Source organism: Carassius auratus, unplaced genomic scaffold (genome assembly GCF_003368295.1).
Source record: "Carassius auratus strain Wakin unplaced genomic scaffold, ASM336829v1 scaf_tig00005214, whole genome shotgun sequence".
Taxonomy (NCBI): Eukaryota; Metazoa; Chordata; class Actinopteri; order Cypriniformes; family Cyprinidae; genus Carassius; species Carassius auratus.
Window position 1 is genome coordinate 1,084,271 of NW_020523638.1, and position 144,179 is coordinate 1,228,449.

Here is a 144,179-nt window from a genome sequence, read left to right on the forward strand (position 1 = left end):
TAGAAATATCCTAACACAAAAATTCAAATTCAGGTTGAAGTCATTGATTATCTATGGGTGTTTCTGCAACTTCAGGCATTGCTCCTGGGGGCTGATTAAATAAAAATGAACAGAATTTAGCTTTGAACATTTTTTGTTATATGAAGATAACTGAAATGTTTTCAAAAAAACTTTTTTTCTTCATCAGTTGTTTTTTTTTTCATGAAATGGAAAATGGAAATGGAAACTTTTTTAAAAAAAAGTAAAAAATAAATAAAAAGGTAATTGCTAATTTTTAACTCACGATTTTGACGTTTATTCTTGCAATTCTGAGTTTATATTTTACTAGTCAGACTTTTTCAGAAATTGTTTTGAATTTACACCTCGCAATTCTTTTTCGATTCAATTAAAGGTAATTGCAACTTTTTAATTTTAATTTTTTAGTAGAAATTATATTTGTGAGATTTATTTTTTATAATTTGTGATTTTTTTTTATTGTATTTTTAGTAAAGAAAGACAGAAAGACAGTTCTCCTGTTTACTGATAGTGCTCAAAGCCTCTGAGGAAAGGTGATAGAGATGCTCGCCTCTGAAACATTACCAGCATTGACAGAGAGACACCACAAGGTGGCGCTGTACATAAACACAGGCCTGCTTCAGATCAAGTAGATATCCTTTAATCACAGGCCAACTATGCTTTGAAATGAACTCACAAAGTATTCTTTATATATTTGTTGGCTGTGTTTTTGTTTTTGTGCCTTTCATACATTTGGTTGTGTTTTTCAACCAGTATTAAATCTCCCTGTGGATCGGAGGCAGATAGTGACCTCATCAGAGAAATGACATCAGCAGGGGTCATTACCTTTTATCCCTGAGAGCAACGGTCTCTCTCACGCATACACACACACACATGCACGCACGCACGCACGCACACACACACACACACACACACACACACACACACACACACACAGTGTCTGGAAGTAGTCATTAATATTGCAGTAGCTATCTTTGATATTATATGATTATATCTGATTTAATGTCAGTGACATGCAGTGGAAGTGGAATATATCAAGTGTATTTCATATAATAATAATATATGCACTATAAGTTTGGGCTCAGAATTTGTTTTATGAAAATAAATTGATACTTTGAAGCTATTAAATTAATAGAAATTTTTATAAATTGTAGTAATGTTTCACGATATATCTGACTTCTTTTAAAAACATAAAACAATAATAAAAAAATTATAAAAAAAAACATTTGAATGGTTGTATGTATATGTGTTTATAATGTATGTATAAATATATATATACATATATATATATATATATATATATATATATAATATGTAAAAAGCATATGTATTAACATTTATTTATTTCTCAACTCTTTAAAAAATATCAATTGTATATACACACACTTTCATACAAAAGTAATAAATTAAAAATTCATTAAATTAATTTAAAATTGTAGTAAGTTATATTTACTTGTAATACAATTGTATCATATAAATATACAACTTATATATTATGTAATATATTTTAATTGTTAAAATAGAATTTAAATTCAAACTGTATTAAATTTCACAATATTTAAAAAAACAAAAATCATTTAAAATCTTGACCCCATTGTGTGATGATTCATGTGTGCGTATATGTATGTATATATTTATGTAATAAAACTAGCATCCTTATGTTAAAGGCCGAATAGTATTGATAATCTGTCGAGTCTGTCAATATCTGTGTTATTTCCTTCATGTGTTTGTCTATTGTATTATTTTCACTCTCACTGCAGACTGAGGCCCACTTCTCCGTTTCTATTCCTCTTCTTTATTCCACCTGGAATGGACTCCAGATGTTGGAGGAGAGGAAGATACTGCTTGCTCGGTGATATGAGCTAGAAAAGAAAAGCAATGGAGGACCAGGAGGGAGTAAGAGAAAGTGCGCGCGAGAATGTTGGAAGGACATAAAAGTTTGTCTGGATGCCATTAAGTACAATTTGATGTAATGTGCAGTTTGGGACGTGACGTTTTAAATGGAAACTGCGTAGCAGATGAGGAGGGTTTGGGGGTCTTGGAGGTGGGGAGGGAACGTGCTCGAAACGTTATTTAAAGTGCAAAGTAAACACACCTCGGTTAGTGGCGCCGCGGTCCACGTTTTCCCGTTTCCGGAAGCCATCGGAATCGTCTTTCCCGCAGGCCCTCATTCCGCAGCGCGGTATCGAGTACAGCAATAACAAATGTGGGTTTGCACGATTTTAGCCAGAACACAGTGCCCCTTTGTGCGAGCGGGCAGCGCTCACACGTCTGAACCTGTGGCACAGGACACGAACGTCAACCTCAATTGAAAACCTCTATCCATTTACTCCACAGTATTTTCAAACCGTGGCCTCGGTCTGTTTTTTAAGCCCAAGCTACGGTTTCCTATTTCTCTGCTTCTTATATATCAAAAGGGGTCGGTTTTAAAATTAAAAGTTGCCGTTTTATAATAAAACAACACTGGATTTTAGCTCCGTTGGAAGCAAAAATGGACTTACAGTATGAGTATCAAAGCCCCGAGGAAATGAAGTCTCGTGTGTGTTGGGAATTTTACAGCATGGCCCATAAACATCCCGGCGGTCCATATCTGGTTCCCCTTTCCTCTTTTCCTGAGCTCTTTTTAAAACATTTGAACATTTATGCTGATGGGAGCATTTTTCCCTAGCTTAAAAATGCCCGATAAGAAGCTTTTAGTAGCAGATGAACAGACACAGATTGTTTGTATAATAATGACATACAGAATTTGCTAAGAAATCTGGGCTCTTCAGAATAAGCCCGAATCCTTTTGATTCTGTCTGTGGTTTTCTTTTGGTTCGTCTGAAGGTTAACCTCAGCCAGTCTGTGTATACTTCACAACACATGGCCATCATTCACACATTTTGTCTTAGTGGGATGCGAGCGTTGAAATATAATTGGCTGCCGCTCACTTTTTGGCTCAGTTTTGGAGTCCACAGTTTGTTAAGCAGAACTTTACTGGAGCATTTAAACCTATTTTTATCAATTCATAGTCTAGCAGCAGTGTAAACAGTAATAAGTAAGGGAGGATATAGTTTTGAAAGCTATTCCAAATGGGGAACATTAATTTTTGTGCTTGGGTGTGCATTCAATATGCTATAACATGTTTATAATACTGTAATAACACAGTAATTGGTAATATGTAAGGCTCTGCTATGGGTGTGTGGTTCAATATTCTATTACATGTTTATAATACTGTAATAACACAGTAATCAGTGATATGTAATGCTCTGCTATGGGTGTGTGGTTCAATATGCTATTACATGTTTATAATACTGTAATAACACAGTGATTGGTAATATGTAAGGCTCTGCTATGGGTGTGTGGTTCAATATGCTATTACATGTTTATAATACTGTAATAACACAGTAATTGGTAATAAGTAAGGATCTGCTATGTGGGTTTCATTTCCTCAGTCATGCATTTATAAGGTGTTGATACAGCTGTAAGTATAAGTCATACTGGTTTCTTTGGGGAAATACTACAACAAGTTGTATTTGTACCACGAGAAACAATCTAAGCGGCATCTGTATATCTATAATTCTTGATCTGTTTCCTGGATTTATTAAATTTCTCCTCTTTGGTTCTTAGACCCCATGCGCTCTGTACACATCTCAGCCAAAGTCTGATTCAGGCTCCTATGGTCCAGTCGCACGCAAAGATCCAAGGAGGCACTGACAGCCGTGATGACTGATCATCTGGGTCATAGAGCCTGATATGTATGCAGCGTTAATCACACGACTGTGGTCAAGTCTAAAAGGACATCTGTTTGTATTATAAAGAGAGATAGAGAGACAGAGGAAAAGAGTTTTAATAGTTATTAAAGACAAATGACAAATGCTGCTGTTCTTGAGGAATTCTTAAGCTAGACATTCCTAGATATTGGTCATATAGTTAAAACCTTTTCAAAGATGCTCTAGTTTTACATTAATTGTTCATTTTCATGTATGATCTACACCACTGCTATTGAAAGTGTGCAAAAAAGAAAAAACACATTTACAGAATGACCTTTTTCACCTAAAATAACTGATAAATGCAATAATAATGCGAATAAATACTTCTAATCTAGCTGTCTAAACCTGGCTTTGTATATTACAAATATAATTGGCTCTTTGACAAATTGCTTTCATTCCTCTTGTGTAAGTTGCTTTGGATAAAACATCCACTAAATGCATTAAAGCTGCGGTAGGGAACTTTTGACGCTCTGGCGGTTAATAAACAGAACTGCTTGCGTCTTGCGGAAGAACATCGTAGCCGGAGCTACTTCTCTCTGTTTATGTCTATGAAAAATCACAAAGTTACTGGGTTACTCCGCCGCGGTACCCCCGAAGCAATCTAAAATAGTCCGAATATAAACACTTATTATAGGTGTACCCTAGTGATTCAGGACAAGCCAAAAACACGGTTTGGAAAATGGATTCATGGTGTACTCGCTTATTATATACATTTTTCTACATGTTGAACACAAACAAAGTTACGGACCGCAGCTCTGATTGGTTATTTTTTACCGGGAGCGATGGAGTTTCTGCAAATGGCAATAGGAGCACTGGGAGGAGCCAGAGGAGCTTGATTTTTTCACAGATTATCTGTCTCATATTCTACTGTCAGGACATAATGACAGGTTTAATAAATATGTAAAAAATATATTTTTTACAAAAGTTCCCTACAGCACCTTTAATATAAATGTGTGTGTGTGTATATATAAAATAAATAAAATTCAATTGCAGTTTAAAAAAAAATTACATTGTTATTTATACTATACTATTATATTATATTATATTATATTATATTATATTATATTATATTATATTATATTATATTATATTATATTATATTATATTATATTATATTATATTATATTATATTATTTATTATGAGCCTATGCACTGAAATAACTTGTTGAAGATTTCTGTTTTCTTTCCTTTATTTAGATTTTTTAAGCCTATGCAGTTTTATTTATTTATTTATTATTACTATTATTATATTTGTTTATTTTGGTATCTTTTATAAGTAACATCTTAGCACCAATGATAGACTTGGGATGAGAAAGAATAGATCAAACACACACACACATACATATACATGTATCTATGTGTGTGTGTGTGTGATCTATTTAAAATTCTCTTGCTCATTATACTTTACTACTATAATAATAATTTTGACCAGCATAACCTGGAGACTGTCATAATGTTAGTATTACCATAAATAGATTGATATTGGTGAGTGGTGACTGTAAAGTGGCTGCACTAGGACCGCGCGTCCCCGGGAGAGGAATGTGCGCGCTGAAGCTGGAGCTGAATGTGAGTGTGACAGGATGGCAAAGGAAAAGCGCCAGAGTCCTGGAATTAAGATCGGGACCGTTACTTAAGTCAGACTGCGACTGACAGCACACGGACCCCGGAGAGCCTCATGTTCGCTGATGCGCGACCGGAACTTTATGACAAATCACACTGAATTTCGAGAAATACTCCTGGGAAAAGTATGGACAACAGTTGCTTTGAGGAATTGTAATTGCGGTGCCCCGAAAGCACACGAGTAACAACTTAACTTTCCTTTAGAAAGGCGACAAAGTGCCATTTCGTTTGCGCTCGTCACATGCGTAATTTTTTTATTTGGGACATGGAGGAAAGAAAATTCATGATGGAAAAATTATGACATGATGGATGTATTTTACTGCATCAGTGACAGGAGTGCTGTCATGTTTTAACAGGAGTGAGAGTGTTCAAACCTTTCTAACGAGGTGATATATCTGTTCATACTCGGAAAGGAGTAACTGGTCTTCATTACTGTCTTTCTCATCACTGATACTTTAAGTTATTTTCAGCTAGATAAAACCGTGCCCTGATGTCATGGGCTGACCTGGGAGCGCGCAGTTGATAGTGAGGGGGACAATGTCGGGACCCTGCGTCCGCATCCCGTTTTGGGTTCGTGTGTTTCTCCTGCTGCTGCTTCACAGAGTCTCTGCAGGCTGTCCGGAGCTTCTTTCCAGCGGCTGCAGCTGCGCAGAGGACCGCGGTAAAGCGCACGCTGCGCCCGGCGCGCGCAGGAAAGTCAGCTGCGTTGGGAAAGAGCTGACCGAGACGCCCGAAGTCAGTCTGCTTCCCAACAGAATCGTCTCTCTGTGAGTATTTCGTTCATTTCCACTCTTTAGCAACACTTTATTAATGTTATAGCCTGCATGTTTCATGAAACAACAAATTAGCTACTTAATCACAATGATATTACCGAGTCAATATAATTACATAAAGATCGTGTTTGTGTTACATTTGTGACCCAAATCTTCATGACATGGTTTGTGCAGCACCTGGGTTTATAGAAGGATATGTGTCTTTGTTTGAGAATAAAATCTTATAACTAAACTTATGAATAAAATTCTCCAAAGAAAGAAGTTTCAAGTAACTCTTTTGGAGATGCAGGACTTAAGCAAATGAGATTGCATGAATGATTGATATCGCAATGTTGTACAATAACATGCATGACTGATATGGCGTTTATCAGACAGTGTATGCATGTACCATAAGACCAGCAGGTGTGACAGCAACAGTGGGCATAATGATTTAAACTGATATTAATAGACTGATAAAGACAAAGTTCAGACACTTTTCGATTGCAAGATCTTATTGGACAGCAGCTTTGAGCAGCTGTCAAAATGTAACTCTATATGGGTTAAAGTCCAGGGTTAACTGTAACCATTTCTCTTTGCATCTCATTGATTATTACGAATATATGCACCATCTTTTGGTATAAATAACATTTACAGTAAAATCTATATTCTTATACAGTATACACATCTCTCTGCTGCTGTAATGCATTCATGTTGCACTGATTCTTTTAAATCTCAATAATAATATTTGTTTAAAGTGTGTATTTCATAACTAGTTTTACAGTTGGCCAACCTCACAGCCATAATACAATATTTTATGGTAGCTACAGTATGTGCTGTTACAACATTTGACTAACATCAAAAGATAAAGTATAGAATGAAGTAAAGATAAAGGTGGAATTCAAAACTTTAGACATAAATATTTGACATTTAATGTCCAAATCATTTATTGATTTTTTGGTTTTGAATAAGTGGAGCTATCACACTCTTCCGAGACACATTGTTTACATGCTGTACTCGCAGCTCATTGCTCCTTTACCTGTGTTTTCCTTCAGCAAAAGATAAGAGATGATGTGAGAATTATGAGCAGGCTGAAGCACTGAAGACTTGTCTTGTATTGATGTATTGTCAAAACCCTGTCATTTTACACATGCCTTTCATTTAAAAGAAAGGAGGTGTGCTTCACAAACGCATCCCTCCCACCCCGTACACGCACACCCTCAAGCTTTCAGCTGACTTGGCCATGCTAAAGGAGAATAAAAAGAAACACATTTCACCCCCCCACCCTTGCACTTTAATGGCCGTCTGTCTCCTTCCTTTCCGAGTGCTGTAATATCCCAGTCTGTTCATAATGGACCATATTCGTGTTGTCTGTGCAGGAAGGAAGCTAAACCCACTCCAAAGTGTGGCTTTATCTAGTTATGACCTATTGTGTTATTACCTGTTAGTCTTGATGACTATTATAGTACTTGAGAGCAGGTCTGTGGGTGTTTGGGCGCCTGTACGAAATACTTGTCGGACAAAGTATGCACTTAATCCCGTTGTGAGACAAGAGAGATCAGTCTAGAGCTACATGTATTTGTTTTGGTGAGGAGAGCGCTATTTTTCGTCTGTTTCTTGACATGGACGCCCATGCAGCCGTCCAACGTCTCTGGTAGTATCCGCCTGAAAATTGGTGCGGAAAAGCAAGAATTAAACACTCGCCGCTTCAGAACTCTTACGTTCCCGTGATGCCCTTTAGCTCCCCTTCCCAGCGGGAGCAGAATACGCCTACACATGGCTGTTGTAAAAACATAAACACTAAAAGCGTTCGAAATGCTACGAACAAGCCCAGGAGAGGAGTAAGCAGCCAGGGGATTGGTCCCCTCGGAGGAGGAGGCCCAGGGTAGACTCCATTGAAAGAGACTAGTGGTTCTGCTTAATAACCGCTCACATCTGCTCAACACATTGCCTCTGCGAAACCAGAGGAAATGGACTGAAAACAGATAGGAAGGGGGCAAAAGTAGATTGGGTTGCAGGCGACAGAGGCGGTTGGAGACAAGCTCACATGAGCTTTTGCACCTCTTAACATCGTTTATTTGTTTTCCGAATATGTGGAAAGCCCACCGTGTGGCACTTTTATGAGGCTTTGTGTGTTAGAAGTAAAGTATTCATAGTCTCCTGCCCCCTGAAGGGAAAACGAGCAACGGATAATGAAAATGCTGCACTCAGCACTAGTTTAGTTGGGTGTTTTTCAAGGTAGTTTCTCGGGATTGTATGTTTGGCATAGTGCCAAAGCCACTATGAGGAAATTAAATTTACTCGGTGGCCATCTTGGCAACTTTTATTGCTCCTATCTGCTTGAATGGGAAAGTGCTTGATAAGATTTCATATTTCCAATCAGAGAGGTTTGTCTGTTGAGTTAACCTAGGACCCCAAAGCAATTCCATTGGCCGATCTGTTAATGTGGACTTTATTTAGTGCCTTATAGGCCTCATTTACACTGAAGTTCTTAATGTCCAATTCTGTTGACTATATCAAATTTTTGGACGACCAGCTTGCATCTTCTGTTAAATGTGACTAATAGTCAATATCTATGCAATTACACTTACACTTTACATTTGGAGAAAAAGCTAAAGGTAGATGTACTGACCCGGCTAAGCGTCCACCTGAGCTGACACCATTCGCCATTGTCAATGACATTCAACTTTACCAAAGGAGTATCTGATCTGTCCACTTACATCGCAGAAGCAAAAGCTTGTATCCAATCAGATTTATTTTCACATAGGAATGATGCCTGAAACCAATCTGTGAATATCAGAATCCATGTTGTTTTTTCCTGTTTACATGTTTGTGGATCATATCTGATCTGTGCCACATGGGAGGGAAAAAAATCGGAATTGGGTCACTTGAACCAATGTAGCCATAGAGTGCTGCAGGGATGTTGTATTTTTGTAGGCCAAAACCCAAGAAAGAAGCTAGCATTTTAGCACTCTTTTAAAAGGATTCAATGGTTTGCCTGATTTTTTTTATGACACCAGCATATTAAGCAGTATGATTTATCCCATTCATTTCTCTATGAGGTGTCTTCTTCTTTCACCTTATACAGTCTCTGCCAGAACTGTGCCAGGCAGAGAAGGCTAATTATGGAGAGTGCAATCAGTATTTTGGTATGATAACTTATATCATAAAAATCATTCATGTTTCAGAGGAATTAGACACTGAGAAAATCCCTGTTACAATCGTTTTCGCTCTAACTGTACATAAGTGATAGTGTTTTCTTTGATATGACCAACCCTAGCTAAACAGACAGCCTCAAGAGGTCAGAATGGGATTTCTGGGGTCAGTCATTTTGGTAAAGGTTATCTCTTGGACCAGCTGCAGGCCTGCAACACAACATCTGGCATTCCTCAGCTGATTAAGTTAGATAAGCAGATGGCACCCCTTCATCTGATTGGTGGAGAGGGAAAATGTGGGGAGTGACTTCAGTAATTACCCCAAATTGTATTCTCCTTCTTCATTGTTCATCCATAGAACGTAACATGAATGAATCAATGAATAGTAGCAGTGCACATCACACACTTAAGTCCAAATCATGCTTTAGTAATCGTTTAAATGTTTGGGATCAGTAATAATCATAATGTTTTTTAAAGAAGTGTCACTCATCAAGGCTGCATTTATTTGATCAGAACAGTAATATTGTGAAATATTAACAGATATTTTATTGACAGTCTTAATTAGAGAGAGCACAGCGCATCGAGGAGGTATTGGAACATAACATGAGCTAGATTTAAACATTAAGCCCCAGAGCGTAATGTGTCGAGCACGTGTGCTAACCGCTAGGCCACAGCTCCGACTGATTCTTCTCTTTCTTTACTCCCCACGCTTCGCCTCTGCCCTTCTTTCAAATATATTTCAAAGTGTAAATCACCCGAAGTGCTCGGTTAGGAGCAGGAGAGATGCGGTTTGTTCAGCGAGAGCATTTCATTGGCTGTTCGTCAAGCAGCGCAGCAGAGGATTTGTGGCTACACCTCTGTATTAGAGTTTAACTGCTTTGACCTCTGCGGGTAACTGATCGCTCTTTGTGAGTGTGTGCGCTTGTGTTGTTTGATGCCGTTCCACACCTCAGCCTTCTCCAGGTTTCCATTACATCCCAAATTACTCATAAATCCTCTTTGCATTAGCATATAACATTGGCGTACACAAGTCATTTGGTGCTACTTTGTGGTATAAAACCCAATATATTTACCATAAACGGCTATTTTTCCACTCTCTCCCCCTCTCTGTGCGAACGCGCCCTCTCTTTCCTCTCACTCTCTTTCTCCACCCCTCTATCATGAGTTCATCCATACACAGTGAGTCTAAACCTAAATATTTAGCTGTCCTGGTAGGAAACTGCCATGCCTAAACTCTTTCCAGATGTGGGGGAGAGCAGTGCGCTGTTTCGAGCTAATTATGTGCGGCTGCACAGTGACTGAGTTGATAGAGGGGGAGGGAGACCGAGAGAGAGAGAGAGAGAGAGAGAGAGAGAGAGAGAGAGAGAGAAGTGGAAAGTGTGAAATAGAGGTAGAGATCAAGGAAAGGAAAGAAGACGAGAAAATGAGGCGAAGGAAAGTCATTTAGTTGAATGTTTGTTTATCTGTTGAGCGAGAATGAGATGGGAATGAGTGAGAGAGTGTAATAAGAGCCGAGAGTCTCAGTATTGCTTCATGATTGTGCATACATGAGTGTGTACAAATGTGCGTGTTTATATACACTAACAAAAGTTTGGAGTAATTAAGAGGTTTTTTATTTTTTATATTCTTGAAAGATCCTCACAAATGCCAATTTATTTGATCAAAAATACAGTAAAATGCTTATATTGTGAATTTATTACAATTTAGAAGAACTGTAATAATATAATAACTGTAATATTGTAATAAAGTGTAAAATGTCATTTATTGCTGTTATATTCATCAGCCATTACTCCATTCTTCAGTGTCAAATTATCCTTCAGATTAAAAATTATTATTGTTGCTTAGTAATTAATAATGGTCTTTGTTGTCAGTAGTTTTTGTTGTCCTATTTTTGTGGAAACTGTAACATAGACATAGTTTCCACAGAAGCCACACCACAACTGTTTTAAAGATTGATAATAATAGCAAATGTTTCATGAGCAGCAAATCATCATGTCAGAATTATGTATGATAGCTAATGTGTGTAGTTTTTCTGGTTTAGAACAAACACTATTTGTAATGTCAACCTTTTTTTTTTTTTTTTTTTTAAATGTGCATTATAAGTTTTTGAGATTCTGCAACATGAAATCAAAACTGACATAAAACATTTAATCATTATTTTTTTCAATTTTTTTTTTTTTTTGTGAATCAGTCAGGGGTGCTTGTTATTCCACAGTGTGTTTGGATTCACAAAATACAATAAATATGTAAATAGTATATAAATAGTCCCAGCTTTAGACATAACGCCCATGGACCGCCCACACTCTCTTCACTAAACATCTGGATGCATATTGCACACTAAACCGAAAGCACTTTTGCAAAGTCAGAAGTCCAAATCCCATTGGGTGACTTCTACTGGTTATCCAGGAGCCATGTGTGTGACTGTCTTCAACAGTCCATCAGGAAAAAAATAGCATTTTACATGAGCAATTAATTACATGCTAGATTTCAAAACTTGCACATGTGACACTCATTGCTTCCTTTGCAAACTATCTGAAATCCAGTGTTAACATGCTCATATGAAACTGGTTAGAATGCATAATAGAATGTTATTCAAGACTTTTCTTTGAGGGAATTATTTGAGTGCAAAAGAGACATTTTTGCATGATTACCTAAGATATGTGAAAAAAAGAATAATTTTCCAAGCTGGGCTGTCCCTTTGCCAACATATAAAAATATTCCAGTGTAGGGTTGGGTATTGTTTGGGTTTTTTATGATACTGGTGCCAAATAGATACTTAAAAAAAAAATACTGGGGCCTGAACCGATTCCTAAAAAATAAATAAATAAATAAATAAATGAAACGATGGTGGAAAGAATGACATTCTAATTATTTTTTTTTTTAAATGTGATTTTTAAAACAATATAACAATTTTTTTATAAATAAATAAATCCTGAATACCGAAATAAAACATGGATTACCATATGTCTACTTCAAATTTTGAGAGAAATATTATTTTCCTATTTTTTTTAACGCCCCAAAATGATGGGCTGGCTATTATTATATGTTTTTTTTTTAAACCCAACACATTTAATGTCTGTTTCATTCATAATGATGATGTTCCAAGAAATCCCTAATATGGACAAAACATCCACAACATAGTTGTTGTGCCATTATTTACTTTAAATGTCCTGCTAAAGTTTATGTAAATAAAATAATTTAACTAAGTGAGACCTTTATGCTTATAACAGTCTAATAAATCTATGATCAACTTTTCTATTGCTAATCGTGATATTGGGGGAGGGACATCCTCATTCGACAGTGTATTTGGTTGCACAAAATTGAATACACACCCCTGCGAACAAGATGAGTCATAAATATTTTTAGCGTGTTTTCCTAGAAAAAAAAAGGTCTGCAAGCTTTAAACATTCACTACTGAAAGATAATTTTGTCTTTTATAATTCATAGTATAATGAGTGTTTGTTTCACAGACCAGAGTTGGTTCAATGATCAAGGTTATTATTTTTCAGTAACAATGGGTGTACAGTACAGTAAGTGTTATTGCCACAGTGGTATTTTGCTGGCGGTTCGGTGTGCTCGTTTCTTTAAATTTAGCTGACGCTAATCTCTCCCACATGGCCAAAGAGCACACATTGTTGCTCTCCGTCTTTAACCGTAAAACTGTGATAATGTTTGGACAGTTATGCGCCATATAGCACTTTCTTGACTCAGTGTTGGTCCACTGACTCAACAGTCGTAAAATCAATGTTTGTTCAATGTCGTATCAGCATTCTCTTGCTCATATGTGAGCGCTAGCGTGCATGTGTGTTTTCAATGGCAGTAAGAATGTGGGTGTGAGCTGAATTGGCTGTTGTGTGTGAGTGAGTGTTTATAAAGCTGTTTTGGGATGCCAATGATTCCAACTACACTGGTGACCTTGAGCCGCAGCCCCCTCAGACAGCTGCATCGAGTTAATGTTCATCTGTCCGTCTGTGTCCCACTATGTCTATTTTTCCAGACTGACATGATGAACTTTGGAAAACGGGAACTTTATTGTGTTGTGCAATCATAACTCAGCATCTGTATGGATGTATGCTAGCGGGTCTCCTTGAGGTCAGAGAGTGACGAGAGGGGAGTGTGTTTTGAGAAACCTTCCTGACAGACATCCGGGGAATTGTGTGGAGGGGCGTCCTCGTAGCGCCGGCATTCAAGGAGGGTTTATTTTTGTGGGAAACGGCGAGGAGAGTAGAGGAGGGGAAGGGAGGGGAAGACTGCACGTGTTCAGAGAAGGGGCGGTGGTCCGCAATAAATCAAAAAAGCAAACAAAGACCCAGACACTGGATATCGTGAGCCTATCCCATCACACCTGCCCCTGCCACACACGCTTTGACCTCTGACCTCTATGCCGAGTCTAGGTAGAAATCGGCGCTGTTTCTGAGGAAAATCTTTCTCTGTGGAATCATTAAGCAGTTATGTGTGCTGTTTATTTGTGTGACCGCTTCGGATGGGAATCTGCGGATGAAAAATCCCCCAGCAGTGTCGTGTTCGGCTGAGAGCGAGCGAGCGAGAGAGAGATACTCCTCCCGGTGCACAGTGGGAATCTCTGTTTGGATAGTTTTTCCTTTCACTCTACTTGACTTAACTGACTCCAAGAATTGTTGAACTCTCGCTCTATCTCTCTTCCTCCTTCCCAGTCCACAGACTTTCATTCTGATCTCATTTCTTTTTTAAATTTGTGCATATCTCTGTCTCCAGCTGTCTCATCATAGTACTAATGGTGGTTTGTATTTCACGGATGTGTGTTATTGTATTGGTGTTGTGATTATGATTTTGACTCATCTCACTAACTCAAATCTTTTGAGTCCATTCACCAAAAAGATTTATTCACTGATTCGTTCAGTGGCCCTTTCAGCAGGTTACGTTGTTTTGCCAGAAGAAGTAACAAATGCGTTTTGAGTCAATCATTGAATCATTCACTTAGCTGAAAACTCAACCGTTTTATTTTATGCATTTTGTGAAATAGGCAGTACTATTGTCAATTTCAAATGTATGTGTTGGCTAGTGCCATAGTCTGTAGTGCAAGGAAGCAGTCTGTTTTCATGCATCAAATAGAAAAGTGAACATTTGAGAACAATTTGTTCACTTTAGTGATTCATTCCAAAATACTGATTTGTTCACCAACAGAAACACCACTATTACTGTGCACGGTATATTATAAGTGTGAATAGTATAATTCAGCAACAGTGACTCTAAAATGATACCATGATTCTTAAAACGCAATGGTTTTATTGTGTGATGCTTCAAATCCGTTTTACTGTTATTATAATTTTTAGGGGTGTCCCCGACTAAGGATTTTCATAGTTGAATCGTAATTTTCGAATGTTGCTGATATTCGACTGATAGTCGAATCATATGTTTGGGGGCGGGGCAAAATACATTGAGTCAAGTCAGACATCCGACAGTCATAATTACTGATGTTAGCACAAAAAGGGAAAATTTGTAATGAAAACGGGGTAAATAATGTTTTTATGTTTTGATTAAAGATAGTTAACACTAAACATCAGCGTTTTATTATAATGGTGTTCTCGTTATAATGGTATGAGTGTGACAGTCCATTCATAGTTATTAATATTCTGCTTTGTTGTTTGTCCTGCTCATGCTGCGCTGTGAAGAGATATCACTGTTGTACTAAAATGAAGTGCTTGACTCAAAACCAAATACATCTTATATCAGGTAAATAATATATTGACTATATATGTATACACCGGCTGAAATGTTTTGAAATCACTTGTACCCTACCTGATCGAAAAATTCTGCCTGTGTGAGTTTGAGTCTTGATAAAGTTTAAAATCCCTGCCACCAAGATGCTCCTCTGTCGGTCACGGATTATGGAAAGTGAAACATAAATCTATAGGGGTGGTTGGATTTATTCACGCACTTTAAATTATTTATTTGAAGCTTCTTTCTTTTCAGTTTCTTATTCACAGCTTTTTCATAATAGGCTGCATGTTAACTTATTGGGAGAAAACCACAAGTTCTATGTGAAATCAGACATTTGAGCGCTCACATATAGTCAGAATGGCAAAATCATAACAGCCCGCGAATATTCGACTGTGAGATTTGTAGTCGAATCAGGCTCCTCAAATCGAAGCATCGAATCGTCGACTATTTGGGGTCACCCCTAATCATTTTTATTTAATTTTAGACACAATATTCTAACTAGGCAATCCATTCGATTAGACACACTAAATATGAAACTTATGTGACATGACACACAAGATTTCATTTTTGATGTAGTAATGAGGGTCTTTATTTAAGACTACTACATCAGAGTGTCCTATTGCATTTCTGGCTGTCGATAGGTGCTGTTGAGTTAAACCCAGATCATATTTAACCCAGAATATTTCTTTAGCACACCCTATAACATTGTTTATTCACTCTTATGGACAAAAACACACCACAGAGCAGCAATTGTTGGTTGTCCTCCACTTGACCAGTGGCCTGTACATAATCATAAGCAAAAGTCCAGGTCCTTTGTGTTTACAACGAGCTCGTCCTGCATCCAAACCAACATGGTCTTGTTATCTGGGTCAAACCATGAACGCACACTAACACACAAACTTGTTCCCAGGAGTACAGCACATTTTCATCTGTGATATGACTGTGATGGTGGCCTTGCGTGTTTAACATTGTTTAGAAATAATTGCACATTCCAAAGACAGCAATTAACATTCACTGTACTTCTGAAGTAGCTATAGTAGCATTTCTAGTAGCCTCTCGTTAAACCGCTCCACGCACATTGCTTTATTTTTAAATGCACGCTGTCTTTTTATGGTTACATATGGTGATATCTTGTACCCTGCAGTGGCTTGTATGAGCTGTTTATGCACACATGTATTTTCTGTTAAAGAGAGAGTGTGTGTTTGTGTATACGAGAAGGGCGTTCATGGCCACAGCTCCCAAAAATAGTGCATCATCTTCTGCTCCATAATTAGAGAGTGTTTATAAAACCTAGATTTTAATTTTAGGCTGTGGAAAAGCCGAACATATGCACACAAACGCACACACTCACACATACATGCACCCGCTTACTCTCTCTCTCAAACACACACACACACATGCACACACACACACACACACACACATGTGTCTCAAACACAGTCTGTAATTTTGAAATAAGCAGGAGCTTGTGGACCACTGGGTTTTCTGGCCTTCAAGGGTCACTTTTAACACACACACACTCTCACATACACATCTTCGTTCAGTCTGCGATTCCCAGAAGCTTTGAAAGTGAAGTGTTTTCCATGCTTTGATTGTGAGATCTTTCATTTTGAGTGGAGTGGCACATATTGGGCAATATTCAGTATTGTTAATTCAATAATGTATGGGATTTTTTTTATGTTGCATAATTAATATTTATGAGCAAAGCTGTTATGTTTTATATTGTGTCGCCATTATTTGTATGCCCCTGGCTGGATCTACATCATCTGATGTGCTGTTTGTGTAGAGATGAGAACAGTACATGCTTTATGTGTCCGTATCTGAGAAGGATTTCTGATCGTCTTATGATTCTTCAGAACTCAGTCAGCAAACAGTTGCTGTACAATTACATGCGTCCTGTTAACAGCTGACAGACTTAAAGATGGATGGGGTGGACTTGGCCAAATCTGTGTCTTTCTCTCTCTTTGTTTCTTTCTGTCTCTGTTCCTGCAGGCTGCCTGCACAAAGACATGCATTCACATCTCAAGATGCATTTAAGCACTAAGTGCTCATTGTGCTCAAGGCTTTCGGACAAACTATGTGTGTGTGTGTGTGAGACAACACTAAGATGCAAACAGTGATTTAACAGACTGTAATCAAATATTTAAGCCTGTCAGTCAATTCAAATATCAATGTGTAATAATAATACTGAAGCAAGAATAACACTGTATGTGGAAATGTAAAAGACAAAGGTAGAGCTGAGATCTTTATTTACCTCTCTTACAAAGGTTATGCATTTCTCAAAACAAATCTTCCATTCTCATGACCATGTCTTTGTTTGGCTCGTTGGTGATATTCAATACTTGTGACTTACTCACAAGGCTCAGTGGTAGAGCATTGCAAAAGGTTGTGGGTTCAATTCCCAGGGGAACACATGTTAGGTAAAAAAAATCAATAAATAAATGTTCGTCGTAATGCACTGTAAGTCGCTTTGGATAAAAGTTTCTACTACATGCATACATTTAAATGTACTGCAAAACAGATATCACTGAAATAGGTCCCTGGTCTTATAATATATAGTGTGTATTAATGTTTTCATAAAAATAACAACAGCATGTTGTGTCAACTAGATATTTTTATTTTATTTAATGACGTGAAATTGTAGCAAAAGTGACAGTGACCTAGCAAAACTTAGGCCTAACACTTAATAAAGGACAACTGACACTGAAAACAAATAAAGAAACAGAAAATAGTATAATGAAGACCAAGTTTCAGTGAAATGCAGTATTTTCACAATCCTCTATGATGCCTGTAAGTCCATCATTATGTGTATTCTGGTGTGATTGTAGAGGCAGTTTCTCTCTGCAGATGACGAGGTTGTAGGATCTGACGTCATCTGAAAAACACAATTGAGTTTAGAGTTACAGTGTGCCTCCTTCCATGTGTTTATGTAAAAACAATTATGTTTATGAAGGCCAAAAGTAACAATATGCTCCATGAATTCAAAATATTTGTTACTTACTTTAGTGGAGATGGGGAAAGAAGTATCCTTAAAAATGGACATAATATGAGCCCTTCACAATGTTAAAAGAAAAAAAAATATACAAAGCCAGGGGATAGCTTTAATATTTTGTGTGACCAAGTATGTTTATGCATAAAACCAAGTAATAATTACATTACATTACATGTCATCATTTAGCAGACACTTTAATCCAAAGCAATTTACAAATGAGAGTAATAGAAGCAATCAACATGACAAAAGACCAACAATACATAAGTGTTGTGACCAGCCCTGGTTAGTCTAACGCAGTACACATACTGTAGCAAGTTTTTATCTATTAATAATTGTAATTTTATATAATAATTTTAATAATAAATAAACAGAATAAAAATTGATAGAAAAGAAATAGAATAAATAGAACATGTGTTAGAGGGTAATTTATTTATAATAAAGAAAACCCAAGTAGATAGAATAGAAATAGAATAGAGAGTTCTACTGTTAAATTTAATAAAAAATTCTAACAATATGTATTATAAATTCAATATCTCCATTACTTATTTAGTGGAGAAGAGGAGAGAAGTATCCTCAGCTGAACAGAGCTGAACAAAAAACTAAAAAGAGAAAAGAACATGTTTGTTCCGAAGCCAGTTACAATTTTAAAGTAAAATTTGTATTTAAATGAAAGAATGAAATCATTTACCTGTTCAGAGTGTGTTGACAGTCTGTGCAGCTGGATCAGTGACTACGTTTACAAGCTGTTAAAATTCGGGTTATGGTCGGGTTAAGGTCACTATTTGGGTTTCTGAAACATTCGGGATAACACGTTTACATGCGTGAGCAGAGAGAGTTACTCCTGTATACATGGAATGTGTAATCAGTCGCCAATATCCCGATGTAAACAGCGACGCACTGTAAGCGTCAGGAGCGTAAGACGCAATATGCGTCATTTCTAATTGTTTTTCCTGTATCCAAAGACTCAAAAGAGCAAGATTCCTTGCGAATAGAACATGCGCAAAACACACATTTTGATGGGGATATGCCGAAACGCGTTTACAAGACCAAATATTCGGGTTAGAAAAGGGGTACCCCAGGTATACGGCATATCCGGGTTTTTGCCGATGTTTACATGGCCGTGCGCGACCGGGTTTTGAACGGGTTATTGGTTGCATGTAAACGTAGTCATTGAGCTCCAGAAAATCACTAATGAGAAGCTTTGACAGTAACTTACAGATATATAAAAACAAAAAGGGTGTGAATAAAGAATCCTAAACTCTGACACAAAGAACCATTTCAGCATCAAAGGGTTCTTCAGGATTATATGGTTCTAAATAGAACCGTTACTAAATGTAACGAACCTTTAAAGGACCATTGATGATTCAGCATGTGATGCAATATTAAGTTGATTCATTACCCATTTTGATTTTGTCTTTTGTGTACTTCTGACATAAATTAAGATGCTCTTGCTGAAGCATTTCTGCTGCAAAAGATTAATTAATGATGTAGGTTGTGTATCAAAGTTGTGCTTTTAGTGGATGCTAGATACGATTTTCCTAATCTAGGTATTATTGTAAATTGTTCACTGTTTACATTGAATTGAGCAGCTACACACTCATGCACACAGACACGTATATTTGACCTTCCATACTGAGGGTAGATACAAGGTACTCGACACACATCTCTACTTTTCTTGAGTGGCTTTTTGCTGCAAAGTGCTCGTCCAGACAGCCAGCCTCCAGCAGCACTCGAGCCCCAGCGCAGCGGAGGGGATCTGGGCTGGACGCTGGAGTAGATGGGGGTCGGCTGGAGCTTCGGAGGCAGCAGCCGTAGTGCTTGAAGAACTCCAGAGAGAGAATAGCTGCCCTTTAACAAAGAGCAGAGCGGCCGGCTTCTGTTCAATCACACACAAACGCACAGTGTCACGCTGACAAACACTTTACAAACACGCAAGAACCAGGGAGAGTTAAAGACGTGTGTGAATAAGCAGACACAAACACACCCAAAACACATGAATCGAAACAAATTTATACACACAAAGAGGCATGTATGCATACACACTGATAAATGCGTCTACACGCACACACACACACACACACTTTCTCTCTTGGCTGGTCCTGCTGTTAGGGCTTTGTAATTGGGCTCTCAGGCTTCATTAGTTGCAAAGCTGAAGGGACCTTTTCCTCCCTCTCCCTCCCTCCCTCTCTCTCTATCTCTCTCTCTCTCTCTCTCTCTGTCTGTCTGTTTTTCATGTATGGATTTTCTCTGTTCTGGCTGGTTCCCCTCTTTCTCTTTTCTCATCACTTGTTTTTTAAGAATCTGTCTGAATTCTCCAACAAAACAGAAGTTCATGTCTTTGATAAATTCCTCATTTTATATTTCTCAGGTTGCTCTTTCATAACCTTTGGCATCTTATCTGTATATACTGTATATATATGTATATATATTAATTTTGAGCCTGCTCTTTTCAGTTAATCAGTTAAACTGGGTTCGCAATTCAGTGTGACAATTTTGTTCACCAATTAGGGTTATTATATTGTTAACTAAAACTAGAAAAAATTATAACATGTTAATAAACAAAATTAGAAGTGTTGCTTAGACAACTAAATGTAATGTTTAATTTACAGTAATGAAATTATAATAATGTCTTAAGCTGAAATACAAATAAATGAAATTTTAATAGTAATATTAAAATACTAAAGCTAATAAACTGTCAAAGCACATAATGTAGCTAAATACTAAAAATTTAACTGGATTTAAAATGAAAACTAAAAATATAGAAATAAAAGCTAATTCAAAGTCTAAATAAACCTGTGATATAATATAAATATGATAAAAATAATACTTTGTGAGTCAACACCAGCTGACTGACTTGTTGAAAAGAGAACAGTCTCGTTCAGGAACAGAGAGCTCCTCTTCTAGAGTTTGTTCTGACACCTACAGTGTGCACAGATAGTAATAGCATTAAAGTGGAAGAAGTTACTTTATTTGCTAACAGATAATGAGAAAATCAGAGCAAGTAACAGAGCAAAAACAGGATCTTTGTTTTTTTTAAATCCTTGCTAGCTTTAAGAAGCCACATTGTTCACTTTTGTAACATAGTAATGTTGTTTGTTCATCACCGTTTTCCCTCCTTTCTCCTGACCCTTAGAATTAAACTGGCTGTTTTTTGCTGCTGTACCTTTAAGACGTCCTCAGGAGGAGGCTGCAAAGATTCAGATTATGAAACATAGTTCACAACTGCAGTTATTATAAAAGAACCTGTGACCACATATGAGAATCATTTATTAAGGTTATTAACAATAAATGTAGCTTTTTACTGACTTATTGTGATTTATCGCATTGCTGTTTTCTTTTTAAAGCCACAAGAATTTACAGAATTTACACTTTACAGTGATTTTATCACAATTAAGGAGATTTTAGCCACTCTTACACATTTAATAATTAATGTCATAGAGAATATTTTCTGTTTAACAGTTTGGAGTTCTAAAAGGTACTGTTGACAGAGTTGCTATATGATGTTCGAAGGCTTTAACAGTTGCTTAAAAAGCCTGTGTTGATCCGAGAGCATTACAGCAGGAGGACATGAGCGAGACAGAAGGTTCAGTGAGGTTAAGGGTATTTCAACATGCCACATTTGCTAGACAGAGTACTTTCTTTTTCTGATAACCTCCACTTCAGCGTGGGGCCTGTGATAGGACACACACACACACACACACACACACACACACACACACACACATTGTGTAGTGCAGAGACTAGTGGCCCCACTTGAGCTTAGAAACCCTCAGTCAGACAAGAGAGATGCAGGTTCTCTATCATCCTCCTCAACTCTCACTCCCTGTACACACTCATCTGTCTGCACCGTTTCATCACTCCTCCCCTCCTCAGCCCTCCTCTCCCCTTCCTTCTGATGAAGCATAATCTTTTAACATTTGCACATTTATTCTAATGTACACAGCATGGTTTTGAAGATCAGTATTATCTCTCATCGTTGTCATCATATGGCAAAAGAAAATAATCAACGCTATACTACATCACAAAGATTATTTGGCAAAAGTAGTATCTAAAAACAAAGTAACGGACAACAATATACATTTCCAGATGGAAGCAATGTCTCTCTTGAGCTCATTTGGGTTCCTTAACGCAAATGTGAAGTGAATGTAATGTAATTAATATTAAAGAAGTAAAGGCTTGTTCACACTAACACAAATTCAGTCTGAATTTTGCATGCAATTATGTTTGTTAAGATCAATGCATAACAATAAATAATAGCGATTAAAAGTTCTTTATATGACATCAAATACAAAAGTGCAATGACGAGAGAGCCAGTTCTGGATTCTTCCTCTGCTAGTCACTGATGCTTAGCATAATAGAATGTTTATGAGCCACAGATTCATAATTTTATGTAACAGCAGCATCTCTGCGCATGTGACCAAAGGCGCAGATCTTATTGGCTGGCCGGTTTTCTTCACAGTGCTGTGGAAAAGACATTAGAACAGCTCTCTGGGAAAAAACAAAAAACAGATGCATTAACAGCCATTCATTCAAATTAAAACAGAATTTTGACTCTGAATATTCATCTTGGTGTGAACTGACTAGGGATAGTTCAGCCCCCCCCCCCCCCCCCCCAAAAAAAAATTAATTAAATAAAAAATAAAATATTATGTCATCACTTTCTCAGCCTCAGGTTTTTCCAAACCAGTATGAGTTTCTTTCTTCTGTTGAACACAAAATAATGTATTTTGAAGAACGTGTGTAACCAAATAGTTTAGGGAATCCATTGACTTTCACACTTTGCAACTGTTTAGTTATGCCCACATTATTTAAAGTAAAGCTTTAATGCTTAACAGAAGAAAGAAACTCTTACATGTTTGGAACAAATTGAGGATCAGTAAATGATGACAAATTTGTCATTTTTCTATCCATTTAATAGTCAGTTCCACATGCCTTTAAACTGAAAACCATATTAACATGTAAACACTGAAACTGAAACATGAATACATATTGGACTAAATCCACAAAAGTACATAGTTTGCACAATAATTGATGTTGTAATTAGCTTTATACAATATATGTAAACAGGATATGTTTATTACACTTGTTCTATGATCTTAAGATAGTAGAACAGTAGTGTCAAATGAAACATGGCGTCTCCTCTTAGGCCTAGCAGTAGTTAGTAATGTGCTGTAGGCGTCCTGGGCAAAGTGGAGGTCTTTAATGGGAGCTTGTTGGCATTTAAATCCCACTGTGTGACTCCTATCCAGACTGTGGTTGTTCTGTTTGGCTCCAGAAGGAGAGAAAATAAACTCATATTATGAGACGGTCTCAGAATGACGCTGAATTACAGTTCAAATTCAACGCAAGAGAGCTTTCAACTAAAAAAGGTATGTTGAATTTTGGGTTGGCTGCTAATGCCTTTAATAGTTCTCTGTTGATGAACAATCTTGGTTAATTTAGTTGGTCTCTTAGTGACTCTTCGTAAGGAAGAAATAGATGAGAGTCTGGGTTCTTGAGAAAAAGAAGTGCATTTAATTGTGGGGAGTATGCACTTGTAGTGTACTTCAAATCTTATAAACAGCCTATATATTTTTATATACTTTTTAAAAAATGATATACTGTTTAAAAGTATGTATTTATATTAGGGCCGGAACTTTAACGCATGAATTGAGATTAATTAATTACACAAAAAATAACGCGTTAACTAAGATTAATTAATTACAGAAAAAAAAATTCCCGCATTTTTAATAAGTTATTTTTGCACCGCGGAACGTTTCTCACTGGATGAGTTTCGGCGGACCGATTATACTGAAGCACCAACTAGCGTTTGCTTATCACCGCAGCACATCGAGCCTCAAGTATCACCTCAACGCAAAACATATAGCAGCTAGCGTGGACTTTACACTTTATGTTGAACTGTGTATTATTTTGTTGGTGCAACTGGCAGTTTATGTTGAACTCTTTATTGTTTTGGCCAAGGTTATTGAGAGTTGGACTTAGTATGTTATGGCCTCTGAAGCAACAGAGAGATGTTTTCTAATAGTCAGTGTTTCCAATGTTCTGAATGTAATTGACAGTATTGTGTTTTACTTAAAAAAAACAACACTTATAAGCTTCCTGAATTTATGAAATGTACTATTTCTAAATTGTTTCTAAATATGTTATTGCTACACTTCATGGCAAAAATTGCACTGGTCTGCTAGACTTGGTTGAACAAAAATAAACAATATTTTGTTGCTTAAGCTTATGTATTCAGTCATTATTCAATGTATACTATAAATCCATGTGAAAAAAAATTACTTCTCACTGTTCTCAGGTCAAATATTTATATGCGATTAAAATGCGATTAATTTCGATAAATTAATTACAAAGCCTCTAATTAATTAGATACATTTTTTTAATCGAGTCCAGGCCCTAATTTATATTTATAAACTGTACTTGCAGATGATATTCTTTTTATTTTTAAATAAAAGATCACTTAAGAGTATCTAAAGTGAGACACTTTCATGACTATGCCTCTTAACACACTTAAAGGGAAAGTTCACCAAAAAATTCTGTCATTAATTATTCAGCCTCATGTCGTACCAAACCAGTAAGACCTTTGTTCATCTTCGGAACCCAAAACAGACTGACCTGGAAGAGAAGAAATTGTTGTTATTTTTGTTTTCTTTGCGCACAAAAAGTATTTTTGTAGCTTCATAAAATTAAGTCACATTACGTGGGCTATTTTAATGATATCCTTACTATCTTTCTGGGTCTTTTACGTTTCAGCTGCATTGCTGTCTATGCAGGGTCAGAAAACTCATGGATTTCATAAAAAATATCTTAATTTATCAACCAAAATCTTATTGGTTTGAAACAACAAGAGGGTGAAAAATGAATGACAGAATTGTAATTTTTGGGTGAACTGTCCTTTTAAGAATTGAATGTATATAAACGTTCTAATAATGCCCAATAAAAGGGTATTTTTAATAATAATTTTAAATCATTTTTTGTCATGCATTAAATAAATAAACATGCTGATATGTTAACTGACATATTAAAGTACATCAAAAATGCTTGATTGTAATTTCAACTTTAATATTATTCAATTTCACATTTAAGCGTTTCAAAAAACGCTCTTAGGTTTAACTAACTGCCTTTAAAATTTATTTCAACTATAAAACATTTTATAACATGCAATTAAGTGTCCAAAAACATTACGTTTAGTTTGCACTTAAGTATATATTTTTAAAGTATGTTATTTTTGTAAGTACTTGTTTTAAAAGGTGGCTAAAATACACTTATTTTCCACAAGGTTATAACATTGTGCCAACTGACTTGTTGGTGTCTTATGATTTATATGTTTAAAAAATGTAGGATGTCATCTGATCATGTTCAGGATGTCCCAGAATAAGTTATTTTCCTTAGTATGAGTGGCAGAAGTGAAGGCCATTTAGCTGTCCGAACGACAAACAGATATGGTCTGTTGTTTTGTCTCAGAGGCCTTGCGGTTCAACGAGACAAATTGAGCCAAACCACAGAATGGGGAGGAACTGCTGTCTCTGAGGACAGACTCGTCCTTGCCAGACTGTGTCACGTTGTGCTGCCACACCACAGCAGCAGGGTGTAATCTTATGTTCTAGGTACATTTTCAAGCTCATCTGGATTCTGAGTCTCACTCAGGATGACACTTGACATGGCTCACACGGCCTCTCATAATGCATGAAGGGACGCATGAAGACGCTTTTGTCCCTGATGCAGTCATTTCTATAATAATTAATAAAGCACACTGAGTGGGATCAGTGCTCTGATGACTGATGGTGTATATCTTTCATGTCACTTCAGATTTGGGTTATAAGCTTGACAGTAAGGAGCTTCAGACTGTGGTCTGATTTGCGTAGATTAGCTGCTTCTCTGAAGTCTGCTGTTTGAAGGACAAAGCCAGTTCTGGAAATGGCCAGTTAATGTGTGTCTGCTTTTTGTCACATCTCTCTCCCCCATTCTGCTTACTTTTAATGACCCATTTCTTTCTTTTTGAATCCTTTTATATTGTTTATTTTTAAGAGTAGCAATATTATCAACATGCTCTGTTTACTTGTTTCTCAATCCTAATAGTTTTTTAATTGTGGCATAAAGTACTCACCCATGTGGAACTAAACCCATATGACTCTCTTTCTGCCAAGGAACACAATCATGAATTATTTTGTTATTATTTTCCCGTAAGGGAATAAAAATGGACCATAAAAATACTGGTCCCCTTTGACTTTAATTTTATGGACAGAAAATACTTTTTTTAATATATATATCAATTTGTGTTCCATATGCAGAAGAAAGAAAGTCATAAAGGTTTGTAACAACTTTACTGTATCTCTCATCCTTTTACTGGACTCCTGTCCTGTTTTCCTCATTTCCTTGCTAACTTTTATTTTCCTCTTGTTTTATTGTCCTTATCTCTTCCCCTCATTCTGTCGTCCACCTGCTCTTGCTCTCTGCCCTGTCCATCACACGGCAGAACAGGAAGCGCTCTGGGGTTGACCTCTGACCTCAGTCAGCCAAGCTCTGTATAAACAGCTCATTTTCTTCACTTCCTGTTTAGCTGAACAGGAGCACCGCCTGTTTTAGTTTGTTTACAGAGCGGGCCGCTTCAAGTTCTGGTGTGTGTGTGTGGGTGTGTGTGTGTGTGTGTGTGGGTGTACGCAGCATGTTTTTCAGTGTGTATTTTCAAATGCATGTGTCAGTGTGTGCTGATCCCTGCCTGCTGTTCTATTGAGAACAATACAGTTCGTTTCCTTACCTAAGATCCTATGGAAGTCTGTTTTCGCCTCAAAGAAGAAAAAAAAATACAGTATATATATATATATATATATATATATATATATATATATATGTAAATGGGTTTTCAAATCTCCCAACTGTGACATTATTTCTCACAATTGCAGCTTTGTAACTCACATATGACTTAATATCTTATGATTGCAACTTTATAGCTCACAATCATGACTTTATAAATATTAAACATGGCTTCATATTTCATAATTAACTATATCTTATGATTACTGGTACATTACGTTGCACAATTGTGACATGACTTACAAAATAACAACACACTGTATATCAAAACTGTGACTTTACTTCTCACAATTCTGGCATTATATTTAACAATTGCAACGTTATATTGTTATTGCAACCTAATAACTCAAAATGAAAATATGACTTCATATATCACAATTGTGACATTATTTCTCACAATTACGGCTTTATACCTCACAATTTTGACTTAATATCTCAAAAATGCAACTTAATTTCTCACAATTGTGACTGAAGTCGATTAACGTTTATACGCGCTATTAGGCATTTTCTCCTGACAACCCTGAAAAGAACTTAAATAACACTTTCAGTTTTAATCGTACAGATAAGAGCAACACATCAATCGAATCTGTAAAGGGTCTACTTTTTTTTGCATACAGACCTAATAACAACAAAACTTTGTGCCCTTATAAAATATAGATAACAAACAAGGTGCGCTGTCTGCAGCCTTTGTCTGCGCTGATCTTCATTTAGACACGCATCATTAAAATGAACTGTAACTCCGTGAATACTTAACGAAGAGACATGACAAAAATATCTATAGAAAGCCTGAAATGTCTATTTTTAAAATAAACAAGTGCCGCCGAAAACAAATATTCTGTGATAAAGTTATCCATATAAAGACAACGCGATGTCCGTTTTTCATGGCTCCCTTCATTATCTTCTAATGAGACCACGCCCCCGCGCTGAACGCGCTATTCAGATTCTAATGTTTCACTGAAGCGCACGCAACAGAATACGCCCACACAACAGAAGACAATGCAGAGAGACTGTTCTTCAAGTTTTTTATTTATTTTACTGTTTGCTTCACGATGAGAGGAAAAATACATAATTCACCCCAAAAAGATGTGATGTGGTTGAGGATTTGAGATTTGGATTTCCTCAGAAAAAAAAGAATGAAGCACTTTATTCAGCAGAGATCATAAACATGAGTAAGTCTTTTTTTATCTATTTATATACTTGTACTAATTTTCACATAACGTGTAAACATTTTACTAGTTAGACTTTTCCAAATTATAATTCCTGACTAAATATATAATCAAGTGAAATATTATGAAGTTTCAATAACAATGTACTATACTATACAATTCTAAAGCTTGATGTAAATAATATAAATCTAACAAATAAATGTAACTGTAACACATGTAACACAATGCTGTTCTTTCAATTTATCCCCATAAAAAACCTGAAAAAATATTCTCAGCTCTTTTCAACATTAATAACAACAACAACAATAATAATAATAATAATAATAATAATAATAATAATAATAATAATAATAATAATAATATTGATAATAATAGCACTACATTTTTTTGTAGAAAATAATTTTGTTAAAAGGATTTCTGAAGGATTGTGTGACTCCAGTAATGATGCAAAAAAATCAGCTTTGAAAGTCAGCTTTGATTGTTCCTAATGAACTGTTTAACTGCTCCCCCAAGTGGATATTAAATTATGTTGTGGGATAATTAAATATATTCTAAATAAACTACAAACATAAAATGATATACATTTATTTTGTCCTCACATTCTTTCTTGTAACTCCTTCCTCTCAGTGACACAAGCTGACTAAGAGGCAAATTATGCAGCTCATTATGCAGCTCATTATGCAGGCCTTTGTCTTCTCAGTTGTAATTCACAATGATGTTCATGATAGTTGACGCCTACTCGCATATGACTTTTATAAACAAAAGTGTCTTAGAAAATTTAAATCAATATATAGTTTTCTGTGAGTGAGTAAACAAGATGATTTTCATATCATTTAGAAAGAAAGATTCTAGGCTACAAGCTCCAGTTCTCAACAGTCCTGGGAACCAATGTTATGTATGTGTTTTATGGCCTTATTCAAGTGATTTAACATTTTTAGTTTTTCATTAACCATGCATTAAAAAAATAAATAAATTATGTACATACATGCTGCTCACATATTATTATAGCCCAGTTTGTGCTGATTACAGTGAGTTTAGACTTTACCCATTTAGATGTGTATAAGAAACTGAATAAAGCACAAATGTCAGGGCATGACAAAACTTCTCCAGGCCCAAAAAATACCCTTAGACTCCAGAGGGTTAAAATTCGTGTTTGTCCATTATAATATGACTTCAAAGTGCTACTTTATATCCCACAATCTGACTTTATTTCACACAAATGCAACTTTATATCACAGTATAATTTACAGTGTGGCTTCAGCTTCACCTCAATAGTGACCTCATTTATTACTGAGACAGAAACAACTTCTGTAAGAGCCACCTTTTGGAAACGGGCTTCACACAACCAAAGTTTAGTTTGACTACATGTAAAAATCTTAACATGTTCTGTATGTAACATATAATGTTGTATTGATGATACTCTAACATATACATACACACTCACACAACACAGGCAACTTTAAGCAACCCAAGTCCTTACGTGACTCCTAACCTCCACACATACTCACTTTCTAAATGGTTACTGACTCATTACTATCTATAACTCTATAGTTTCTGGGTCCAATTAACCAGTTTGTGTTTTTGCCAGTGATATCTCTCAGTCTCTCTCTGTATTAAATTATGCTCTAGATCTGTCTGGTTTTCAGCTTTTATCTTGTGTCTGGCTTGAGTTAGCTGACGGTTCATGTGCCCGACCAGAGCATCAGGCGGGGTAGATCAGGGTCAAAGAGCTATTTGAAGATCTGTTCGGCTGGCCGTGTCCCAGTACGATGTGTCCTGATCCTCCCTAGATCCTGCAGCAGTAGGACGACTGCAGTGGGTTAGTGGTTTGGAGTAGTCACCCTCAGTAATGACCTGACAAAGGCAAGATGTCATTTTCATTCATTATGAACCAAAACACAGAAACTCACTTTTGGGACACTTGTGTTTGTTCTGAAATAACCTCTTTAATATTCTTTAATTACATGGCAGGATGTAGTTTAGCTGTGTGTTCATCCACACATGTGCACATTTGCGGGAAGTCATTAGCGCGGTTGCTAGAGTTAGCATTAGTCATACAAAAAACAGCTGTCAAAATCTGTTGATAGGCTTTGGGTGTAGCACAATGTTATGCAGTAACTTAGTAAATATTGCATTTTGTGAAGAAAGCACAAGCTTAGTTGGAATAGTTACTATATTTGCCACCTTTTATTATTATCTTATTAGCACAACACTACAAAGGTGGCAAATATACCATATTTTCCGGACTATAAGTTGCACTTTTTTTCATAGTTTGGCTGGTCCTGTGACTTATAGTCAGGTGCGACTTATTTATCAAAATTAATTTGACATGAACCGAGAGTGAGAGGGCGCTTCTATGCTGCCAGAGATGCTGCTCAGTGCTCATGTAGTCTACACTGAGAAGCATAGAGCGCCCTCTCGTGGCTGTAGACCGTAATGTTTTCTCTTGGTGCTTGGCTCTAAATAAATGCGACTTATAGTCCAGTGCGACTTATATATGTTTTTTTCCTCATCATATGATGTATTTTTGGACTAATGCAACTTATACTCAGGTGCGACTTATAGTCCGAAAAATATGGTAGTAACTATTCCAACATTGACAAAAATGGCATATATTTTACCGTATTTTTCGGCCTATAAGTCGCATTAGTCCAAAAATACGCCATGACGAGGAAAAAAACATATATAAGTCGCACTGGACTATAAGTCACAGGACCAGCCAAACTATGAAAAAAAGTGTGACTTATAGTCTGGAAAATACGGTAATTGATTTAAGATAAGTTTTCAAAGTCTTAACGTAGTTCTTACAAAATTTGTTCAGGGCTCAACATTAAGCCTTGACATGCTTTGGACAAGTAAAAATGGTGTAAATGTAACCTAGTCTAAAGCAATTTTCTCATCAGCGTTCTATCAGTTCTTACCTACATTTGCCTGTTTGTGAAATTGATTTCCAGGACATTTTATTATTATTATTATTATTTTTGCTATTACCAAATGCAAACTTTTTCTTAACTAAACCGCTGGTAAGTGGCCAAATGTGACTGCCTTAAAGAGTGAGTCATTGATTCATTTATTCATAAAAAAAATTCAAACTGTAGATTCATTCACAAAGGAAGCAAACGTCTGTCTTTATAAATAAGTCATTGAATCATTGACTTATCCCATTCATTCAAAACCACTGAATAATTCAGTAGCAAAACACCACTTTTCATTGCTGTGAGATGAGCGGATGTTTTGCTGATGTGATCTTTGTTTGGAACTATTTTTGTCAGTTAATATTGTGTCTAGAATTCACTTAATATTTCAGTAAATATTAACTACTTGTTTATTGAACTGTTGTATAAAATCAGCGGTACATTTACGATGATGCTGGTGTTCGAGAAACACTTTAAAAATCCGCTGTCTCAGACAAGTATGTCAAGTTCTGAACTTGATTTTGACTAGCACCATGCCATATTGCATTTTACATAAAAGGTATATTTGCACTCAATAAAGAGACTGCCTGTTTTTATTAAATCTGCTCATTAACTTTTGTGACAAGGCAGGAAATAAGATGAACCAGCTGCTGGATTGCAAATGGAAGCAGACATACACTTTCTCTCAACACACTCGCATACTGCAAACACGTTCTTCAGTCCTGACTGGTTACACACTTCCTGCCAATAAGGGGATAATACAGCCAGTTACGGTCTATTAGGCTGTGACACACTGAGACAGACGAAAGAGTAACATGAGTCACAAAAGCACGCTTTAGAAAGTACCAGTAATGACATGCAATTATACAACGGATAATTGCAGCTCTAAAATCTGATTGGGTAAAGCCAGGTGTACACTAAACATGTTTAAAGTCCTTTACAATTGATGCATGTATGAACGAAATGAGTCAAATCAGACTGTGGAACATCACCAGTCTGTTGGACTGATGTCTGATTTTGGTCATGGTGTTGACTGTGTGCAAGCCTGGAGTGTTTGAGTCTGATGTGGCCAAGCAAAACAGGGCATTTGTACACTGATGAAATGTCATATTATGCTCTGCCTGTGAAGCGAACACTAATACATTATCTTTATTGTACATCATATAGACAGACTAGTACATAGTATTGCTCTCATGGTACCAAACGTTCAGTAGTTAGTACCACTACCAGTAAATCAAAATGTAAGATTATTAACACTGCAATTCAGATTTAGTCCCATATTTTAATATGGTCACTACCTCCATTTAATCATGACATTAAGATACATTCCTGGTCCATCAGTCCATGGGCACCAAAGAAAATAAATGCTTGTCTTTGTGATCTTTATTCTGAACATATATATATATATATATATTTATGTAATTGAAAAAAAAAAAGTTTTTTATTTAATATTAAATTGAATATATATATATATATATATATATATATATATATATATATATATATATATATATATATATCAATGTTATTATTAGCATAATAAATGAACAAGTATCTTAAAAACTGTTTAATATTTGTAATTGTTATTTTTACTTCACACATTCATTTATTTTTTATTCTTATTATTAATCCAACATTTACAATGCTATTTAATTATTTTATTCTAAAACTTTGAATTTTGAACCAGATTTTGAATTCGACTTCTACAACGTCATCTTAGATGTTCACTTTTTTCTACATTTTAAATTCAAATTTCTTATATCTTGATGTTGAAAAAGTAAAGTGAATGTGCATGCTGTTTGTCAACTATTCAGTTATTGAACATTAGTGTCTTTTTCATATTGCTGTGGCTGCTATTTTAGAAAAACTCTAAAAAAATCACTTTAATGTATGGGCTTTTGTGATGTATTGCTTCCATAAATTTTTTTAGGATAGAAATAGATATGACATTTACATAACAGCCACATTTGTGTGTTTTTATGTGTCCATATCAGCCATAAACCTAATCCAAACCTGTTTTCCTCCTGAGCTTTACTCATACCGCCATCCAGAAGCCCCCTCTCTCTTCCTCTCTTCCTTCTGATAAGACTCTGGTCTCAGGCCCATTACCCAATGGCGAAAGGGATAATTGTCGTGGAAAGAGCCGGGTGTACGTTTGATGTGGACCTCGACTTCCTTTTGATGTAAAAATGAATCCTCTGTGATTATCAAGATTATGGCTTCCTCATTCCCTCGCCCCTTCCATCCCTCTGTTAAGCCGTGAAGATTAATTGGAAACAGCCCGGTCTGATGGCAGAAGCTGACGCAGAATGCTTCTTCGTGGCTGTCGGGTCGATGAACTTGTGTTTGGGCATCATACTGACATTACTCACACACTCTCCATCTTCCTCTCTTCTATTGCTGTAAAATCATGTCCTTACAGATACACTATTAAGAGTACATGTTATATCAGTGTTTCTAAGAGCATTTCCAATATATATTTTTTTTAATTAGCACTTTTATTCAGCAAAGACACATTACATTGATCAAAAGTGACATTCATAATTCTAAAATATTTCTATTTTTAAAAACGTTTTGTTTTGTGAACTTTCTATTAAGTAAAGAATCCTAAAAAAACTAGGCTATGATTGGATATATGTATACTGAATTTAACGTGTTTACCTTGTGTAGTTTTGTTCATGTTTTTTGAGACTAATAAGTCTTTTGAAGCCATAAAGTTAAAAGTTAAAAGTACCATTTTCCTTCAGAAATGTAATCAAGTAAAAATACTAGTAGTCAGTTTAGATTGCACTTGAGTAAAATCCCCCATTACTTAATTTGTATTGGATGTCAACAACCAAAGTTTTCTGAAGCATTTTCTAGTCTTTTACAGTTATTTTGCTATACTAAATGCATAATTTATAATTGCATTTACCACACATTTTCCCACATTTTTTGCTGTCCACAAACCATTTTTTTAGTGTGGATCACATATATTAAATGAATTACATTTATATTTTATTCTTAACTGTTTTTAAAACAGATAAAATAGGTCTCCCAAATGATATGTAGGTGCAATTTGAGTTCAGTACATAAATCTTTGAACTACTCAAACGTACATAATTATAAAACTTATTAGCAATGTTCGGTCAGCCTACCCTCTTTAGAAATGCAAAAGTGTCAGAAAATGTAATAAATTATTAAGAGTATTTAAAGATCAAAATAACGACAAAAGCCACACCTCCAATTATGCAGTCAATATAGAGTTCAAAATACTTGTTACAAATAATAATAATAAAAAAGACAACCATAATTCTACACCCAAATAAACAATAATACAATTCAAATTCCACAGGATAAATAAAACGGTTAATACATCTACATTAAAAAAACTATAAAATTTCATCAGTAAATAATTTACCGTATTTTGAGTCGCATCAGTCCAAAAATACGTCATGATGAGGAAAAAAACATATAAGTCGCACTGGACTATAAGTTTATTTAGAACCAAGAACCAAGAGAAAACATCACCGTCTACAGCTGCAAGAGGGCGCTCTGTTTTCAGTGTAGACTACAGGAGAACTGAGCAGCATAGAGCGCCCTCTCGCGGCTGTAAAAGGAAATGTTTTCTCTTGGTTCATTTCTCTTAGTTAATTTCTCTTGGTTCATGTCAAATTAATTTTGATAAATAAGTCGCACTTGACTATAAGTCGCAGGACCAGCCAAACTATGAAAACTTATAGTCCGGAAAATACGGTACTAATTAAATGATATAAAACAACAACAACAAAAACATCACATCAATAAAAACGCAAGAAAATAGTTTTCCATGATATCTCCCTTTATATCTTATTTTATTGTTTTGGTTTGATAGAAATGTAAGTTTTGCAGTGTGACTTCTATAGTCTTACTATTGTCTTTGGTGTATAAACCAGAATCTAATGCTGTGGTCTTGGGGGTTTGTAGGCAATAAATGAAGAATATGTGTGAGAGTTGGCGAGCGCTTGTGTCTGAGATGCCTGGCCATATAAGCATGCTTGTGTCAGGGTGTTTACTGTACATGCGTGTTTTTGTTGGACATGCGCGTGTGTGTTTTGGTTCGGGGTGTGTGTTGGCGAGGGTGTGTGTGACAGAGTGTGTGAGCGAGGGCTGTTTTCATTGGATGCACGACTGGATTTCGTTTTATATGGCTGTCTGTGAATGTGTGATTAGTGGCTGTCATCACGATGACTCATTTCACCTCTGCTTTTGCATTTCTTCACAGAAATCTGAGCAACAATCGCATCCGCGTCCTGAAAAATGGCTCCTTCACTGGCTTGTACTCCCTTGAGAAGCTGTAAGTCAACCTCTTTCTCATCATCATCATCATCATCATCATCTTCGTCACCATTGCAAGGCTTAGTGGTTTCTTTGATGTGTGTCAAGGGTTGGCCGTTTTGATTCACTGCGGAGTCAAAATCTAAAACATTACAATGATTCTGGTCTTTATAATAAATGCAAGGTATTTAAAGTGTACTCTGGAGTATACTTGCAATGGTTCCACTTTAGCAAATTCAATCATACTTCAGTTCCCCTTTAGTCAGACTTCAGGGCTATTACGCACAATTAAAGTGCATTTAGTACAAATTTAGTTGTTCCAATTTAGAAGTATGCCAGTTTAGTATACTAAAAGTACAAGTGCAGGGTATTTTCCACTAGGGCATTGATGCATAAACAAAAGTACATCTGATTAGAAAAGTAAATTGAGACACTGACAGATGAAGTATAATAAATAGAGTAGCCAAGTCTTCTTCTGTCTGTTTTTGGACATGATGTCCAATGACGAATGCTGTCAAACAATCAAATGATTTCAATTTCCTATAAAATTGGACCCGACACCTCAAATTATAAGTGATTATTATAAGCTTACAGTTGCGAATCGATGTAAGGTAAGGAGTCAGTTTTGAACACTGATGTATTATGCACATACTGGAGATGTACAGTTATGTACTCAAAGTTTCACACTGCAGTTTTAAATACAAGTGCAAATTATTGTCAAAACCAAAAACATTTGACTTTATTTTCTGTGAGGGTGATGCTCTGGTAGGGAGGATGAGCCGTACACGAGACTATCACTGAAGGAGTCTCATTACACCTCCATATATCACTGTGTGAAGAACTGCTCAGATAATAGAGGAGGCTGCCCGGGAGTGAAGGAGGAGGAAATATGATGTGTTGCTGATTGACCTGCAGTATCGGTGTATGATACTGACAGCTACAGTAGGCCATATTATTTTAGCTCCTTTGTAGCTGTACTTTGCATATATAAAAATTGTAATATGGTATCTTGGCTACAAAAACAAACAAAAAAAACAATAATTTTAGTGTGTTTAATAATCAGGTGTGTTTGATGTGTGTGTGTGGTCATTGTGGTGTGCACGTGTGTGTGTGCTCGTGATCATGTGTGCACGTGTGCAGTGATTAGCCATGTGTGTGTAAGACAGGGCAGTTCTCTGTATGTAGGTGTTTGTTCGGGGTAAAAGGATCTGATTTGCTTGTTTTTGCAAGTGCAGACAAGACCCCCGGGGAGTTGCGGAGGTCAAAGGTCAGAGAAACTGGAGCCATGGCTGCAAACAGGCGCTCGTACCTGGGATTGTAGTTAAACCGGGCTAGGATGAGGGGGAAGGCCTGTTTTCTTTTGTTACATATTTGATTGGTAAATGAGATGTTGCTGTTCCTAGATCATCTTTGTCTAAGATTTAAAATAATTATATTAATGTGGCAATTTTGTACTGTTTAATTCAGACATTTAATTCAGAATTCATTCATTAAGCTCATTATTGGCCTTATTGTGACGTATCGTTGAAACTATTTATTTATTTGGAAGTATTTGTAATAGTATAATTATAATATATAATATACAGTAGTATGTATATATAATATACACCAGTAAAATTATGTAAAACTATGTTTTAAAACTATGTTAATGTGTTAATAAAACAATTACGACGGGTTCTGGAGAAATGCACACAACTAGAAAAACAGGTTTGTACAGAGCCCCGCACATGACATGCAAGAAAAAATATCAGGCTAAATCTTGTGCACGATTTACTAATTCGTTCCCTCACTGTACTAAAACGTGCACACGATTACTATAGCGTTCCCTCGATTTATAAATTGTGCGCACGATTTCCTAATTCGTTCCCTCACTGTACTAGAATGTGCACAGGATTACTATTGCGTTCCCTCGATTTGCTAAATCGTGCGCACGATTTACCAAATTGACGGAACGCAATAGAAAATCGAGGGAATCCAATAGTAAATCAAGGGAACGCAATAGTAATTGTGTGCATGTTTTAGTACAGTGAGGGAACGAATTAGGAAATCGTGCGCACAATTTATTTATTTTTTCTTGCATGTCATGTGTGGGGCTGCGTAGGTTTGTAAAGGCTCAAAGTCAGGATGAAAATGATGATTATTCACTCCTCAGGATTTGTAGAGTTTGTAGGAGACCCAAGTTTATAATTGTACAGTCATGGCCAAAAGTTTCGGCAGTGACATCAATTTTGTGTTCTGCTTTTTTTAAACATGTTTCTGTTATGTACTGAAAAACAATAAACATGTTGCTGGTCATTTTGTGTCAAGATCAAAAAACAGTTGGCCAACTAAGCGGTTGCACTTTATTTTACAGTACGTGTACTAACATGTACTTATAGTATACTTACAGTGTATTTATCTAAGAAAGTTCTGGTAATACAAGGAAACTACATGGGGTAGGGTTAGGTTTAGGGGTAGGTTCACAGTTAGTACCTAGTTATTACATAGTTATTGTAATTACTATAAAAAGTACATAGTATGTACATGAGGAACAGGACTGTAAAATAAAGTGCTACCAACTAAGCTTTTAGCAAATATTAAAAATGCATCTGATCACTCTGCACAATAATCTAGAAACAATGTGAATGACTTTATATGTTAAAAAAAGAAAAACATTAAATCAATCAGAGGTGAGAAAAATCGATTTATTCATTTATTATTATTATTTTTTAGAAAAAGCTATTCATGTACTAGAGAGTTAAAAGTAAGTAATAGGTATGCATACTTTTGAACCATGTACTTATAATATTTGTATCTCCAAAACTGAAAACACATTCCTTATGCAGTAGGTCTGTAATAAAAATGACACAAAAATGGTATGGCATTGTACGTTTAGAAAACCATGTAGCTTAACTGCTCTCTAGGCTCCTTTTTAGGAAGCCTAGAATCCTTGGCTACTAGAGTTCTAATGATGCATTCCATTCAGATGTGGGATATTCTTTCCTAGTAGATATCACTGACATCCCTCTGTAAAGACGTTCCATTGCCAGACATTCTGAAGATGATTTATAAAGAAACAAATTGCAATGCAACCATTTGTTTTGGAAAGGTGTTTCCTAGCAGCCAAATTGCAGAGAATAATTGATGTTATGCAGCGACGGCATTTGTTTTTCAGGCGTATGATTATGAAGGCAATAGTTAATTTACTGGATTTTACTCTCCTGTACATTATTCCATGTTTATGTGATGTCACACAACCACAATCACATTTCTAATTGAGAAAATCCAGACTTTCCAAACTGATTTCCAAATCTGATTTCGATAGTTGGTCAATTCCAACTTTTACAGATGACTGGAATCAGCATGAAAACCAAAATAATGAAAAACAATAATTATACATCATGTCGTAATCCATTGTGGGAAAAATTTAGCTCAGTATTAGTGAATATGCTTTTGTGGTTAAATCTTAACCCTTCTATCACAATCAGGTCAGTTTTGACCCGAGAGTCAAAAAGTAAAAATGTCCCTGGATTAAAAAAAAAAATAATAATAAAATAAATAACTCTAATGTATTTTTACGAAAAATAAGTTTTGACTTTTTTGAACAGCATGAGTTAAAAGAATTTAATGAAATTCCGTTTAAATCAATGTCGTTAATACTGATAATTATTAGTTATATGTTCTGATACATTTCATATTATAATAAATTAACAATTCTCATGAATGTTGAAAAATATGTATTTTCCTCACATTATGCTGTTTTATAACAAAGTTCGGGAGGAACAGTCGCAGTTCATTAACCTGATTAACACAAGTGGAGACCAATCAGTAATCAACTCATGACAAGGTATAAATAACAGCAGAACCTATCTCTGTTCATTGACAGTTTTCAGCATCCCTCCTCCACCCCATTTCTCCTCACTTATAGATCCATCTACTCTTACCACAACCGGGGGGAGTACTCTGGGTTCGGGCCACATCCCGAGCTCGGAGCCCTCCACCCGGACAGCACGCCAAATACGCATAAACTTACGGTATTAATATACGTAGATGTGAACTCGTGAAATAGTGGTTTTGCTGATGTTCTTGTCCAATTTGAAATTCCAAAGAATTTCTTTATAACAGTAAATAACGTATAAACAAGAAATCACAGTAAAACACAGTTACATTCAAAACCGAAATTGTTGCACATTGACACATTAATGAGAAGTTACTGATCAGACCCAATGTGGTTTTTAAGCTTTTATGATATTTTAAGTTGTAGGTAGGTTGTGACTGGTTTAAACTGTAAATCTAAGTTTCACCAGATCAGAACTGACCCTGGAAATGGTTATTCAGTTTTTTAAAGTGATAGCAGGGTTAAAAGTTAAATTTTAAGAAAACCACATCTGTAGCTAATGTAATGATTTTGAATCGAAAATGAGAGGCCATTTAAATGTACTTAAAGAGACTGTTTCCTGACACACTTAGGTTTACTTGTAAAAAGTGCACTTTGTAATGATGTCAAATTCTAAGTTACATTTTAAATCATTGTTATAATAATGTTTTATCAAGGTCTAAAACAGTACACTTACTTTTTTTTGATTTTTCAATTAACATAGCACAGAAGTAACGGTAGCACTTTATTTTACAGTCCTGTTCCTCATGTACATACTATCTACTTATTATAGTAATTACAATAGCTATGTAATAACTAGGTACTATCCCTGAACCTACCCCTAAACCTAACCCTACCCCATGTAGTTACCTTGTATTACCAGAACTTTCTTAGATAAATACACTGTAAGTACACTATAAGTACATGTAAGTACACGTACTGTAAAATAAAGTGCAACCGAAGTAACTGTAGTGTGTCATGCACTATTACATTTTAAAGTTAATATATTTTAAATGTACTAAATTGCAACTTCATCATTACAAATATATGACACATACTGGTCTTTAAAATAGCTTTTAGTTCAACACAAATGCTCGTCAGTTCATTCAGCAGTACACTTTTTTTATGACAATAGAAGTCATTATGAAATTACATATTATTATTATTTTTTTTACTTAAGTCCAATTTAAGTGTGGCTCTCTAGCACTCTAAGGTTCAGCTAATTGCATTTATTTCAAATGTAATCTATAATATTTTATTTAACAGACAGTTACGTTTTTAAAAACATTACATTCAGTTCCCAAGGGATGTAAAGTTTGAAGTACTAGTAAATACAGATTAGTTTGCTTATGTGAAACTGATTATAGCTGATTGTGCAATTTGTAACAAACAATTCCCAGCATGCCCTGGGTCTCAGCCTCCTGCGGCGTGACAGGCCTGCGTGATGTGTGTATGTGTACTATTGTTTATTCTTGATTTAATTCAACGGCTTGTTGTGTGTGTGTGTGCACATATCTCTGTTCATTGTTTCCAGCTTGTGAGTGTGTGTGTATTGCGTAAAATGCTGCTGGGAGTTTATCTTATCATTTGTGCAGCAGTCATCCAAGGACAGGGTGATCTTACTGCTCTCTCTATAGCCCAAAAAACTGCTGCCTATGTCAATTTCACGTCTAGGAGTGTTGCTATATTAATATTAATCACAGATCTGACTGCTGACACATTTACTGTAACTTTCTTCTTTTTTCTTCCCGCTCAATTCAAAGGGCGTGTTATCAGCGAAGCAGTATTTCACTGAAGTGATGTCAAAGCATTCTTTATCATGACACATATGTTATTGATATGACACGAAAGAAAACTGCAGCACTTCATCTTTCTGTCTGGCTGTGTTTTCTCATCCCATGTGTTGTGTGCTGTGCATCCTATTATGGAAATCTGTCTCAAACTGTTCTGGCGTCTCTTAAAGGGTCTAGATATTGTCCAAACAGCCATCTTCTTCTCTGTATACCGTATATTCCTAAAACGTGCATCCCTGTGAATTCACACATGACAGAGTGAAATTATGGAAAATAATCCCCCAGATTATTTAATTTAATTCTGAAGTGTCAAACTCATTTTAGAGAGAATCCAATCATTTTTTGTCTATTTTTTCATGAAAATTATCCAATATTACATATCTGTGAGTGGCAAAGTGAATCTCTAGGATAGCTGTTAATGTGAAATCAGAATCCATCTTTTCAGAGGTGTTTTTAATCAGTGAGATGACTCTCAGGTGTCAGTGTCTGCCCTGTTTTATGTAAAGAACGGAGGTCTATCAAAGTCTGATCATGTTTGTGGAAGTGAATCATGGCACGAACAAGGGAGATCTATGAGGACCTCCGAAAAAGAGTTGTTGGTGCTCATCAGGCTGGAAAAGGTTACAAATCCAGATCTAAAGAGTTTGGATCTGTTTTGTGGATTTGTTTGTATAGATTGTGTACAAATGGAGGAAATTCAAGACATCTGTTACCCTCCCCAGAAGTGGTCGACCAACAAAGATCCCTCCAAAAGCAAGACTTATAATAATCTGCGAGGTTTGATCCCAGGGTAACTTCTAAGCAACTGAAGGCCTTTTTCACATTGGCTTATTTTGATGTTCAAGAGTCTACCATCGGGAAAACACTGAATATCCATGGTGTGTATGGCAGAATTGCAAGGAGAAAGCCACTGCTCTCCAAAAAGATCATAGCTGCCCATCTGCAGTTTGCTAAAGATCATATGGACAAACCAGAAGTATATTGGAGAAATGTTTAGCGGATGGATGAGACTAAAATAGAAATGTTGGGTTTAAATTAGAAGCGTTATGTTTGCAGAAAGGAAAACAATGCATTCCAGCATAAGAACTTTAACCCATCACATGGAGGTAGTGGTATAATCATGGTTTGGGCCTGATGTGCTGCGCCTGGGCCAGCACGGCTTGCCATCATTGATGGAACAATGAATTCTCAATTCAAAAAAAAAAGCCAGGACATCTGTCAGTGAACTGAGTCTCAAGAGAACATGGTTCATGCAGCAAGATAAGTCACTCTACCAAAGAACGGACAAAAAAGAAGAACAAAATTAATGTTTTGGAATGGCCAAGTCAAAGTCCGGACCTGAGTCCAAATGAAATGTTGTGGAAGGACTTGAAGCAAGCAGTTCATAGGAGAAAACCCCCCAGGATCACAGAGTTGAAACAGTTCTCTACTGAGGAATGGGCTCAGATTCCTACGAGCTGCTGTGCAGGACTGATCAGCAGTTACAAGAAACATTTAGCTACAGTTATTGCTGCAAAAGTGGGTCAGACCAGATTCTGAAAGCAAAGATTCACATACTTTTGCCAATCATATATAAATGTAACACAGGATCATTTTTTTCTCAATAAATGTATGAAAAAGAAAAAAAAAATTTTTCTCAATTGTTTGACTGGATTATCGGTAGCACTTTATTTTACAGTCCTGTTCCTCATGTACATACTATCTACTTATTATAGTAATTACAATAACTATGTAATAACTAGGTACTAACCCTGAACCTACCCCTAAACCTAACCCTACCCCATGTAGTTACCTTGTATTACCAGAACTTTCTTTGATAAATACACTGTAAGTACACTATAAGTACATGTTAGTACACGTACTGTAAAATAAAGTGCAACCGGATTATCTTTGACTACTTTCAGGTCTCCGATCCATTTATGAGTAAATGAATAAAAGTAATACATTACTTTTAAACAGTTGCATAAAAATAAATAAAAAAAGCTTCTTTCCAATCTACTCTGACCATTAAGTAAGCTTTAAAAACAGGACATTTGGAAGATATCACAGTTATGGCATGTTAACACAGATCCAGTCATATTTATATATCAATGCTGCACCTTGATTAACACTATATTGAACTTGAGATAAAATAATTATAGTGAAAAAGTTGTATTATTGTTTTTATTGAGTCTACTTCATCATAATGTGCCATTTTGAGCTTCAACCGCACATCCAACAGGTGTGACACAGCTAGCATGATCTCTCTGCAGTGTTCACACTCAGACATTCTGAAATGAATTTCCTTCTGTATGCGTCGCTCTATATGGACAGCAGTCTGGTGGATTTACAATATTGCTGGAGGGCCGGAGGAGAGGCCAGCGTTGGTTCTCTGGTAGCTTCTCACAAAGTCCTCCCTTTCATTAAAGCAGACCTCCTCAAAGAAAATAAGTCCTTCATAGCTCTCCAAACCACCCAACGAGAGCGATGTTCAGCCATGTTTGTGTTATACCCTTATAGAACACAGCGGGCTGATGTAGGAGGTCGTGAAGGCCGCATGTTAGTGTATGTGTGCGAGTGTGTCTTTGTGTTGTCTTGGCTTTCTTTCACATACTCACAAGCCTGTTATATGAAAAGAGCAATTTTCACCTGAACCCAAATACACACACTCAGCCAAACCCACGCTTTTTCCCCTTGATCTCCTAAATTAAATTTTCCACCCAGCGCCGTCCCTTAAAACGGCACACAGCCACATAGACACGTACACACACGCATCCTGTAATGAGGCTGGCCCCTGCTAACGAGCGGCGACCCTAACGAGTGTGCGAACAGATCACAGCGGCCTGTCCAGCACTCATTTGAGCAGAGCTAATGAGAATAATGAGAGAGAGAGAAGGAAGATTTACACGCTTATAGAGTGAAGAGGATGAGAAAAAGCAGGTGTAAAATGTGCTTACATAAACAGAGGAGAGAAGGGGAGAGACCTCCACTCTGTTATGTGTTTTCTGTCTTTTATGTAAAGATTTGAAATGAAAAAAAAAATAGATAGATGGATGGATGGATGCTTGTTTATTGCGAGTGTCCCAACCCTGTCCTTCTGATTTAATGTGGGCTATTATGATGTGTTTGGAATCAAGATTAACATTGTTTCCAATGTAGGTAAGGATATGACCTTATCCAGAGTGGGAGCTCTCGGCTCTCGAGCTCTCTGTGTGTGTGTCTGTCACTGTTGCCAACTCTTGCGAGAAAAATAAGCAACCGCAGCTTAAAAAACAAGGCCAAAACTTTTTTTTTTAATGGTTTATAATCATCAATATTATTTATTTTAAATTTTTTATTATCAATAAATGAGCCTGCAACATATTAAACTGAAACCACTCTTTTATCTGAGAAACACAAATATAATTATTTACTAATTATTTACTCTTTGTATTAGTATAGGACTATTTGTTTTTATATTAAAGCCAGTGACAATTAATAAATTACAAAAACAATGAAAAAAAAAAGAGGCTAAACAAAAGTCATATTTTCCAAGTTGAAAAAACCTGGGATTTTTTTCACACAGCTTTACAAAAAAAGAAGCCCAAAGTCACTCTTAATACGTGGACTTGGTAACTCTGGTGTGTGTGGGTGCATGCGTGCGCTGGCCATTGCTAGCTCATGGCCCTCTCATAAAATCTGAAGGGTAGTGGCAGTGAATTTAACCATCTTTCCCCTAATAAACGAAGCTAGAGAAAGACAGATGTGGATTCAGTCAGCTTCTTATGTGATTAAAAGTCCAGCAATCCTGCACTGATTACTCCAAGATTAATACTTTAAAGAGAAATAAATAAGAAATAAAAATAAATCTTAAGGACATACAATATGTTAATTTCTGCATTGGTGATGTGTTTAAATTTCAAAGATGGTTCACAACCCATTTTACTTCCATAATCTGACATATCCTTGTGAAAAAGGCTCAATATACACTTAAGTATAATATTAAAATAAAATTCAAAATATGAAGTTATTGAAATAAAAGGCCATTTAAAGGTATAGTCCACCCTAAAATGAGAATGACCCCATGATTTACTCACCCTCAAGTCATAGGTGTATATGACTTTCTTCTTTCAGATGAATACAATCAGAGTTATATAAAACAATGTCCTGGCTCTTCCAAGCTATGTTATGGCAGTGAATGGATCAGTGAAGGCCAAAAAAAGTGTATCCATCCATCACATAAAAGTACTCCACGTGACTCCAAGGGGCTAATAAAGGCCTTCTAAAGTGAATCAATGTATTTGTGTAAGAAAAATATCCATATTTCAAACTTTATAAACTGTAATCTATAGCTTTTTTTGTCATTTGTGTGTTCACAAATCACAAAAGAGTGATGTTCCAGTGAATGACATGGGACGTACTGTAGGTGTACACCTAGGATGGCTTAATTGAGAGTAAATCATGGGGTAATTTTCTTTTTGGGATGAGCTATCCCTTTAAGTGTACTGCTTTTTTTGCACCAAAAAAGGTCCAATAGTTGTAAAAAAATATTTTACGTCCTTAATTTCACACTCAATTTAAGGGGAGTTTCCTTTCACAGAAGCTAAAGTAAAATCTGTGATTGGCTAAATTTATAGCACATTGTGTGTTTTTATACTCAATAGGGCAAATGCTTTGATAGAGCAATATACATTTTAAAAGTATGCTAAAGTGTGTTTCTTTTTCACAAGGGTGTTTTCAAATTGAAAGGACACTCAATGAGAAATAATGTGGGTGGACTTAATTTTATGATTGGGTTGTAAAAAGTGGGTGTTACATATTACAATGCATCTAGGTGGTTGAAATATGAGGGAATATAAAAGGGATATGTGATGTCATTGCATTTCAATCAAATATTACAAGAAACAATTTTTGTGTGTGTGTTCTTGGGATACCATGCAAATAAAACAGTGCATAATAAACCAGGAATGTGAATTTCAGTAGCTATTAATTTAAGGTACATTTAAATTTGATATTGAATCTAAAGCTGAACTGTGCAAATTCGTTTGCGTAACTTTCAACAAATGGCTAATTAACTTGCAAAAATAAAACGTGCAGTTTTGAAAGGTGAATGTTTAATGCTCTCTCCCCTCATCTTTCACTGGTCAGCCAAATAGATAGCCCCGCCCCCAAACTCATCCCATTGGTTGAGCTGTTGCTGTGTCAGATAGTTCAGGATGCTCAAACAAACAATGTTTTGAAAGTACCACAGTATTTACAAACTTCAGGGACATCTTATCTCAGTATTTAAAACTGAAATAGAAGAATGTTCCTCAAAGCTGAAAAAAATGACACACTTCAGCTGTAATATCATAATACAAGTTTGACAGAAGTTTGACTACATGGTTTGACCGGACTAGATAACCTCGGCCTCACTGTTTACACAAATACTCCTCAAAACTCCTCCACAGCGCAACAAAAGAAGTTCTTCTTCCAGAGTTCATTTGAAGTTCTTGTTGAGATGTTGAGGACTGAACATTCAGTTGCTGGAGTTGTCTCAGGCTTCATATCCAGTAGCGTTGTGGTGAAGAAAGTGTTAAAGGAATGGGACAGAGCAGGACCAGAGGAGTGTGTGAGGAAGAAGAAGGGGGGCAGACCGCTGGAGTTGATAGACTCCAGATGTGACTATTAGATAAACTCGAGGCAAGGGGTGTGTTGTGAGTGTGTGTATGTGTGTTAGTGTGGGTGTGTTTATGTTGCTTGAGGGACCCAAAAAGCGTCTGAGCTTTTCACGAAATGCAAAAGCAGGATGGAGTGACAGAGCGTACATTCACACTGAAAAATCGCTGAAAGAGCAGACGAGAGTAGTTTTGGGAGGGCATTTTTACTGTGTCTGTCGAATGCACAGCTGAACTGAATTTACAACGTTCTGTATTTGTTCTCTGTTTCCTTCTTTCACATCCACAAGAAATCCTTTTTATTGTGCCCATCTAAAGCCCAGATTGACTGAATCTCAAAGTGCACCCACATGCAGCCGTGTTCACACATAGCATGTCATTGTCCTGGCTTCATTCAGTCATATTGTGCTCTGTGCTATCAGACAGCTGTTTCTTTGTGCTCACACTGGCCTAGTGACAGCGCTTCAGTGCTCTGCTCTTAAAATATTGTGTGTCGGCCCAACATTAAGCGCTTTCAGTTGATAATAGCATTTTTTTTCCAACACATTAATAGTTGAACTTATGCAAATTGCTGCAGAATTTCTGTAATTGTGTTCAAGTGTCGTTTTCCGGAAGTAAAAATCACATTTATTTTCTACCTATGGGTATTAGATTGTTAATTGATGGTATATTCTTATTGTGAGGCCTCATTGTTAAAATCTACATTACCCACGATTCTGCAATGAAATCTCCAGCAAATACATGCCAAAAGAGCTCTCAGCGAATGTGCAGTCCCATGATGCACTGCAAATGACCTGATAGAGTCAGCTATCAAAATATTTTGATTTTATTTTGGACATGACTGAAAGTGATGATATCAGAGTTGGTTAAATGTATTAAATATAATGTATTTTCTGTGTGTGTCAGTCTGTGGGTATCAGATGAAACACATATGCTCAGATTGTTCATGCTCAGATAATGATATGAAGTAAAACTGGATTTTGGCATTAGTTTGCTTCTACATTTGGGTCCCTTCAAATGATTTGACAGCAAACAGCCTTCCAGAGTCCAACTGAAGCAACATCCTAAAAGCCCAAATGCTCCTAATGTGCCTAATTTATTTCTGGAGGAGCACATTCTCCAAGCACCGGGTTGAGCAATTTTCCACAATTCCGGTCCCAACGTTTATCTTGGCGTAATACCTTCCTTCTGCCATTGAACAAATATATAATCAACATTAACCACAGAAATGCAACTCTTCAAAAGTGCACTTCTTCTTCATAGGTTTGCTGAAAAAATCATAAAGGAAACAGCTCTTGAAAAATGCTAGATATTTCAATCTAAAAGGGTCTGTCCTGAATTAGATATAAATCTGTAGTGATTCCATTTATTATATATTTATAAAATGATGACATTGACGTATATTCTCAGATTAGGTTTGTTTCAGTATATGTACATTTGTTTTCAAATGGTTGTCCATTTGCAATCATTTCAGTACAAAAAAAAGTGAAATGTTGACTCAGGATAGACTGGATAAAGGAAAACTATTCCAATAATTCGAGGAAGGAGAGGAAAAGCAGGAAATGAGTTGGAAAAATAAGAAGATTTCCTGTTTGGGTAGGAGTGGGTCGACGTTGATTTCATAAGGACCCCATTGTGTAACAAGCCCGATGTGTGTGTTAGTGGCCATTACGGGGTCACTTCTGCTCCCCCCTACTCAGGACTCCAGCGGTAGGGGAAAAAACAGTGTTTAAAAAAATAGAGAGAGAAAGGAAACGGTAAAAATAAATGAAAAACAACCTCTGTGCAGGAAATGACATGTGCCACCAAAATGTCTATTTCCGCTATTTGCACCTAAATCTACAAAGCAACACACCTCACCATATTCCTCCCTGTATCAATGTACCAGATCGCTACACTACATTGCCTGGAAACCAGCCTAATGAACTATGCAACTTGTCGGAATTTTTTTGTTTTGTTTTACTTCTATAGTTAAATACAGTATATGTTAAAAAGACCCGTAATTATCAAATCATTGTTTGTTTTCATTATTATTATTATTGTTTTGGTGGCTTTTATGAGGAATTTTGCCACCATGTGGAATTCAGAAGATTAAAAAAATTAATTTATTATTATATTTTTAAATCAGTGTCAGTTAGTATCATTCAGCAATGTAAATAAAAACAGCTACTTTTATTATTTTTTTTATATTTTTTTATTTTTTTTACTCACAGTCAGTGAATGTAAAGTTACATGTTTTTTTTTATATTGTACCATATTTTTGTTTTACATATTTTCTTTGCTTCAAATCAAAGTTTTTAATACTGTGATTTAATCTCAGAGCTGCTTGGTTTAGTTCAGTGAGCTTTATTGAAGAATGTTTTGAAATCCCAGCACGACCACTGAAAAAAAGTGCAAACCAATCTCAAGAAACGCATAACTGTTTTATGAGGAGGCGATTTTGTATGAATTTGTACATGTGATTTGTACAGTACATTTATTAGAAAGTAAGTAACTGTGAAGTTAACCGTAAGTGAGTTGTAAGCAAATTGAATAAAAATCTGAGCTTGTACAAATTCATTTAAATTATCCATCTATTTGCAAAAGGTAAAATAATTATGAATTGCCATGAAAGTGTGTATCCCACATCTCCATGAAGAGTTAAAATACTGCAAAAGCTGTTTCAGTTCAGTGACTGAAGTGGGTTGTAGGTTTCCCATCCAAACATCTGCATATCTGAACACCTATCATCATGTTCTTACATAAGGTCTTACTAAGACTGTCATAAACCATGTGCTGGGGAAATTATTCAGCAGACTCTGGCTTACACTCTAAGTGATTTAAAGACACTGCTCAAAAATCGTTCTTTATAAATCCTTTGTGAAGTTCACGAAGGGTTTTGGATCCCAACTGTGAGTTTTAAAGACCCTAGGAAAGCATTTGATGAGTGCAGTTTTCTGTCTTGTGTGGATGCATTTCCTGTTGAAACAGGAAGTTGGATCTGGACGAATCAAAGACATGAACATGATTTGCTATTTGCTGTGAGAAAAGCCCACTTTAGCCCACTTTTAAAAAGAGTATATGGAAAGAATATACTTTAAAAGAATATAATTAAGTGCAAATGTTTACAGATGCTTAATTGCATGTTATTTGTAATTAAATGAAAATGTGTTATAGTTTAAACATCAGCTGGACTTAAGCTTTCTTTTTGATTCACATATGTATTGTAATTTCATAATTTCTTCAATCCGAGTCAGCAACAGTTTTGTCCAGAAAAGTAGGACAGTAAATGTGAAATATGTAAATGTGTTAACATCATTTTGTGAGCTTTAGGAATATACTACCATAATAACAAACAGATTTAGAGCCATACAACTTCAGATTTCATGAGGTCTTTAATCACTCCAGCCGTGCTGACATTGCGGTTCTGCAGTGTGTGTGTGTGTGTGTGTGAGAGAGAGAGTGAAAGAGAGCTCTCCAGACTTTAGGAAGAGATCGCTCCCTGTTCCACATTCCCCATCTGAGCGATAAGAGAGTGTCTGAGAGCCGTTGTGTTGATCTTCACACACAGAGAGCACACTTTGCTCTGACCTTCACTCGAGCGGTGTGTGTGTGAGGAAACAGTGGGTAGAGTCTCTCTTTTCATCACAGTGCTAATGAGGTTTAGGACACGCTAGCCAGGAAACAGCTATTGTTCCCCGTCCAAGAGCACTGCTACTGGCACACACACACATTTGTGAGCAGGTTCATTCAACAATTCACATTCATAGATTGAAATACTCTACAATATGTCCTATTTACCCTGCTGTGGCACTCTTTTGTCACTGGAATTCAAACACGTGTATTTAATAGCGCATAACTTTCTCCTGCGGTCACTTTCTCACCTTCTACCCCTCCGCTTCTCTCCGTATATTGGCTCTGATAGCTATTAATGTGTCAATCACTCAGTGGGCCGTACAGATGTGACAGGTCAGCGCTTTACTGAATTCTGTCGTGCCGGTGTTAATGTCTTGGTTCCCTGCAAATATATACAGCATATCTGTTATCAAAGCTGTGTAATGTTCATGTTTATACTCAGCACATGACATCATGCTGCGTCTTTGTTTGCTGTAGTTTTAGCACCAATAGAGCTTTATGGATGAAGGACATTAAGAAATGATCACTGATTGGTGGATTGCCTGGATCTACATACTGTTGGTATATGTGGTTTATGGGGACTCTCCATAGGCGTAATGGGTTTTATTCTGTACAAACTGTATTTTCTATTGCCCTACCCCAACCCTACACCTAAACCTAACCCTCACAGGAAACTTTTGTGCATTTTTGGATTTTCAAAATAACTAATTCTGTATGATTTACAAGAGTTTTGAATTACAGGGACACTAAAAATGTCCTCATAAACCACCTCCTCATTGTAATACCTGTGTCATACCTATGTCATTATACTAATTTGTGTCCTCGTTAACCACATAAACAAACTCACACACACACACACACACACACACGCTGTAATACATATATACACATGCATATTTTATTTAAATGTTAATTCTAATATACTGTCTGTGATACAATATAATGAAAATTAATAATTTAATAATAAGTATTATTAGATATAGAGGTATTACTAGAAATAATATTAATATTTATGACAGTATTTATTTCTAATAGTATATAATTACTTAAATAATTAAATAAATAAGTAATTGTTATTTAAATTAGTTTATTATATAAAACAGTGCTTGGAAAATATATATATATATATATATATATATGTGTGTGTGTGTGTGTGTGTTTGTTCATTATATATACTGTACACCGAAATTTCTTAATAAATATTAAATTAAATAATACAAATGAATGTTTCCATATTTTTTGAATTCTGCATACTGTGTAAAGCACAATATACTTTATAATACACATGAAATGCAATTTATCATTTATCAATCTTTTTTTTTATAATACATATATCGTCTAAACTTAATGTCATGTAATCTAATTTCTAAAAATGAATGAACTGTGATGTTGAACTGCAGTGTTTTATATGGTTTGATTTAAAGGGGACACTGGGCACAAAATTTACACTGTCTGTCATTTTCTCCACACTCGAGCAGATATTGTGACTACAATGTCTCATAAGCAATATATGTGTTTTGTAGTTGAATGCAAAAGTGAATATAAAAGTCCTCATTTTCTCTCGACATCAGAGCCACTGAAGATGCAGTGGATTAGGAAGAGAGAGGCGGGGTGAGCAGTAGCACATTATCATTATCATATCATTATCATATCATAATGGGTGACTGTGAACAGAGCTGTTTTTGACAAGGTGAAAAGGGTGTTGTTTTACATGACCATTATTAAACTTGAGTTGACCTTTATAATCCTTTTAATTCCCTTGTGGCTAAAAAACATTAATTTATCAGTATTTAGTGTGTGAATCCATATGTTGATGGCCGAATATGCTGATAAGTGCTTTAGCAGATGGACAAAAGCAAACACAGAGATCTGGGCCTGGACAGAGGCGGCATGAAACACTACCTTCAAAGCTTGTACTGGAAACAAATATTTACGGTTTGGCTCATGAAGGTGTAATTTCACTGTGGGAAGAGTCACTTTAAAAGCCTCCACTGTTTAAAGAGAGCATCTCCTCTTTCTCTTCTGATGTGTGTCTGTTTTCTCTGCTTGGGGGATCTGACTCCGTTTTGAGCCAGAGGACCAGGTGCGGTTTGACGTATGGTTTAAAAATGCAGGAAATTTCTTTCTTACTCCAATAGAGACAGGACAAAAAAACTATGTTGAAGGCAGAAAAAGGGTCTTGTGGTCAGTGGCATATAAAATGTGTTTCATATTTTATTTCATGTTATCTTATGCTTATACAGTATATGAACTGGTGGTTTTTGGTCTCCAGTAATGGTTCACATACCGTATACAAACATGCAATTTATTTTCCTTCAAAGCACATATACATATTTATTCATCTTATCTCTTTTATTTTAGTATATTGAATACAGTAACTGGAACAAAAGAAAAAAATGAAGGAAAGGGGGTTACTGTTGCTACACACAGAAGTGTAATCCATGGGAAATCTACTCAGATATTAGATTATAACTCTTGTAAGTTGATCTGCTCTAAGGTCTCTGTGTTTGTCTGTTTCTCAGGGATCTCAGGAATAACTTGATCAGCACCATCATGCCTGGAGCCTTCCTGGGTCTCACAGCTCTTCGCAAACTGTAAGTACACCTGAAAATCATAATCTTTTATTATAACAGGACCCCAGTTACACACTTTTACCAATAATATGACAGTAATTGCATTGACTTTCACTTACAGAACTGTTAGGGGACATTCACACAGAATGTGATTCTAATAGTTTCCCATCGGTTTTCAATGTAAACGCTAGACGGACATGTTTGGCTGTAGTGCGGTTTCTCTCAAATGATGGCGTGTTTTTAGGACAGTGTCAAGATAAAATAATTTCAACTTTTACATGCAGTGGCCACTCATCAATGTCAGTTCCTGAACTGTGAACCAATCAGCATTGCAAGATTTTGTTTACAGTAGCATTTTGGCTAATGTTTTATTACATAGGAACATGGCTGAGAAGGCACTTAAAAAACACACACATTCCTGAGCACTGCATCTCGTGTTTTTAGATGCAAAGATGTGAACGGCTCCTTGAACAGTTTTTCTTCTTTTTTTTCAAACTGAGTGTCAATTCATAGAGTGTGATTTGGTGCAGATGTAATATTGGACTGGGACATTGGAATGAAATATATGTTTATCTATAAGTAGCTCACATGTTCTTAATAGAGAGAGTAATTTATCCTTTAAATCAAATCTTATTTTTCCAACGTGTAGCATGACAATTACTATTAGAGCACACACATGCTTCAAAACATATGTGGACACTTAATCTGCACTTAAAGTGTGTCTGTCTTTTCATTAATAAATTCATTAACAGTGCAACAGTGCAAATGTACTTTTTAAGTAGGAAGAAGTGTGTTTGGTTCACATAATAAATACATACATACAAATAAAGACATGTATTGATAGTGGAGCATGTTATATTACCTGTCATAGTACTTGTCCTACTCTTCAACACATTGAAACCAATTGAGTAAAAGTCAGAAACAATCAAACAAACTACCAGTCAAAATGTGGAACAAATACATTTTTTATGTGTTCGAAAGAAGTTTCTTAGGGTAACTAAGGCTATATTTCTACTGTTTTCTTCATTGCTAATTATAAGAAATGTTTCAAAAGATCAAATCAGCATATCAGAATGATTCCTGAAGGGTCATGTGACACTGAAGACTGGAGTAATGATGCTGAAAATTCAGCTTTGCATTAAAGAAATAAATTACTTTTTATACTATATTGCGATAAAAAAAGTTATTTTAAATAGTAATAATATTTTTGCAATATTACTATATTTTAATGGAGAGACCGGAGAGACAGTTTTTCAACAAATAAATAAAGCCTTGGTGAGCATAACTTTAACTATTTATAAACTGTGGTGTATAGCTGGTATACAGTATCTTGACTGTAATTGAACTAATAACAGTAGTAATCACTGATCATCAGTAATAACAATGCATCTGATTCACTGTAATCTGTATAGTGATCTATCCAGTAACCGAATTGGCTGCCTGACTTCAGAAGTGTTCCAGGGACTAACCAACCTCACAAAATTGTAAGTCATTATTTCTGAAACAAATATTTATTGGACCGCAAAAACACAAAAGAATTGTTACTGTGCTGCAGAGGATAACATATATTTGATCGTTTCAGCTTTTTAAGATGATTGTAATACTGTGTATTAAGTGGATATACACAGTATCTATTGCAAATGATGCATTTTATAATGTTCTTTTCATATTTCATTATTGTGAAATCTTTTGTGTTCTTCTATAATAGAAACATCTCTGGAAACATTTTTTCCTCTCTGGACCCGCATTTGTTCTTGGAGTTACACTCTCTAAAGCTGGTGTGAGTAAAAGTCATTGCTCTCATGGTGCACATGCTCAGAAAGAGATATTCCAGGGATTTCTGGCATGCTTATCGTCAGTGATTGTTTGATCATTTTAGAACAAAGCTAAGATTGTGTGCATATCTGTCTATATTTCACAACTCTATTCCCTAGAAGTGGTTAAACTACTATTAAATGAAGACTAGTTCTTTATCAGGTATGACAGTATAATCCCATAATGCAGCTGGAATGAATATACTGTATCTGATCTCACCCTGTTCCCATAACCATTAGAGTCATGATTAGCACTTTAGCATGACATGAAGTAGACCTAAAAAATATTTCTGAGGTCACACTTAAAATGTGTAAATGTCTTTGTATTAAACAAATAAAATGCCATGTGATTTGTCTTCTTCTGAAGAAGAAGGTTTATCTGATTCTAACCTCTGATTGTCTGCTAATTAGGAACTTTCATTCTGATTTCCTGTCATGTGACTGCGGTCTGCGCTGGGTGCCAGGCTTTTTACGCAGCAGTTCTGCTCGGCTTGGGGACGAAACACTCTGTGCATATCCCAGAAGACTTCAGAACAAACCCCTGCGTCTCCTGAGAGAGAATGACCTCAGCTGTGGTGAGCAAAATTAATATAAACCTTATACAAAATCATGTTCAATTATGTTCAATATATACTGTATTCTAATGTACATACACGTGACTGGGGATAGTTGTCACATTTTTTTTTATTCTATTGAATATTTCTCAGGGTATTTTTAGCAAAAGAAAAAAAAACGAAATAAAATATTAATAATAATAATAAATCTAAACCATTGTTTTGGATAGAAAATGCATTATTATTTTGAAATATGCTTAGATTATATTATTATTAAATATATTACATTATTTTATTATAACATGTATTTATTCAATACATATTATTCTTATTTTGAATAATAATAACAGTTATTATTATTGCTAGTATTGAATAATAATTACACTTGAAATTTCTAGTATTTAAATTAATTGTTTTAACTCAGCTATAGCTTTGTTTTGAACAAAAAATAAATAATAATATATTTTAAGTACATGTAGCAATTTGAATTCTTACTGTGGAGGATAAAAATTATTATTATTACAAAATATATGCATATACAGCGGAACGCATCTCTGTGTGAACAGGGTCTTAGTCTTTGATCAGTTTGCTTTTTTGGCTGAATTTCAGTTTTGCTCAATCTTTGTGTCTAAGCCAGCTAAGATCAAATATATTTGCTTAAGAATCCCTATTTCTCTGACTTCTGCCACAGGGGTCTGATTATATTTCTCAGGGAATTTCTGTTAAACCTCATCTCATCTTTCTGTTAGCCATACACTGCATTTTTGGGCCTCAAACTGTGGCCTGTTACTGTTTTAATATCAGCTCATTTCACCATCTCTTCCTCCGCTGCCCTTAAACATATTTATGTTGGCCAGCACATAGCTGTGACCGACAAGGAAAGATCCCTCTGTACTGTAAGTTTGCAGTTGTGAATACATGTCCTCAGGCCTCGACAAGGGACTGATTCACCAAAGCTGTTTCACAAGAAACGCTGATTTTGAATGATTACACATCAACAAAACACACAAAGAGCTTTTTTACACGTACAAGTAATACGATGAATTTGTTTCAGTTATTAACAGAGTTGTTTAATGGTGCGGTCTATTAGGAAAAAAGATGAATACAGAAGAAAGCACATAAATATTTTTTGATCCATAGAAAAGTGAAGGTCTAATCTTCTTGCACATAATGCAATATGGGTCATAATAAGTTAATCTAAAATACAGTAAAAACAGTAATAATGTATCAGACTAAGATTTGGTTTAAGGACAAAAAGCTACAATAAATCTTTGTTTAAGCAGCCAGTTAGAATTTTTTTTTTTTTTCTGTGAATGTAATGTTTATCTTTGAAATGATTTTGCTCCTCAGAGGGTCCGCTGGAGCTGCACACGCTGTCTCTGTTGCCCTCGCTGCGGCAGGTCGTGTTTAAGGGGGACAGGCTGCCTTTCCATTGCACTGCTTCACTGGTGGACAAAGCCACTTCTCTTCACTGGCGACACAACGGTCATTCTGTCACCACTGACCCTACCAGTGGAGTTCACCTGGAAGAGAGTGTACAGCATGACTGCACCTTCATCACCAGGTAACACATACAGAGACTAAGCATCATTTAGCTATATATGTGATTATATACTGTATACTGCTGGTCTTGAATACGTTTGATTTTTATTGTGATTTTTACTATTTTCATATATTTTAAAATTTGATGCAAGCAGTAGAAAATGTGTATGTATCTTAACTGATTATTAGGCTACAGCTGTTTGGTTTCTGTGAGACGCGCAGAGGAGGATCATTTAATTTGCGATAATGCTGTGACAGAACAGGTTAACATTATAGTTAATAAGCAATAAACAGTATATTATTACTGTTATACCATTATGTAATTTTTTTAGTGAGCTGATCCTGTCAAATGTCCACGTTGAGGCGAGTGGTGAGTGGGAGTGTGTGGTGTCCACGGACCGTGGGAATGCCTCGCGCCGTGTGGAGATAGTGGTTCTGGAGAACAGCGCCTCCTTCTGCCCGGAGCAGAGAGTGACTAACAACCGAGGGGAGTTCAGGTAAGTGATTTGTCCTACAAATTTAACTATGGTTTAGTAGTTCTTATCTAGAAATGTATGGCAATATGTCACCTGTTCCTGTCTTTGGCTTCAGGTGGCCTAGAACTCTGGCTGGCATCACCTCCTACCAATACTGTCTGCAGCTGCGCTACCCCTCTTTAACTATAGGGGGCGGCGTGGAGCAGAAGAAGGCTTCACGTAACTGTGACCGCTCTGGACACTGGGAGGATGGAGACTACTCTCAGTGTCTCTATACTAATGACATGACACGGATCCTGCATACCTTCATACTGGTTAGTGTCAGTCTAGGGTCTTGTTTAAAAAATGACTATTATCCAAAACAAACCACTTTGCTGGTTTGGTTGTATCTTACTGATAGGTCTTTCAGGGTAGCTTGGGGAGGGGAGGTATCCGAAGCACATCAACTTGTCTCTGGGGTTCCTCAGGGATCAGTTCTTGGACCCCTCCTCTTCTCCATTTACAGTACACAACATCACTGGGTCCCATCATACAGGCACATGGATTCTCCTACCATTTCTATGCTGATGACACACAGCTCTATCTTCCATTTCAACCAGATGAGCCAACGGTAGCTGCACGGATCTCAAGCTGTCTGGTGGACATCTCGGCATGGATGAATGAATATCACTTACAGCTCAACCTAGCAAAGACTGAGCTTCTTGTCTTCCCTGCCATTTTAACTCTACAGCTTGATTTCACCATCCAGTTGGTTCTTCTACAATTACCCCATCAACTTCGGTCAGAAATCTTGGTGTAACCTTTGATGATCAGCTGACCTTCAAAGACCACATCACAAAGACTGCTTGATCTTGCAGGTTTGCATTGCACAATATAAGAAAGATCAGGCCCTTTCTAACTGAGCATGCTGCACAACTTCTTGTCCAGGCCCTTATCATTTCTAGTCTGGACTATTGCAATGCTCTTCTGGCTGGACTTCCATCAAGCACAATCAAACCTCTAGAAATGATTCAGAATGCAGTGGCACGACTGGTCTTCAACAAACCCAAATCTCCTTGCATTGGTTACCAGTTGCGGCTCGCATCATGTTCAAGACTTTGATGCTTACATATAGAACAGCCACAAGCTCAACACCACTCTACTTCCACTCACTATTACGAATCTACATCCCCTCCAAAAGTCTGAGATCCACTAGTGGGCGAATTATCAGTTTAATTTCTGCTTAATATTCCACAATAAAAATACAGAAATCAGAAATACTTTCAGAAATCATTCGAATATGATTTTGTTAATTTTATATTCATTGTTAATTCTGTCCTTCTCACTCAGATGCCCATCAACGCTTCCAATGCTGTGACTCTGGCACAGCAGGTACGTTCATACACTCTGGAAGCCGCCGGTTTCACAGACACGGTGGATGTTCTTTATGTGGCTCAGATGATGCACAAATTCATGGACTATGTGACAGAACTCCATGAGGTTAGTAGAACATAGTATTCAGCAGTGCATATATTTCAATGCATTTGTGTCCTTACATAAGCATGCACTCCATCATCCCAGCTGTCCGAGCACCTGGTTGAAATGGGCAGTAACCTGATGCAGGCAGATGACCAGATTCTGGTTCGAGCTCAGAGAGAGGAGAGAGCCTGCAGTTCAATCGTCTACACACTGGAGAATCTCGCCTGGCCTCAGCTGCATTCTCAAGCACAGGACTTCTCCAAAGTACGCTTTTAATCATGGCAACTTCACATATCATATTTTTATTCAGCTAGGCTGCATTAAATTGATAAAAAAAGGACCAAGTAGGCCTTCAAAAAAAAAAAATTGCTTCAAAATAAACACTGTTCTTCTGAACTTTCCATTCACCAAAGAATTCTGATAAAATATGTATCATGGTTTCCACAAAAAAAATGAAGCAGCACAACTGTTTTCAACATTGATCATACTAAGAAATGAAACTTGAACACCAAATTGGCAAATGTCCTTTCTTTCCTAGAGTTCAGGTAACATTGTGATGGAGGCTCACATGATTCGTCCAGCTCATTTTACTGGCATGAGCTGCACGGTCTATCAGAGACGAGAGGGGGCAGGAGGGAGCCAGGGGCATGATGGGATTGAATCTTCCCTTGAGCAGCAACTGCGTTTTCGCTGCACCACAGGAACACACAACACCTCGCTGAACGCTTTTCATCTCAAGGTTTGTCATGGATTGTGTGCAAGTGTACACTTATGAGTAGATGTCATTTTGTATATATATCTAATATGTCTGCGGTAAATATGTATCAGCTTATTGCAATTTTTATCTAATTGCAATTAGCATGCAGTTTGGGACCCAGAATCATTACATTAATTTCGCACTTGCCTTTATGTTGCAGAAAAAAAAAAAAGATTAATGTCATAATCATTGGTATCTATCATTTTGCCACTATTATTATTTTATGCATGTAAAAACAAGCTTTTAGCCATGGTCTAATCACTGAAACCTACCGGTTTTTGCTTTAATAAACATTTTTGGTTGTCTGTGTCTTGTTTTTCTCTCTAGAACGCAGTGGCTCTTGCTTCAGTGTCTCTCCCTGCATCTCTTTTTCCACCGAATGCTCCTCCTGACTGTAAGCTGCAGTTTGTGGCTTTCCGCAATGGAAGATTCTTCCCATTTACCAGCAATTTTACAGGACATTTGGACCTTGCACGCAGACGTGGTGTCAACACTCCAGTTATCTACGTTGGCCTAGGTGGGTTGATTTCGGCTCAAACATTCAAGGGATTGAAAACGTTCATAAAATTTTAACAGTGTTGTGAGTAGCTGGTTGTATACTGATGCAGTACAGGCTCTTTGGGAGAAGACTCATAAATATTCAATTCAGGATAGTAACTTTTCCCAGAGCACAGATGGAAACTCTCTCCCTTCTCATCTGTCAGATGGATGTAGCATGTGGAACCAGTCTGATCCCATTATTGTGTCACTACGACACACATCACCTGGAAATGACCCTATTGCTGCCCACTGGAGCTTACAGGTGGAGCATCATGGGAGATGGAGTCTAGATGGCTGTCAGCTGGCCCATAGTGATGCGTCCACCTCTACACTGCGCTGCTCTGTGCTGAGCAACTACGCTATACTTCAGGTAAAGATTTGTGTGCTTTGTGAAAAAACAAAACAATGCATGAGAAATATCAATTGCATATTTCAAAATGTAATGTGTTATATTTTATTCAGAAGTTTATAGTATCAACTTTTTTTTAATCAATTTAAGAATGAATTGTTTTCCAATCTTTTGTGTGTACCATATATTTTCACTAGCTTAGCTATATGCCAACAACAATGGATTTTAATGTTCATCTAGGTCTGTTTTTGATAGTGAGGTAATTTGGTAATCGATGGCCATTGTTTGAAACTTCTTGGCACTAAAGAACCCAGTACTGACCAAAGAGCAATTTCTCTGAACCTTTTTTATGAGAAGAAATATATATCCATTTCTCCTCACAGAAAATGTTCCATTTAGTTAAATGCTTCATTACATTTGTTACTATCAGTATCAGCAGTATTGGCCTAGAAGATGGCATCAGACCGAAAGAAATGGCATTTCTTAGACTTACTCTTTTTTTTTTTTTTTAGGTATCCTAGTCATATAGCTCGGCTACGAAGTCGTGTGTATAAATGTTTTAAAAGATTCTCTCCATTTTCCCTGTCAATGTTTCAGGAGATGCCAGATTTCCCAAGTTCATCTTCGATTCCAGTGGAAGTGCTCCATCCAGTGATCTACACCTGTACTGCAGTGCTGCTCCTCTGTCTCTTCACCATCATCATCACCTATATACTGCATCACAGGTCTTAGTCTCACTTTGTTAAAATGCCACATATACAGTATACTGTATGTAACAATTCTGAGACCGAAAACATAAACTATACATTACCAATATTTTGTAAATACACCCAAGAACCCAAATAAATCAGTCCTGCAAACTGTTGCTACAAGGTAACGCAATTCTATAATGTTGTTGCATGATTTGTTATTAATGGATAGCCAGTTAAATTAGAATAATATGTGGATGTCAGCATACTTTTGGCCAAACTGTGAAATGTCTCTCTTTTTTCTTTTCCTTTTTGCCACCAGCTCTATCAGAATCACCAGGAAGAGTTGGCACACACTCCTAAACACTAGTTTCCACATCGCAATGACATCTGCCGTATTTGCTGGAGGCATCACTCTGACCGGCTACCCGACTGTATGCCAGGCAGTAAGTCCCCATTCCTATATCACATATCAGCTTTAATTTGGCATTGGCAAAAAAAAAAAAGTACACATTACTTCTACAAATTATATATATATCTGTTTTATGTGCTAATGTATTTATTTACTATTTATATTTTTATTTACTCTTGTGTTACTTGTTTTACTCATGTATGTATATGTTTGTGTCAGGTGGGGATTGTTCTTCACTACTCTTCTCTGTCCACTTTGTTATGGATTGGTGTTAGCGCCAGAGTCCTCTATAAAGAAGCCTTATTAAGGACTCCACAGCAACTAGAAGGAGAAACTGCTGTACAACAAACCCAGCGGCCCATGCTCAGGTTAGTGAAGCCATCATGGGGGGCTGGAAGCATGAGATGGTTAATAATGGCTTGATTTTGTAGATGTATCGTTCACATGCACACTCAAATATCAGATACCTGCTTTTTGTCTCTATAATTAGGCCCCAGTGCTCATAAAACTCTCAACAATGATTTGTAATAGGCCTATCTGGACTGTATTTGTTCTAGATAGAGATGTGAGGTAATTTTATCATTTAAAGGCCTTTTTATTGCCATTGTTTTTGTCCAAACACCTTTGAGAAAATTCTAGTCTGGATTAGAGTTGTTCCGATTCCGATACTAGTATCGGAAATATCTCCGATACCACAACAAATTCTGGCATCGGCATCGGCGAGTACATGAACCCATATACCGATCCGATACCATTTTCTTAAAAAAGACCTAGTTATGACCGCAAGCTTTGCCTAACCGCTGCACGGTTCTTCTTCGCTGCTCAAAATGCATTAAAAAACACAGGAAGTTGTGCTGTGTTGCCACAAGCAACCCCTGTTTAGAGCAGCGAAGAAGAAATGAAAACGCGTTAGCAGCCCTTATCTATATATGACTGGATCACTCATCACATTCTAAACTGCCAAAACACAGTGAAGCCGCTACTATATTATAGATCAGTGGTTAGCAGTATGTCTCTGTAGTACCGGTAGTTACAGACTCTCAAGTATATTCAGTACCGGCAGCTGCGTTCAGTCGCTTCCGTGTAAGTCAAAGCGCAGGGCTCCAGACAGTAGCCGAATATATACTAGTGTCTGTGAATATTAAACTGCAAAATACTATTTAAATATTACTCCCGCAAAATCTACATCTCTGTGGGTGACTGGCACAGATGCGCGAGAGCTCGCTGTTTTGTAGTCTCTGCTGTGTGTCATGAGGACACGAACGCATAAACCGTCACTTCATGAGAATTTACCGTTTCATTTGAGAATACTGTCATATCATAAACACAGACACTCAAAGATCTTCATGGCAGCCCATTAAAATAAATGTTTGGTTTACATGAGTAAATTGACAATATATAAAGCTACTGTTGTAGCCTACAGTAATAATAATACGTCTCTATAATAATAATAATTATGCCTAGATGGTTGCTTGTTTTTTACTTGTTTTGTTGTAAAGAGATTATCTGATTAATAGATCTTTTTTGTTGCAGTTTTTTTATACAGTTATATTGTAAAACTTAAATACCTTTTTTAGTTTGCGGTGTTAGATTTTTGGCTGCATTTGAAGTTCTTTTTTGCATAAGAAAATAAATAATACTGTCAAATTCATGTTAGATAATAAAAATACTGTAATAAATACAGTAGTTCACCATGTATTTGTTCATGTTTTATTGAGGGATCTGTCTGAAGCACACCATAAAAAAATTCTAGCAATTTACACAGGGCTAGTAGTATATACAGCTGTATATACAGATATACACCCAGGTATCGGATCAGTACTCGGTATCGGCCGATACCCTGAGCCCAGGTATCGGAATCGGTATCGGGAAGAGAAAAAGGGTATCGGAACATCTCTAGTCTGGATTAGTTTATTTGAATAAAACCACTGCAGTCAGAAGTTTCACTTATACTTTGATTAGCTAGGTAACAGTTAAGTATACTAGCTTAGCATAGCGCTAAATGGTAAAAAAAGTTATTTGAGGCGTTGAGGAAAGTGGATAGGATTCAGTGGGGGATGGGATCTTGAAACTGATTTCACCACACAACATTATCTCTTGAATACATGAGTTTTATGATAGATATGTAATACATTTTAAATTCAGATTTCATTCTTAAGAAACAATACTGTTTAAAATTCTGTAATTTGTAACAGTGTGAACATTACATTTGATGACAACATTAAAAGTTTCTTGTCATCATCATCATCATCAAAGGAAGCGAATGGGTTCCATCAGAACTCTTGCAGTATTCAGAGTGGTCGTCATATTTCAAATCAGTCATGAACATTGACATTTTTATGGGCAGATGTCATATTGAATTAGCACTTCCTGAGTAGAAACTATTGATAGACATTTACAGGAGCAAAATGGGCTTTTGAGAGCAACTGAATGGACCACCATGATGTAAAAAACTAATCAAAGACCACCATTGTCCAGATAAAAGCTGATTCCCATCTGCTCTTATGGAGAGTCAGAGAAAAAAAGAGAGCAAATGGGGGAATGGAAAGAGAGAAAAGTGGACAGAGACGTTGTAAATCAAACGAGGGATAGGACTAGTAAAGGCTAACTTTCACATATCTGAGAGACATGCATGCAAATATATTCGTTCCCTCTAGTCTGTGTTCTCTGTTTTTACTCTAGACCTCCGTGCTCTCCACATCCCCTGGGGAGGTCTGGCCAGATCCCACGCCTGCCTCCTGGGATAATTCCTGTTTCCCCTCTCTCCTACACTGTCTGGAGCCCAGACTCTGCTCTTTACTGACAGACAGTGACAGAAATGCCTAATCTATAGACCACACAAACATTTTTATACCAGGCGAAGGGCAAAGGCCAAATGGAACATCTGTAGGAAATATTACAGAGAGTAGCTTTACACCCGTTTCAATTTTAGAGCAATTTCTTTCTAGACTTATTTCTAGGCCATCCTTTATTTCAGTCAATGCAATACTTAGCTTTTTTATATGATTAATTTTGTTAACATGGTTAGCTCTTGTAAAATGACCACTAACACTCTTCTGTCCTCTATCTCTGTTACCCTCAACAGGTTTTATTTGATAGCCGACGGCGTCCCACTCATCATATGTGGTATCACTGCAGCTGTAAACATCAGTAACTACGGAGACAACATTCCTTAGTGAGTACCATGATTGAGAACATTAGAAAAACTAACTTTAAAATGTTCTATAATCAACAACCTACATAATGTTAACATTCTAATGCTGATTCTTGATAGCCTCATATAATATATCCTATATATAACTGTTCATATTTATATATCACAGCTTATATATATGTGTATATATATATATAATTTTTTTTAATACTTGAACTTATTTTATGTCATATATATATATATATATATATATATATACAGTATGATAGATTTTTTTACAAATAATAAATAAATACTTTTACATTACATATGTTATGATGAGTTCTTACTTGTTGAAACTTAAAGATTGCTAAGCAAAACAGGCATTTTATGAGAAACATTTTGAAAAGATTAACCCAAATATCCCCCCAAAAAGATTTCATTTCAGTGTTTGTCATTTATGCGACTGCAAATACTGCAAATCATAATTAGGCCTGAACAGTGATATTTTTGTTAGGAATTTTATTGCGCTTTTGTCACATACTGTCACATACAGACAGATTGGCGACTTAATATAAAATTAAATTGTCTGAGGTCATGCAGAGTTTTTTTTTATTAGTTTCTGTTCTTTCTCTAACTGTCTGATACTTGCTTCAGATTTATTACACATGGTTTACAGGCTCTTTAAAAAAGTATCTGTTTCACACAGAGCTTGCTTTGTGTTTCTGTTATTTGACTAATTGCCGCCTTTGCCCTCTCTGACCTTTTTCAATGCTTTTGACCTTTCGTCAGCTGCTGGTTGGTGTGGCAACCCAGTTTCGGGGCGTTCTTCATTCCAGCTGGACTGATCGTTCCTGTGACATGGATCTACTTCCTGTGCACTGCTGTCTGCCTGAGGCGCCGAAACATCCAGGAGTCCAAAGATCCTCCTTGCTCCGCCTCCATCCCCTCAACTTCACCCGAGAGCCAACCGGCAATCAGTGGCAGCACCAGCCTGCTCTCGACAGACTCTGTGGTGGGCCCAGTGCATGCTGGGATGACAGTGGAGGACCAGTACTCACTGAAGGTCCGGTGTTTGGTGCTGGTGGCAACTCATTTCGTGTTTGTGGGGCTGTGGTGTTGCGGCGCTATGGCTGTTTGGCACGTGGATAGAGAGCGGAAACTCTTTAGCTGCCTGTACGGTGGAACGGCTACCGGATTAGGGATTTTCTTGGTGCTCCATCACTGTTTCAAGCGTTTGGATGTCCAGGCAGCGTGGCTAAGTTGTTGTCCGGGTTACGGTCGCTCCCAGTCCATGGCAGCTTATTCCCACCCCTGCACTGCAACCGTAGGCGTCCAGAGTGCCTCGGAAAGGGGCTCCCAACTTTTTGTAGGATGCCACCCACCGACGGACACCAATAATTACTCTTCTTCTGCCAGGTCATCATCTACTCAAAGTGGAACGACGAGCATCGCTGTCGGGCCTTGCAAACTCACCAACCTCCTTCAAGTGGCTCAAGACAATGTGAATAACGCCGCCCGAGCGCCAACGGGAACTAATACCAACACAAGTACAAGCACGGAGAACAACAAGCCAGCCAATAATCTGTTGCCCAGTCTACTACCTATCCAGCAGCCTCAAAGGAGGAAGGCTTGTAGTAGAACCAGGGGTGGAAACACCCAGTACCATCACCGGGGGGACGGCAGGGGGCATTACCGCCTCAAAGCTCTCAGGGCAGGTGGAGGAGGTAGCATGGGTGCTTTGGGACCTTCTGCGACAGAGCAATCGAACATCCACCATCTACACAAACACGCTTCCAGTGAGAATGGAAGTCTACGGAATAGCCATTCAGAGGGTCAGAACGGCCTTCTGACCAATGGGCGGCACAGAGGGGAGGGACTAGCGACGAGCCCTTCGGAAGGTAGCGATGGAGGTAGCAGCGGAAGTAGAAAACCTTTTCCCCTGTTGCCTTCGGTGGTGAGTAGGTCCACCATGCAACAGAACGCTCAACATCGCAGCACTAGCAAAGACAATCTTAAACTGGCCGCCGCGGCTGAGAGAGAGTCAAAGCAGAGTCCGTTCCCTCTGAATGTGACATCAAATGTCACTGCGACGGCCTTGTTGACGACAGTTTCAGCACCTAATGGAACTCTGAAGGGATCCGTGGTGGAATTGGACTCTAGCGGAACTGACCAATCACAGGGCTCGGTTGGTATGAAGAGCAGGGTATGGAAGAGCGAGACAACTGTATAATAATGAGCTGCAGGTAGAGCTGAAAGACTTTGAAGGTTTCTTGAACTTGTATGTTAGAAGCCAAAGCACGGATTTCTTTCTCCACAACCTAGATGAAAAGACTAGTTTAAACCAAGATGATTTTGGACACTTTTCAGCCAAGCTAAACATCAGCTTGGATTGGCTGGGATACCGGCTTAACCAGCTAAGGCCAGGAAACCTGTCAAACAGTGTTGTAGAATTCAACATTGGACTACTGCCATCATATTTTTTTTTTTTTTGGTCTTTCTGGGCATTTGGGCTCGGCCTTGACACAGACACAGATTCCGGTCTTGAGTGCTGCAACACTGTGGATATGTTTTGTGGTCTGTGTTGACTCACACATGTCTGCTTTGTCTCAGGACTGGAGCACACGGTTCACATGATACTGTCACGAAACCAAGCCTCATTCAAGACCTATCAAGTCACTGTCTTGACTCGGACTAAGACTCGTCAACACAGATTTCAGACAGAGTCCTGTTTCGTCCAGTTTCACGTACTACAACACTGCAGCTTAGGCTGGGTCAAGCTGGGTTTTTCAGCAGGGAAGAGAAACATTTGGTTCCTGTTATGATGAACCACCGATACTTGTAAGCTTTGAAGGTGTCCTGTTGTCTTTGAACCGTCCAACATGCTAAGAGCTAATGCTAAGCATGCTAATAAGGAGAAGCTGTGTGTGAGGCCTTTTTATATGAAGAGAACAAAAGGGTGTGTATGCAAAACCTGACTCCTCTTAAAAGACATTGGAAGAGTTGGTTTGACAAAATATGCAAAATGGTTTTGATTGCTTTTGTTTGCCTGTAAACCACTTAATCTAACAAATTGTTTGAACATAATGAATCTTTTAATATTGAATATGCCAAGGGATTTGAACCTTAAGTTCAGCCATTTAGCTGTGTTTATCTTTATCTTTCTGACTATGCATATCGATCAGGATGGAGAACCTGTTCGCCTGTTAAGTTTTCTTGTTCAGTCCCTTTATGTCTTTGTCTCTTGTGTGTTCATGTTTTTATTCACGCTATTTCATTTACATGTCTGTAAGAATGTACATTGTGTTATGTATGCATTGTTTGACCATTACAGTGTTAATTCAATTCTCTGGCACTAATAAGCAGCTTTTATGACATCAGTCCCACAGAAAACAAAGACTTGCCATTGATCCATCCTTCCCTGACATTTCCATCCAATGCTTTACTGGTGCTGGGAATGTAGTTCTTGTTCTTCTGATGTTGTTCAGCAGAACGTGAACCATTGCATTCAGTTTTTTGTAAATTGGAACTATTTGGAAAACGTGGCTTAACAGTGCCCTCTATTGGGCCATTTCTGCCATGATCAAATGCACTGAAAATGAAAGCTGTTGATGGAGAAATGATATCAACAAAGTGAGGGCTGCTTCAGATGTCACTCCAGAGTTACTAAGGGATTGATAATGAAGGGCAAGTGTTTGTCCATACAGTACATGTTTTGTTCTGTTGTAGTACCATGTGTAACATGGGCTGTTTTAGCACTTGGTTCAGGTTATGAAGAGAGCATTTGGCATATTCTTATAAATAATAACACATTTATATTATACATATCAGTATTAATATTGATGTAATTGTCATTATGCAGTTTTATGATATCAGTATTTTACAGAGGATTGACTTAATCAGTTTTATAAACTCTGTTTTTTGTCTAAAAGCACACCAACAATCAAAGCTGGACTTCCCATGCATTTTTTTTTTTTTTTTTCTTCTGCAGATTATTATCATACATAGAGCAGGTTTTGTTTACTAACAAGCACTGTTCGTCCCACAAATGGTTAGCGAGAAGACCTACTAATCTACCTGGAATTGTTAGTCCTCTGTCTTAAGCTTATGCAAAGTTCTGAAGAACCAGGAATTTGTGATAACAAATAATTATTTTACTTTTACTTTTGTTTTTCAAGTGTCCAAATGTCTTTTTCTAATGAAAGCAAAGAATGGACAATCCCAACCGCCCCAAAAAGGGGAATTCAGATCTTTGCACTGACTGTTTTTTTTTCCAAGGCCCACAAGCTAACAGATATTGACTGTAGTGCCATTATTTTTTTGATCACATCATGATGAAGTCACAAGCATTGCCCGTCTTTAGCTTTAGCTACACTTTGATTAAAATACTATTATTTTAAAGTGTTTTCAGGGATATTTTTATGCCAAAGAAAGCTTACTGTAAGTATGAGCTTATTTGACATTGTGTAGCCTCCCATTTGTCTTTTTCCCCTTCAAGCCAGAAATCTCCCTCAATATTGTTAAACATTCAAAGACCACGATAAAGAACCATTGCTCCTTTTTCCCCAAATCAAAAAGGTTTTAAAGTCATGTGTTATAATTTTGTGATTAATGTAAGTTCGATTATGAAAGGTTATAATCACCATCATGTCATTACAGATAACACATATTCTATTTAATTTTGTTTGTTTATGATTTCAGTTGCTTTTGGGGCAAATTTTAATTTCAAATGCCAACAACAAAGAATGTAGAGAATAATACATGGAATTTGTGGCCTTCTCAAAGTTTGTCAAGTGTATGTAATACTTAAAAACAAACAAAATTTTTTTTTGAATGGCTTGTTTGTGCATAATTGTTTCAGGTGACTGTGATATTTGCATGAATAATTTTCTTTGGGTAGGCCCAGAGCTTCCGAGGGTCAGTATAATTTCAGTGTTATTCTAAACAATGTTTTGATTGTTATCATAAAGTTTAAAAGGGAGATTTCAATAATAACATGAATATTTATATTTTTTGTCACTCTCTTCAATATGAAAATGATAGAAGCATTTTTGTGTCAATTTCAGTAATATATTTTCTATAGATGTTAAGATTGTGCCTTATCTATGACCTGATGCAAAATAAAGGTTTGGAAAAATGCCATAACGTCAAAATGACTTATTTTTATGTTTCCTAGAATGTATCAGATGTGATTTAAAGAGACAAATCCCAGCCCATGTTTTGCTTAGGCACGTAACTTTTGTATCTATGTAATATGTAAATCGGCATCCTCCACAAGAAGTGAAGCCAATCAAAAGTGAGCCTCGCATTATTGACACATGCATCATCCTATCAGAGTGCGGTACTCTAGAGATTGGGCGGGACAAACACATCACGCTAGTAAACAACTGATAATATTGACCTCGGTAGCGCAGTGGAGGTCATTTATTGCAAAATAAACGATCACATTGATTTACAAATAGCAGGAGACCGAGTCAATCTGAAATATGAATAATCGGCTTCAAAACTACTACTCATACTGTCGTATTCTATTTTGGTCCTGCTGAAGTAAACTGAGGAAACGTTAATAAGGAGATTCTCCAACAAAGATATTCTGAGAACAGTATTTTTTAAATTTCGATAAAGGTAAATTCTGACGTGAAGGGTTATGTTAGACTACGACAAAGCACGGATATTTAATCGCTGAGTCAGCTTCTGATTAGTTATCTTTTGCTAAACATCTCGCTGATACATTTGTAGCAACCAAGTCGTCTACTGTAGTAAATCAGAGGTTAAAAGCTGCAAGAACACATTGGTGTTTTTCTTAATCCGAGATTTAAAAGACGTTATCACATGGTTATAAGTGTGCTTATTATCAAAAGCTCTTCTTTAAATAGTTTAATGAAAGGATGAAGTGATACCTGCATCACCTGAGCGCTGGGTACACAGTGCACGTCATACATTAGGGGCGGGGCTTAAGAGAGCTCCCAAACAGTTAGACACAGGAGCCAGAGCGACGCACACGGCAAACACCGAGCGGGCTCCGGAGAACAAAGCGCAACTGAGAATGTCTTTGGGTGACCAGCAGTGGTATCCCACCAGCGTTCAGGTAACGGTGCTTAAAGCACGAAACCTGCGGATCAAGGGCAAGAATGGCACGAACGACGCCTATGCCATCATGCAGGTGGGCAAGGACAAGTTTTCCACGTCGGTCGCGGAGAAATGCGTGTCTCCCGAGTGGAAGGAAGAAGCGACGTTCGACCTGCCTCTGATCCATCAGGGGGACGCGGAGCGGGGCACGCTCTACATCATCGCCATGCACCGAGCCCTGGTGGGGCTCGACAAGTTTTTGGGACAGGCTGTCATCAACTTACTTGACCTCCACGCCAACAGATCACGCAAAAAGACCGAGTGAGTGTCATTGAGTCCTACAGGGAAATACTTTTGTTGTGTGGGTGTTCGAGTTGTGTCAGAAACATTCCCTTATGAGTTAAGCATTTTAAAAGTTTAATGTGATATGCTAACCAAACAGCTAGTTTGTTTTGGACTTATTTTTGCATGGCCAGGTTTCAGTACACCGCCCTTGTAAAACAACGTTGGGCAAACAACTTCTCCTGAGAGTTTCTATGAACATTATACAATAATAATTATTTACTTCATAAACGAATGATAACTGATAGAGTTTAGTAAAACTGAGTGGGGGGAGTATATAAAAAATATATATTTTTAAATGAGCTGTTCCGCATGGTCAAAGAAATGTTTGGATGCAGTCTCATTTATTTTTATTTAATTATTTTTAACAAAGAAGTGTTTTTCCCACTCAGTATGAGTCAACATGATTAGGGTCATAAAGATTATGGCCAAAAATAGATTGTACATCTTTACAACTCATTTAATTCAGTGAAGGAATGAATGATGTAACACACCAGGATGGTTTCAAACATATAAAACATTTTAAACACAAACAGTTAGTTTAGAATATCTGTGACATAGTTGTTGTGATTAAATAAATGTCAATTTTGCTAAGATTTATTTTGATAAATAAATTAATGACAGGTATAGTTATCAAATATACATATACACACACACACAATCATACATACATATAATATTCCATGGACTTAGTGTTCTTTTCACACATTTTCAGACTGTCCTCTTCTTGGATTTGATATACTTATTAACTATTAATGTTGAAATAGCAGTGGATTTGTCTGAACATAATCAACTTCATCGTCCATCGATACAGCCACAGCAGCTGAATGTGTTTTTTTTCTGCTAATGCATTTGCATTATTCCCAATACTGTCCTTTCATATTTATAATGTGTTTTATTGTGTCCTTTGATTTTCTGCCAAGAACAAACAATACATGTCTACTGGACCGCTTCGGACGCATCAGTCTAGCCTGATCAGAGCTATCATGAGGGCTGTCTTGGGGTGCTTTAGTGTAGAAAAACCTATGAAAGTCTCACATGTTTCTAGGTTTTGAGCTGCCAGCAGGATTTTGTTGTGATGAGGTTGTTAAGGTGTTCTGAGTGTTGCTCTGTGGTTGCTAGGGTGTTGCAACTATAACCCAGATCTCCTTCATATACATTTTACAAAAGATATGTTTGTTTATAAATTTATTAGAAAAAAAGAATTGTCACCAACCCTGAGTAATAATAGTTATGTTATTCATATCATAAATTACAAGAACTCTTTCCATGGGAAAAATATAAATAGGCACAGATTTTAGTAGGAAACAGAACACACATTTTGAACATTATTATTATTATTATTATTATTATTATTATTATTATCAAATGGTTTCAATATAGGATTTGATAAGCTTGATTTTTCTTTAGCTCTGTGGAAATGAGAGCTGCTCATATTCAAAAACAGAAGGTGTGTGAGTTTCACTTGATTTGCATATTAGGCCGGCTTGCTGATTTGTCCAGTAGACTTCCTGTTAGAGAGAGAGAGAGAGAGAGAGAGAGATGTAAGTCAAGTGTAAAGGCTGTGTTTTTGCTTTGGGTTCAGTCATAGGGGCATCTTGTGCTTTGGCAGCTGTGGCCTTCGGTGTTGGAGGTCCTGCTGTTCGTCCTTGTCGTGTGGCATTGGTGCTGCAGGTTGTCAGACCCGTTTGATTCACTGCTCCATCAGCGTCTGCTCGTTTTTATTTTTCCATTCGTACTCATTCTGAAGTGGATCACACATGACTTGACCAAGTTTGCTATGTGTTTTGCATTTGTATGCTTTGTAAAGCACCCATGAGAAGAACAGAGAATTCAATACAAAAATAACATGTTTATTATAATTATTATTTTTGTGTTTATCACTAGATTACATTACAATTACATTACCATATTTTATTATGAGACCCTCATGGTTAAAAAAAAAGAAAGAAATGGCAGCATTGATGAGAGTGAACTCAACTTCATGTAGAATTACATTTAACAGAAAAGCTTTTTCACTCTCAGACTGTGGTGAAGTGCTTTTTTTTAAGCCAGGACTATTCTTAGTATCATAATTGGGCTGAGACAAAAATGTGTGTCTCATGAGCTCTTTTAAGTCATTAAACCAGTCACAGGACACACATTATTATCAGGAGTGACTGGATGCAGCTGATCCTTTCATTTTTCTTAGGTCAGTTCCTGTATTTTCATCAGATGTGTTCCTCTGACAAATCATAGTTTATCATTCCAAGCGAGTAGTTGGGACTAATAATAGAGTAAAATGTGTCCAGCACAATCTCACACAACCAGTCCAACTGTATTAAAAAATAATGCCATTTTGACATTCCTCTCAGTCTCCACCCATCCCAGTCCTAATGACTAACTGACAGGTATGAGAGAGACCCAAGGCTGGGCTGATGGTGTGTGACTATGAACATTAGTGTTTACTTTCCACCACCTGTAAGAATAGTGTGTGTGTGTGTGTGTGTGTGAGAGAGAGCACTGTGTTCTTTTCCTGCAGTAGATCTGGTTTATGCAGTTTAGTTATTAAAATACTAGTCCAAACTATAGACACTAGAGATACAAGGTTAATCAAATTCATAATGAAAGCATATTATGGCCTTTTGAAAAATAAAACGTTTCAGATGGACCACACTGTGTGAAAGCTTGTTTTCACCATGGACATGGAATAAAAAACAAAACGTTTAGTTGCAACTTTTGATCTCACAATTCTGAGTTTATATTTGAGTTTATAACTGACATTAAACCTAAATTTTCAATTGTGAAAAAAAGTCAGTGGTTAGATAATTTATTTTTATTTATTCTATTTTTTTTTAAAGTATGTAGCTTTGAATTATTAAATTGTGAGAGAAAAATTTAACAAAATATGTAAAAAAAACATATAATGTATAAACTTATGATGATGATGACTTTTATATATTATTATTTTAATTGTAATTTGTTGATGATTATGTAGATTATGTAGTAGTAATACAATAGTACATTTATTATATTATATTTTTTAAGATTTCTTTTTTTCAGTGTTGGTTCTTGTCCAGTGGAAATGAGGGCTGCTCTTTATTCAAATACAGAGAGCAGAATAATTTTCTATTATTTGCCTTTCACTTTGACTTCCTATTATGGTTCAGAAAAGAGAGAGAGATCTGTCTATTTGCCTTGGGTTTGGCCCAGTTCACATGCTTGTCATCTAAAGCAGGTGTGTACTGTAATTGTGAAATATGTTAATAGTTATGGCGTGACTTGAAGCCTACATGGATCCACTCAAAGAGAGTAAAAGTGGAATGCAAAGCTTCTTATGACGTAATGGGATATTCATGTAAACATTTAATATGTGTGAGTATTTCAAGCAGGTGTGTTTTATGTATCAGTGAACGACTTCATTAATCATGTCTCTCACAGATCTGATCAGACTATCAGTAATCGTTCAGTGCTTGTGTCTCCTGAAGGTTTTGTTCTTTCTCTTCCTGTCATCTGTCTGTCTATATGTCTTTGTGATCCAAACTAAACTTCACAAATACGAGTACACAGACTTAAACACAAATAATTGTTCAGTAATCATAAATCGAGGTAAAATGTTCACTTAATCGAGATTTTGATTTGAGGTCGTATCGTCCAGCCCTACAGCAAATATACAGTAATATAATAGTAAATCTGTGGATAATATTATGATAAACCATTTTCTGATTCTGTTTCATGAGGAAAGATTAAAGTGTATTAATGGAAAGGCTTAAAGGAATAGTTCAGCTAAAAAATGACTATTTGCGGAACATTTACTCAGTTTGTTTCTTCATTAGAACAGATTTAGCATTGAACCACTTGCTCATTAATGGATCCTCTGCAGTGAATGGGTGCCGTCAGAATGAGAGTCCAAACAGCTGATTAAAAATGACACCATCATTTCCAAATAATCAATTAATGCCTTGTTTAACTTTAAACTGTAATTTCTAATCAAAATAGGAGTCAATAATTCTGTTTCTCCAGTCAAAAAAGTCCACCCCCTGTTCTCCTCTCACATCCAAATCCACCAGCATGTTTGTTCACAACCGTTTTGGACTGTTTTCATGCATGCCGTGCTGATTTCTCTCCTTTTTTAGACCTCTTTTTCACTTTAGAAAGCAGTATTCGAGAACATTTTGAAGTTAAAAACTAAGTCTTACACACAAGTAAACAGTCGTAGTCCAGATTACTGTTGGACGGTCTGAGAGCGAGTACATCAGATAACATTGAGATGTTGACACTGACTCTGCATTCCAGTATTATGCCATTAAAACACAAGCCATCTGTCTGTTTCTTCCTCTTTCTCCCTCTCACATACGTCTACACATGAGGGATTGAGTTCCTCGAGCTGGCTGGTGTCGTGTTACTGTCCTACTTCAGGGTAATGTTGATATGGCAGCTTTGTCATTGAGGTGCGTGCCACTGCCAGCTGAAAAAGTTTAATAGAGGACAGTTGTTATTATTTGATTTTATTAACTGTGGTATTAATAGAAATATTTTAATAATACTCATTTTAAAACCATTCTGATCTAAAATAAATATGCCATTTTTGCTAAGGCTGTCACGTTTTAACATCTCTCCAGATTTCGACTCTCTGATATCAGTTACTGAACACATATGTTTTGTGTTAGTCCAGGTCCATGTGGATTAAGCTGTGGGTAATTCTCATCCTCAGTGGATCAGTTTTCTAATTATTTTGCTGTGCTTTTATCTAGGCCGACTTTCCCAATGTCATATGACCTCTAAAACCCTTTATAAAATGGTTTGTTATCCCATAAATAAAAGAGCAGCTGAAACAGAAACCGGGTCCGTGGTTTAGTGTTTCTCTGTAAACATGGTTTTGTGTACTTGATACAAATAAAAGGAATCGGTGAGGACTCATGGTTCCTGTTAACCCGTGTGCTCCATTCACACCCAGGTTAGGTAAGGCTAAAATTGAAATGAATTACATTTAAAATCACTTAAATTAATTCTGAGCTGATTAAAGTTTTATAAATTTTATTTCTCAACTCAAAAAATTCTTTCAAAGATTATTTTTTCTTGAAATGCTGAGTTTTTTTTTTTTTTTTTTGACCAGAATCCTGAGTTTTCGCCTTGACCTCACAATCCTATTTTTTTTCTGCCAAGGAATATGTGAGGAATATTATGAAAAATGTAATAGATTTTTTTTCTCACCATAATTGTTCATAAAATGCCGGGACTGAATGCTGACCGCTAGTAAGCTCGCTGATACTCGTGTTTTAGTCCCTAAGAAAAAGTATAACAATTTTATAAAAGTAGATGAAGGCGAGATGAATCACTTAAACTAAACAAATAAAACATTTCCTCTTCATAATGGAACCTGGATGAAATAATGTGGCCAGTGTTTATCTCTGAAGAGGAAAGCAGGCTGTTCCCGATGGTTCCCTTCTCAGCCAGAGTTAATGATTGCAGCTGAAACTAGATTAAGAGCGGCACTTGTTTGTTTTTGACTGTGTGAACAGATAAAGCCTCAGCTTTGCCGTGTGTGGGGGGTGTTAGTTTAGCTCACAGGAATGCACAGGATGAAGTCCTTTCGTCTGAATGTTGTCAGTGATAACAAGAGCTTTCAGACATGACGTTTGGATCAGTTCCTGAGAGCTGTGAGAGAATGATATCAAAGCATGTGAACGTGACTATAAAATGGCTTTATCTGCAGAGTAAGAGAGACCGGTCTAATAATAGATCTCTCTTTTAGATGAGATGTTCTGTACTGAGTTTGTGAGGCCTCTGTTGTTCACTTTTTTATCTTGAAATAACTTTCTTATCTAATCCCTTGAGCTTCGATTGCTGATAGGCACGATTTCCCGTTAGTCTTTCTCCACCCTGAAACTACAGATTTGAGTTTCCTGCTGTGGTTTTGAGTGTAAGGTCCGCTAACCGACTGATAGTCTGTGTTTCCTGGCCTTGGGCTTCTCTGTAGTCTTTCCCATTTTGATGTGATTCCAAGTATCCTTTTAAATGATAATTTTTTTGAACTACAGTCAGTGCTATTCTTTAAGAAAACCATAAGCAATAACCATGAAGTGCAGTTTTTCATTAGAAGTGTAGTTGCAGTCTGTGGAAAAAACTTTCATCCTGTGGGGGTCCAAACAGAAATGCTTGGAATTGAGCTGCGGCTGCTTCCTCTGAGCACATGCCATGTTTAATCAGATTGGTCTGGTCTGTTTGGTGTCAGTGTGACTGTGGACTCATGGTTCCTGTGCTCAGGTGTCTATTATGACAACAGATAATGTTCATGATTACACTGATCTCCAGAACTCTCCCACCTGCTGCTCTGCTGAGGAAATGCAGGCTACACAAAGATGTTTTTCATTTATTTTATCAGTAGATAGGCTTCTGTGTTGTGTATCATTTACTGGTACAGGGTTCAATTCCCAAGTGAAATTCCAGCCTTTCTATTCATAGAGTAATTTAGTTTTGAATCCACTAATCCATTTTAAACACAGAATGATTTTTGAAATGGCAAACAATTTTGAATTACAAAATATATCATACCCTTTACCCCTTTAATCACATTTGTGCACATTTGGGAGAATGTTAAATGTATGTATTACACTACTCTAGGAATATTTAGTTATATGCGGTCAATTTCAGTATTGTGTATTTTTTTTTTTTTTTTTACTGTGCTCTTCTTTATTTACAAATAAAATAAAAATCAGTATTTCTCATCTGTTTATTCACTTAAGTGAGTAGCCATGCAAAAATCTACAACCAGCCTGGGTTAATCTGTAGGTGTTTTTTTTTTGTTTTTTTTTTACCTCAAAATTTTTTTTTGCCTTTTAAATAGACAACAGACAAAAGAAAGCAAGGCATGTGTTGAATGTTCCCAGTAAGGCACTTAAATCACAAATTACATTACATGCAGTTTTATTTTAGTGTTATTTATAAATTGTTATATTTTTTTTAATAATTTAGGTTTTAGTTATTGCAGTTTTAATTTTTTCTATTTAGCTTTAATTTATTAAACTTTTTAGTATTTTTAGTACTTTATTTCAGTTCCATTTTTTATACATGTGCATATATATATATATATATATATATATGTATAAACAATAAGATTTTAAAGATTTTTTTTCATAAAATATTTTTATTTTTCAGCTTTATTTCAAAGGCTTTAAATAAGATGAAAATAATTACATAAGCTTAAATTAAACGATTATCCTAAAATAAATGTAAATCGTTAAAAAAAACAGAGCTCAACTGTCCTGCAATCTAATGAAGAACTTGTTTGATTCTTTTTGCAGCTGGCACAAACTGGTGGATAAGAATGGGAAACAGGAGAAGGACCGAGGGGAAGTTCTTTTGGACATTCAGTTCATGAGGAATAACCTGACAGCCAGCATGTTTGACCTCTCCATGACAGACAAGCCTCGCTCCGGCATCGGCAAGCTCAAGGATAAAATTCGTGGCAAGAAAAAAGACGGCCTGTCGGATTCTGCCTCTGCGATCGTGCCCTCTTCAGTGGGAACAGACAGTGAAGAGGAAGGAGAAGGCAGTTCGGACAATCCTAAGAAGAAATCAAAACTCAAATCCTTGTTTGGACCGAAGACAAACCTCCACAGGAATGTGTCCCAGTCCATGTCAACCCTGGGCACCCTGCCTGAGAAGAACAGTTCACTCACCAGCAGCAGATCCTCCGGCCTTAATGTGGACTCTCCTGATGGTAAGGTCAAAGTTATATAACCTGTCCAAAATGTTTTCCCTGCCTTAAAAATGATACGTGATATGCCACCACTGTGCAAGTACATTTGAGACCTCATTTGCATTGCAGTTACATATTGATCTCTTATTTTCTCTTGCAGGGAAAAAGAAGTTTAAAATACTCGGACACAAGCGCACTGAGAGCTCAGATAGCAAAGTGTCTCTTGGCCCGTTTTCTCTTCTGAGCCGCTCTAAACAAAACATCCAGGATCCGAATAATCTCTGTATCAACGGCAGCCACGTTTATGCAGAGGAACAAGAACCTAAAGCTAATTTAGGCTCCACACTCAGTCTGAACAGCTCAGGAAAGGGTTCGGTGGAGGATGTTCGCAAATCCCACCAACGAAATATTTCGGACCTCTCCATCGACTCACTTAAAGGCTTTAGTATCCCCTCATATAAGCCTGAAGTGCAAGACAAAGCCTCTCTTGATAGGAGTCATGTAGAGATGGAGGAGAAGGGACGGAAACCTGAAGGAAGAAGCCTGCAAGAGATGCTGAACCAACAAGTAGATCAAGAGCAGAGGAGGCAGCAAGAACGAGAGAGAAAACAAGAGGAAGAGAGGAAAAGCAGGCTTGAAGAGCAGGAGAGGAAGCGCAAGGAAGAGGGAGAGCTGCAGAAGAAGCTGCGTGAGGAAGAGATGCAGCGAGCTGAGGAGCAGAGGCACCAGGAGGAGAGCAGAGTAACCGAACGACTCTCCTCTCTCTTCGGCATTGGAAAGAAGAAGGAGGAGAAGAGAGAGGAAGCTACGAATGAACCCAAACGTCTAGATGCGCCGTCCACCACAAACCCGTTTGAAGACATTCCCCTGACCCCGGATACTCCATCCTCTATCCCAGAAGAGAGGTCCACGGACTCACGGAGGGGTGTCAGGACCATCCTCAGCCCGACACCAACCGCCAGTGCTTTCCCCAATCGCATCGCAAAAGTGTCCGCGGTCAAGCCAAGGTGAGTGCTCATTTGCTTGAATAACTTCCTCCGTCCTGTATCTTAATTTCTCCAAGACTGTGTATTATTCTTGGCTGGATGATTTATTGCTTATTCACTAAATTATTCATTGGTTTTGTTAGCAATGCTGAGCAATGCTGTGATGATTTTAATCCACAATTAATTGAGCGTTACATTTCCTGTAGAGCATGTTAGATACGGGTCTTGTTTGGTTGACCCTCTACCACGGTATCTACTATATCTATATTATGAAAGTCAAAAAAGCATATCAGGCAACACAAAATTAATACCCATTGCTCCTGGTGATACATTGCAATCTTGTGAAGAGAAATGATCAGTCTGTGCAATAAAATTACCATTATTTACTACGTTTCTTTAAAGGGGGGGTGAAATGCTCGTTTTCACTCAATATCCTGTTAATCTTGAGTACCTATAGAGCAGTACTGCGTCCTTCATAACTCCAAAAAGTCTTTAGTTTTATTATATTCATAAGAGAAAGATAGTCTGTACCGATTTTTCCCAGAAAAACACGAGCCGCTGGAGGCGTGACGTGTGGGCGGAGCTAAAGAATCACAAGCGCCAGTAGGCTTTTGCGTTGAGAGCGTTTGGAAGCTGTGACATTACTGTGAGGAAAAAAACATCATCCAAAACAAACCATGGCTAACAGTCAGATTCAGCGTATATTTATAATCCAGAGGCTGAAATTTAACAAGAGCAGCATCAGCAATGACGTCTCTATGTGGTATGTACTGAAACTGTATATATTTGCTTAGCGGTTTTGGAAAATGACCACTTTGTCGTCTTTTTTTTTTTTTAAGCTGTACATGTGTAAAAGTGCAGTTTAATGACAACGTCACATGTTGTTTACTTGATGTGCTTACGCGCTGATAGCTAAGTTAACAACACAGAGATATTTGAAGCAGTTTTACTCACCCCCTGCGGTTCCAACACATGATCGTGACCCTTTTTCATTGGGACTGCATTATCCTTAAGAAATAAACGATACGCAAATCCGGCGTCAAACTGTGCCTTGTTTGTAAAACAAGCATCTTCGAAATGCAGGGAACAAACAAAAACACTTGCACAACTCCGTTGATGCTCTGTAAAAATAAACTCCATCCACTGGTCCCTTAATGCTGGTTTTTTTTTTTGGTAATCTGTGCAGGGTTGTCTTGCCCTCGCAACCAAAAACACACTTCTTTTGTGACTTTTCGCGACGCTCTCGCTCTGATCAGTGAATGTCTGTTGTGCTCTCAGTGCTGTGCTATACGGGAGCACGCGCTCTTCCTGCAGAAGTGCACTTAGGACCCATATAAGGAAATTCTGCTCCACCTAACGTCACACAGAGCCATACTCGAAAAAAACTTTCCGAAACTTGTGACAAACCGGAAGGAGTATTTTTGGAACAATGTCGATGTTTAGCATGGGAATCCAACTCTTTAACAGTGTAAAAAGCTCAGTATGCATGAAATAGCATTTCACCAACCCCCCCCTTAATTAAATTCTGAAGCCAACTTCTTTAAAACCACAAAGACTGCTATCCAAAGCACATCCACATTAAAATAAAATTTAAAGTTGATGTCAGCAGGGAAGTTTTGGAGGCCTCCTGTGCTTGTGGCCATTATTTGTGTTATCACAGACAGAAGTGACTTAATACATTTGAACGGCATAAAAGGTGTAGGCCTATATAAAATAATATTCATACTAGAGCTGCACGATTAATCGTTAAAAGATCGCGATCTCGATTCAGACACCCTCTCGATCTCATTTCTAAAAGACAACGATTCCCCGAGTCTGTTAAACCTTTGACAAAGTCTTACCGGATCATTCAAATCCGTGCGCGCGCACTGCCGCTGACACAGAGAGAGCTCTTACCATGTTTGGTTAAGAAACATCTTCACAAACAGTCTTTTCAACTACACAGTATTATATCTGTCTTACAGTCATTTATATTATCACAGAAATACTGGGATAAAGTTTATAGTTTAAATATAAACATTGATGTCTATATGGCAGCGATCAAAATATAACAAATCCCCTTTTGAAAGTACTGCGCTTTAAATAACGTTTGTGTCGATTGCATTGTTTCACCAATAGGTGGCGACAAGTGTCTTAATTTATTTGTCAATGAATTAATTTTTCATTCAAGAGAATCGTTCAAAAACGCTGATTCATCCAGAAATGAAACAATAAACAAGGTTTATGAGTGAGTCGTTGAATCAGTGATCTAAACAACTTTTTCATCATTCTAATATTAAAAAACTGGGGTTTTAAATATATTATATATACACTACCAGTCAAAAGTTTTTGAACCATAAGATGTGTAATGTTTTTTTAAAGTCTCTTCTGCTCACCAAACTATATTTATCTGATCCAAAGTACAGCAAAAACAGTAAAGTTTTGAATTATTTACCATTTAAAATAACTGCTTTCACTTGAATGTATTTTAAAATGTAATTTATTTCTGTGGTGTGCAGCTGTATTTTCAGCATCATTACTCCAGTCTTCAGTGTCACATGATCTTCAGAAATCATTCTAATATGATGTTTTGCCCTTCAAAAAAAACATTATTATTATTATTATTATTATTATTATTATTATTATTATTATTATTATTATGTTGAAAACAGATGAGTAGATTTTTTTCAGGTTTCTTTGATAGAAAGTTCAGAAGAACAATAATTGTGTGTAATAGAAATATTTTGTTATAAATGTCTTTGTCACACTTGATCAATTTAAAGAATCCTTGCAAAATAAAATAATTAATTTATATACTTGTGATACTGATAATGTTAATAGTAATAATAATAATAAAGAATCGTAGGAGAATCGTGATCTCTATATGAGATCAAAAAAATCGTGATTCTCAATTCATCTAGAATCGTGCAGCCCTAATTCATACAAAAATGAACACTATTTGACATTTAAGAATTGCCTTGGCTATTTAACCTTCAGTACGCCTGCGTCTGTTGATTCAGTTGTTTTAATAACAAGTTCAGAAGCAAAAAAAGGCATTAGAGCTGGTTAGTTTGATTTCATTAAAGTGGAGTCGATACATATTTCTGTTTATTATTTTCCATTATTATATTGGTGCCTTAAATTTAAATGATTAAATACTTTGACCTTGTATTCAATAATAAAAAAAAATACTTAATTGTTTAACAAATATTTTACTATTTATCATAATTCTTGCATTATACTTTATTTATTTTATACATCATTCCTGCACTACTGTTCAAAACTTTGGGATCATACAGATTAATTAATTAAGAAAAAATAAAAAACTTTTAATCCGCAAGGATACATTAAATTGTTCAAAAGACATATTTATTAAAATATTATTATATATTAATATTATATTATATTAATAAATATTACAAAATATTTTTATTTCAAATGACTGCTGTTCTTTTGAACTTTCTATTTATCATCAAAAGAAAGAAAATAGTAAACAGTTATATTAAACCACAATAACATTTAGCAATATTACAGTTTTTACTGTATTATTGAACAAATAAATGCAGGAGCAAAGGAGACTTTTTAAAAACTGTATTAATGACACCAAACTTTGGAATAAAAGTGTACATTAAGATCAATCTACTTTGTTTGGTTCCAACAAAAGAGAATATGTAATATTTGTATGTATATGTGTGATACACTCTCTTATTTATTAAGATAATTTTAACGAGAAATTGTTTTAAGCAGAATACTTGAGTGTTTTGTTTTTTATGCTACTTTTGATAAAGCAAGTGGTTTTTAGTAGACATAATAAGTTAGTAGAAAGATGGGACCTTCCTTCAGTGCATGTATACATTAGCTATATTACCCAGCTCTAATGTTTCCCTAGGGAACTGTCTGAGCAATGAGCTCCCCTTGAAATCCAAGTTTGTTGCGTTTCTTTTAAGCATTGTAATTTTTAAGCATTCTTATTCAGGAAAGATGCTAAAGGAATAAAGATGTTGAGGTTTGTTAGCTATATTAATTTCATCTGCACACATGCTGAGGCTGCATGCTGAATGAGAAGTCAGGCTGCTCTGTAATGCAGTTAGCATCTAGCCACCTGAGAGCAGAGGAAAATCCAGGCTGAAACTCAACTCCTCTCACCTCTCTCTGCTCCACTGCTCTTAAAGGGAAACACCTTTATTTAGACAAAGCCTCCTTGTAAAAAATTACTTTAACAGATGGTTAATAACAGAAAATGTTAACTAAATTGCACACACATACAGGTCGAGAGTAAGGGCACAAAAGTTGCTACAGTGTCCCATTGTGAAAGGGTGGTGTGAGTGGGGGTTGTCATGATGGGATGAGATCATTGTTTCTCGGTTCGATGTGAGTTTCATAGCCTTGGGTGACAGTGGAACATGTTGAATCATGGTGATTGTAGTCTGTTTTTAGTGTGAAATTAGTCTAGCCATCATTTATTCACTTCTTCAACACCAATTAATACCTATTTATAAACTCAACTTACAAATAAACAGCTCTTCTAATTTAGTTGAGTGTTTATAAAATGACCAAAAATAGACAGTAGAAGTAGATTGTGTAGAATTTCACCTGATCCACCTACTTCAAATATTAAATATAACCTAATGTATATTTGACTTTACATATGGTAGTGATTTTATGATCATAAAGTGTACTCGGCATAGGTTTTATTGTATCAAATTATTTGCATAAGTTTCACCTTAAGCAACTTACCTAACCTGTTTGGCCAAAGGCATGTGATTGGTTGAGGAGGAAGGAATGTGGACTGGATTCCTTCCTCAAATGCTGATCTTCTGGTTTGGGGTGAAACAAGTTGCAAAAGATGGTGAGCTTGTACTCTTCCAGACAGTGAATAAGCGAGATTGTCTTAGGGAAAAAGTCTCAAGGATTGCTTTTTTTTAATACTGGGAGTTTTAGGATTTTAGGAAATCTGTCTTGTGAATAACTAAAATGGTGAGTAACTCTTTTTGCAAAAGCTGAGAATTCAAATAGACTGGAATATGGTTTAGTTGTGTTTGTTTCTGTGAAACTTTTAGATTGGGATGCGTGGTGTAAATTTCCTTCTATTGATTTGTGTTTAAAGACTTGGAAGAAAAAAGAGATTAATAGTTGCATTGTTACATTAATAATAGTAAACATTTTTAGTACAAATTTATATATATATTTTATATTTATATATAGTTTTATATGTGCCAGATACAGACACAGACACATTTGTGTCACAAGATCTTAGGAAATCAACTTAAAGTAACTAAACAAAATGTGACCTTTTTGATTTACTTTAATAATAAGAAAGACATTGTTTCTTTTATGTGAGGAATGTTCTGTTCATAAAAAATGCGAATGTCAGGCATTGAGTTAGGATAATATATCTAGACAGGGGAGTCATGTGCTGTTTGTATTCAATGGATTTCAGTTGTAGTAGTCATCCCCAGAAGAAACAAATAGGAAAAGTTAATGGATTGTAAGAGCTGTTTTAGCCGTAAGTTGACCATTTTATGTTTTTTGCTTTTTGGCAGATTGGCTCTGAGTGTACTGCCTGAAACCGATATTAGCCATTCCCAATCCCCCTCTGACTCTGTAGACACCCAGACCACTATCCACGCTTCTCCACTTTCCCCATCCCTCTCTTCTGATCCGCTTGAGTCGTTTGGTATGTTTTCTGATCTTCATTCTTCTCTGGCACCTGATAAACCTCCGAGAACTTTCAGTGAGTTAAGTGAGTCCAGCATGGAAAACCTCTCAGCTCCCAAATCTGACAAGAAGCGTATGGCTCCTCTACCCCCCGGTCATCTTGGTGGCTCGTCTAAGACTGAAAGCCATCCAGAACAAGCGCATACCCAGAGCTCCAAAGAAAGTCAGAGGCCTGATATTCCTCTCCCGGACTATGAAACCCTCTTTCCTAAGAAGAGGCATGGGGTGATGGGTCAGACACGTTGGGACCATCTTATTGCAGAGGTAAACCAGAGAAACTGGGACTTCTCTGAAGAAATGAATGTAGATGGGCCTGAGAGGGCGATGCCAAAAAAATCTGTGATCTTAAGGGACAGAGCCTCAGTGAACCTTAACCAGCACCAAAGAAATCATGAGGCACCTCCCCCTGCCCCCACGAGGCACAGAGAGTCACTCCTTCTACCCAAAGCTCCAGCTCCTGCGCCACCAGAACCTTCCGTCGAGACTAATGTCCAACATGGTCATATCAAAGAGTCTTTATATGCTACTGTCAATAAGTCTGGAAAATCTGCTAACAAGAATATGGAAAACAATCCACCTCCCCCTGTTCGTAGTCGATATGTGCCTCAGGAGACCGAAAGGAAGTCTCAGACTCCTGATGCCATTACACATCAACTCCCTCAGTCAAAAGAGAAGCCTACGCCAGCAGCCAGATCCATACAAAATGTGAATTCAAAGACTGATGATGTGGCTAGAGACATGCCTTCGATCAAACCCAGACAACAGTCATTAGTCAAGGACCCAGTCAGACAAGTTCAACCAGACAAGCAGGTTACAACTAAAGACATGACATTAGAAAACAACATAGATGAGAAACCACACAGGGGCCAAAAGGGAAACATTTCCACAGATGGGTTTGTTGAAGTAGACCTCCTCAAAACTGCTGAAAATCAAAAGCAACTGGTGAAACTGGCTAATGAACCTGAGGGGAAGGGAATGATCGCTCTTGATCCATTCCCAAGTGATAACCTACTATCTAAAGATCCCTGGGCTTTACCAGAGCAGACCACCACTGAAGATGTCCTGTTCACTAAGGGTCCAAAGCAAATGAGAAATCCTGAAGATCGGAAATCAACCTTTGATAAAAACGATAGCAAGTCTGCAAACAAAGCTACATATGATCCATCCAAAAGCACAGCACCGAAATCAGAGAATGGAAAACAATCCCCCAGCTTCACCGAACAAGCCAGAGCCACATTTCAAAGAAGTTTTTCACTTAAGAAGAAAAATTCATCTCGCCAATACACAACTGAAAAAGCTGGTACAGAGAATACTAGTCTGAATAGATCAGTTTCTCAGACTTCACAAGATGCCGAAGATGTTGAGCTGACTGTAACCAGTGTTGCTCCACCAATCAGAACTGATCCCACCCTAGTAACATCTGAATCCCCTATGGGGGGCAAGAGTACTCTTCGTGCTTGGGTCTCGCCATCAGAGGCTCAGCCAGTTGCGCTGCAGAATGCTAGTGGAAGTGCAGTTTCTAATTCAAGAAGGTGAGAAAAGTTCTCCCGACCCCTACTAACAACTCCTCTAACAGTCTGTCGTCCCTGTTGTGCTAAACCCATCGGCTTTCAAATCAACAACTGCTATTTACCCTGAAGCTAGCTGAATCAATCTCTGGTATTGCTCGATTAAAGGGTAATGTTTTCTTCAGGATTCGTTCGATTTGTTGCTTAATGGTTGGTTGCTCCTTCTTGGGATCGTGAGGGTTGGGATTGTGAGCATGGGGTTGCTACTGATTGCTGTTATTGGTCATTCAACATGTCATGGTCTTGAGGGACTAATGAAAATGCAACAAAGGCCATGTCTGTTTTGTTATGTTTATATGTTTTGTTTTGGAGGCAATATTAGATTGTCTTTACAATGTGCATATTTGCTGAAACTAGATCTATATGAGAGGCTGTAGATGTGAGATTTACATTTACAAAAATATGATGTATACAAGACAGGTACATGATCATATACTCACATGGAGGCACGAGTGGTGGGCATGCATTTGAGTTTGTTCTGGAGATCATATTGTTTTGTGGGATATTTGTATCACGCATGATTCTTGATTGCTTTACCACAAAGGTGCTTATGATTGGGTTTTACATTTCTCTGCTGTACTTTTTTTGATCTTATGATTTTGTTGGGAATTACACAATGGGTGAGTTTGGAATGGTTTACTAACACATGCCTGCTTACTACATATGAGAGAGTATATTTTTTGTACTGCATACATTGTGTTAAAAGTTATGTAGTATGCCTAGGGTGACCATATGCGCCGTTCATACGGGACACGTCCCAGCCAGGATTTTAATATTGCCTAAAATATCCAGGTTTTGGCTATTTGTACTGTGCAGGTTGATCGTTGTGATACATTCATGAGAGCTATAAAGAGCAGAGCAGACGGCTCCTTATGCTTTTGAATCGCTTTTACGTGTATGTTCGTTCGTTTGACTTGAAGGATTATGGCGCACTTTGTTTTTGTTTTTTTTGTTTTTTTTTGGATTTGTGCGCAGCGACGCTTCAAGACAATCGAACGAACAAACACGTGCGCATATTTTCATAGCTTTGATTGTTCCCTCTAGATCTCACCTTCTCACACGCAGCCCCACGATTGGTCGACTATGTACAATACCTGCATGTTATTGGTCAAGCTGCTCTGGATGTTTAAGGCATTATTAAAATTCTGGCTGGGACGTGTCCCGTATGAACTGTGCATATGGTCACCCTAAGTATGCCACAAACATTTTAAATTATTTGTCACTTGACGCATGATTTATATTACAACATTGCATGTTTAACTCAGAAATTGGTGTCTAGTCATCATTTGGGAAAAAATAACTTAGATGCAGTGGTTTGAATTTCTTACTGTTGAATTTTTTGGCAGTCATTAATAATCTCTACTGCTCAAACACATTGTATTGTGGAATGCAGGATCACATGCCGTGTGCTCTAGTTGTATACTGCACATTTTCACAAATGTAGATCAGGTGCATACAGAAAAATCACATACCCAGTACTGAATTCTTTATGTGAGAGGAGTAAAAAAAATTATGCCTTTCCAAACATACCCATATCTCTTTAATTCAATGCTATCTTTAAGGGCCCTTGTTCACTTCAATTGAGTTTTTTTTTTTTTTTTACTGTATATCCTCCTCTTGGATGAAGTTACATGCCGTGGTCATCAGTCAAGTTTTCATGTTCATGTTCATTGCACTAATGTCCGTCTCTTGTATCCCAGGCCTCACCCGGTGAAACCCATGAGCACTGAGAGCCAGTCTTACAGTGTGATTGTCGGCAAAGACCCAAAGACTATCACCATCAAGGAAATGGCTGGGAAGTCAAAGGTACAGTCACTTTCCTAGTTATTTTCTGCTCCCTATTTGCACACTGAAGAATCATAGTTGTAAAGTAACACAAGTTAAAATATGGGAATAAAAAGTTATGTTTAAAATCAGATAATAATATCAGCTAATCCATAGTTTCAGATCATGAAAAAACATCAGTCAATGTACACAGACTTTTCATTGGTACTGTATATCAGTTGACCATATTTTTCCCCTCCTCCTTTATTTCGCTGCATATCCAGAATGTAGATAGCGGTGCGTACACTCAGCTCACACAGGAGGAACTGATCACACTGGTGGTGAAGCAACAGACCGAACTCTCCAAGAAAGACGCCAAGATCCTGGAGTTGGAGGAATACATTGACAACCTGCTCGTTCGTGTCATAGAGGAGAAACCGGCCATCCTGCTTTCACTTAATTCCAAATGTTAGGGTTCGATCCTATCATTTGATGTAACCGTGACCAAATCTCAACAGTGAGACAGTTTAATTTTGTGGGATTTGGCTGATACAGCCAGAAGGATTTCTCATAATCAGTTTAGTTGCTTGAGTATTTCATGAATGTAGAGTAACTGGCATAAGCGCATTCTGATTTCACCACTAATATCTTAAAAATAACTTATTTTTACAGTGTACAGTATAGTATATCAAATCCAGCAGGAGAATGGCAGAATTCTGCAGTCTGTCAGATCATCCTTTAATAACTGGATGCTGGGGTTTTGTTTCGTTGGATCATGGTACGAGCTCCTCCTGAAATGCTTCCCAACAACAAATGCATTCATTTTGGTTTTGGAACGTTTTCTATGCATCTTTCCATTTGAGAAGGGGCTTCTTAATGCTTTAAATCTTACAGTAAATAAGCTTGTATCTGCAGATTTTCTTGACTGCAGTCTTGAGTCTTGATCAGAATACTTCGTTAGTGTTGATGCGGCCTTATGTCTGTTGGGTCTCAAATTAAGGTAATAATCCTCTGGCTATTTACAAATGAAGACAATAAGCACTTTTTACTTGAACGGGGTGTTTAATTTATGAAGGATAGTGTTTTTATATTAACCAATTCTGTAAAATACCATGTAGAATTACCTCTGTAGAAAAGCCTTAATGAAGAATCGTTTTTCCTGCCTGTATGTACACTTCTGCTCATGAAACGCTTCTGTTCTAACACTTCTTCTGATAATTCATTTTATAGCCCTGGTCAATATTGACTGTATATTTGCATTTTTTTTAGTTGATCTGGCAGTCAGCTGTTGAATTGCTGCATGTTTTCTGCTACATGTCAAACTGCATGTTTGTAATGAATTTGACCAGGGATTATTAAGCATCCCTTGAAGACTTGATCTCAAACTCTTGATCAGCTATGTACACACTGTGACTGCAGTTCGGTAATGAACAAGCAATAACTGCGTCTGCAGGATTTTCTTTCCCGAATTTCAGGTAATGTGACACTTTCATCAAATCAGGATCTTCTGCAACGGATCCTGTAGCCTGTAGACGTCACTGTCTGCACAGTGTTGCTGAGATCTTGTCTCCAGTGAAACCAAAGATCTGTGATGTAAATCTGAAGACTTACCTTACAGTACTCAAGTTCTGCTTCAGTCCCTTTTCCATTTTTTTACTACTACTTCTTATGTTTTAACCCTGTGGGGAGAGAACTGTCCCTCCCACAAGGATGGAGAAAAGAACTTGTAAAATCTTGTATTTATTTATTTGTCATTTAATCTTAAGTTGATTCAGTTGTCTGTGTTGTAGTTCTGTATTCAGTCATGAGATCCTTCATAAGTAAGAGCATGTTCATTCAAGTGTTCTCAATCAGTTTGAGTTCACTGAAATGTTCACTGTTACCAGATTCTGCACACTCAGATCCTTTGTCTGAATTTATATGAGAAGCCTTATTAATTATTGCTGATGCTGTGGATATATGCACAAGATCTTTTTTTAAAGACCTGTGCCTTCTCTTTATATTCAAGATTCTGTGTCTTTAAGACGTGGATATATTGGTTTGTTCCTTTACTTCAATACTTGTCAGAAATGTAATTTTGATTATGCCTTAATACATTGAATAAATCTTAGCTAAACCTATAAAGCCTGTTTATTTTATTTTATTATTATTATTATTATTTTTTTTTTATATATAAATATGTAGTTTAGTTAATATTCTGAATTACAAAAAAAAAAAGATGCATCAATAAATAAATGAAACATTTTGTCATCATTCACTCAACCTCATGTTGTTCCAGACCTGTATGACTTACTTTTTTTCTACTGTTGAACATAAAATAAAATATTTTGAAGATTTGTTGTTTTGTTTTGACAGTCTTTGTCCATAGTCATTCTATGGGCAAATAAAAACTTTACACTTTTTTTATTATTATTAAATTCTTAATCAAGATATCTTAATTTGTGTTCAAAAAAAAAAAAAAAAAAGAAATAAAAACTAAAATGACATGTCAGAATTGAAACGAATAAATGACAGAATTTTTATTCTTTCAATGATTGATTGATTGAATGTTTTAATGAACTTTCAGGGGAAATTTTTTTTATATTTAATTTCCTGTTTTATTATAAAGCTCTATAGATTGACAAACATATTATGCAATTCATGTGCAATTAATGTACGGCTAAGCATTCCTCAAAAGCCTGAATCGTGATAACTCAGATTTTAACATGATTTTCCCAAAGATTTATAAAGATAATCAAGTGAAATTTTCTTCACTCCAGTAAATTCACTCCGAAATATTGCAACAAAGCCTATTCTTATATACAAAATGTATTCCCATGTTTTTACAGCTATACTAAAAAGCCTTTTACTTGCTAAAACAATATGAACTCTCAGTTGGAAGACAGAAGACATGTAGTGAATTGTGTAAAACATGTTTTCAGCATGTTGATAATTGTAAGGTCTTGGAAATACAGAATGCGTATCAAATATTATACAGAGTTAATAACTATACAAATGAATTCTCATTAATAAGATGAAAAGAGATTAGTGTGACTGATGAGTAAAGTTTTGTCCACTACATGCCAGTAGGATACAGCACAATATATTCTCTTACTAGCAGCTCATAGCCTTCATCATTACAGGTGCGCTGTGTAGAAATGCTATATTCATTGATTCAAATTGATATATGCAAACAGTATGAGCCTGGTCACTCAGCACAACTATCAAAACATCTCAAGATAATTATATCACATATCGACCTAGTTTCACAGACAGGGTTTAGGTTAAGCCAGGATTAGGCCATAGTTCAATTAGGACATTTAAGCAGCTTTTATAAACGTGCCTTAGATAAAAACTACTGGTGTGCATCTTGAGACAAATCAATGGCAGTGACAGATTTTAAGATCAGTCTGTGCAAGTTTATTTCAGTTTAAACATCCCAGACCTGTGTTTTTGTCTGGGACAGGTTTAAGCCTCGTCTGTGAAACTGCTGACATATTTATCAGATTATGTGCAGATGTAGTGATATCTTTTACATTACGTTCTGTGTGTAAAGTGTAAAGTTTGTAAGACCAAATGGATAGGGAAGGAAACCAAACAAAGAAAACAACTTCAGATTGAAATACGTGATTAGTTCTTGTGAAATTAGTGAGGTAGGTCAAATTCTAAATACAATACAAAACCTGATTTGTGTGATTTATTAATTGTTTGAAACAGAAATTCTGTCAATAAAAGGTTTGCAGGTTTCATTTAAATCTGTCATTAAAAAAAAATCTAAAAGTGTTAAAGTGTCTGTGTTGTACATATATATATCTATATTGCTATTGATTTATTTCTAGGTTTAGTGTTAATTATTTTAGTACATCAAGTCAAACTAAATTAGTAACTACATATACATACAGTGGGGAAAATAAGCATTTAGTCAGCCACCAATTGTGCAAGTTCTTTTGGCCCATTCCTCCATGCAGATCTCCTCTAGAGCAGTGATGTTTTTGGGCAACACAGAAAAGATTTTCTATGGGGTTGAGATCTAGAGACTGGCTAGGCCACTCCAGGACCTTGAAATGCTTCTTACCAAGCCACTTCTTTGTTACCCAGGCGGTGTGTTTGGGATCATTGTCATGCTGAAAGACCCAGCCATGTTTCATCTTCACGGCCCTTGCTGATGGAAGGAGGTTTCCACTCAAAATCTCACAATACATGGCCCCATTCATTCTTTCCTTTACACGGATCAGTCGTCCAGGTCCCTTTGTAGAAAACCAGCCCCAATGCATGATGTTTCCACCCTCATGCTTCACAGTAGGTATGGTGTTCTTTGGATGCAACTCAGCATTCTTTCTCCTCCAAACACCACATGTTGAGTTTTTCCCAAAAAGTTCTATTATGGTTTCAACTGACCATATGACATTGTCCCAATCCTCTTCTGGATCATCCAAATGCTCTCTAGCAAACTTCAGACATGTACTGGCTTAAGCAGGGGGACCCGTCTGAACCGGCAGGGTTTGAGTCCCTGGCAGCGTAGTGTGTTACTGATGGTAGCCTTTGTCACTTTGGTCCCAGCTCTCTGCGGGTCATTCACTAGATCCCCCTGCGTGGTTCTGAGATTTTTGCTCACCGTTCTTGTGGTCATTTTGATCACGTGCTTACCTATTGCAGATTCAGTCTTCCCAGCATGGTGCAGGTCTACAATTTTGTTTCTGGTGTCCTTTGACAGCTCTTTGGTCTAAAAGTGGCTAAAGTGGAGTTTGGAGTGTGACTGTTTGAGGTTGTGGACAGGTGTCTTTTATACTGATAACAAGTGGAGGATAGAGGAGCCTCTTAAAGAACTTAATTTTAAAGTTACAGGTCTGTGAGAGACAAAAATCTTGCGTGTTTGTAGGTGACCAAATACTTATTTCCCACCATAATTTGCAAATAAATTAAAAATCCTACAATGTGATTTTCTGGATTTTTTTTATACATTTTATCTCTCATAGTTGAAGTGTACCTAAATTACAGGCCTCTCTCATCTTTTTAAATGGAAGAACTTTTAAGTGTTTAACTGGGGGTCTCTGCTCCACCTCTTGACCTAAAATACCCACCAACACACACACACACGCCAAAATACATTTGTTTGGTGTTGTCAATACTATTTCTCCATTTAATAAACCTTGTAGCCTAGTAGTCCCTTAACATTAGAAACAAAAGATAAGTCAGAGTTATTTTCAGTCCGGGTGTAATGTGTCTATGCACTGAGCAGCATATTCTGTGACGTCTGTACACTAGATCTGAGACCTGGGAGCTCAACCTGCAGCTTGAGAGACCAAGAGCTGAAAGTGTGTTAGATACTCATTTGTAGGGTACTGCTTGTTTGTCTTCATCATTTTTCTGTCATCCTCCTTGAGAATCACTGGTCTATTATTGAATGTCTTTGATGTATTGGGATGGCAGACCATTGAAAACATCACTATCTATCACAGAAAGAGATTGAGTGGAGACGGGGGAGGACTGAGGTGGTCACCATGGAAATACTTCCTCTTTTTTATTGTTTTGTCTTCTGTTACTGTAGTTCATTTTCATTTTCGGCTGTTGTGTTGAGTATATAAACATGCTCAGGCCGTTTCAAAGGTTACTGACTGCAGTCGCTTTATCTTTTCATCACGTCATCCCCCTACTGTTCACACACATTGCTGTTTCTTTGAGTTCGAGACCATAATGGTGGAATCTTTAGTGCTTTGAATTAAAGTTAACAGTAACATGATACCGTTTACTAGATTTTAGTGTTTTTTTGTTTGTGCACATTTTTATTTTCATGTGTCTACTAACATACTAAAGCACATGTAAAGTAATTGATTGCAATGGTATCTGTTTATATGTACATGTAAAGATGAACTTACTGTTAGTCACTTACCTGGGACAAAAACACACTTAAGCTCAGCTGATTACATTTAATATCAATTTTAATATATATCATTTTCATTTAATTGCAAATAACACGCAATTGTGTCCAAAAACATTATATTCTGTACTTCACTTAAGCATCCATTAACCATCTCTAGCACAAACAGTAACATCTGGAGGTTTGTACAGATCATTAAACCTATGAATGAGCAATAATCCTTGGTTTTCTTTTGGAAAACATAATGTTACAGAGATATTCAAACTGTATTCATTTACCTGAACAACAAGAAGTTATTTGGTTTATCCAATAATGTGTCTTTATGTCCAAATATTTCATTAATCTTAAATAATCACTCCATAGTGAGGACACTTTATTGACTGATAAGCACAAAATATCATTTTTTTTCCCATCTACATCAATGCGATAATAATGATTGTCTTCTTACTGGGTTTCAAGCTTCAGTACAAAACACCCACCAGTCCAGACTCTCTTCATTCATTAAAACAATAAGTTTTGTATTTTTTTCCACACTTTATGAGCACGAGAAAAACAATTAAGGCCTAAAAAGTTCTGCAAACTTTTAATTAGTAAAAGTTTTGAATATTTCATACAGTACTTCTAGGCCATGTGTTCTTTTCAAATATTTGATCTGTTTTGGTGTAAACATATCTTCAGTGACATCTTGTAGAAACACATGCAGTTTAAACAATTTTAATCCAACCGCAGTAAAACAAGCTGTGATTCCCTTTTAAAGCTGAAGCATTTGCTTTGCTTTGAAAGCTGGATATGTTTCTGTTTCAGTATTTCTAGTGACTATTTCTCTGTAAAGAGACCAACATCCAGTTTCCTTCCAAGATACTCCATATTCAGATCACAGACAGCGTGGTGAAATCTTGTGGCTAAATCTAACAGCTTTCTCACACGGCTTGCACGTCCAAGAAATACCATCTGTGTCCATCTAAAACAGGATGCATGTGGAGAAACCTTACAGATGGTAGAGTTCTGGTCAGGCCCGATGTGAACACTTTGGTTTCCGCAGATTTCCAACCCAAGTGTTTTGCCAGCCACGGTGGTCTTCGAACTAACTCGACGTGCTCTTTTTCTGTCAGAGGACCACGCTAGCGGTGGCACAGTTGTTGGCAGGAATCCCGATGCCAATCCGCCGATGACAGGTGAACATCTTGCGCAGTTCGGCTCTGAAACGATCGTGCAGCCATGCATATAAAAATGGGTTACAACAAGACGAACTCATTCCACACAAGTGACACAAGAGCTGGATCAGAAGAAAGTAGCGCTTGTCGATCAGGTCTATATCAATATCCCGTAAAACATTGAAGACGCTTATCGGCAGCCAGCAGATCCCAAAAGCGGCGACGACCAAGGACACCAGGCGAAACGTCTTGCGCTTCCGAGCCCGCTGGGCTTCTGCTTGGCTCTGGGTACGATGACCTGGCACCACACAATTGCGAAGCTTCACTGAAATGCACAAGTAGGAAATGCAAAGAGCGGAGAGAGGAAGAACGTAGGTGATGAAGAGTGTGCTGTAAGCGTAGGCTAGCCGCTGTTTCTCCTGACCCATCCAGAACTCCTCGCAGATGGTAAACCCTTCATCTCTGAACTCCACATGATACGTGTGGGCCACGGCAGGAGCCACCAGACCACACGACAGAATCCAGATCCCAGAGAGCAGATACGTGCAGGCCAGAACTGAGATGCGCTTCTTCAGTGGATGAACAGTAGCGTAGTATCTAGAAGTTAAGACGACAGTTTTAGGGAACAGCAGTGATCTAACATCTATATCTGATGCAGTTTTTTGTTCTAAATATTCATTTATTAAGAAGTACATTCAAATATAAACAATGACTTCTCTTCTACCATGAGCATGTGTTTAATTCCTGAGTTAAAGGGATAGGCCTACTCAAAATGAATATTATCTTAATATTTACTCACCCTTGTGCGGTCCTTGTTTCAGGCCAAATGATCAAAGTTTAAAAAGATTCAAATATTAGTGTTTTTCTCACACACATCTATCATTGTGCTTCAGAAGACAATGATCCATCAGCTGCTGTTCAAAGCATCAACTTTTTGAGGATGAGGTTGAGAAATTAATGATGAGAACATTTTGGGTGGAGTATCCCTTTAAAACCTTTTTTTTTTTTTATTATACAAATTAATGGAGGAAATGATTGAAAAGAGAACCTTTGTAAGTAGTTTGGCATGGTAATTCTTAGCAATAAATAAATAAAAGGCTGCATTAGAATTTTCATTGCAGACCTTAATGATGAGTGTCAAGTTTGTACAGCATGTCGATAAACCTTTTAAAATATCAGAAAAGTTGACCTTTTGTATATGACATGGCAAGTTTAGATCAGGTATAATGCCATGTGGCGTGAAAACTAGCTAAGACTCAGCAAAGAATTGATTCTTTAATTACAAGAAAGTTGAGTTCTAAAAAGAGCTACAGCGGGGATTAAATGTAATTAAGTTTCCCCATAATTTAATGAGTAATGAAGACATTAGTTTGCAGCACAGCGGAATGGCAAAAAAATGAAAGGTCTTACTGATCTTTAAAAAGTATGTGATGGTATTTAAAAAATGGGGCGACGTCGGTCTGTCTAGCCTAGGGAATGTTTAGATAGACTAACAATTATAAAGAGCACCACTGAACACTAAAATGTGTTTCGTTTCAAGGATTTGATTAGTTAGGGAGTTTTGCCTGGCTTAAAATGATTCTTTATCAGCCTGATTTATTGTTATAATCAACACTATCAGTTGAAGTTGTTTTTCAGTTGTTGTTTTTTTACAAAATGTACTTGTTAAACTGGATTTTAGTATTTATATTGACATTACTGCCCAGCAATGTTGGAAACACACAATCTCTCTGTCTACAGTAATCAACATTTAAAGTGGAAAAATGAAAAAAAGTTAATCAAGGCTGTCCTGTGACAAGAATACATTTTGGTTTTAGGTTCTAGAACAACTTTGATGAAAGGTTTTGATCCACTTCAGAAATGTTGACTACTGTATATTATATTCATGTATATACGCACAAACACAAAAACTGCATTCGCAATAAGAATCACAAAATCTTAATTCGTTTTTAGAATCCTCTTTATGTGATTACAAAAAAAAATGCATGGTGATTTATACATTTTTAGGCCTTTTACTTGATGGTCACACCTCATGACTTTTAGTCATAAAAAAAAGAAAAAAATATATATATATACTGTACTGCATACTACAAACTACTTAATTTCATACTATTTCTAGGCAGATATTGCTAGCTAGATTCTTAAAAGAAGCTGACTATTGGTCCCAATTTAAGTTTGATAGTTTTGTGTTAAGATGTAAAGACAACTTAATAACATGAAGCAAATACAAGATTTAGCAAGTTGATGTTGTAGAAAAGAGAGCTGTAAGAAATGGGCTTAAATTAAAACCTCTATGAACTCTTTTTATTCACTTTAAGGTGAGCAGGGTCTGTTTGGATGTTTTGCTGCAAAAGCTAGTTCTTCAATGGATGCACATTTCCTTGCCTCTGACCCAGCCTGGATGAATGGGTCTGCATCCAAACGCACCGATAATATCAAGGACTTTTAAACACAGTATTCATGTAGGCTTCACCAGACCATGTACAGGAGATGATGGCCTAGTCCTAAGGTAAATGGATTCTTAATGCATCTATTATGCTACAAACCAACAGTTTTTAATTTTCCTTGACTATTGTGCAGCAACATCATCCATCACCGACTCACTTGCCTATGCAGGAAGGGAAGTGTGAAGGTTAAAGGCTGTACGAAGCCACAAAGTGAAGATCCACTATGAATTTATTTTTACAATCAGGGATAAGAAGTCCTGGTTTCTTTTAGGTGTCCTTGGTATTTCACATATGGCAGCATGTTGACATTACTTTAGCCTTCCAGTGTTGTGTCTATAGAATGTGTCATTATACAACAGTATGTCACAGAATATCATGCGTTCTCATGGACTTTTTTGATAAAAGTACTATTTACAAATGAATGTTTTATGGCAGCACTTACGTGTGTCTTGTTTAGTTTTTTTTTTTAAACAAATTTTTAAACAATAAATATTAAATTGTTTTTTGCTGGATTTGTATGCTGAATTTTCATACAGTAGTCTATGGCTGTCAATGTCTTGGACAAGGACAAGCTATTTAGCCACTTGAAAATCTGCAAAAAAATAAATATAAAAAATAAATAATGAAGGCATGGTAAAAAGATTTCCAATACATTTTTATTGTGACCTTGCTACAGCAAAAAAGAAAGATGAAATCTGTTCAAAAACTATTCAAGCTAAAAATCAACTCTAAAAATGGCATGTTTGAGCAAATACTTATTTGTCGGCAGATTAGAACATTAAAAGAAGTTATCTTAATTTTTCAGATTCCAGTCATCTTATGATCACCTACGCTCCATTCAAACATGTGGCAGAGGATTTACATAATCCATGCTCTACAAAAGCCCTGGAATGCTCGTAAAACATTGATGGAGTAATGAATTAGTCACACAGTCAAGAGCCAGGTCCCTCAATGCGTCACTCACCTGTCCACCCCGATAGCTGTCAGTGTGAAAACTGACACGTACACAGTCACCGGCTGAATCAGGAACACCAGGTAGCACATGAATCTTCCGAAAACCCACCCGCGAGGATTAAAAGCATACGCCAGGGTAAAGGGCACGCAGGTAGCACACATCAGCATGTCGGAAAACGCTAGGTTACCGATGAAGAAGTTGGTCACGTTGTGCATTTTTTTGGTGTGGCAGATGACATAAAGCAGCAGGTAGTTCCCAAAGACGCCAACCAGGACCACAAGAGCGTAGCAGGGGATGATGAGGGGTTTAAAAGACTGAAGGAGCTCCACGCCAACAAACTGAGGACTGCGCTTCGATGCGTTCGTCGACTGCAGCATGACTTCGTAGATTTGGCCCATGCTGGAATTCTCCATGGTGACATTTTCCAGGGAACACGTGGGCTCAGGAGTGCTGAGGCGTTTGCCACCGCTGCCATCCATGCTCACAGCTGGAATACTGCTTCAAGAGACCTGAAGACTGGCTGTTTTGGCACATTAACAAAGAAAGAGACATTTTGGTTAGCTTTCTTTATAACTCAGCTCCTTTTTAAACCATTAACAGATGGATTGAGATGTCTGTGAAGAGTGAGTAAGCCACAGTTGAGCGCGACCTGTGGAGGCGTGTGCTACCAGGCACGCAGTTCGCACAATAAAGGTGCTAGTTTGTCTTGAAACTATGCTTGGCTCATATAATGAAGTGACTTTTTTAAAACTTTAATGAGCACAGCTACAATATTTCTCAAAGTTCCTGTTTTAAATACCGAAACCCACTTTCCGCACAGCAGCACTTCTGAACATTAGAGACGCAGGCGACGAATCCAAAAGCCCTTCATTACAGCCTTCGGATGGCTGGTTTCTGAAGAAGGCCACTCGTACAAAAGAATCAGGCTTGAGATGTGTGTTTCTTTCAGTGTTTGCTTAGCCTGGGTGGTATTTGCTCGATCAATCCAAACAGCAGTAAACAGAAACTTGTAAGGACACTAAGGGCTTTAATGAAAGCCAGCATGATTTGAGTCAAAGATGCAATCACACATGGCTGTTGAAATGCAAATGAGCCTCATTCACTCGTGCCCTCTAATTAAGTGAGTAGATGGTTCATAGATTAAGCATAAATGCTCTTTGGTATTTCCTGTAGCAAGCTACCTCAGAAGCATTGATTGTGTTTGCTGTTTTTGTCTCTTTACCAATCAGTCAGTTGTTGTAAAAGCAATAGATGATGACTAAATCATTTCTGTTTTCAATCGATATGTCATCATTTTCAGTCAGGGTAATTTATTATTATTTTGTATGTGTGAGTGTGTGTGTGTGTGTGTGTGCATGCAATTTATTTCACATTTGACATATTCAAAAATACCCATTTGACAGAAATCAATTGTGGCCCTTGAATCACACATGCATCTGACAAATGAAGCACCAATAACTCTTGAATTGTTTTTATGGACAAGACAGTACTAAAATGGCCATATGTTCAGCGCAGATCATTTTGAACAGCATTATGACCTGAACACCAGAGACGTCTTAATGAATTAGCACAAATCTTCATTAAATATTCAAGGGAGAGATTGAATAAATATCCCCAAGGAATAGAATAAATTAACAGGCACTTACCGGATGAGATATGGAGTATTTATAATCCATTTTCAGTATTTGAAATGAAGTGGCATTAAATGAACATCACGGTAATCTTTAAGTGACAGTTTAGATTTCCTAAAGGCTGAGCTAGTGTGATAGTTTTACTCTTCTTAGTTGACTTGTCACTTGTTTGAGAGTATTAAAAACAAAGTTGCCATGGAGGTTTTCTTGTTTAAGACACTTTAGCAAAAATGGGGATTGCTTTGGAAAGTTTATTTATTTTCAGTAATTAATTTTGTATCTTTTAAAGCGCAGATTCACCTCTTCGCATCATTACTCATAACTGTTTGCTGAAGTTTTATTTTTTATTTTTTACATCACTTGTTCACCAATGGATCCTCTGTGTTCTGTCAAAATAAAGTCCAAACAGCTTGAATTTTAGATAAGTAATGTTTTGAAGTTAAAACATTTTAATGATGTATTTAGTTTATTACAAACATGCAACTTTTCCTTTCACAGGAAGTTAATTGACGGACTGGAATCATGTGAATTTTTTTATTTGTGGATTTTTGTGATGTTTTTTCAGCTGAACTCTCATTTTGATGGCACCCAAGTGATTCCATGGAAATCTGTTCAGATGAAGAAACATTCATCTACATACTGAATGGCCTGAGAAGGACCACATTTTCAGCAAATTTTCATTTTTGGGTGAACTATTAATTTAAGCTATTTTAGACCTAATATCAAGATGTGTATTGAATGCTGAAGAAATATTTGTGAGCTCTTTTTTTTATCTGTATTTCTCAGGTCTAATTACATGATCAGACTGAGCAGAAACTTGCAATAATGTCTCCTTCTGAATTGCACCCAGGCTAAACAGCTCTTGATATCTACATTACGAATAAACAGACACATGAGGTATATGTTATTCTCAGCGTACTGTGAGTTTCTTTAAATCATCTGGGCAGTGTCCCCTCCCTGTGGGTGCTTCAATTATGTTCAGCCGGTAAAAACCCAGACTAATGGCACCACTGACGTACTCTTTAGTGCTAACGTTACAGCGAGAGTCCAGGTGAACAGAGCTGAGTCAGTGTCTCTGGTTTGCTGTACAATGCTGTCAACAGATTTTATCATGCAAAATAACTGAAACAAACCAACAATTGCAGAACCATCCTAATAAAACTAGCGACGGGTGATGACTATGGCTAAAATGTTAAATCTTGACGATAACTGATGTTTTTTGCATTTGATTAAAACTCATTGAAAAGGTGAAACAGCTGTTGGTTCTTTAAGCACATCCAGAAATGGATCGTGGTCAAACATTGTTTTATTTAGACCTGTTGTGAACCCTGTTTTTGTTCAGTTGAATATCACTTTCACAAAAGTCATACAAACGTTTCTGTCATTCGTCAACATCAGCTGTCACTGTTGCTAGGTGACAAGAACAGTCCTCTATTGGTTAGCCTGTCCCATTTAACAACACTCGGTCTGATTCAGCTAAACCTTAAAAAGTCTGTCTTTCTAAGACCTGAAAATAATTTGCTTTGTTCCTAAACACTTAGTATTGAAGTATTGAGTATTGAAGCCAATCAGAAGATATATGGGGATGATTAGGAGGCTATGATGGGCAGAAGCCAATGGGTGAATTTGGCCAGGATGCTGAGGATCACACCTCTATTCTTTTTCGAAAGACATCCTGGGATTTTTAATGACCACAGAGAGTCAGGACCTCGGTTTAATGACGGTATAGTGTCCCAATCACTTTTGGAGCTAGGACCCACACAAACCACAGGGTGAGACCGCACGGGGTGAGTTGAAGTATTTGAACTCAAAGCTTCTGTGAACACAGCAGCTGCTGGCAAGCTGCAAGCTCAATATAGACGGACATTTGAGGGATACGGTTCAGTCAAACCACTTATTATACAACATTTCACCACATAGATAATTATGGCAAAGGATATTGATTTTAAGACAAAATAAAGGTTTTAAAATCTTTGAGTTCCTAGCAAACGTATAGTGCCTTCTTCAGTTTCCCGGATGAGCCTGTGTTATCAGCTTTTATTGAAGGATAACATACCTCGGAATGATGTGACTGACCCCCAATCAGAAACAAGTATACCCCCCAGAGTTGTGTATATATCAATGCATTTTAAAGTCAGAAGGAATCAAGGGTTTGTCCGGAAAAAACTCTTGTAATGCACAGAGAAGAGCAATTATACAACATTTTAATATGAAAATTCATTATTTGGTTTTTAATGCCAATAAATAATGTACTCACTAGCAGAATCAGACACTTCGTCTTTTTATATAACATATGGAAACATACGATCTGTTAGTCTTTTAGATCGGATTGCATTCGCACTACAAGCAAACCACTTAAGCAATCGGGCCGAGACCACCTTGTTCAGACAAACTTGAACTGATTATTTCGGCGTGGGTCCGAGCATGATCATGAAAATGGGACAGGTTCCGAAACAAATAGTCCAAACAAGGCAGGTGGTGCTTCTGATTTGGGACACTGCTCTGAAGCTAAAAAATCTTAGCCTGTGCCTTTTATGCAACTTACAGTTTCTACTAAAATCTGCAGAGTCACTCTGACTTTCGTTAACTAGTTGAGAACTGTTAAGTTGAACCTGTTCCCACTGGAAAACAAGTATTTTAGAAAGTGGTGATTTCATATGACTTCATACAATGTGAATTGTATGAAAACGTACAGTTTTTACAAAAAAACGTAAACCTGAAGGTCCACTCCTAAACATAACTGTCAGTGTGGTGTATGACGTATGGATGAGATTGTCCAAATTCATGAGCTTGTTTTCTATTCCTGTTCTGTATTCTGCAGAAGTCAAGTGTTTTCCAGCCTTACGATGCAGGAGCACAGGAGGGCAGTGCTGTAAGTGTAGACTGAAGTGTATATTGGCTCGATCCATTCCTACATCAGCTGGATTTCCCAGTGAGTTCATTAGATCGAAACATACAAATCAGATGTAAAAGACAACCTGCATTCAAAAATTTGAAAGTGTAATAGTTTTGAAATTGTAAATGATGACGGATTTTTATTTTTATTTTGTGGGAACTCTTCCTTTTACCTCTATAGCACAGCTCTGACAAAGCTGCTCTTAAAGTGTCTTCCTAAAGTGACACCTTTCCTATATCCTGACACATCTGCTGCACAATAAATCTAACACTAGCAGTGAGTCGGATGAGTTTCCAATGATCAAATATATAACAACATGCATTGTTAATGCAACAATTCCTCTCCTCAGATCAACTTTTGTTTTCCCTTTAAATGCAAATTAAATCGATCAATTGATTTAGTGTCAGAAAAGACCTTCTCAAAGCCTTTTGTCTTGCTGAACACATTCAGTTCCGTTTCAGCAGCACCTTGCCATGAATCAGTCTTACAGATTTGCCTCGGAAGGAAGGAAATGAAAAACAGCAATTCTTTTGTTAACCAGAGCAGTGAAGTAAAGCAGGTTTGATTTTCACTTTACTTGACAAAGCGACATGTTTGGTATATTGAAATTGATCAGATGGACAAAAACAAAACTTTGTAATGCCATATCCTGTCAAAATAATAAGTTATGTTTTATACTTCTTTGAGCAATGCCTTAAAATAGACTGATTATCTCCTAGAGGAGAAGGATTTGAAAAACAGCAAAGATTAAACTCCACAAGTCGCTTAATTCAGCTGTCGATTTTCTGGCATTGTGTTTAATCATTTCAACTTCTCTAAAAGCCAACTGCTCTCAAACGCTCTCACTGAAACATATTGTATCGTGAATCCAGGTTGGAAATCTGCAATCTCTATCCTGCCAGGTGTGAAGCTTTGATTCATGTTCACAGTCAAACTGCCTCTCTGACACACACACACACACACACACACACACCTACACCTTTCAATGAAACTGCTGATCCAGTACACAAATAGCCTATACAGGATAAATTATGAATTTATGAAGCAGACTAAATCATTCCCTTGACAACTGTTTTTTGCACATGGCTTTAGTGTCTTTCTCAGATATTACAAAAACGGTTAATTTCAGTTGGATTAAATATATATGTTTGCATTGAAAACATGCCAAATTCTTTTCAGCAAAGTATGTATGTATATGAATTAATGTGTATGCACATGTAATTTAGGTTCTATTTTTGAATGAGCCCAATAATAACTGCAACAAACTGTATATGCCTAATTACAATAAACAATCGTATAAATAAAAGTTAATCTAAAGCAAACGGCGGAAAAACGGTAATTTGTGTTACATATGGCTTACTGGAATGTTAGAGTATTTACAAATATTTTTAACCGGTTGATTGAAATGAACTGTTCAAAAGAAACGATCTTCAGAAACGAGTCGGATTTCCCTTTATTTTGTCGGCTCACAAATGGTTAACTGAAGTACAACGACGAGTTATTCGTTTATAGAGGAGTTTTGAGATCTTCTGTTTCATTCATAAGACGAATAACAGTGGACTGCAGAGTAAAATAACAGCTTAATATATTAACCAAATTATGCGTCAAGTAGACTTTTACCAGTCATAAGGGGAAAAAAGCACTGAATCCGTTCAGTTGCAGATTTGAAACATACTTTAATCAATTTGTATTAAATTCTATCTCATTACTTAGTATGATGTCAGTGCAGAACTCCATTTCAGATATTATTATTAATATGCAGTTATAGCCAATACCACTGATATGTATATTATTGTATTATAGGCTACTATAATTTATTTATTTTTACAAATTGTTGCTGTTTTTCAAGTGCGTCTGAAATTTTGACTATTTTAACTTTTTCACCACATTGTATATCCAGTCAGAAGCTCACGAGAAATGCATCAATTATTCTAAGCATAAGACGATAATTGAGACGTCTCACCTTTTTAAGCAGGGATGCGGTTTAGCTGATCCTCGTGGACGTGCAGTCTCTCAGTCAGCGGACGCGCGCGCCTGCGTTTATGATGAGATGCGCTACCGGACCTGGGTGAGAGCGTCAGGCTCGTGTTTCCCAGAGGCGGGGTCAAGTGTGTGTGTGTGTGTGTGTGTGTGTGTGTGTGTGTGTGTTTGTGTGTGTGTGAGAGAGAGAGAGAGAGAGAGAGAGAGAGAGATTTTGAGTTGAGGTAAAGTAAAAAAAATGTGTGCACAGTATCCATGAGCCAGATGTGATTCAGCTAGTCTTGTTTTTTTTTTTCTATGCCATAAATTACACGTCATTACACTTACTTATATTCTAAACTCATGTGGATATTTTTCCTGGAAGAAATTATAAAAATTAGTAATAATCATTTATTTATTTATAAAAGGCAGGCTGTTCGTGAGCTGTCATGCTCCAAAGAGATAAAAAACATATAAAAGCACCATATTGTCAGACTCTTGGTTCCAGCTGTGTTTAATTATCCTATTTTGCCCTTGTATTTAAACCCTGTGTTTCTAAACATTATCCTGATGTGTCGAGTCCTGTGATCCCCTGCGTCCCCTTGTAAATAAAACCCTTTTGATTTCTTTACTCAGTGCCTCTCGCTGTGTTCCTCGTGTGTGCAACGTGACACATATGGCTCATGCACTATATTCCAGGTTTTCTGAAATAATATGATGGCTTTATGAGAGGAATAGACACATTAAGCCAAAAGCCCCCTGCAGTCAGGGTAAAGTAGGTTTATGGTTTATTGGATGCAAACAGATGCAGTGCTCTAGTGTTTGACCACATCTCTCTCAAAATGTGCTGCACTTCAGAGACTCAGAGGTGAGCTGAACTCGGGGCTCAAAGTGTAATTTAGAAGAATACAATATGCTTTCTTTGCACTTGATCTCTTGTACATTTTGTTGACTGGCAATTCCACTGTAGTCTTTGAGTTACCTGGTCAAAGCTTATCAACGAGACCAGGAAGGGAAAAAAAATACTTTTCTCTTCTGATTGTTGTAGTCCAGACGTTAAGGGTTCAAGGTTTGGCTCAAGTATGCACAACAAAACTTTCTACAGATAATGCACACCTTTTTGGAGTCTTTGGTCACTTTTGCAGGCCTTGGAATTGAAACACAAAGCAGCTTTCATTCTGTGATTAAACTGATGTGCTTGACTTACACCTGATAAATGTGGGAGGCAATGCAGTCAGTCACTGCATACAAATAACCTCTGTTTTTAGGAAAGGCTGCTATCTGAAATATTTTTATAAACAAACAGCCTGCAACCCATTTGGAAGGACTTGGTTGCTTGACATGCAATTATGGCTTTTGATTTGTGATCATAATTATTTACACAATAGATGAATGGAGAAAGACCTTGGTATGGAGAATGTGTTGACAAGATTCTTGTGGTTAGTAAAACTGCTCTTGGATGAGATATCAGTGGTAGTTAAAATGTGATAGTTTATGTAATATACTGTATCTACAAAAAATAACTATTCTCCTTTGAAAATGTGTGTTCAGATCCGGAATGTCTGTCTCTGTTTTGGTTTGTCAAACCCGTGCACTGACAGTTTACCCAATTGTATTCCGGCACCCCTGGTTGCCAGGAGGCGGAAACCACACTTTCTTTCATTAATTGTCAATTGTGCTCCTTTCTGTTGGTGTCATCAATCTTTCAAACTACATGTGTGTAAAGTCTGAGGAGTTGTGGCCTAATGGTTAGAGAGTCGGACTCCCAATCGAAAGGTTGTGAGTTTGAGTCCCTGGCCGGCAGGAATTGTAGGTGGGGGGAGTGCATGTACAGTTCTCTCTCCACCTTCAATACCATGATTTAGGTGCCCTTGAACCCCCAACTGCTCCCCACCCGCCGCAGCATAAATGGCTGCCTACTGCTCCGGGGGTGTGTTCACAGTGTGTGTGTTATCACTGTTCTGTGTGTGTGCACTTCGGATGGGTTAAATGCAAAGCACAAATTCTGTATGGGTCACCAAACTTGGCTGAATGTCACGTCACTTTCACTTTTTTCAAATGTTTATTTCTTAGAATTTTGATGATTATAACTGACAACTAAGGAAAATCACAAATTCAGTATCTCAGAAAAATTTAATATAACTTAAGACCAGTACAAAGAAGGGTTTTTAGAAATCTTGGCCAACTGAAAAGTATGAACATGAAAAGTATGAGCATTTACAGCACTCAATACTTAGTTGGGGCTCCTTTTGCCTGAATTACTGCAGCAGTGCAGCGTGGCATGGAGTCGATCAGTCTGTGGCACTGCTCAGGTGTTATGAGAGCCCAGGTTGCTCTGATAGTGGCCTTCAGCTCTTCTGCATTCTTGGGTCTGGCATATCACATCTTCCTCTTCTCAGTACCCCATATATTTTCTATGGGGTTACGGTCAGGTGAGTTTGCTGGCCAATTAAGAACAGGGATACCATGGTCCTTAAACCAGGTACTGGAAGCTTTGGCACTGTGTGCTGGTGCCAAGTCCTGTTGGAAAATAAAATCTGCATCTCCATAAAGTTGGTCAGCAGCAGGAAGCATGAAGTGCTCAAAAACTTCCTGGTGTACGGCTGTGTTGACCTTGGACCTCAGAAAACACAGTGGACAAACACCAGCAGATGACATGGCACCGCTAACCATCACTGACTGTGGACACTGGACCTCAACCAACGTGGATTGTGTGCCTCTCCTCTCTTCCTCCAGACTCTGGGAACCTGATTATCCAAAGGAAATGCAAATTTTAGAACATATTGAGAACATAACTGTGGTCCACTCAGCAGCAGTCCAGTCCTTTCTGAAGCGAGATGCTTCTGACGCTATCTGTTGTTCAAGAGTGGCTCGACACAAGGAATGTGACAGCTGGAACCCATGTCTTGCATACGTCTGTGTGTAGTGATTCTTGAAGCACTGACTCCAGTTGCAGTCCAGTCTTTTTGAATCTCCCCCACATTTTTGAATGGGTTTTGTTTCACAATCCTCTCCAGGGTGCGGTTATCCCTATTGCTTGTACACTTTTTTTCTACCAAATCTTTTCCTTCCCTTCACCTCTCTATTAATGTGCTTGGACACAGAGCTCTGTGAACAGCCAGCCTCTTTTGCAATGACCTTTTGTGTCTTGCCCTCCTTGTGCAAGGTGTCAATGGTCTTTTGGACAACTCAAGTCAGCAGTCTTCCCCATGATTGTGTAGCATACAGAACTAGACTGAGAGACCATTTAAAGGCTTTGCAGGTGTTTTGAGTTAATTAGCTGATTAAAGTGTGCAACCAGGTGTCTTCAAAATTGAACCTTTTTTCACAATATTCTATTTTTCTGAGATAGTGAATTTGTGATTTTCCTTAGTTGTCAGTTATAATAATCAAAATTAAAATAAATAAATATTTGAAACATATCAATCTGTGTGCAATGAATGAATATAATATAAGTTTCACTTTTTGAATGGAATTAGTGAAATAAATCAACTTTTTCTAAGATATTCTAATTATACAATATGACCAGCACCTGTACCTTTAAGTACTAAAAAATAATAGTGAAATATAAATGAATTCAAACTAAAATTACATAAAAAAAACACACACACAAAAACAAACAAACAAACAAAACACTAAAACTAGAATTAAATGGAAAATGTAAAAAGAAAAAAAAACTAATAAAAGCAATACATTAACTCTAAATAGCACTAAAATACTAATCATGCCATACAGTATCAGACAGCACAGAGACATTTTTATTCAGGCTATTAATTGGTATACAATGTGCAAACACCCAGAAAAAAACACCAAACATATGCAGACAAAAATGGCACATAAAAAAAAACAGTGTTTGTCTCTTCGGCAGCATGCTGTGCGAGTACAAATAACATTTGACTCATGACCGTATTGTTATTAATTATAACCCCCGAGAAAATTGAATACACACTGCTACAGTCCATAAAGAAATAAATGATTCTGCACAGTGGGGTTAATTATTCCAAATAAACATATAAAGAGTAAAAGGCAGCTGTGGATTAATATTCATGCCCCTTCCACTAAATCCCAACTCAACAGCCAGAGTTTACAGTTTGATGCCCTGCGTTTCAGTTCATGCACTTCTGCAGTGGGAATTCACAGATTCTCTCAGTGTAAGAGTGATTCACTACATCAGTTTATACAACAAGTCAAGCAGTGTCAGACTTACAGACTAGACAGATGAAGGGATAGATAGATAGATAGATAGATAGATAGATAGATAGATAGATAGATAGATAGATAGATAGATAGATAGATAGATAGATAGATAGATAGATAGATAGATAGATAGTGTTGCCAAGGCTTTTCACACATATATGTAGCTGTGATGAATTGGCTTTGGTTGCGTGTATAATTAGAAAGGTCTTCACAGATCCAGAGGGAGTGAATATGTCATTATTCTGCAGGTAATAAGTATCTTTGCAAGACCAGTATATTAACACTCAGAAGAGAGGAGCGCAAGGCATCTATTTAGGCTTTCACGTTAATCTCTGGAAAATTAAAGTACAGGTTTATATTGCCACTTCTCTTTTAAATGACTAGTTTCACTTATATTCACACATATTTCTAAATGCATTTATTTGATAAAAAATACAGTAAAACTAATACTACAAAAAAATAAAAAATAATGAAAAATAATGAAAAAAAAGTTACAAAAAAAAAACAAGTTTATTTTATTTTATTTATTTACACACACCTTACAGGTGCACCTTAGACACATCATCAGTGTTGTGTCCTGGGGTCATAGGGTGTTTCAGGTCTTTCATCATTGTACACCCTCTCCCAGGTGACTCAGCCAGGGGTGATCAGTCCCCTGCTTGTGTCCAGGTAGCTTGCGTGGTCCACAGATCGCCCCACAGCCATCTAGATGCCTTGTCAGCAGCATGATGTTTCTGGTGGCTTTCTTCTTCTGCAGTCCCCTGATTCCAAAGAGCCTGAGGGCCCTGCCAAGCGACTGGCTGGCAAACCATTGGCAGCGAGCCTTGATGGAAGGTCTTCCATCCCCTGCTACAGCATTCACCTGCCAACTCCTTGTATTTGGCCCTCTCCTGTTCAAATGCCTCTTCCATCCAATCTTCCCACAGCACTGTCAATTCCACTAGAACAATCTGTCTTAACAATTCTGAAATGCAGACCATGTCAGCTTAAAGGGTTACTCCACCTCAATATATATATAGTATCCCTTTAAGTGTGTCATGTCACGACTTGATTTATCAAAGTTTATGGTTAGAGGCAAGCCCTGCACGTCCTGACGCCACTGTCCTGACACCAGCACACTGTGCCGCAGCCGCTCTTCAGCCTGGTCAACTGTCTCCTTTGCCTCCACTTTCTACCCATCCTCACCTCTATGCTGGCCAAGGAAACTATATTGTCAGTGGATTCTCTGTACAGCAGCACCTCTCTTGCCAGGGAACCCATGAACTTCTCTGACAGTCTATACTGAGGGGGAGTTGTAGCTTGTTTTTACTCCTGTACTCCTGTCCCGCTATGGTGCTGATGCTGTGAGGGGGACCCAACCACCTACACAGAGAGTGGCTGATCTTCCTCTCAAAGCCCTCAGCGGTGGTAAGAGGACATAATAAACCAGCAGTGGCCAGAGAAGTCAGGGCAGGATGCCATGCTGGTAAATCCAGGCTTTAGACTTCCCTGGGAGCCTTGATTTGTCCACTGCAGCAATTCAGGCTTGCAACTCTTTTCTGGTTTCATGAAGTATGGCTGTGTCCCTAAGTGTGCTGTTGAAGACTTTTCCCAGACTCTTAACTGGCTTCTCTGTGTTTGATGGACTACAGTTTAACTACAGTTTTCACAGCAATTTAAAATCAGTTACAGTTTAAAAACTGTTTTCTATTTTAATATATTTTAAAGTGAAGTTTATTCTTGTGATCAAAGCTGATTTGTCAGCATCATTACTCCATTCTTCAGAGTCACATGATCTTTCAGAAAATGTTCTAATATGCTGGTTTGCTGCTCAATAAATATTTCTTATTATTATCATCTACGCTGAAAATCATTGTGCTGCTTAATATCTTATTGGAAACCATTATTTTTATCTTTGTTCAAGTTCAGAAGAGCAGTCATTTATTTAAAATATTTTGTAACATTATAAATGTTACTTTTCATCAATGTAATGCATATTTGCTGAACTGTAGTAATTTCTTTAAAAAGACATAAAAAAATGGAAGTTTTTATTTGAATGGCATCACAGTGTAATTATTTTATGAGTCAAAGGCTTTTAAAGCAGTTAAACGTGGTTGTTTCCGTTTTGCTTTAAGTTATTATTATCCCTTTGGGAAATACATGGTACATTTGCAGGGCCATTAATATGCCAGAAATAGAGTCTGTGTGTGATTATGGGTACACTTAAACTGGTCACACACAAAAATGTTTCACTAATTAAAGCAACATTTTCCACCCCTGTTCCTGGAGGCTCAACCAACACGACACTTTTTGGAACACGAAAGAAGTCATTTAGAAAAATGGCCCAAATTGGCTCTTTTCCATACAAATAAATTGCAGCTGTCAAATTGTCAAGTAAGATTTTCACTGATGAATGTTCAGTGAGTAATCAGTCTGTTCCTAAACAGTTATTGTATGATTTCAGAAGATATGGAACATTGCAGAGAATAGTCATAATGCTTTTTAATCCATGACTGCCCACTATACTTTGAAAAGAGCAGCATGAACATTCATCAGATCTTCTTTGTTTGTCTTTCAGGGCTGTAAGAATGTCAAACTGGTTAGAAATGACATGAAATGCCCCTTTAGTAGAAGAACAAGCAGACAGGAAGACTGTACAACTCCATTATCAAAGTTCCTGTGTTCAAATGCCATCAGTCTGACCTTCGAATTACAACTGGCAATGATAAATTGTATTAAACATCTAACCTTTGTGTTATCTGGACCCTCCTTGCTACTGTGAAGAACAGATATATTAAAACTTGGCACAGTAGTTCTCACATAACATTAAAGCTCCAGACACTTTGAGCCATGGCGCTTATGTGGGTGTTGCAGGTTCGAGTTCAGCATGCAATATGCCCAAATTCAATTCCCTTTCTCTTTTCCCAATATTTTTGTTTGACTACCCACTCTGTCTTTTGAATAAAGATGCAAAAATAAAGAAAACCTAGTGCAATGTCACCTTCAGCACATCTTTAGGCAATGCCTGGAGCAAACATGCTCAACTCTTTTTGTGAACTCTTTGGTTCAGCTGGTTTTCCCTCAGGTCTGTCTCTCATGCAGTAAAACCCCAATCCCATTATTGTTGAAGGCTACCTTTTGTTCTCGCTAGACAAAACTGGCAACCGCTGTGCTTTTTCCATCTAGACTTCAGTGACCTCAACACTCACTGACCAGATAGATGGCTTCTGAGATTTCTGCTAATGAATGCCTCTGGTACAGAGAGGTCAGAGATATAATATATATTTTTATGAGCAGCAATTTAATCCAAATTAATTTCACAATGGCATGAGCACACAGGTGAAGGTTAGCAAATTGTGATGCCTTCAATTAATTTCTTAAATGTCTCATGAGAATGCTTATATAGTTTGCAGATTAATGTAGTAAATGAATGCTTCTCACCAGAAAGATATGCTGGAAAACTTTCTATTAACATTCATATATACTGCATATAAATAGAGTGACCAGGGATATTTTCCACTGGTTATTTTTCACTCCATTGAATATTTCTCAGAGTTAGATTCTTTTTGAACAATTATTTCTGTATAAATGCATAACTTTCAGTGTTGACTTCAGAAAGGCTATTTCCACATGTCTACTGTTATTGGCCAGAATAAATATAACAGTTCTGTCAATCAAAGGAGAGGAAGAGAGAGAAGCAGTTGATAGAATTCTTGATAGAAAAAAGAATATAAAAAAGAATACAAATAAATAAATACTACCCCAAAGAGCAGACACAGCACAGGTTAATGGCAGACATGGAAGTCAGTCACGCCAGGTAATTGGTATTTACTCATTGAAAACATTTTCTGCAAAAACATTTTATGTAGCATGTTCTATAACACTTTCAACCTGAAACGTCCATTGAGTGCTGCTCAAAGCATGTTAAGTTTAACATGAAAGCAACGAATGTGAATCGGGCTTGTCTGTTGTACTTATCGCAGTAGTTTGGAAATAAAATATCCAGTGAGCTGTGCATAAGGTTAATGCTCTATCATTAAAAATAATGTTAACCGAAGCAATCATGAGATAGTTTCTGAAGCAACCATTCCATTTTAGCGTGTTTCTTCTAGTCTTTGAGGTCTTTTATCATGACTGTGTTTCACTGCATCGCAAATGCAAAGCTGCACCAGGTGCACTTCAGAGCAAGTTTACCACACCAGCAAAGCCACATGGAGCTGTTTATGTGGTGCAAACATCAAAATGTATTAGATTAAGTGTTTTGAAGTCGTAACATAGCCTGTGATGGGCATTGGGGAACCTGCCAATATGGCTCCTTTATAATAAATAGTTTGTTTTTCCATATTTTTGTCTTGGATTAATGTAATGATAACGGGTTCTAATGATTTTTAGTGGGAAATGATGCATGTAAAAAAGGAAAGAGTTCTTTCAAGTGATGATTGGCTGGTGGTTTAGTTATATAAGTAAAAGCTTCTTCCTAGCAGTTAAACACTTAACTTTTTGATTGAAATACTTTATGTATTGTTTAAGTCCAGTGAAATGATTCGTGTTAAGTTATAAAAGTGAGAACTGTCAATATCTTCCTTTGATGACATTCTCAAGGTTGATCATCAATGTCTTGCCATAACCCTTTGCGCGCTTGTTTCACTATGGCTCACCATCTGAAAAAGTTCTAGTCTATTTACTAAGAGCTGTTCAAGTAAATTCAAAGCCTTATTCAGCACATAGGATGAATGTGCAATGTCACGCTCGACTCTTATGCAATCATCTGGAGCCTACGATTGCAGTTATATCAATTCATTTTCTCCTTCTTATAATGTGTTGTTTCTATGTTGCAGCATGTCTTCACAGTATAGTCACATCAGGCCAAGTGTATTGCAGCAGATAGAGAGAAATTAAGTAAGTGGAGTGTATAATTATGGAGAAAGGCTTTTTGAAATAATGAGTTAATTGTGGATCTATAGTTAAATTATGAATTGACACAAGGTTAGTCATTTGAAAATAGACCCTGCCCTGGCACTCAGTGTTTCTTTTTAGTTAAGTCATTTAACTACACTGAAATAGATTCACTTTAGCCTACTGTACACCACGAAGCTCTGCTTGAACCTCTGTATCCAAGGAAACATTCAACTGGAAATTGCACTAAATATGCAAAAGTAGCAGCACATTCATTTCCAACAAGAAAACAATCAAAAAAAAAAAAAAAAAACTTGAACTAGAACTTGGGAAGGGAAAAGCAGTTATTAATTAAGTCTAAATTTTATGCAGCTAGTCATCTTTCTGTGTTGTTTTTTTTTTTTCTTTTTGAATGAATTTAAAATACTGAATATTCTGAATTAGTTATCAGTCCACCTTTGTTGCGCTGACAAAATTGCGTATGGATTTTGGCTGGAAAATCTTGCATTCAAATTCACGGGCACAGCTAGAGGGAAAAAAAACTCTAATGAGGTGAAGACTAATCCATCTGACGTTCTCTCTGAAGTAACTCACACTTGTGCTGCTGCCTCAGGTTGTCATGCATGAGACCTTTTACCAAGTGATTCATTAGCTCTCAGAGCGGGATGATGAGTATGAAGTACCTCTCGCCACAAATACATTGTTTAGCTTTACCACTAGAATAGCATGACCCTGTTTGAACCTCTTTATGTGTGTTTATGTTTTTGTAAAGCAAGAATAGAATGTCCATGAGTTTACAAATGACATACTGTATGATGTAAGTATCTTTTGCAATATTCTGAAGCACGGTAAAGTTAAATGAAAGGGATTTTTCACTGTTGCAATATTTTGAAGCACAGTAAAGTTAAATGAAAGGGAAAGTTCACTCAAAGTATCACTTGTGCTGACAGTATCCGAAAACACTTCAAGTCAGACTCCAGATCGTGTTGTTCCATGCATGCCACGGCACACACACCACCTGCCTCCTGTTTTACAAAAATGTCCTGTTCTGTTCCCCCACACAAGAGGGTTTTGTGCTTTTTTTCAGTGATCACGTACATGGCTGCATTTGATCATCTGATCGCCCCAGCTGGTTAAAAATGCATGACGTTATATGTCCTTGCTATTGGCTGGGTCACAATGAGCTTTTCTCCTTTCATTCAGACAGGTCTAATTTGAAAGAAAAGGAAAAAATTAAGATACTGTCAGTGACCGTGAAGCACTGTCAGCCTCCCAGAGATCAGAGAAGACCAATTCAGGTTGAGCTGGTGTAAGCCTGATCTGAAGAGGAAGGGAACAAATGTTGTGTAAGTGCCACACAGGAACGTTTTGTCGCTGTGAGCGATTTTATTCAAAGAGCACAGATGGAGAGATGTGAAAGAGAGGACTGATTAAAAGATTCCTACTTTTTTTCCTGCCTTCCCATTTTTTTAATTGTTCTTAAAATAAGAAAAATAGACAATTATTTAACATAATTGTTCGAAGCTTTCTCAGATCCCAGCTTGATGCATTAGCTCAGCCAGAAAAGAGCATTCTGTCATTTAAGTCGTCCACGTGTCATTCCAAACCTGCATGACTTCCTTTCTTCTAAGAAACACAAAAGAAGCCATTTTTGTCAAATGTCTCAAGGCTGCTTTTATTTGTTTGTTTTTTGGAGCCCACTGACTTTCACTGGATGAACAAAAAACAGTTCAAAGATTCTTCAGAATGAGCTGAGGCTCCCTGTTTGTCTGACCAATAGCAGATGCATGAAGGATTTAAGAAATTGTGGAACTATATTCTTGCAATTCTATTCGGTGGATCTGTTTGCAGAAGTTGTGCAACAGAATTGTACAGAGTTGGATAAATCTCAAGTGAGAAGTTTGTTGAAATATTTATCAGCGCGATTTTCTCTTTATACATATATTTTTTACATTCTCAAAGCAGATATAATTAAAGTTTTAGTATATTATTGTTCCAGTAAGAAAAACATAGTTTTAGACTCAATACATGTAGTTGATTTGTGCAAGCATATACACACAAGAGCATGAAATGATTAATACATAAAACAATAAAACGAAAAAGATGAAACGGCATAAATGTTCAATATTATAAATAATAAATGAGTTTGAATTGGTAAATACTCATCTCATTTAAAAGTCTAATATGGGCAGTAGGCACAACTGAGTTTCTGAAATGACTAAACCGTCAAAATTCTGCATCAAATACCAGAGGGTTTTAGGATATTATACTTTAAATATAGAATAGGGCAGATATTATTTTCTGAACTTGCTTTAGTCTGCCCATATATTAAGCAAGCTGCATTAAACAGAGCAGAATGAACATCTACGGAAGTAGTATAATTGTCCTTATGCAGATTTCTAAAAGCTACTATTTACACATGAATGGTTTCACACAATTTTCTTCCTGCATAAGTTTCATGAATGAGGCTCATTGTCTGGATGGATGATCTTCTTCCTTTCTATTATTGTCATGCCAATCTGCCATAGTATCCAAATTGCTCTAACAGTCAGTCATTTTTTTTTTTTTTAAATGTGTAAGTTAATGTGTAAGTTAGTGGGCTGATATATATGGCTGATATATGTTTTAGTCTTATACGTTCACAATCATTTATCCAGATTTCACTTTTTCACCCCTGTTTCGGGTCAGGAGGGCTAATTAATTTGTCTCCAGCCAGTGCCAGGAACATTCGGACGTCTTGCCTCAGTTTAATCACCGCAGTACAAACCCACAGTGAAAGAATCAGCTTCCCCGCTGTTTTCTGCTAATGAACGTCCCGTCGTCGTCAATTATGCACGAGTTTAAAAAGGAGCGAATGCGTCTCAGTTGGGGCAATGTTTGGAAAAGATCATTAGCTAGTTCCTTTCTGAAATTTCAAATGTTATTCGTTCGTGAGAACATAACTGTAATGGATTATTTTATGAGTCTACTGGAATATATCTGCGCATTAGCTTAGCTTCAGTCCTCGGGGCTTAGCTGAGGATTTAAGTACGGAAGAGCCATTAATCCTCACCGCTAACAAAATGTGTAAATGTTTTCCATGACAGGCGATGATAAGGATGAAGGATGATTTCATTTGGCAAAATTACTTCATTCAGGCTTAGGCTGAAATGCAAATCAATATGTAGATGACTGTTTCGAGCTAATTCATGTCGTAAATGGCTTTGTCTGACATCAAGCTCCAGTGTTTTTAGCACATATGTGCTAGAAAAATGCCACATTTACCCTGGGAAGGGAAATACATTTGCAAAGTGCATTGGTAGATGAGTGTTTCTCTGAGTATGTTGTTTTCCCTGTTTTCTGATTGGCTCTTTGAAGTATTTGCTCAATTTGACCAGCTTCATCTGTTTGATATGCTTCGCACCTACACAGGAAACTCTTGTACAAAGATCATCATGTTCAATTCTCCTCTCAGCATGAGTTCAAACTGAATTTGTACAGCAGCGCACCTTTCATCGCTGAACCGTGAATACACACGGAGAACATGGAGTCTGAGCGTATAAGTAGAGCGTTAAATGTGACCTGGAAAATGTCGGATGCAATCTTCCTAGAAGATCAAAGGAATCGCAACAGTCCCTGCTTGTTTTAAGGGTAGAGGCTTATTTAGTCATAAGGTGCCTGTCAGTGTAAATTTCAAACAGTGAAATCCGCTTCATCTCACTGACATTCATCACTGATAAAGCCAGCACCAAGGTTAGTGGCTTGACATTTGGATGTAAGAGACAATATTCTGCTAGCGGCCTTTTAACCATCCTGTGATTCCCTGATGCAATCCAGCCTCATTAACTGTATTCTGTCAGAGGTTCGTCCTATGTTTTCACAGAAAATGTTATTATGCACATAGCTAATGTCCCTAATGCTGCTTTGCTCTTATGGTTTGTACTCACACGTGTCCTTACAAAAGGAGTACATTGCGTGGCTTTTGTAAAAAAACCCTGTATCAAAGTGAAATGTGCTTTAAACAAAGCCCCTTAAATAATATTTTGATGAAACTTAGGTAGGAGTTGCTTTTCATGGATTCATGCAACTTTTGCCCCTTTCAGAGAGGCAGTTTAGTCCCTGTAGGGTTTGATAGTCAGGTGTCATTGTTTCCTTCAGTCTTTAATAGCTAGCCTCTGGTTCACAGACCATTTCAATCAGGACTCCCTCAAGAGAGATTGCTTCTTCACAAATCAATATCCACCAATTTACCTGCTGGTTTTAGCTTTAAAGCCAATATAGGAGTAGCTGAGTGTAGGTGAGTATCTTTCCAACATGTATTATTTTAAAGACAAAGGTTATGTCAGGACAGATCTGGTTCACAATCAAGCCATTTGATCACCTCCAGCATGCTTCTCCAATTATAATTTATTGGGATGATGGTTGAGAAGCTGCTGGTGGCTGATATGATAAAAATCTGACAGTGAGGAAAATGATGGGAAAATTGGAGAACAGGCACAGGTCCATTTAAGTCCAGGCACTTGGTGTTCTAGATAATCAGTTAAAACTTTGACTCGTTGTCTGCAAACTGTATAGTGAACTGGAGACGTGAGGCTGCGAGTCCAGATCACGGAGTCAAAAAGAAACGGTTTAAAATTGAAGCATTTTCAAAGACATTAAATCCAGACTATAGTAATCCATAGTATGCATAAAAAATATCAAAAAGTTAATCACTCCTGCATATTTATCCATAGCCATATTTTTTATTATTGGTATGGTCTTGAGATGTATTTAAATTATGCTTTGTAAATGTACAAATCTATTCATTTTCAATGAATTATTGAATAGCACACTGAAGTTATAATCAAGTACTGTATATGTGCTTTTTAGTCAACACATCAAAATAAGTGTACTTCTTTAAAGCACTGACAAAATACTATTTAAAAGTAATGATTTAAAATGCACTTAGAATTAAAACTTTTAATTTCACACAAAAGTTGGCCTTTTATTTCATTAATATTATATTATCTGCAAGTACAATTTTTTCTATATACTTCTATGATTTGAAGTACACTACACGTGCAGTACAATTAAGTGCACTTCTTTTTCCCAAGAATAAATCTTGGTAATTAATTCTTAATATGTGCGCATAATATCTATTTTATTTTATTTTAACAGGCTCTGTAATTGTGCACTAAGTTCTGTCATAATTAATCTAAAGCTAGAGCTAAATGTCATGATATTAAATACAATTCACGTTTATTTGTATAATGCTTCTCATGATACATAGTTTCAAATCAGCTTTGCAGGATATTTGATGTTTCTACAAATTGAGAAGCTACTGGACATAAAAAAAAATATCTGGTTACAAAAATCTGGCACAGAGAGGAAAATTATGGGCAATTTGGGGAACATGTTGAGAAAGTTTTAGGATAATACAAATCATGCAGTTAGTTAATATAATATGTTCAAGCAGAAACAATGAACATGAATGCATGTTGTGATCATGATAAATATAATGTAAGGAAAATGCAGCAGTTGTTTTTCCTGTTTATTTAGAGTTGGTGTCCAATCAGGAGCTTGTACAGTCTATAGAAACTGAAAAATTAAATACAGTAGCTGCTGTTCATAACATTTCAAGCAGAGAATGATAATATGCATTTGCAAAGGACCCCAGGGCAACTACTAAGCAATTAAAGGTCTTTCTTACATTGGTTGATTTTCATGAGTCCACTATCAGGAAAACACTGAACATCCATGGTGTGCATGGCAGAGTTACAAGAAGAAACCCACTGCTCTCCAAAAAGAACATTGCTGCCCATCTGCAGAATGCTGAAGATCATGTGGACAAGCCAGAGGGCTATTGGAGAAATGATTTTTTTGGCAGATGAGACCCAAAAATAAAAGAAGCGTTGTTTGGAGAAAAGAAAACACTGCATTCCAGCAAAAGAACCTAGTCACATCTGTGTAACAAGGTGGTGATATTATCAGGGTTTGGGCCTGATGTGCTGCATCTGGGCCAGGACAGCTTTCATTGTCATTGATGGAACAATGAATTCTGAATTATATCTTCAAATTCTAAAAGAAAACTGAACAGAACAAAACAGAACAGAACAAAACAGAACAAAAAACAAAACAAGTTTTGAGAGGAGTGAGGTTTTCCCACACAGCTCTTACGAGCTGGCCTCCGTATAGTTCTATACTAGATGTGAACATTCATTTTTTTTTTCACAAAAACAGATTCAAAATTCCTCAAAATCAATAAAACTTTAATAATGAAACTCATAACACAAACCTGCATTTTTTTAAATATGTTAAATAACACAAATATCCCATGTATTTAATCCCATTTTACTAACCAATGTCTTTGCTGCTAACCTTCTATGATCCAGTTCAACCATACTACGAAGCGAAAATGACAATAAACATAACATAACATTTCTATTTTGTTTTTGATTTAGTTTTTTATTCCTGAAGAGTGATTAACAGCAATAGCAGCACAGGTGACAGGTTTATTTGAGTCTGAGGGAATGAAAGGGCTTTTACATTTACCAAAAATGTGATCTATATATTATATTATAAAAAATAAATAATGCCTTGCCCAGATGAGAAAGAGTAACACAAAAGTAATTTAATGCATTACATAAAGTAGCTAATGCAATTTGATACTTTTTAGCGAGTTACACAATATTGTAATGCATTACTTTGAATATTAATTTCTGCTCTGCTTACAGATGTCATTGAAGGATATTGTAAGGATCTTGACTATTAGGGCTGCTTCTTTAAGCTGTTGTTCGAATAGGAAAATCCAATAGTTAGCCTTATGTTAAGCTATGGAAAGAACAATAATAGTTTCTGAATCTATTTTGACTATGATATGAGGGTGTTCTTTGCTCTGCTTAGGTTTTTAAGTTCACAGATTGTTGTGCATGTTGATCCAGATACTTCAGGGAGACACAATGGCCTGCACAAGCAACTCATATTCTGCTGTATTCTCTCTGTGTTTTTGTGCACCTGGAGGTGAAGGGTTGGGCTGGGGCAAATCTCTAATGGGTTTGCACTATGACAGTCATTAATTTTCTTCATTGTTAACCATGTCAATGAGCACCTGTGAAATGGAAGCACAGGAGCATAATACATCCCCTCTCAGTCTGTATTATCAGATACACAGCGCTGTAGCGCTCCTCTAATTACAGGACACACGGAGAGAGGGAGAGAATGTGGGTGAGACTGGAAAATCAGAAGCTATTATGACTCATATCTCACTATCATCTAGGTGATCAGGTTTATCTGAAAAGAAAAATCCTCTTTAACAGTCAGAGATAAGGAAACAAGATGAAAGTGAAAGTACATATATTCATTTTATTCTCAGGACACTATACTATTTGTACTAAAATGTCTTTATTTCTGTTATTATTATTTAAATGATTATTATAACAAAAAAATATTTGTTGTTATTTCATTTAGATATATTAAATGAAAACTGTGTGCTGTGCGGGATATGTTAGGTGTCTGAATAAAATCGGAGGTCATGTTCACTGCCTTAAAAATATACAGTTTGGAAGATTGCAGCCAATCATTTTTCAGCACAGCTTTTGATTGTGCATCAGTACTAGGAAGATGATAATGATTTCAATAAGGGCTCTGTAAAGTGTTATAGTTTGCAATGCCCAGTTTCTGGATATGACCAGATATATGCAGTAAATGTGCTGCTTTTCTTCCTGGTGGAAGTTTTTTTTTTTTTTTTTTTTTTTGCTCCATTGGAGACTTTGGAAATGCAGTATATATATTATCTAAAAATAAGTAATATACTATAACATTTTAACCCAGCTCTTTTGGACTTCCAATTCTGACAACACCGATGGATTTCTAAAAAGAACATTATAAATTAAAACAAATTTTATTTTATTAATGACAGAGGGATTGCATATTTTTAAAAAAATCACACGTTTTGTTTATTTATTGTTTGCAGAAATGGAAGCTTTAGCCTAAGTTCTGCCAGGAAGACTCAATCACTTCGTCATTAATTACCTTCATCATTATCCAATCACGTCTTTATACTCCTGTATAAAAGATCGTACTTACACATGTTTGAGTTCGCAGATGCCAACGCGACAACAACCGCAGATTCCGACGCAATTGTACTTGATCAAGCTGTTGTGTTTATTCATCTACTTGCTGTAATTAAGTTCGTGGCCCGCAAACTATAGAGTTTGAAGTTCCTCTAAGATGCACACGGGATCGTTGGCTTAGCTCCGTGTGGCGGCGATCATCTGCAGTCGTTTGTGTTGGATGATTTACAAGCTTTTCTCGGCAGAGGATGTGAACATTGGCGGAGTTCCGTGTGCTTCCAGGCCAGGGTTGCCAGGTTCTCAAAACCGCCAGTTACTACTATTTATTAAAAAAAAAAAAAAAAAAAAAAAAAAAAAAAAAATAGCCCAATCGCGTTCAAAAGGGAATTATCGGTAGAATTCACATTCTAGGGGCTATATATAACACTATCGGAGTCACCTCAAACCCAGGACAGAAAAGGCATCCCAAAAAAAAAAAAAAAAAAAATACGGTCTTGGCAACACTGGTGCTTTCCGAGATGTCGCGTCAGTGCTGCTTGGGTCTCAACACCTGAAAAGACTTTGGTCTCAATCAACAAATATTCATCTGTACGCTCACGTGAACCTGCACGAATGAAGTCTCTCCGGACCAGCAGACAGAATTAAGGCTGCCGGTCTCTTCGGCATCTCGCCTCCATCACTTCACAAGTCTACAGCATTATAAGTATCATTTCGTTCTATGCACTTGCGGCGCCTGGGCATTAATTTATTCTCTGCAGGGATTTATACTTACACGTTCAAATAAAGCACTGGGCGTTTCGTGCTCGTTTATCTAGCAGACTTGCACAGCATAATTAAGATGTTGATCATAGTGCATGCAATTTTCTGAATAACTTCTTCGTAATGAGGCACTTTAAGGCTCATCATAAACGCTACAATCTTTATACTGATAAAGATTTTTCGCATTCTTATTTTAAAAAAAAAAAAAAAAAAAAAAAAAAAAAAGCTCTGTCTAGCACACTTGAGATTCGCTGTTTTAATCCTATGCTTTAATATTTGTTTATTCAGTCTTTCATTTGCGTTATTCCTGAAAGTTCATACTCTAATGGGATTCTATGGTTGCAGATGCAGGGAACCGCTGCTCTCACCTCATCTTTACATGGCTTACTCTTGGGCTAGTGAATTATGAACACTGGATCTACCAAGCTGATGCGTATGTGGACCCTTCTTTTGAGTCGTAGGTAAGATTCGGCTCAATGCTCAGTCAGCAGGCATATATTACTCCACGTGACACGAGTTGCTGCTGACCTTATTTCAGAGTAGTGACATATCTCCAGTTTAAACCGAATATTAATTAGCAGGCATGGTTTGTTTGCACTCCTGGTCTCCGTCTCAAGGCGCGGTCACACTAGACTTTAAATATGCGAAATTATTTCGAACGCCACTGCGAATATGGGCGGGAGCAAGATAAAACAGCCTCCCCTCAATTTTCACAAGATGGATTATTATGTTTCTAGCACTGTGTCTTTTGCAACGGCGTCGAAAGCGTTTTATACTGTAACGTTACTCTGTATCTCTCTATAAATATATACACCCTAAGGGGAGGAGGGGGAGAAGAAAGCGAGAGAGAAAAGAAAAAAAAAAAAAAAAAAAAAAATTCATAAAACGTTGTCATTCCAATGTATCACCTGTTCCCGTCGACACTACAAACTATGCAGTTTCTTTTCTTTTATAAATCTTTTAATGTATTATACAATAGGACGCTGCGCAACAGCTAAAGTTATATAGCGCTTCCTTTTTGAATTTTTGTACAGAGGTCATGCAGCAATATATCGCTCTTCTACTGGTCCACATCCTCACGTTATGCAATTCCCTGGTCAGAGTTCACCAAACTTGAACTTTGGAAGGCAGCGAAATGCAAAATTTTTCGCATAAGCTTGCGTTTCCGGTCCGACGCATTCGCATGTGTATGAATGGAAGTCAATGGAGAGAAAAGTGCAGTGTGACCGCCCATCACTCATAACTAACTAACGGCTGGAGGGGCGCGTTAAGTAGGTTCTGCTCATGCTGTCAAACTGACGTCATCAGAAAAATTATTCGTTACAGGGTGGAAATATTCAGAATTTGATAAGATTGCTAAGACAAACAATGTTTAATTGTTTACATCAAGATTAGCAATGTGTGCTAGTAAGCTTAAGTCACTTCGATTTATGCGTATTTTAAACTTAACCTCCGATACCTCAACTTAATATTTAAAAAAAAAAAAAAAAAAAAAAAAAAAAAAATTGGGGAGTGACAGTTAAGGGGTTAAGCTACAATCAAGGCTTGTTTATATTCGCGCATCTACTGGTGTTGGTTCATCACTCTTACTCGGCTGTTGCGGCTTTCACTTTACACTTTTAAACTTTCAGACAGCTGTGCCCTCAGCCAACCCGGATTTTTCAGTCTGCCCTCCGTTAGCAGACATAATACTAAACGAAGTGCTTACGTCAGCTGGAAATCACATTTCTAAGGTGTTGCTCCCTCTACAATCAAGCCTACACGTTTGCATGGTCCGCTTCTAATGTTTTTCCTTCCAATTTTGCGTTCCTATTCTAATTTCAACCGTTGCTCCTTTCTTGTTTTAAAAAAAAAAAAAAAAAAAAAAAAAAAAAATCGCAATCTTAATTTCTCTATTCGCAGACTCCTTGCCAGCATCTAATCCACGCTAAATTGTATAATCTAATTTTTAAGCCTTTTGGTTATTCCGTTCTATTACTACTTGAGGGGTTAGCTAAATCTTCCAACAAATTAAAGACAAATGTCTGCCTATTACCCTGCCCATATTGCAAAATTAATTACTTCCATCTGCTACGGCCTTCCTTCGAAGTACCTCAATATTCTTCTGGAGGCAGTGGTTATCTGCCTTCTACAGGTTATGCTTCCAGGGGAATTCACTTCAAACCAATCCATTTGATCCTGCTCGTGGCATTTCCTTCAGATCTATGATTCGGACCAAAAATTCTTCACACTCTCCTCAAGCACTCTAAAACCGATGTGCAAGGTTCTGGTGTCACCTTAACAATTCCAAAATCAATAATCCTGTCCCTTCTCTGCATGGTGAAGTTTCTTAAAAATCCGACCTAGAATTTCTAAAACGCACCAGCTCTATTTTTTCTAACGGAGCCCCCTTTCCAAGGCTGTTTAGAACTCGCTTAACCACTGTTCTCAAAGCTGCAGTCTATCTACTGGCCATTCATTCAGAATTGGGGCAGCTACTTCAGCAGCTGAATGAGGGATCTCTACATCAGCTGTTAAGATCATGGGCAGATGGTCTTCCTAAGCATTTGAATCATACATCAGACCTGATTCAAAACCATTATTGAAGCTCAGCAAGCTCTCCTGTAACTAATCAGGTAAATTCATGCAATTACTGGTGGTGGTGTTACTATATCTGTATGGTCTATCAAGGCCTGTACATGTCTGGCCTTTGTGGCTATTTCTGTATGGTCTTTCGAGGCCTGTCTGTGTCTGCCTATCGTGGCTATTTCTGCACGGTCTATCGAGACCTGTCCGTGTCCGGCTATCATGGCTATTTTTCTGTATGGTCTATCAAGGCCTGTCCCATGTCTGCCTATTGTGGCTATCTGTGTCTGGCCTATCGTGGCTATTTCTGTACGGTCTATCGAGGCCTATCTGTGTCTGGCTATAATGGCTATTTCTGTACGGCCTATCGAGGCCTGTCCGTGTCTGCCTATCGTGGCTGTCTGTGTCTGGCCTATCGTGGCTATTTCTGTACGGCCTATCAAGGCCTGTCCGTGTCCGGCCATCATGGCTATTTTTCTGTACGGTCTATTGAGGCCTGTCCTGTGTCTGCCTATTGTGGCTATTTCTGTATGGCCTATTAAGGCCTGTCTGCGTCTGCCATTGTGGCTGTCTGCGTCTGGCCTATCGTGGCTATTTATGTACGGTCTATCGAGGCCTGTCTGTGTCTGCCTATCGTGGCTGTCTGCGTCTGGCCTATCGTGGCTATTTATGTACGGTCTATTGGGGCCTGTCTGTGTCTGCCTATCGTGGCTGTCTGCGTCTGGCCTATCGGGCTATTTATGTTGGTCTATTGGGGCCTGTCTGTGTCTGCCTATCGTGGCTGTCTGCGTCTGGCCTATCGTGGCTATTTATGTTGGTCTATTGGGGCCTGTCTGTGTCTGCCTATCGTGGCTGTCTGCGTCTGGCCTATCGGGCTATTTATGTTCGGCCAATTGGGGCCTGTCCGCGTTTGCCTATCGTGGCTGTCTGCGTCTGGCCTATCGTGGCTATTTATGTTCGGCCTATCGGGGCCTGTCCGTGTCTGCCTATCATGGCTATTTCTGTTGGTCTATCGAGGCCTGTCTGTGTCGGCCTATCGTGGCTATTTCTGTTGGTCTATCGAGGCCTGTCTGTGTCGGCCTATCGTGGCTATTTCTGTTGGTCTATCGAGGCCTGTCTGTGTCGGCCTATCGTGGCTATTTCTGTTGGTCTATCGAGGCCTGTCTGTGTCTGCCTATCGTGGCTATTTCTGTTGGTCTATCGAGGCCTGTCTGTGTCGGCCTATCGTGGCTATTTCTGTTGGTCTATCGAGGCCTGTCTGTGTCTGCCTATCGTGGCTATTTCTGTTGGTCTATCGAGGAATGTTTGTGCCTGCCTATCGTGGCTGTCTGCGTCTGGCCTATCGTGGCTATTTATGTACGGTCTATCGAGGCCTGTCTGCGTCTGCCTATCGTGGCTAATCATGGTCTATCGAGGCCTGTCTTGCGTCTGCCTATCGTGGCTGTCTGCGTCTGGCCTATTGTGGCTATTTATGTACGGTCTATCGAGGCCTGTCTGTGTGGCTATCATGGCTATTTATGTACGGTCTATCGAGGCCTGTCCGTGTCTGCCTATCGTGGCTGTCTGCGTCTGGCCTATCGTGGCCATTTCTGTTGGTCTATCGAGGCCTGTCTGTGTCTGGCTATCATGGCTATTTTTCTGTACGGTCTATCGAGGCTGTCTGTGTTCTGCCTATCATGGCTATTCTGTTTGGTCTATCGAGGCCTGTCTGCGTCTGCCTATCGTGGCTGTCTGCGTCTGGCCTATCGTGGCTATTCCTGTTGGTCTATTGAGGCCTGTCTGTGTCTGCCTACCGTGGCTGTCTGCGTGAGGCCTATCGTGGCTATTTATGTTGGTCTATCGGGGCCTGTCTGTGTCTGCCTATCGTGGCTGTCTGCGTCTGGCCTATCGTGGCTATTTATGTACGGTCTATTGGGGCCTGTCTGTGTCTGCCTATCGTGGCTGTCTGCGTCTGGCCTATCGGGCTATTTATGTTCGGCCAATTGGGGCCTGTCCGCGTTTGCCTATCGTGGCTGTCTGCGTCTGGCCTATCGTGGCTATTTATGTTCGGCCTATCGGGGCCTGTCCGTGTCTGCCTATCATGGCTATTTCTGTTGGTCTATCGAGGCCTGTCTGTGTCGGCCTATCGTGGCTATTTCTGTTGGTCTATCGAGGCCTGTCTGTGTCGGCCTATCGTGGCTATTTCTGTTGGTCTATCGAGGCCTGTCTGTGTCGGCCTATCGTGGCTATTTCTGTTGGTCTATCGAGGCCTGTCTGTGTCTGCCTATCGTGGCTATTTCTGTTGGTCTATCGAGGCCTGTCTGTGTCGGCCTATCGTGGCTATTTCTGTTGGTCTATCGAGGCCTGTCTGTGTCTGCCTATCGTGGCTATTTCTGTTGGTCTATCGAGGAATGTTTGTGCCTGCCTATCGTGGCTGTCTGTGTCTGCCTATCGTGGCTATTTCGGTTGGTCTATCGAGGCCTGTTTGTGCTGCCTATCGTGGCTGTCTGTGTCTGCCTATCGTGGCTGTCTGTGTCTGGCCTATTGCGGCTATTTCTGTTTAAAAAAAAAAAAAAAAAAAAAAAAAAAACTTAAGAAGTTTAATCTAACGTCATTTATACTGGTCATGCTAACTCTCTTTCTATTTCTTCCAGGAACCTTAGGATTCACAACTGGTGGGTATACTTCATCTACTTTTTGGGGGGAAGGCTGGCCCCGTCTGGAGGTCTCATAATCCACCTAATTTTGGGGGTCTGCTGCGCCCCTGCCTTCGTCTTCAGGCAGGAAATGCAGATTCGCTACCCTCGGATTACGAACCATGGACGGGGCCTTCCGCCAAAGAAATTTATAATTGTGCTCGCTGAGCTGTCAATAAATGTATGCTTCGTACATTCCTCTATCTCCCGAGTCTTTCTGGTAGAAGTACAGTCATAGGTGTACAGTGATAAATGTAATAAATCACCCAGCACATCACAGAGTGTAACGGTTTAAGGAACCCTGTTTCATTTGTCTGGAAGCTAAGAAACCACTGAGCATCAGAAGCCATTAATATCACGCTATCGATTGTTACATTTATTGAGTCTGTTTAACTGAAGCAGTTCAGAAGCTCCTGAACTGTGGAAGTTGTCCAAGTGCTCATATTGTCTTTGTGTGCCAGCTGTTTGAATTGACTGTCAAGCAGCTGTTGCACATGTGAAGACTGAAGTGTCAGGGCAGCTCTTTACCAGTATAAAGGCTTACCTTAAATAGCTATAAAAGAACTTTCAGCCATAACCTCACTACAAGTGACAGATTGTACTGGTAACAGAGCCAGCTGACATTTCTGCTAGCAGACTGGTAAAATTTTGCTTTACTTATGTCTTTTCTACCTCACTCTGCAGTTCGGCTCTTCAGTCAATTCACGTCACATACACACACACACACACACACACACACACACACACACACACACACACACACACACACACACACACACACACAAAACAGTGTCAATGTTGCTTTCAATTAAAATTACAACTTCACTGTCTACTGTAAAGTAGCTCTTCATCATGTCCATGCTTTTATTCGTGTCTAAACAGAGAAAATCAACAAGCGAATATTTAAAAGAAGAGCTCCAGAGCACATATGGAAGCGAGCTATATACTCCATCTACGTTTTGATCATGTTCTGAATCTGAACCGGACTTAAGGCACTATTTTAACGATCTAAGCTCATGGTCTAAAGAGCTAGTTTAATGATGGGGAAATGGTTGGCCTGCCCAGGCATGGTCTAAACTGGGTTATCCCTATTCTCTTAATGAGTAATGGGCGTTTTTTGGGCATAACGTGCAATAAACCAATCCGACAGTAGTCTCCCGTTCCCTTTAAGAAGCAGTTGTATGCAAAGACTTAATGGGTCTCCAGAGATAAAATGGAGCTGCTTGAGTGCACTGGGAATACATTATGACATATAGGCATTTTTATATTCATGTATCCTGCACAACAATAATCTTTTACATTTTAACCTTTTATTGTTTAAAATGTAAAAACTTTTTGCGCTGCTGCAATTATGAGCATGAATCTAACTCTCTTTTTTTTTGCCCCACTCTGTTCTTTCTTTTGAGATATTGCATGGTTAGACATTATAAAATAAAATATTCATGGGGCCATGAAAGTTTTGCAAAAATGATCAAAAAGGTAACTTAAAAAAAAAACTTAAAAACTTTGTATATTCTTGTGGTGCCATCTGCCAAATTGTTGTCAATATGATATTTCCCAGCTGCTCTACAGTGATTAGTCACGTGTATGGTTCAGATGCTTGGCTTGATACAGCCAGGCTGCAGAACTGAGTGTCCATTAGCAAAACATTGTAATTACTCTATTTTGGATTTTTGTTTACCAGTTTGGACTATGAATCTGTGAACGACCCCTTGCTCTGTCAAACTGACGATTATTGGATTGTTCTTCACAAAAATTACACTCCCTGTATGGGAATCACAAACAGAGTCTCTGTTTGACAGTATGTCAAAGAGCTGGGTTAAAGACCAGAGAGCAGACTCTGTTCAGGGCTCTGGAGTCCATCTGACTAAACGTCCTGTAGCTTTTACTTTAGTCACTGGTGAATCACAAGTAATTGTAAATGTCATATTTTAATTTTCTGTCAGTCAAAATAGGTTGTCAATGACATTTTGACTTTCTGTAGGTTGCTGGGTTTTAAAAAAAAAACTTTTATAATTATTATTATTATTGTTGTTGTTGTTGTTGTTTTTCATCTTATTCAGCATGATGCATTGCATTGAACAAAACAGTAAAGACATTTATAGTGTTACAAAAGATTTCTACTTCAAATAAATACAGTTATTTTAAATTGTAATAATATTTCACAATATTGCTTTTTTAACTATATTTTAGTCAAATAAATCCTTGAATGGCCTTCTTTCAAAAAGCATAAAAAAATCTTCCCATCCCAATTATTTTGTACAGTAGTGTACTGTACTGTATCTAGAGCCTGTTTCTTACACAAAACCATCATATGGCTTCAAAAGACTTGGAATATTGTGCATGATACTATGAGCTACTTGCGTGGTTTTTTTTTTTTTAACCTTGAAAGCCACAGTCCCCAAATATTAAAATTGAATGGCAAAGAGCGATCAGCAGAATATTCAAAACAACCCCTTTTGTGTTCTGTGGAAGAAAGGAATTCTTACAGGTTTAAAACAACAAAGAAGGTGTGCAAATGATGACAGAATATTTATTTATTTTGACAAAATATCACTTGTATATCAGTGAAAGGTTCTTCGCACTAATATTTCTTGTTTAATCCTCTTATGAATATGGTCCTGCACTTTCATGTACATTCTACTGAATAATTCAACGTATTCTCAGAATGCTCTTTACAATGCATGGAAAATCTTGACAGATCTGTGACAAGTCATTGGTGAAACACATCCAATTCTGAGCAAACAAATCTCCTCCAGAGCTCAGGTCGGCTCAAAACATCAATGGACTCTCATTGAAAAAAGAAAAATGAAAGCGATGCACTATGTTTTCATATATAAACCTCTCACGACATAAGCATATTATTACCCCTCTGCTCGAGACATGGAACACAGGTTAAAATGTGTAGATGTTTCTAGTTGCCTGGTTTGCAAAGAGCGCTCTTTCACTATAGTAGAGTGTTTCTGTGATCTTCTAAGAGCCCTGACCATGTTGCTCTGAACTCATATCTCAGCCATGGGTAGAAATGATTGAAATACCTGGGTCCTTCTGCTCAAGGTCAAGGTATTGCCCCCTACAACGTTTTCCATCACTTTTCCATCATTTTGTTGTTCATCTTATCGATTTTACATCCGTCCATTTAATGTCACATTTTTGGTTTATTTCAAACTTATCACAGATGACAGAAAAAATCTAAAAAAGGCAGAATGGATGTTTGTGCTATTACCTGATTTTGTCGAATTTAATTTAACACTAGTTTATGTCACCATATCAGCGATGTCGTGAAAGACATGCAAGATTCAAGTGTACCAAACACATTTCCCTTCTCTGAAAGTCCACCAATTCAAAAAGTTCATAAAGACATTGTAAACTTTATCCATATCATCTGGTTTGGTGCAAATTTAGTCCAAGAGTGACAGAAATCTCTCAGGATTAATTAAAAATACCTTTACTTTTGCTGTCTGGGAAGCAGTATTATTAATTCATCCATCCATCAATCAACCCATCCAATGAGATTAAAAGGTATTTTTTATGGTTCTAGTTTTAGTTAATGAACATATCCCTGCCAGGAAGCTCCATATGTGATTTTTGACAGGAATGAAAATGAGGCTGGGAGGGACAGAATTAGTTGAAAACAACATGAAACAACATGAAACAGTTTTGCAAATTACATGTGATTTTTAGGCAGTGTATGCCATTGTTAACACTCACCTCAAAGTCCAAGTGCTGCTGGACTGTATAACTGTTGGAGCACTGTTTAGCCAATTAAAATTAAACATCATAATAAACTAGTATAATGTGAAATATTAGATCAAAAGGGCTTTTGATTCAGCAAGATAAAGCACTTATGATTCTCGAACTGGATTTTGAATGCAAATCACATAGTTAACCAGAAAAAGATTTGCTTATGCTTGTCAAGAGCTGTGAATCATCCACCAAGAAAAGTAAACTCATGTGGAGGAAATAGCTGTCAGAACTGCAGTGACTGTTGGGCTTCACCAGATGTATTTGGATTGTATTGAACTGTCACTGTGTGGGCGGCTTGCTGCTGCTGTCCTTGCTGTCATTTACAAAGAAAGCAGTAAATTATCAGCGGAGAACAAATGCAGTACTGCCGCTCCCTATACGCAGAGTACGCAGTTTGCACAGGGCACCAACACCCGGGGGCGGCACCTTGCTCAAAAAATATATAAACATGAACATACATTTTTTATAATTGTATATATATGTATGTGTGTGTGTTTTATGTTTTACACGGAGATGCAGTAGACAGTGACATGCGGCATTCCCGCATCTGCACCCATGCACCACATCAGGTACATTCATATCCTGTTTAACTTTTTTGGCTTTTAACATCAGTAACATGTTTTACCTAAAGTTTTAATGTTGGTAATAATTTAACCACTAGCAACGTAACTAATATTCTATTTGAATTTACATGTTCCCTTATGAAAATTAGCCATGGTTTTACTAGAAAGAAAATCATGCTTTTGGTAGCCATGGTAACCACAAATTAACCATGGCTTTGTTACCTAAAATCAGTCCCAGCTCCAGAATGAAATCAGTGAGGGTGCTTCTTAAATTAGTGAGGATGCTCTCTCTTTCTGTAATATATTTGTGCTTATCGCTCTCTAGCACCCTTGTAGAACTGGGCCTGCTTCAAAAAATAGTTTACAAAGTAGTATTAGCATGATATATTTTTCGTAGTTTTAAAAACAAACCTAAGCCAACAACAGCCTTTAAAATGACTTAAAATGGATTATATAAAAACAATCATGTCAAGTCAAGTCAAGTCTGATTTATTGTCAGTTCTTCCACATGTACAGTACATACATACAGAGAATTTAAATTGTGTTACTCTCAGACCCCCGGTGCATACAGATAACACTAACAGTAGAGCCTAAAAATCTAGAACAAATATAAAATACAAAATACAACTATACAATAAGGGCATGTAAAAAAAAAGAATAAATAAAGCATGCAAGGCACATGGCAGATAGAGTGCAAACCAGTGAAGTGAACAACCGATGCAGATAAAAAGATTTTAAAGGGACAATAAGTAACTTTTTAGGTATTTTATTATCTAAAATCAATATTTTTATTCATAAATATGCCCTCAATGGTGTACAAATACCTATGCCAATGTTTAAACTAATCCTCGTAAATGAATAATTTATTATCTTTATATACATGGGACGGGTAGGTCGACGGAGGCTTCCATGTAGTTCCGCCATCTTGCAAAACTATAATAGCAGAGAGGGACAAAAAGTACTAAGCCAACGCGTTTCCACAACGCGTTTTCGGTCAGAGCCAGAAACGCAGGTGCAGAGCAGTGAGAGGCGCTTGAAACTGCACCGGCAAGTTTAAAAGTCTGGATTGCATTCTTATTATGGACCATACATATGCCGCGCCACAGGAGAAGAAAACATCGTCGCCAAAACAGTCAAAAATAGAACGTAAAAGGAAACGTGACCGTAGATTACCGAAAACAAGAGTTAATGTCGGGGAAGCTTTTTCTAGGTGGAAAGAGCTAATGCTGGATAAAGATTTCAAAAGAGACGCTGAAGTGGCCAGTTTTCTTCTCGACAGGTAAGTCAGTGTTACAATCTATATTACAATATTTTTTTTATATCTAACAATGCATATAATTCAGAAAATATAACGAATAAAGAAGACATAACTACTAATTACAATATTTCATGTTTTCCACAGTCAGTAATTCATACTGTAACATTCGTTTGTTTATGGTCATGTTGCAGTTTGTTTGAAATAACACACCTGTTCACCTGAAGGAAAACTCGACGAAGTGCTATTAGAAGACATCCCGTCAAAGCTTTTTGGTACATATCGCCTACCGTAGATGCAACGCGCATTTGAAAAAGCGAGGCGCTGGAGAGCAAAATTAGTTTGAATGCAAAATACAATTTCACCACTAGATGGGAGTAATTCCTACTTAGTGTCCCTTTAATGCAAAAATTATTCAGTCTGACTAAAGTGACAAAGGGCTCAAAGAGCAGTTATTTTATTTAAACTGACTGATGAGGTAGTAGAATGATGTCAGTTATATGCTGAATGAGGTAGTGAGCAGACCAATGCTGCACAAAGTGACTGGTGCATGTCATCATATGTTAGTTGGAGGGAGGAGTGGAAGGACATAGGGATGTGGGATCTGGGGGGGGGGGGTCATGGTTCTGTGGTGCCTTGGGCAGAAGAGGGAAGGGGGGGGGGGCATGTTCGGGAGCAGGTTCAGCTACCTGATCTCCTGATGGATGAAGCTGTCCTTCAGTCTGCTGGTCCTGGCCTGGAGACTCTGCAGTCTCCTCCCTGATGGCAGCAGACTGAAGAAGCTAAATGACGGGTGGGTGGGATCACCTGCAATGCAGAGGGCTCTACGTGTGAGTGGGGGTTCCATAAATGTCCTGGAGGGAGGGGAGAGAGACACCAATGATCTTCTCAGCTGCTCTCACTATGCGTTGTAGAGTCTTTCGGCAGGACGTGTTGCAGTCCCCAAACCACACAGTGATGCAGCTGGTCAGGATGCTCTCGATGGTGCCTCTGTTGAAGGTGTACATGATGGGGCTGGGGCTCTGGCTCTTCTCAGTTTTTCGGAGGAAGTAGAGATGCTGCTGTGATTTCTTGACCAGTGCTCCTGTGTTTTCAGTCCAGGAGAGGTCCTGATGTGCACACCCAGGAACTTGGTACTGCTCACTCTCTCCACAGTCGCACCATTGATGTTTAGAGGAGCATGCTGAGTGTACGCTCTCCTGAAGTCATCAACAATCTCCTTCATCTTCTCCATGTTCAGAGAAAGACTGTTGTCACTGCACCACCCGGCTAGGTGGCTCACCTCACTCCTATAGTTTGTCTCATCTTTGTTGCTAATGAGACCCACCACAGTCGTGTCATCCGCATACTTAATAAAGAGGTTGGAGTTGTGTGATGGTGTGCAGTCATGGGTCAGCAGAGTGAAGAGGAGGGGGCTCAGCACACATCCTTGGGGGGCCCCAGTGTTCAGTGTGATGGTGCTGGATGTGTTATTGCCGACCCGTACTGCCTGAGGTCTTCCAGTCAAAAAGTCCAACAGCCAGTTGCACGGCGAAGTGTTGAGCCCCAGCTGGACCAGTTTGTGAATGAGCTGTTGTGGGATGATAGTGTTCAATGCTGAACTGAAGTTTATGAACAGCATTCTGACGTATGAGTCTTTTTTGTCTAGATGTGTGAGTGCTGTGTGGACAGCAGTTATGATGGCGTCATTGGTTGAGAGATTGGACCGATATTGCAAAGGAGAGTGTGTAAGTGTACAGGGAGGGGGTGGGACAGACTTGATATGGTGCATGACTAGCCATTCAAAGCACTTCATGGGGATGGGAGTAAGTGCAACAGGACGGTAGACATTGAAGCAGGATGGAGATGGCTTCTTCGGGACTGGAATTATGGTGGTAGCTTTGAAGCATGTGGGGACAACAGCCTGACTAAGTGAGATGTGAAAATATCTTTGAAGACATCAGTGAGTTCCACTGCACAGTCTCTCAGTACACGCCCAGGGATGTTGTCAGGACCCGGAGCTTTAAATGCATTGATCTTGCTAAAGGATCTCCTCGTGCTGTTCGGGGTCAGCGTCATCACATTGTTGCCGGGAGGAGGTGGAGTCTTCTGTTCTGTGGAGCTGTTTTGTTCCTGAAAGCAAGTGGAGAAGGCGTTCACCTCATTCAGCAGAGAAATGTTGCTGTCACAGGTCCGCGGTGGGGGCCTGTAGTCCATAATGGTCTGTGTCCCCTGCCACAGACTCCGAGTGTCTCTGCTGTCGCTGAATTGATGGGCTGTCTCTTAGCCTCTCTGATGCCTGGCTGTTCTCAGGACCACCTCATCTCCAGCTCTAAAGGCATCGTTCCACATCTTCAGGAGTCTGTAGACCTCCCCTGTCATCCACGGCTTTTGATTGGCTCGGACAGTGATGGTCTTTGTGACTGTTATCATCAGTACACTTGTTGATGAAGGCAGAGACAGTCTCCGAGTACTCTTGGAGGTCTGTGGTGTTATTGTATGTGGCAGCCTGCTTAAACATATTCCAGTCAGTGGTGTCAAAACAGTCTTTTCGAACCTCTGACGACCCTTCCGGCCACACTTGAATTTGTTTTTGAACTTGTTTGGTGACTTTAATGAGCAGTCTGTATGCAGGCATTAGCATGACAGTGATGTGGTCTGAGGCACCGGGCTGGGGGAGGGCTTTGTAGGGTCCTTTCTATGTGGTGTAAACAAAGTCTAAAAAAAAGTTATTACCTCAGGTTGGAAAGTTAATGTGTTCGTCTATTTTTGGAAACACACTCTTTAAGTCTGCATGGTTGAAATCCCAAGTTATGATGAGAAAAGTATCATGGTGGGCTGTCTACTGCTCACTGATGTGCTGGTACAGTTCATTTAGTGCATTGCTCCTGTTGCTGTTGCTGTTGTTCGGAGGTATGCCATTACAATGCTAAGGTTAGCTGACTTGTGTGGATTAGCCGTCAGCCTAGCCCGGATACCTCAGCGCTTACCCTTCTTCTGCTTCCTCTCACAGCACTTTTTCTACTTCCATAATATTTTAGGGAGGGGATCACAACAATACAATTCTGCTTAGGATAACCATCTGACCAGCAGTGGCCCTGAACAAATGCACAAGACTATTCGAGGAAAAAGACTATTAGACCTGACTATTGGGTGTAAGGCACAAAGGCACACTGATACCTCAAAAGCATGTAGCCCCAGTAATGTCCTTTGATTAATGTTAAATGTTTTGAAATCCATAAGAGGTAAGTGTAAGTGCTGTGTTAATCCCAGGTAGAATTGTTTGATCAATTCTGACTTCAATGCAATTTTGTCTTAGAACACAATAGATTGTCTGTCACTTTTAATATGGAAGTCATCTTGTTCTGTCACGATCTGACACCTGCGTATAGCCTCTGAAACAGCTTTGCTGGGTTGTGGGCAAGTTTTTTTTATTTTTTTATTTTTTATTTTTTATTTTTTACAGAAGATAATAGGAAATAACATGGTTAACTATTTGAACACTGTGGACACTAGACACTTTTCAAGTGAACTGGACACTAGGCACCCTGGACATTTTTATTTTATTATGATACAAGAATAAAACAGACTATTTACTTGTATTACCCAGTGGCACTACAAAAGGCAAATGATCATGTTCAATTAATATATAATAACTTAAATAAATACTTTACACAGGCTTGAAGTACTTTTGACCGTATTTTAGCGAAAACAATGTGCCAGAATTGTAAGCATTAATAATAAGAAAGCAGGTCCTATTTATTATTACATATTTATTTTGCATTAGCATGACGCTGCAGTTTTACAATACATGATTTCCACTAACGAGAAACGGTAAAATGCTGCAAATTATTTTTTCTTATGCTTGAAATGTACACCTTTACAAAGCTTCTCTTGAGCATGCAAAGTTAATTTATGCTTACAGTCTTATGTACACTTCCGCAACCCTGCGTATGCACATTTTTTAGGCCTTATTTTACCCTCATAGATAACCATATACAGGTTCGTAGCTGGTGTTAGTGGGGCCCCGGTGCAGGTTGTATCAGTGGGCCATGTTTGAAATTGTTTAATCTGTATATTCGTTCTGTTTATTTGTTTGTGCTAGTATTTACACAGTGTTTAAGTTTTTTAAGTTTGTAGATACAGGTCCAGGTCCAGAACCCAAATAATTAAATGTAAAATAGCACTGCATGATTCAGTGTAAAAATTAAATATACAGTCAACCAAACTGTATTCAGACACCTTCAACATTTCTCACATTATTACAGTTTATTTGTTATAGTTTAGAAAATGGTAATAAAAGATGACAAGAACTCAGAGTTAAACTGTTTCAGAACAAATTCATCTTGATCATGTCAGATAACTTTGATATGTAATGGATAACAATCAACCAAAACTTCAGACATCTGTTAGTATGACAGTATTTACACAACTATCAATAGTTTGTTGACCAATTACCAAGCAAAGATTCATTATGTTCGGTCTGTGGTGTGAAAAGGTTGGATTAGTAATAGTGAAAAAAAAAAAAAAAAACACGTAATCTAAACATGGTCAGGTCAAAGTGTCTAAATAATTTTTGGTCCCAATATTATTATTATTATTATTATTTTTATGTATATAGTTTACTAATAGTCCACTGTGTGAATAATGTTTTGGGTATAATATGCCACAGCTCGCTTTATTTTGCTATACTCACTTTAAATAAATTAGTTATGGTGTCCTGCACCCAATATATATATATATATATATATATATATATATATATATATATATATATATATATATATATATATATATATATATATATATATATATATATATATATACACACATCAGAAATTATATCTGGTGTCTGAATAATTGTTGGTTTGACTAAGCATTAATTCTTGATAAAACTACAATGTAATTCAGTCAAGAGTGATTTCCTTTCTTTCATTTTCTTGGATAAACATTAAAGCAGTAGCTAAATTAGACGTGGTCACTTTAAGAGACGATGAACGCATCGAATATAATACACATCCAATTTTTTTCTCAACTGTTTACTTTCACTTAAGAAATAATGTTTTGAATACTGATGTGTCAATATGGTAAAGAATAATCTTCTGAGTGTTGTATGAGAGAAATGTGAGAATGTTGATTGATAAGTGTTCATCACACTGCAGTTGATATACAGATGTACTTTTATTTCTTATGAGTTACTTCTTTCGGCCCTATCGAAAACTGTCATATAGATATATCACAACAAATAAAATAACAAATAGGAAACCAGCAATGTTGACTGCAGGTCTGTCTACATTACAGCCTTTGGTAAAAGTTAAGCCAAAGAAAGTTAAAAGTTTCCTTGATTAAATTTGGGGTTTTGTAGCAGTTTCAGTGTGAAGTGAGATCAGAGTTTAGAACTTAAGGCTTGATGTATAGATTCAGCAACATAGTCCAGGTTACGGCTGTTAATGGCACTAACATTCAGACACCCATTGGGTAACAAGTAGATATGTTTCTTCTGAACCAGGAACTCAACCTGTTGAGCTGATAGAGAACATGAAACTGATTATTAACATCTTTCAATTATGTATTTAAATGTATAATGTTGTATTGAGCTCCCCATTGTAATGTTAGCACAGTTTCGCTGGACTGCTAGCTCAAAAATATGGAAGAAAGTTCCATTATAATAACCATATCCATGTATTATATACAATTTATCACTCACTATTGAGTCCAAAACAGCAATAAAGCCCTCCAGGTTTTATTATGTGATCCCAATGCCACGGACCACCCAGAAGCCTCAGTCTCTCACGCAAACGCTCTCGGATTAGCATGCATCGTTCAGCGATGGCCTTCACACTCTCCTGCCTGAAAAAAAAAAAAACCTTCAGAGTCATTTGCTGAATAATAAAAAGAGCAGTTTTTAATTTCAGCACAGTTTATGCGTGAAGAAAAGAAAGCCTTGGGCATTTGTTCATCTCAGAATCATAATCACAAGTGTAATGTTCAGATCGAGATGTTCTTAATTTGCAAAGTAACCGATTTCCTAAAGCAAACGAAAAGCTCATGATCAAGAACAAACTAATCTGTTCTGGCATATTTGATGTAAAGAGGCTGTGACAATCAGATTTTCTTATACTAAAGAGTAGGATTTTAAAGGCTGTTTATTCATGGCCACATACATGTGAAACATGTTTGTATACTTAAGCCACACTTACAGTGTATGAATGTCTTTGCATTATGTGACAAAATCCCAAACCAAATGGAAGAGAAAATAAAAGAAGCCATACTGCATACATCTACTAAAAATCACCTTCACATCAGCTTGATAAAAATGACAGCAAAATAGTTAGAAAATTCCAGTTATATTCTGGAATATATTTCTGCATAGTTTGATATATTGCATGTACTATAATTGAATGCCATTCATATGGAAGTTTATTTCTACCATGCAGATGTTTGTTGCACATGTCACTTGGTTTCATACTTTGTATGTACTGTTATTCATGCACAGTATGTGTGACTTAAGCATCCAAACACTTTCTGAGGTCACTACTGTACTGTATATGTTAGGTAATGAGTTTCTTCAAATTAATAAATAAAATTCTCAAGTTAAAAGGTTTATGGCAATACACAATGCTGCAAATAAATAAAAGAATATAAGTAATTTTAGAGCCAACAATATACAGTGGCTAAAGAAAATAATCACCCACCTTTAAAATAATCACATTTTGTTGCTTCACAGCCTGAAATGCAGACAGTTTTTGTTTTATCCAGCTGTATTTACTCAGCACAACTTATAACTGCCAAGTAAAAGATATAACACCAACATAATAATAAAGAATCACCCCCTTCCTAACATTGTCTATGTTTACATTCACAACTTTTGGTTCAGTCGGACTTAATTCATTCATGACATGCACTCTCAACTGTATTAGAAGAGGAATAAACCACCCCCTTCAAGCCGATCAAAATTTCATTCCGATTGAGCTCAATCAGATCAATTGAGGTGTTTACTGTGAAGTTTATTATTAAAGAAGTGGAAATTATATGGTTCGACACAGACCCTTCCTGGATCAAGATGTCACTCCGAACTGGATGAAAATGTCAGGAGAGAACTGGTCAGAGAGGTGACCACAAGGCCTACAGCAACTCTGAACAAAGAGTGGTCAGTGTGTGTACGTGACCACAATATCAGAAATTCTCCACAAATGTGGCTTGTATGGGAGGGTAGCAAGCAGGAGCAGTTCTGCAAAGAAAAGTACAGGGAGATATAGCAAAGTCTAGATGTGCAAAGTTAGTAGAGACAGAGACTTATCCTAATAGACTTGAAAGATGTAAATAAAGCAAAAAGTGGTTCAACAAAAAACTGAAACAAGGGGTTGATATCCTTTTTCCAATTCATTGATTGTTTTATTTACAAACCTGGTTCCAAAAAATAATGTTGGGACACTATACAAATTGTTAGTAAAAAAGTAATGGAATAAATTACAAATCTCATAAACTTACAAATCTCATAAGCTCACAATAGAATATAGATAACATATCACATGTTGAACGTGTTGAAAGTGAGACATTTTGAAATGACATGCCAAATGACAAGGACAACCCAAGTTGTTATCAGCGCTCAGTTCAGAAGCCTGCATCTCTGATGGTATGGGGTTGCATGAGTGCGTGTGGCATGGGAAGCTTACACATGTGGAAAGGCAACATCAATGCTGAAAGGTATATCAAATTTCTAAACCAACATATGCTCCCATCCAGACATCGTCTCTTTCAGGGAAGACCTTGCATTTTCCAACATGACAACGCCAGACCATATAATGCATCAATTACAACATCATGGCTGCTCAGAAGAAGGATCCAGGGACTGAAATGGCCAGCCTGCAGTCCAGATCTTTCACCCAAAGAAAACATTTGGTGCATCATAAGGGGGAAGATGTGCAAAAGAAGACCTAAGACAGTTGAGCAACTAGAAGCCTGTATTAGACAAGAATGGGACAACATTCCTATTCCTAAACTTGAGCAACTTGTCTCCTCAGTCCCCAGACGTTTGCAGACTGTTATAAAAAGAAGAGGGGATGCCACACTGTGGTAAACATGGCCTTGTCCCAACTTTTTTGAGATGTGTTGATGCCATGAAATTTAAAATCAACTTATTTTTTCCTTAAAATGATCAATTTTCTCAGTTTAAACATTTTATATGTCATCTATGTTATATTCTGAATAAAATATTGAAATTTGAAACTTCCACATCACTGCAATCTGTTTTTATTCACAATTTGTACAGTGTCCCAACATTTTTGGAATCGGGTTTGTATGTATTCAATTTTTTTATTATTATTACTTTATATATATATATATATATATATATATATATATATATATATATATATATATATATATATATATATTTTTTTATGTTGGTGATATCTTTTACTTGCACTGAGTAAATGCAGCTGGATAAAACAAACTGTCTGTCTTCATTTCAGAATGCAAAGCAAAAAATTTTAATATTTCTTCACCCCCTGTAGTGTACACAATGCTGAACTAGCAACAAGCTAGAACAGAGGTGAAATGCAAAGAACATACCAACGTCAGAACATTTTAATCATGTCAAAAAAGCATGAATGTAGGGAATAAGTCTCACCAGTCAACTAGATGAGCAGGATTACTTAATACGGTGGCAACCACCCTGGCCCCTTCCATCGGGGGACAGGACCAAAGCGTCTGAACGATTTTCTCAGCTTGAGATTGTACAGCCAGCAGGTTCTGCTTTAACACGCAGAGAAGATGCCCCACTCTCTCGCCTGTCAATGTGAATATCCAATATAATTCTAGCAGCCAAATATGATTTACTCATGAGTAAATTACTTTTAGACATGTTTTTGGAGTCATTTCTAAACTATATCCCAGTTGGTAAACACACCATAAAGGCCAAAGTTGTAAGAAAAAGACTGAGCGCAGAGAAGTTCAAGCCCCAAAGACACGCAGTGACGAACAGGCCAGGCGTCTTGTTCAAGAGAACCACTGCACAAGCCTTGGGCAGACATCAAGAAGAATGGAAATAACTGGCGCTTCTAATCGAGAGAAAGAGACAGAATGGGATTGAAAGACTGACTTTTACTTAAAAGGGGCTTCATTCAAGGAACCATTATATGTCAAATGCTACTCATCCACTCTATGGCTATTAGTGATAAAAGCTTGAACTATGCTATATATAAACTAATCATGATGAGATCAAATCCATTAATGGTCAGTCTAGTATTAGGGTTCAACGGGTCTAAAAGCACACCAAGCTCATAGGCAATTTTGATTTTATTCTCCTTTAAACCATTAGATGGCACAAAAACTTACAAACACTTTCCGAAAAACAAAAAAACAAAACAAAAACAACAACATCCATATATGCTGTGAGTTTTCTATTAATCACATTAATTATAAATGACAATATTTATGATGAAGTCATTATACTTAACAATTTTACATTCATATCATATAATAAAATATTAGTTTTTCTTCAGTCATGCACTTTATCTGCCTTAAGGTGTGCCTTTAGCCCTGTTGCATACATATGATAGCATTTATTAACCATAACTATTTGTTTACTTGTTTTAACAAAAGTGCATAGAGACTATGAATTATGGATAGGAAAATGTGAAAGAAAGTGTTTAAAACCTTCAGAATGTCTCTCATTCCCATGGCGAGACGTTTAGTGAAGCTAAAGTAAATTTAATCTTACCCTGAAGGGTCTAACTAGCCTTACACAACTGATGATGAATCTTATTGAACTTTCTGACTCAATCGGGAAAGAGTTTCTAAGCTTGATTTTGTGTTTCATTGTGAAAGCATACCACCATGACCTCAGCCACGCGTTTCCAGTCCTCCTGAGAAAGTTCAGCACCGGTGGGACGGTGGCCTGAAGCAAACAGGACCACCAGACATTGTTCTGGAGCATTCTCCAAGTCACGCACCATGTTTTCCACACACACTCCATTGGATTCTGCATCCCAGAACCGGTAATATTGCACATCTTCGATTCCTGCTGCCTTAAAGATGCCTGCCAGTGAGTCTACAAGAAATTATACATTAAGAAATTAATACATGTGCTATGACATATGTATATTGCATATTCAAAATTAAACATTTTGTAGGGTTCAATCTTTAGGTTTTTTACTGGGTAGGGTTACATCAGC

At 37.4% G+C, this 144,179-nt stretch overlaps 4 protein-coding genes across 5 annotated transcripts in view; 2 read left to right on the top strand and 2 right to left on the bottom strand.

Annotated features, from left to right (window-relative positions):
* The first annotated feature begins 5,333 nt into the window (after positions 1 to 5,333).
* LOC113070719 (adhesion G protein-coupled receptor A2-like) lies at positions 5,334 to 69,492 on the top strand. The gene is made up of 19 exons (XM_026244128.1): positions 5,334 to 6,154; positions 35,122 to 35,193; positions 52,576 to 52,647; positions 54,039 to 54,110; positions 54,335 to 54,406; positions 54,852 to 55,015; positions 56,345 to 56,558; positions 56,869 to 57,033; positions 57,128 to 57,326; positions 58,342 to 58,491; positions 58,573 to 58,734; positions 59,009 to 59,209; positions 59,555 to 59,744; positions 59,932 to 60,137; positions 60,714 to 60,841; positions 61,128 to 61,251; positions 61,437 to 61,585; positions 64,303 to 64,392; positions 65,143 to 69,492. Exons 1-19 carry the CDS (start codon positions 5,925 to 5,927, stop codon positions 66,581 to 66,583), a joined length of 4,101 nt encoding a protein of 1,366 aa, XP_026099913.1. The 5' UTR covers positions 5,334 to 5,924; the 3' UTR covers positions 66,584 to 69,492.
* A 777-nt stretch (positions 69,493 to 70,269) lies between these two features.
* On the top strand, positions 70,270 to 90,581 carry LOC113070720 (rab11 family-interacting protein 1). Of its 2 annotated transcripts, XM_026244130.1 has the most exons (7): positions 70,270 to 70,740; positions 78,045 to 78,463; positions 78,603 to 79,449; positions 84,951 to 85,975; positions 86,018 to 86,657; positions 88,394 to 88,499; positions 88,742 to 90,581. In XM_026244130.1, the coding sequence occupies exons 1-7, from the start codon at positions 70,397 to 70,399 to the stop codon at positions 88,928 to 88,930; spliced, it is 3,570 nt and encodes a 1,189-aa protein (XP_026099915.1). In that variant the 5' UTR covers positions 70,270 to 70,396; the 3' UTR covers positions 88,931 to 90,581. The 2 variants fall into 2 exon arrangements, with proteins under 2 accessions (XP_026099915.1, XP_026099914.1); XM_026244129.1 differs by having other exon boundaries at positions 84,951 to 86,657.
* A 3,832-nt stretch (positions 90,582 to 94,413) lies between these two features.
* LOC113070721 (prolactin-releasing peptide receptor-like) lies at positions 94,414 to 105,428 on the bottom strand. Its single transcript, XM_026244131.1, has 3 exons — positions 105,361 to 105,428; positions 98,880 to 99,390; positions 94,414 to 96,065 (listed from the first exon to the last, which is right to left on the bottom strand). The coding sequence occupies exons 2-3, from the start codon at positions 99,347 to 99,349 to the stop codon at positions 95,423 to 95,425; spliced, it is 1,113 nt and encodes a 370-aa protein (XP_026099916.1). The 5' UTR covers positions 99,350 to 99,390; positions 105,361 to 105,428; the 3' UTR covers positions 94,414 to 95,422.
* Positions 105,429 to 139,050: 33,622 nt separating this feature from the next.
* The window catches only part of got1l1 (glutamic-oxaloacetic transaminase 1 like 1), an 8,631-nt gene continuing 3,502 nt past the window's right edge, over positions 139,051 to 144,179 (bottom strand). Inside the window, exons 4-8 of the mRNA XM_026244132.1 lie at positions 143,838 to 144,055; positions 142,913 to 143,063; positions 142,634 to 142,793; positions 139,709 to 139,851; positions 139,051 to 139,527 (exon numbers count right to left, since the gene is read on the bottom strand). Of these exons, the coding sequence (XP_026099917.1) occupies positions 139,388 to 139,527; positions 139,709 to 139,851; positions 142,634 to 142,793; positions 142,913 to 143,063; positions 143,838 to 144,055 (812 nt within the window). The 3' untranslated portion in view covers positions 139,051 to 139,387. The remainder of the gene's footprint in view (positions 139,528 to 139,708; positions 139,852 to 142,633; positions 142,794 to 142,912; positions 143,064 to 143,837; positions 144,056 to 144,179) is intronic.

Coding starts and splice junctions, on each gene's coding strand:
- LOC113070719 (XM_026244128.1), top strand. CDS start 5,925: ATGTCGGGACCCTGCGTCCGCATCCCGTTTTGGGTTCGTGTGTTTCTC. Junction 54,407..54,851: donor TTACACTCTCTAAAGCTGGT/GTGAGTAAAAGT, acceptor TCTGCTAATTAG/GAACTTTCATTCTGATTTCC. Junction 64,393..65,142: donor TACGGAGACAACATTCCTTA/GTGAGTACCATG, acceptor ACCTTTCGTCAG/CTGCTGGTTGGTGTGGCAAC.
- LOC113070720 (XM_026244129.1), top strand. CDS start 70,397: ATGTCTTTGGGTGACCAGCAGTGGTATCCCACCAGCGTTCAGGTAACG. Junction 70,741..78,044: donor AGATCACGCAAAAAGACCGA/GTGAGTGTCATT, acceptor TTCTTTTTGCAG/CTGGCACAAACTGGTGGATA. Junction 79,450..84,950: donor GTGTCCGCGGTCAAGCCAAG/GTGAGTGCTCAT, acceptor GCTTTTTGGCAG/ATTGGCTCTGAGTGTACTGC.
- LOC113070721 (XM_026244131.1), bottom strand. CDS start 99,349: ATGGATGGCAGCGGTGGCAAACGCCTCAGCACTCCTGAGCCCACGTGT. Junction 96,066..98,879: donor ACAGCTATCGGGGTGGACAG/GTGAGTGACGCA, acceptor CTTAACTTCTAG/ATACTACGCTACTGTTCATC.